Source organism: Tinamus guttatus, unplaced genomic scaffold, assembly GCF_059628265.1.
Source record: "Tinamus guttatus ecotype Peru unplaced genomic scaffold, ASM5962826v1 Tinamus_guttatus_pri_ptg000394l, whole genome shotgun sequence".
NCBI lineage: Eukaryota > Metazoa > Chordata > Aves > Tinamiformes > Tinamidae > Tinamus > Tinamus guttatus.
This window is the reverse complement of record NW_028288928.1, coordinates 1,488,078-1,632,256: the sequence shown is the minus strand read 5'-3', so window position 1 is coordinate 1,632,256 and position 144,179 is coordinate 1,488,078. Positions and strand designations below refer to the sequence as shown.

Sequence of the window (144,179 nt, the reverse complement as noted above, 5' to 3'; positions counted from 1 at the left end):
GTAAGAAGATAAACTGGATATTCTAAAGAACAGAAATAGTCTTCACTGGTCATACCATATACTCCTCACTGTAGTTCCTTTCCATTCAGAAAGGTCTGGTACCTAGCTTACAATAAGCTTTAGCCACCATGAGTATATGCATACATGGTGCTTTATGTACACCATGTCAAAATATTCACTAGTTTGCAGGAGTGTTCCTAGATTTATACCTCACACATACTGCATCAATAGTTCTTAAGTCACAAAAACAAGTCATCTCCAGTCTTGATTTAGTGATAAATCCCCACGTGATCATAAAACAGCTTATGCTGGAAGGAGCCTCCAAGGGTCCTCTCATCCAGCTGCAGGCTCAAAGCTCTATGTTGGAAACGGTCGGTGTCCTACTATCTCGTTAAAGGAGACAGCAAAATAATCCAGAGGGGCAACAACCACTGGGCTTTAGTTAGTTGATTTTATTTGCCAGTGCAAGATCTTTGTGATAAAGACATCCAGCATTAACTGGCACAGTTGTTATAAGGGATGGACTTATCAATTAGTAAAAGGCAACTAGCAGTTAGTGAACTAAAAAGAATACACTGCTTGTCCCAGAAAAACGCTATAGTGTTTCTTGACCCTGAACGTACAGAGAGCCTCTTAACCTTGCAAAGAGTCACCTTAGCCCAGCCGCCCTGGCAAGGGGAGGGATACTCACTGTCCAGCTGGAGGAGTTGGCCCGGTGTTGTTCCCAGTCCCTGCTAACTCGTCAGTGCTGGACTCCAGCCTTTTTACCTGTAGGGGAGATGTGTGTGACTGTGGTGACCCTTATGAGGTAATCTCTCCCGAACCTCCAAGCAAGAACCATAAGAACATCTGATCTTTGCACAGTCAGCAAGGCAAGTTTTCCAAAGATATCCAGTGGTTTTTTTTTTTTAGCTTGGTACTATTGCAATTTTTAGCAAAGCAAGACTACCCTGCCTTCACAGGACTTCCCACTTCTCTATCTTGCTGCTGGGAAGAGTACCCATCATTTCCCCATCGTGCTCCTGCCACATTGTTCAAGTTTGTGCAGTTTGGCAGCTTCATTGTTAACTATTCATTTGCCCCTCAGCCAGAGATCTGCAAAGGTCAATTTAAAGCAGTTAAGTCTCATCATCACCTTTAACTATGGCTGAAACTGGCCCACTTTACTTGGCATTGCAATGAAGAGTCCCTAACTGCATTTCAGCTGGTTCTAACCCCATCACCTCCAAACATCTAGCAGTACTCAGTACTCCTTTTTCTTTGTTTCTTACACTATTTGTAGAATGTTTCTTTGCTGTATAACTTCACCGTCAATCAAACAGATGGGAACCATGACCTCAAATATTCTAATATTCTGCAGTAATGACTGAAAATTCAAAAGAGTCAGAAAAGGCTGACATCTGTGTTGGACCTTCACTGACCATGGTACTTTATCTTCTGAGCTTATAGAAGGGAAATATTTCTGACCACATAAAACAAAGTAGAATGAATGTTTTGAATAGCCAATTCCAGTAACATCAAAAGTGGGTCAATATTTTTAAGATGTGCATAGTGCATAATATGTATGTGCAATACATTATAAGCATAAATAAAATAATAGAGAAACAAGAATTAAGATGAATAACAAAATCTGTATGCACCAAAGAAAACTTTTACATATAAACTTATGACTGCTGCTGTTAAGCTTTGGGCCTGCAAATTTAAATTCACTGCCACAGCCCTTTGTCATGTTAGTCATTCAACTGCCTTCTTAGAAAATATTTATGTCACTACAGGTTTTCAAGATCAGACCCAAAATAAATAATAATAGGATCACTTAGGCAGAGTTTTACATCTGTACAAATAATGTCTAATGAATTCCTGATGGAGTTCTGCTGTTGACTAAGGAAATCATGTGAGAACCTCCACAATAAATGAAGCAGCAACACATTTTGGATCAAAGGAAATAATACAGAAAAGCAAACTAATGAACAAAGGGCTATAGTCATTCTTGGCATAATTCCTTCTAAGTCATTTAGTCCCTCTTTAGACACTGGCACTATTTACTTTGTAGCAAAGCCTCCTGGCCTTTGGATTGAATCACCTTTGGTCTTCAATAGTCAAGTTCTTGTGTTTAACCAAGAGCACAGTCTTCAGGGGGAAGGGGCTTTTATGTACAAACTTCAGCACCATCCAGTGCAAACTCTTTAATGCAGCGGTGACCTTTTCATTGTGCAGTTGGACAGTATGAGCACAGCAAGGTCCAGGTCTATGCCAAAGACTCCTAGGCACTTCAGGAATACAAATAAATAACAATAGCCCAAATTTAACCAGGTATGACCACATTGACTTTGAAACTAATACCACATGCTGTACTTGGATGCTTTTCTTGAAGTGAGTTTCTTTTGAAAGTGACCTCTTTTCCACACAGATTTAGGAATTACAGTGCTCCCTGCAATTGCAGAAGCTGTGTGCTTTAATAGCCTTTTCAGCCAAAAACTCCCCCGGGCCTCATTCTGCTCATTTCTCCCTCAAGCCACATACACAAGGCCAAAGAGAAGGGGAAATAGTAGGCTGGGACTCAAACCGTAAGGAACAACAGTCTCTTGATCCTGCTTTATTTAGCTGTCAGATATCATCAGAAAATCCTCCTGCTTTGTTACATTATCCCATGCCCTCTGACTGGTTAAAGGACAACCTCTGGTCATACTCTAAAAATCTCACTGAAACACAGTACACTGAAATGACCCATGCTGGCCTCCTTTATAATGCAGAAGGTGCATCACTCTTCCCTGCTCTGTGCATGCGTGATACTTACACTACCAGGATCAGGGACCACTACTCATGTTAAAGAACTTTCTAAATACTTGACTTCCAAGATCTCTGAAGGACACCTTTTATACTTTATCCTCCTTCTTTCTTGGGGAATTCTTCTGTGCTACACACATTAGCAGGAGGAAGCAAAGACTGTTTGAGGTGCCCACACCTAGCCTGCAGTCTGACAGAGGACAGTGGTGGGTGGTCTTGAGACAAAAGAGGCATCAGGGTTCATTCAGTTGGCCACAAAATAAGTATCTAGCTTCACTCAAGATGCCCTAGATACCCACAAATGACTTTTCAGCATGACACAGGTACCCTTCCAGTCCAGCAGCTGGGTGGAAAGCCTAGGGCAGTACAACAAGGCTGCACACAGGTATGCAGACAACTGAAATGACTCTGTAAGGCAGGATTCAGGCTCCCTTGCCTGTACTGAACACTCCTCCTTTACGGTGTTCAGTATAATGGAACATTTATACTCATGGCTGATATTCAGATACACAGATTCAGAGGCATCTAAACTGGAATTTAAACCAATCTAATTTTCTGAGACAGGATTTCAACCATAGGAAACACTCAATGCTGACTTGTTCTTGTGGGCCCAACGCATTGAGCTATTCAGTCTATGATTCTGGCCCACAGAAGGAGTCTATTTGGTTACCACAGGGACCTCATGGCTCTACTTGTGAGAGCCAAACAGCATCAAAAAATAATGAGAACAATCCAAAAGCAAAAAACAGACCAGAAGTTTTTCCTTGGATAAGGACCTGAAGAAGTCAAGAGGGAAGAAGGGAGATCTGTAAAACCTGATTCATTGCACTAGAAAGGCAGACTAGACTAAAGAAGTGGGGAAGCAGTACTGCAATTAAGGGAATCCATCGCCTCCAGCAATGCAAAAATTCTGAGTGATGAAGTCTACATAGCAGAGACTATCAGATACAGATCCCAGCCCATAAGGATATAAATATATGGATGAACTACCAGCCTTGGATTAAGAAAAAGCAAAGGATTGCATGCTGCAGTTATGGATCAAAGCAGCAGCAAAATCTTAGCAAATGCGGGTAACAGAGAACCCCAAATACTGTCCTGTAAAATCTGTCTATGGGGAGAAAATTTAGAAAAATAATTTCTCACTACTTCAACGTTCCAGAATCGGTGTCTCCGAGAAATAATCAGGTATAATATATTCTTGGTGTAAGGTTAAAAGAACAGGAGGTAAAATTAAGAATTAACATCTGAATCACTTCTACAGACCTCCCTATAAATAAAAATATATCCAAAAGGTTAGCTAAGTATGAAAAAAGGGCTACTAACACCACACTTTAAAAACAGATGAGATGACAGCAACAGAGAAGCAACCGAGAAGGAAAATATCCCCAAGCTTTAAAGGAAAGGAAACAAAATTCTTAAAAGCAGCAGGAATCCATCTATTCATGGAATTGATAAGAAAATCAACAAGGCATGTATACTGCTGAACATAAAATTTATAAATAAATAAATAAGTAAAAATAAAACAAAGGAAAAAGGAAAGCAACAAAATAATGAATACACTCCATGCCTCAGTGACATATTTGAACCATATACAAACACTCCAGCATTTGGAAATCTGACCAAACCAATCCAAATATTGAGGAATATTAATTACAGCAGGTAATGAGTAAGGGGTAAATGAGAAGAGGCTGAAATGGAGCTCGCAGGGAAGCAGTAGCTAAAAATGTAAATGCCTGTAAACTAGAAACTACTCTGTGAATATGCAATGTCCATTGGATTGCCGGGGATTAGAATAAGTGGTTCTTTAGACAGAACCAGGGAGAGCAGGAGTCATACAAGGCAGCTAAAAGTTACTCACATGGCTGGTTTCCTTCATAGATGGATACTCTGAACATTTTAGGGTAATATATTATTGCAATATTTCAGCAAGTTTTAAATGGCTTCATGGATTACGTGCCCAGCTCCAAATACTTGGGCAGAATTTACAGAAACCAGTCATTAATTATTATTATTGCTATATACACATAATTCCAAGCCACTAAATAATTACCATCATGCTTCAATGCAGAACATTTCTTAACAATCTGCAAGCATAATGGCACCAGGCACACTGAATAGAGCAATCTATTTTTGATTATGTCGTGGCAAGGATTGCCGTCACTGCTTCATATGAATTGAATATTTAAAATATCGTCATAAAAATAGCAATCCTTTATTAGGCATTATCCTCTCCCATAATGGAACCACAGGTCACAGAACACCTTCCTTTCCTCATTATTGACTCTACTAGAAACCAGGCTAATAACTTCATTGTTACTGCAAGGCTTCTGCAAGGTTTTACATGCATCTAAAATTTAGATATTAACCCCTGCTTTAAACATTTGTTCACTAGCATACAATTGTGAACCCTCCCTCTAAGATAAAGCATCAGGCCCAAAATAAAAGAGCTTTCCCCGCTCCCTGGTAAGACAGAAAAAGGAGTTCTTTATCGAAAGCATATTAGCATATTTTGCCTCATTAATAACTTCACTGCAGCATTAATCTCCTTAATTATTGCACTTAGAATTCAACATGGCAGCTAATTAATTCAAAGACTGAAAAAAAAACAAATTTAGAATTATAAAACACACAAACATATCCCTGCATTGTGTGTACACTTATTCTAGAAAATCTTCCTTCTTTGTTCTGCTCCATGAAACACTGTCTGTGCAGATAGTAAGTCTAGAGTTACACTTTTAATGATTTATTTTAGCACATCTTTCCAGATTTTCCATTTTAGGTTTCTCTTTTGATGAATCTTCCTACAATAAATGGGGTTAATGCATCTCAGCAGTCTGCTGTAAGAACTTCGAGCTCCATTACCCGCTGTTAAGACCTTGTCCTCTTCTTTTGCTCAGCAAATCCCTCTTTTTAGTTTACTGGCAACAGCAAACAGGAACTCTAAATCCCTAGCAGGTCATTTGAAAACAGGAGTTCACTTACTTCCAAACAGCCCCAAATTATTTCTCATAGGCCACAAAAGATCCCCAAAAAGACAGAATTAAAAAAATAAAATAAAAAGGCAAAACACTATTTTCAGTTTCTGGAATTTTTTTTTTTTTATCTGGAAAGAAAATCTCAAGAGATATTTTGGTAAAGCCCACGATTCTTGTGATAGAAACAAGACTGATATTCTACTAGAGCAACTTCTTAACCACTTTCTTATCCATCTTACATCTCAACAAGACAAAATCATCACTAATCAATTACCCTTACAGGGCTCCCCCTATATTACTCTCCTTTAGGTGCTACCATAAAGACTGCCCAAAACAGCTGGGGAAATCCAGTGATGCTCACCAATGTCATGGATGGTCCATAGCCGTGTCCACTGCAAATCTTAACTAAATATAGGTACATCAGCAGAACAACTGCTTTCCAGGTCTGCTTCTCGAGCCCTGCTATTGCAACAGAAAAAAAAAAAAGAAAAAAAAAAAAAAAAAAGGATTTGCTATATTGGTAAGAAGCTAGTGTAGCTGGCATGGCTCACCATGCCGGGATATGATTGCTGGTGCAGCTCACTTCCCACTAAGCACTTTGCTGGCTTAGTCTCTTGGTGTCCTCATATATTTATACTCGTCGTCCTCATATGCTTCAACTTGTGGCAGCTTGGTGAAACAACGGATAATGCAGAATTTTAAGGTGTCGACCTCAACTGTCCGCAGTTTTATTGTCTTGGGTTGCTTACGTTCACACAACAGGCTCGCTTAACCTCAGCTGGACTTCAAGAGGATTCTAGAAAAGAGTGACCGAATATGGTGCACATAACACAAGCCTTTTGAAGCTAGTTGTTATAGTTCATGTTAAGTAGTAAGATAATTGTGTTTAATGAGTCTCTCTGGTAAGAGCACGAGGCTCTGCACACTACAGCAGCTCCCTACTGGTAGTGCCTACGTAAGGAGGTCTGTCAATTCAGTAGTAGTTTTCTTAGCTTTTTTTTTAAGAGTACCTAAATTGGGACTTCAAGGGAAACTGAGATGCCTAAATCCAAATATACCCATTCAGCATTTACTTGGCCCTGGAAATAGCTATACTCAGTAGGTGTTGAAAACACCTATGAAAAAAAAAAATTAGTTCTGCTTCCTGGCAAGCTTATATCCTCTCTGACTGGCAAGCTCAGGCTCTCTCGTTTTATACACAGTCAGGATTGAGAAACAAAACATAAGAACAAATCTGGACCCTGTAAGCCTCTCCAAGAGATATTCTCAGAGCACACTTAACATTGACCCAATTCAAGTCTTCACAGAATGCACCCTGAAGTCTATCAGGAACCTGGAAAATAGGACGCTGAGGGTGCCCTTCTTCTACATAATAGCCTGATGGCTCGAGCACTCTCTCCAAACGTGAGGGGAAAGAGCTTGCATACAAATATTCGATCTTAATAGCTCCTTTACTATTCCCTCTTCTGCCTCTTCTCTCTGGACTCATGAATAAGGCATTTTTCCTGTACAGTGTCTCAGGGTGGGTCTCTCCCCAACTCATAAGCCTATCACTTGGTAGCCATGTCTTTCGTGACCCTCTGTGATAGAGCAAAGAACAAACCTGGGTCTTTCACTGCTCTGACCAGCAAACTACTGTGTAGAATGAGCCTTGTTCCATTCTTTAAGAAAACCGAAAATTGACATTGGAAAAGCCCATCCAAGATCCCACTGGCAGATAGAAATGTTCTTCGCTGTAACCATGATATAGTTACATCTGGGCTGTAAGTGGCCAGGATGTCAGGCACTGCAGAATCCTCCACTGCACACTCCTACACCCCTAGAGTGTCTAGTCACTGCAGACCCCTGCTCTGGGATACAAATCATTTCCCAGGTACAGAAAGGCTAAGCAATTAGCTGTGTTTGAGACTCCAGCTTGGACAAGCAAAATTTGACACTGAAAGACTGGAATTTTAGAGCTTTCTCCAGATTTTGTCTCTGGCTGTAGTGCACTGCAGTGTCATAGACTGGGAATTTTGTAGCAGCTTCATAATCATTAAAAAATTGAAGGATTTTGTTAAGTTAAGCATGAGACTGAATAATGCAGACATGACCATGCACTTTCTGTTATTTATGTGGCCTTTCTTTTGCATCAGATATATTTTATATAACTGACCACTCACAGATCAGAACAAGACATATATTTTTGTACAGCAAACTCAGTAACTGCCTCACTAGAATTGCCAATGTAGCACACAACGGAAGGACCTAGTATATCCAGGTAAAGATTAAAATTTGGTGCTTCCTGAATAACCCTGCTAAGAAGCATCAAAAATAGACTATTTTGCCATGTGAAGTATTAACTTTCATTTGCAATATTAATCCACTGTGTAAATGAAGCCATTCAAATCCCTCTAAATGAAAACTATAGCTTTAGGCTGTCTGCAGTTTCAGGAAACTTTACTCATCTCACTTAGAGATTGTTCAATCTTAGAGATAGTTCTCCTTTTTTTTGAACTTTTTTTTTTTTTTGATGTTTATTTGCAATGAAAGCTAAAACCTGGGTCACAGTTCTGGGCCATCTTGTAGCATCCCCAGCAAGATATTTAGCAGGAGATTACACCATAAGCAGAGCCATGGACCTTGCAGACCAGTCACCCAGAGCAAGCAGAGAGCCAGTACAGAGCTGAATTAGCAAAAGATCTATTTAAGGAAATGTGTCTAACAACTGCTTTATCAAGCATACGTAGTCTGTTCATTGCTGTGCAGCATTAATATGAACACATTATTCATGCAGAGATCATAAGACGTACATAAGCACTGCAGAAGCTCTAAGAAGACTACTAATTTTGCCTTCTTTAGTCTGCCAAATCAGGATTTCATCCAGAATAACCTGCAGTCTAAAATCCCTCCAGTGATTATAAAAAGAAAAAAAAAAGAGAAAATCCTGCTCTTGATGATCCAAAGGACAAGGGGGCATCACATAACAGAGGGGATTTTCAGAGTAATTAACAGACATCAGGCACATGACCTTATTTCAGACACAGGAAAACCTGAATCACTGAAGGCAGACGTACTATGTTATACATGAAAACACATGCTTAACTACAGTTAATAGTGACATGATCTAACAAGACAGGATACCCAGTCCTCTGGCTATATTGATCCTGGTAGGCAAACTCTGGAAACCAGCTCTCCCTCCTCTGCTCCTCCTCTGCTCCAAGGGATGACACCCAGAGAGACATTAGTCACCTCTTCCACCATTGGAGGGGCCACCACAGGTCAGCCGTACTCCAGAGCACCTTCACTGAACATGGGACCTCCACTCCATCCTTCCTTCAGCACATTTCTTTCCAGATCACAAAGAACCGGTCAGAGCAAGCCTTTTGGAATATTCCAGAAGGTTCCTGGTCTCTGGCTTCCCAAACCCTGCCTACAGTATTACCTAGAACCATACAGATTAGGGGTTGACCTGCTGGAAAGCAGCTCCATGGAGAGGGATTTGGGAGCCCTGGTTGACAACAAGTTAACCATGAGTCAGCAGTGTGCCCTCGTGGCCAAGAAGGCCAATGGGGTCCTGGCCTGCATGAGGAGGAGCGTTGCCAGCAGGTCGAGGAAGGGGATCCTGCCCTTCTGCTCAGCTCTGGTGAGGCTGCAGCTGGAGTATTGAGTGTAGTTCTGAACTCCACTGTACAAGAGGGATGTGGAGCTTCTAGAGAGGGTCCAGCATAGAACCATGAAGATGATTAAGGGACTGGAGCATCTATCTGATGAGGACAGACTAAGCGAGCTGGGCCTGTTCAGCCTAGAGAAGAAAAGACTGAGAGGAGATCTGATCTATATGTGTAAGTAACTGAGGGGTGAATGTAGAGACGATGGGGCCAAACTCTTCTCGGTGGTGGCCAGTGACAGGACAAGAGGCAATGGGTACAAGTTGAAACACAGGAAGTTCCACCTCCATGTGAGGAAGAACTTCTTTACTGTGGTGGTGACAGAGCCCTGGAACAGGCTGCCCAGAGAGGCTGTGGAGTCTCCTTCTCTGGAGATCTTCCAAACCTGCCTGGATGCCACCCTGTGCCATGTGCTCTAGGTGTCTCTGCTGGAGCAGGGTGGGGTTGGACTAGATGATCTCTAGAGGCCCCTTCCAACCTCAACCATTCTGTGATTCTATAGATGGAAGCAAAGTGGGATCATAACAGGACCAGGGAGGCTCAGAAGGTAGAGGGTGTTTCAGAGTGGGAAGAGAATCCCAGTAAGGAGCCTTTCTCCAGGCTTTTTCACAGAATATAGCATCCCAGCTACAGTGTGTGAAGTCCAAAAAGGGTGAAATGGATGAAAACAGGGAGAGATTGACTGTGCGCTGAGGGAAAAAATAACCCTGTTCAAGCATCAGACAGCCTCACTGCTCACAGCCTCATTTCTGATCTAGAGAACCCAAAATGCGCATGGGCCAGGAGGTTAATCTGGAATAACCTAGAATATCTTGAGGCCAGCAGCTGCATCTCCTTGGGGCTGGCAAGGGACAGATTAGCCTGTCATTGCTTTCATTATCTGGATTATAATGAAAAGGAAAGAAAGAGGGTAGAGGCAGGCTGTTAAACATTTCCCCACAGACTCCCAGCCCAGATGTTAGACCAGCTGGCTGCCAATCCCACACAGAGGCTTTGCTGCCAAGGCTGGCACTGATGACCTGGAGATGGAGAGATGGCCGCTACCTCCCTCAACATCTGAGACGGAGGGGAAGGATGGTGAAAAGGAGGGGTTTGGCTATCGAGTCTTATTTGCCCATCAAGTGTCACCCACTCATCAGGGCTTCCAAGAGAGAAAGAAATGCTTCACCGCAAACAGGCAAGGAACTGACTGATTTTCACAGCCACTCTGCCAAAACACAGAAAATGATCTCAAGAATGACCCAATTCCCTACAACAAATGCTACTCGGGGTACCACTTTGCACAATCCTGTGTCTCTTTTGCTGGTCTGTCCCTTGGAGTTTGGAGAACCAGATACCTGCACCTGTCCTTGACTGTACCTGCTCTCAAAGCAACACTTGCAAAGAGCAAGGGCAATTCTTTCCTCATGGCCTTTTCCTCCTCTCCTCATTCCTTAGCTCTGCTGCTCTTATTCCAACTATTTTTCCATTCATTACTACCTTTTTCACACTCACTTTTGATCTCCAGCTCAGAGCTGATCCCGCTCCCAAAGGGCAGTCCCATTGCCCTGCTGGAAGGACTGGTCCTCACCAAAATCTCTTGGAGGGGCCCATGTGGTCACAGAGGTCTGCAGGACGATGAGATGCAGGGCCACAGGGTCTCACACGTTGCATGGCATCTGCCCTGAGATGTGATGATGCCTTATCCTTCCTGCATGCATCCCTATCCCCACCTATCTTTTCCTTCCCTTTGCTTCTTTTCTGATTCGTATTTATAATATGCTTCTTGTAAGAAATGCACTTAATCCACCAGGTGGGGCAGGAAAGATAGTTCAAATAAACACCTGCATTTGAGAGAGAATAGCTCTATCTTCTGGTAATCCATCAGATTCTGGACCACATTCAGGGAATTCAGAAAACCCTCCTTAGGAGAAGTGAACTCCTTGAACTAAACTGAGCTGGCAGTTCCCTAAGGTAAGGTCTATCTGCACCCCTGTTTGTCAACAACATATTGGAGTATTTAGCAGGTAAACAAAAGGCATTATAATCAAATGCTTCTCCCCTCTCATTTCCAACAGACAGCATTCTACCAATAAAAAAAATTGATTTACATAATGAGCAGCTAGCAAACTGATAACACAGAAAGGCCAACACTGATAAGTAGAAATTAGGACATTTGCCATCTTTAGCACGCTTGAAATGCTGTGTTGTCCCTTTAAAAACAATGAAAACTACTCTGGATAAAATATTTTAGAATGTATTATCTCCCCAAGAGAATGGATTTTTCTTCTTAAAGAAAAAACGCTCACTAATATTAAAATATACTGAACCTGATAGAACAGAACGTCTCCTTTGAAGTTGTTTCAATCTTTTTAAATATCTAAAGGACCTAACCCACACAGGGCTTGCACGTTTTCCGCTTGGAAAAAAAATCAAAGCTTTCTTCCCTTTTTCCTCCCATTCCGACCTGCTTGCCAATTATGGGAATTACAAAAAATCAGTGTCTCAAAGAGGTAGGGTTTTTTTGCACTTCTGTAATTATGCACTGGAATTATTCATTTGGGGAGAGGGACTGGGAGGGAGTGCGGATGGAGGAGAGTTATATTTCAGGAGTTATATGCACGCTTCCATCCTGGATCAAGCACCAAGGACCAGGTGATTTTTCACAGACGTAGCAAACGCGCCTCAGCTTAATAGCTTGGCTTTGATTTGCTCAAGCGATCGACAGCTCCTCATCTTCTTTATTAGTCTCTCTGTTTATCTGCCCGGCGATGAGTTCCAGCTCCTGTAGCCAGAGAACAAGCCAAGAATAGCCAGATCCAGGGCCGTGAAAGATATTCCCGCAGCATCATCTGGCTCCTTGGCAGAGTCTGCAGGCAGCTGTACTAACAGCCCCATGGCTGCCTCTGGGTATGTCATGTGGTCACGCTATAGTGGTACTGGCTGAACATCTTTGTCCTCCTGGACACAATTTTCCTTTGATTCACCTTGAATCTGGAACAAAATAAAAAAAAATCCATTATGTGACCATTGTCTCAGATTTGATAAATAAGTACTTTTTTAATGATTCCTCATAAAAGATAGGCAAAGTGTCTTATTTCTGCTGTCATACTTTATAAATCTGCGTATTGCCTTTAAGGACCATTCACTCTGCAGTACCGGATATACTTTTGAGGCACTTTTCCACAACAAATAAGCAGGATCTTTTCTAGGTGATTTGTATCACAGGGGCTGGAATTGCTGGCTGACTGGTAAAGAAAAAGCATGAGAAAAAAGAGATAGAGAGAAGATGACTGGATGGCTACCTCAGAACTGCTAAGACTATTACGTCTACATCAGTCATTCCATAATTTCCAAAATATATTCCTTCACTTTTTTTAAGAAAAATACAGAGAAAATAAAAAGACAGAGAGCACTGATATAATGAATTTAATCATACATGTCTACTATCTTGTGCTTTCATCTCTCATGTCCTTTCTTCCTTCTTTTCTTCCTTCTGCAAGAAAGATGAGTGAAAACTCTGTGTGTTAACTACAAGTGTATTCTATAAATATCTTGTCTTAAAATATTACTCATATCACACTGTTGCACAGTCAAATAGCATTGGAAACAAAGCACTAAATGCAACATAAATTACATCAGCATTTTATCTTGGGCATAAATTATCTGAACTAAACAAAATCTGACTTTGCTTTTACTAGTTCAGCCACTGTTTCCATTTAAAATGCTGTAGGTCATCCTTAAACATAAGTTTGTCCTTTCAGTTGATCTTTACATTTAAATTGGTTTAATAATTCATGACACAACAAGCATTAAAATATAAGCATTTACTACCTAAGGAACAAACAGTTTGTCAGCCTCAGCAGTAGATGTGACACAGCTGAACATTTGAATCAAAAAAGAGCATATTTCCATGTACTGTGACTGATGCAATTGTATACAGGCATTTATTTGTCTGCTCAAAGTTTCAACCCTCATGCTTCTTTTTTTCTTTCTTTCTGATTGTATTTGTCTAAATCCAATTGTAAGTTCTCCAGGGCGGTAATCTGTCTCTTTGTATGCTTGTAAAGCACCATGTACACCTATGGCACTTTATAATAAGTAATTTCCTATCTGCTTTTGATTAAAGTGGGTTTTCAGGTGAAATATCGTAAATCGAAATGGACAGGCTGGGCGGACAGCTCACATTACCGATACGATTGTGTTGGACATTGTGTCCAAGCACAGAACAGCAGCCCATGCGCTGTATACAGTATGAGCCTGCCTATATGTGCAGCTCCAAATGTCTCTGGGAGCCATTCTGCAGCCATGCTGACACCGTGCCCCGAAACAATGCGTTGTGCAGCATAAAGGAGCTCTCCATTCCATGCTTTGTGTTGCAATATGCATTCGCTTGTAAGAGTGTCTATTGCATTCTTCAGGGTTATTCTGTGAGGCCAGGCCAGACACACTGTGGAGCGATTGGAAAGACAAGAGTGCACAGTGTAGACTGGAGGTGGAATGAAAGTGGGATACGACACAGATGGGGGAGGAGAGAGATAAGGCGAGAATTGTTTTATGAATAGGATCGCCGGGTGACTTGCTTGAAGCCTGGACACAGCCAGACGGGTCCATTCCCCATTTAATGGTAATTGATTTGTGCAGGTGATATAGCAAAAAAGAGAGTCCAGCTGCATGGTGCTTCCATGGAGAAAGCTCCTGGCGTGCTTAGGATTACCATATCATGACAGACCCATGCAATAGCCCTTTGGGGAGCAGCCCATGCCTTTGTCTGCACCCCAGCATGCTGGGTGCTAGCCAGGGTGCTAAGGTGCCCACTGGAGGGCAAAACACTCTCCTTTTCCAGAAAATCGACCCTGTGCTGTTCCCTAGAAGTGAAGCCTCCTTCTCTCACCTGTTTTCTCCCGGTTCCCTCAGCCCCCTACCATCCTGATACAGAGACTAGGGTACTGTCTCAGTGCTTGAATTTCCCAGCTGCTCCAAAACCACAGCTGCCCCGCGGCCCCCTGCCCCACTTAGTTTGCCCCAAAGGCATTCTGGCCCCTTGGCATTCCTACCACTTTTACACATCACCTCCCACCCTCACCCCTTACAACGTGCCATTCAAACTCTCTATTTCTCCCTGACCAAGAACCACAGACCTTCCATCGGAGCTTGCCCAGACCTTACCTCCTCCCGGAATCTGCCAAAGATTTCCTCCACCATCTTTCCCTTTCAAATCCTCCCACCAACGCAAGTCTTCCCACCAAGTTTTCCCTCTCCCAATCCCCACTCGCCGCTTTCTTTGCTTAACCCAAATTTTCCCTGTCCTCCATCTCCCTGGAGCTCTGTTATTCCAGTATCCCCGGGCTCTGTAAAGAGACTCCAGACCACCTCCTTCCCTCATATCTGCCACGCTGTTGATAGCCCTGACATTCCACAAGGGCACACCTTCAGTTTCCCCCACAGGATGAAACCCCACAGCCTCTTTTCCCTACCCTTTTCACTCTGAAAGAGTAATTTCAGGGGAAATTTCCATTAACGGTGACCTCACTGAAACTTTAAGTGTCTGGAAGAGTATCAGCATATTTTCCAAGCAAGTATGTTGAAGAAGATAAAGCCAAAAATAAATCAACAGCTTGCTTGTTTTTATAGAAGTGTCTCTAGAGGACGTAAGTGTAGACAGAAATTCCCACCACCCTCTGGAGGAAGTACTATTATACTCCCATTTCATGCATGAGACACGGAGATGTCTTACTCCAGAACGTTATAAAAAGCCAGGACCTAATGCACAGCTTATATCTTCAAACTCAAATGGTACATGTTAATCAAATTGCAGCTATGGCTCACTTTTGGCTGACCAAAACAAGTCCCACAGCTTTGCTTCATGGCCTGCTTGGGTCTTCAGTCTTGGAACAGCTTAACCCAAAAAAGAGGGTTCAATGCTACAATGCTATCTATCATCTGAAGCGTTATCAAACACCATGTTATTGAGACAAGAGTATAAGGGAGCCCAGCACTGAGGTTTATTCCCCACAAGGAGAAGAGATCAAAAGGTTTATGGCACCAGGGGAAAAGAAGCCAAGAAGTTCACTACATACTTGGAGGACAGTGAGCAAGGAAGACAGCATCTGGGCAGCCAAAGCTTGTTGCTTAATGAACAATCACTGATGTAAATCCCCATCATGCCACAGGCAACATGCATGATTACAGGGCACACAGAAGAGGCTTTTGCCTCTACAGACTTCTATATTTCAATGACTATGACACCCTAGAGAACTTAATTGGAAGAACATTATTAAGATTGTAAAGTGAGGTACTTAAATTAGGAAATATGGGGCCTAAGGTGCTCTTTCCAGCCTCACTCATGCCGTGGTGCAATCCTTATTTGCCCAGTCAAGTATTATTTCTCCACTGGACTCCTGCAGTACACAGTAGACTGGAGAGTTGTCATTTCCTTCAGTATTATAATCTGTTTCTTTGCTCCATACCTCACGGTTTCCTCAAACTGTTCAAGTCTCGCTCGGGGCAGAAATAAAAATTTTCTTACAGACTTCTCTGTGGCCTCTGCATTCTTAACTTAGAGTGATTCACAGATGTTAATTATCTTATCTCCATAATGAAGCTGTGAAAGGAGAGTGTATCATTAACCCCACATTACAGCTTGTGAGTTGAAGCACAAAGAGATGCAGGTCAAAAGTAACTGCTAATTTCGTTTGCCTACACTGGAACACTCACAGCCTGCTTTCTCCTCGTTTTTGGAAGCCTGACATTGAAAACTCAATAACGTTCTGTGTGTAGCTGCCTACATTTTAACAAGCAGTATACTGGAAAAGCCAAATTTCCCCACCAGTTCTCCAGCAGTTGTCCTCGGGGTTGCAAGCTGTAGATTCACCACACAGACAGACTCTTCTGTTAGAGGAGGCACAGAACCAGGAACAAAGTTGGGTTACCATGCACAACCCTTCTTGAAACCAAGGGAATGAGGGATGCTTAACTAGTGGGTTTTACAGGTATGTCCTAGTAGAAGAGGAATAATTCACTCTATCCCACAAACATTTTCAGTATTAATGCAAATTTGGGACAGAGCTGGGGGAAAGGTACTGTGATTGGAATAGACCCTCTTCATTTTTCTCACCCCAAGTGCCCATTTCTGCTTCATTCAAAATCAGGAGCATCTTTGTCTTTTTCTGCCTGGGACTAGAGAGAGATGTAGCTGGCTTTCATGTCCCTGAATCTGCCCAGGTTGTTCCCAAATCAGATCCTACAGCATGCTCACTGCAGGTAGAATTTAAAGGTGATTTAGCTGCTAAATGTCTGTTTAGCATCTGCAGGCTCCAGGGTTTCAGATGTATGGCCCAGTTTCGTTGAATGTTCACAGGATCGACAGAAGTCACTCACCTGCTTTAGCAGGGCATGCACTTGCAGGCTTCAAGCCCTCAAACTAAACCATGAAAACTCCGTGTTAAAATAAAAAATAAATAAATAAATAAAAGCAAAAGAGAAGAGCCTAGATGTTTATCCCACAGGCAAAACAACCGTAAAAAAAGCCTGGGATAAATTTATCCTATCCTCCTTTCTGAAGATAGCTGAACTGCTTCGTTTTACACTTTCTACTTAAAAAAAAAAAAAAAAAAAAAAAAAAAAAAAACAGCCTAAAGCAGACACACAGCACGGAAAATTTCCGCCTAAACAGTTAATAGTTGGTGAAGTATAAGCAGCTGGAGACAGTCTTGTACACAATGTAAGTATTGTTGTAGGACTACCCTACATACAGAGCTGTGGCCCAGGGTGCCTTTCCCCAGCACACCCGCTGCCACTGCCTCCACTCCAGACTCACACTGGTGGCTCCACAGCCCAATGCCAGTTGCTCAACAGTTTCTCTATTTCTGCTTTATGCAGGACTAAATAAACCCAATATAAGGGAGGGAGTTATGCAACACCTTGAATCCAAGCTACAACTCTCTATATGTACGTGCAGTCGGTCCCTTACACTTCATGATCTCTGTTATCCTTATCTATTGTGGGTGTACCACGTACCTTTTAACTGGTTAATTACTCTGTCCGTGAATTGGGCACAGTCTCTAGTCATTAGCAAGCATCATGTGTTCACAACGCATTATGTGTCTTGGAAAGCTGCATCTGGATATGGTGCATCTTCCTCTTACAATGCCAGGGGTCTCTTGCACAAACCCCCTTATTCTTTTGATGGACATTAGACAGCTTGCTCATTAGTCTAGTACCTAATTGCTTATCAGTCACACTCTCTAGCTCCTCATTACTTTACTTGCACAGCTACCATAATTAGATTTCACATTTCTTTAGACTCTCGTGGCATTGTTTTAGCTTACTGAGGAGGAACTCATAGAACAAACATATTATAAATTGTCTTCTATAATTATCATGTTCATTATAACATATATCACATGTATAGAGAGAGACATGCTGCTGAGGCAAACTCAGCCCTCTCCAGAGGAGTGTTCAAGACTGCTCCTCCATTGTGGTGATGATGTTCCAGGAGCACCTCTGAGCACTTATTTGTCAGTTTTAACTTCTGTGAGGCTTCACCCATCAGTGACCCTCCGCTTACAAATCATGCCTGACTGCATCATTTTCTACCTCTCACCCCACCGCCGCATACCTCTACCACAAAACAAAGCTTTCAGATCTGCTCACTGCAGAGATGCAAATTCTTTTAGGCAGAAACATGAATTTGGTGTTTAGTACAGCAGCAAACAAGAAAGTCACTCGAGCCACCAGCTCTTTGTAATTTTGGATAATGCAGATTTTATGCTTTTCTTTTTTGTCTAATTTGATACATTTCTTCAGCAATTCTTTTCTAAGCCTCAAGCTCTTTTTTGAGGTCATTGTACATATTTATTGCTGTGCTTAAAAAGTAACAACAATTCATGGAACTTTGCAAAACAGGATTCTGCATACTCTCGGACTAAATGATTTTTCTCCTGGAGATCTTATGTGAAAAAAATGCTGGTTTCCATATATCCGTTCAGTTCCAGATGTAAAACTTACTGGGTGGCTTGCAAAACCAGGCACTTCCTTTTAAAGTGAATGAAATAACTAATTGCGCCAGGCAATTAAACTTAAAAAGGCAGAAATAACTCCCATCAAATTCAAAAAGAGCCATATTGGCATAAGCAAAATCTTTATAAGTAAGTAAACCAAACAGAGCTGAGGACGGTGTATTTTATTCACTGTTTTAGGTGTAGCTATAGAGACTGCATGTGGTTTCCAGATCACCTTATCACGATGTTGTTCCGCGTGTACATAGTTGCAGGTGACATCTGGGGAGGCTGACTGGCTACATCTCAAAAATAGGCAAACAATCAGCATTGGGTTATTGGGAGGATGTGTTCCTTAGTCATGGAAAAATAACTCAGCTTTCCTTGCTTCTTCCCTGGGCTGCCGCCAGGTCCAGGTCCAGGTCATAGCATCCAGCTCCCACCCTGCATGGTCCTTTCTCGGGCCTGATCAGTGAACAGTAAACTGAAAATTGGATACAAACACCATATGTGAAAGATGCATAGTTGTTGTAGGAATGTTTTGTAGCTCTGGGGGTCAAAAAAAATGGCAGATTCAGAGAAAATCCTGGTGGCAAGATTCTTCCCTTGACCGCATAAAGCAATCTGATATAATGCAGAGCCACACCTCAAACTGATGAAATGCAGCCAAATATAGTTATAGAAAACCTTAAAACCAAGGTCCTGGGTAAAATATTAAAGAGCACCTAAATGATTTAGGAACCAAATTTCCACTAGTCCCCAGGCTTCTGAAAAGTTTGCTTCCTGTCTACTTTGTATGAATACTTAAAATCTTTACAAATTTCTTCAGTCAAAACATTCCCCTCTTTACTGTTGTGTGCCTCTCACCTGCCTTGCTCTGCCCCAGAGCTTGGTGCATCCCAAGGAGCAACGTGTAGGTACTTTGAAACTAAAAATGGTCCATCGAAAGCCATCTCACTGAAGATGGAGACAGTGAAGAGAAGTTTAACCACAGTTAACCACAGCTATCCACAGCCCCACCTGGAGTCGGGAAAGGGAGACGATCGCACAGGGAGGATCAAGGAGAGTGATCCCATGGATCTCACTGCTGCTTTGCTGTCTTCTGTCCCAGGGACCCTGTGCCATGCAGAAATAAAATCTTGGGCTCAGCCAACGCAGGTTTCTCATGTAAAAGAGCTGAAGTTAAGCTTTTTAACCCAGAAGATGGTCTGGCCTTTATTGAAGTCAGAGGAACCAGCTTCCAGAGCTGTCATCTCAAATGTATGTGTTTCCCATATGCGGGAAGCACAAAGCAGGTGGAGGCAGCAGGACAGTGATGCCGCCACCGGGACACAGCCCTCAAGCCCCAAAAGCTGCAAGCTGCTCCTCAGAAGCAGCAAGCGGGAGACAGGACACAGTTGAAACACAGAGCTTGACCTCCTGCCTTGACAAGGGCAGCTTGCGAGGCAGATGTGGTGGCCTCGAGGCATGGGGACAGGTGCCAGCCTCCTCTGGTGCAAACAGCAGAAAGGGGACATGGCAGCAAGGACCAAGAGGAGCTAGCCATGCGGCTGCAGGGAAGATGCAGGAGGGGGTCAACAAGCTGAGCAAGCAAGCAGACTTCTGCTTTTCCCAAGGGAAAGCTGCAGCTCCTGCCAGTGTGAGTCTGGAAGGCCCAGATGGAGGCCCGCACACAGCACGGTTAAGGTTAATGTGATCCAGACCAAACTGACAAAGTCAAGCACCAATGGCTCCCCAAAAGCCTTGCCGTTGCAACGCTCCCTTTTCCACCTGGGCTTCAGAGTTGCGGAAGGAGCTCGCTGGGGCCCGGCCCCTTGCTCGGCCCCTCCGCGCGGCCTGCGCGCTCGCCAGCAGTGAATAGAGCGCACGGCCTGGCAGGCGGCCAAGCGCAGCGGCCGCCGGCGCCCGGGCGCTCCCTGCGCTCTCGCGGCGTGCCGAGCTGCAGTGACACGAGGCACGCTCCCGCTCATCAGCACGCTCCTGCTCATCGGCCGCGGCCGCACGGGAGGAGGAGAGACCGAGCCTTGCACAGCTGGGGGGCTCCGGCTTCGCGTGATTGAGATGGAGGATGGGGGAGCGCGGGGGGAGGCTAGAGACGAGAGGGAGGAAGGGACACTTCTCTGGCTTAACTCATGAGCCTCAAAGTGGTTTTGTGCCCATGCGGTCCCTTGTAACCTCTTGAAAACAACCAAAGAAGTCCCAAATTATCCAACAGGGCCACATAACCATCTCAAGGATCAGAAGCTGTAACACAGTGCCCAGGCTAACTAACCTTGCTGTGGCATGATTAGCTTGAGTGTAGCACCATGCTAATGCCACTTTTCTGTTTCCAGGACCCAAGTGAGGATTATTCTTCAGGGTTTCTCCCTGCCATATGGGTGTATCAGAGAACTGTGGCATGGATCCTGTGGATCAGATAAAACCCAAAAGTGCAGGCTTGAGGGGTGAGAAATTAGTCAAGCAGGATGAGATACAGTGAATCCTGACAGCAGGGGAACAGAGACATAGGAGAGATATTTGCCTGGGCATATGCGTAACTATATGTAAGAATATGATCTTGCTAGAAAAGACTTACTTAAGAAATAGTAGGAAGGAGATAAATCCTAATGAGCGACATGGCCGTGTTTGCTTAGTGCAGGTGATACTCTCTAATCAGGGGCAGTGGAAAGACACCCAAGAGGGGACTTTGTACACCAAGTAATATGGGACCTGTCCCTCAAAGAAATTAGTGGAGCCCATCACAACAGACACACATAAGTGATCACAGGGGACTGCCTTCCTCTGTGGTAGCTGAAAGGTAGATTACTTCAACTATTCATCATTTATAAGAGTTTAAATTCCCAAACAGACCTTCACGGAGGAGAACATGAATAAGGCCCAGGAGGCCAGATATACCAGCCAGGACACCTTCAAATTGAAATGAAAGACATCTCAAACTGGTACCAAAATCACCCAGCCAGGTGTACTAGAATAGCCACAGAGGGGTAAGAACAATTTTCACAGGCAGAGAAGCTGTGTGGCTCCCCTGTTAACTAGTCTGTCCCCTCCTACCTGATCTGAGAGGACCTCAAGCTCTGGAGAGGGTGGGCATTTCTTCTGAAAGTCCACATCAGGGCCTGCTGTGAATTGTCACTCTGCTACCTGCACCCCCTAAAACCAATGTCACCCAGGCAAAGCAGCCAGAAAGGATCTATGTTATAAAGCTTGTTCCTTCTGAAGGACGCCTCTGATCTGGTAACAATCTGGATAGGTAAATAGCAGGACCTACACTGTTGCGTCTGTCAAACTTACTGTCTGCAATGTATTTGTCTTTACAATAATTTTATGAGGTAAGGAAATGCATCTGGGGGCATGAGGAGCTGAGTCCAACCATAGCTGAAGTCCATATCAAAGCTAAAATTTAAGTCTATAAATCCCTCTGCACTTGATGGCAGTTGAGTGCCTAAATACCCCAAACCTCAATGAATCTGGGCCTCATTAACTTGCTCCGAACCACAAAGATGAGAACTCAGCCTGGGTACCTGCCTGGCATTTTATCATCTTAAAAACCTCACCTATCTCTTCCTGGGCACAGATGGTGTAAAGAAAGCTGGAAAAGAGCCGGGGCAGGGAGGGGGGTTGCAGAGAGGGGAGCAGACAAAAGAAATGCCAGCAGGTGCCTGATTCCTTTACATCAAGACCTAAGGCTATGCAAGACTATAGGCTGAGTTGTGGGATAGGAGGCAGAAACTCCCATCAAGCTGCCTTGCAGACTTTTTCATCACTTGGAACAGGCAAAACCAACTGGGAGCACCCCAAAAGGACCCCAGAAGACCCCCGGCTGCAGGCCATGCAGGAATGTGCTGTTCAAGGGATACCTCCGGGCAGCATGCACGAGGCCCACGCTGTGTCGGGAATGTGAAGAACTGGTCTTTTGTTTAACTCTCCTTTGTTTTAACCTCTTGAATCAAAGACTCCAGCTGCTACTCCGGGAGAGGCTAGAAATTAATCCAATTAAAAAATAAATTCCCTGTGGAATCAAAACTGCTTGCCAGGTGGGGGGTACGTGCAAGTGATTTCTTTATTCTAAGCAACAAACTCATTTTTATAACCCCTGTTTTACAGAGGGGAGAGACAGGGAGGGAAGCATATGAAGTAAATATAAGAAACAAATGATCGGGGTGATTTATAACCCCAGTACCAAACTGCAACTGAGAGGAAGGATTGCAGCCTCCGGCTTCTATAGACTACATGGCCAGAGACAGATGCACAATGCTGCATGCTACCCTCAAACACAAACAGTCATAGAACAACAAAACCTTTTGCCGCTCCGTTCCAGTCTTTTGTTTTCTGGGGGTTTGGTCGGCCCAGGCTTGTGGAGCTTGACAGGTTAACCCCACACTTCCTTGGTTGCGACAGAAATGATTAAACAGGGACGATTGTTTAGGTCGGGAAGCAGAAGGAATTCCTTTGTTTTTGCAGATCACTCAACGGCAGCAGAGCCCACCATGAGGCCAAAGAGGCAGGGTCTGTGAGTGAAGCCGGAGGGCTTTGTGCCAGGGAGAGCATTCGTGCCACTTCTCTTCAGGCTCGGGGACACGGCTGCGGTGGGGGCAGGGATGAATTGCATCCCAGCTTCATGGTTGGAGAAAGGTCTGCTGGACCTTCTGGGTCCACATGTAAGCAGTACCAGCAGGAGACCATGCCTTCATAGTCCAATTTCTTCTCCTACCCTGCCAGGCTGAGGAAAGTCTCAGCAAAGCCCTCCATCCTAGGGCATGTGCTATGAAGGGATCCCAGCCCGTTGTCCCAAGGTCTTGCAGACATCCTGCAGCAGAATCTGGGGGAATCATGGCCAAGGAGAGAGAGGACTTTCCATACCCAGGGCTTGGTGTCCCTAAGCTCTCCTGGGAAAGGGGATGCCAGCTCTCCTTAAAGCCTGGGTGGCTTTCATGTCCTCGTGCATTTAAGTTGCATACCAAGGTATATATCTTACCTGCACACCCAGGCCCAAGATTGAATGATCTGAAAGCCTCCTGGTTTATCTTCATTGACAGAAGTCACTAGAGAGAGTCCCAGGCATCTGATAAGGGGAAGAAAGTCTTACCCTGTCATGGGACACATGCGAGCATGTATTGCTGTAGAAAGAGGCTAATGATGAAGAGGCACAGAGCTCCTAAGAGCTTGTCTTCAGCCAGCCAGAGAAGGGATGGGCAATGGGAGATCTCCGTCATCCTCCTAAGACCACAGTTATTTGGGAAGGACTTGCCCATATAAACTGTTTCTCAGGACTGAATCAGAATCAGGGGAACATCACAACTAGGGAACAGGTGCTTCTGAAAATAATAATAATAACAATAATGAGGTTAAAATTAAAAAAAAAAAAAAAGCAAGGAGCAAGTTCCTGAGCACCATTCTGACTTGGTTCCTGGTGACATCGGGTCAATGATCTAAGACCATTTTCACTCTTTGGAAGCAAAATATTGCCCTGGGATCTCAGGGATAGGAGGTCTTTTCTTATTTTTGTCCTTTGCCTGACACCCACCTCTCAGAGCAGCTTTGATGTCTGTGTCAAAGCAGCAGAGGAAGGAGCTTGTTAGCAAAGATCAGACCTCTGGACACTGAGAAATGCCTCCTTCTTTGCAGGCTCTGAGTTTCCGCAACAACGCTAAGTGCAAGAAAGCTGGTAAATTATTAAAGCAACCTTGCAACAGCTCCGGAGAAACCACCAGTGCCGCAGATTCAAAGGGAAGGCTGTGGTGTGAGAATCCCCATTAGTAACAATACGCACAGTTTGCAGGAACATATGTCCCCGCATGGAGCAATCAGCCAATGTGGGCTGTTTAGCCATAATATTTCAAAGAAGCGCTTTTAACACAGCCGATCCGTATGTTTATTTTTGAGCTGCAAAACTGAATTCTTACCCAGCCCTTCAGAACATTTCTCTGGTGGACTCGATCCAAAATATTGGGGAGAAGGCTTTGCTCCAGCAGGGCAGCTGATATATGTATTTTTTTAACTCAAAGTCACAACTGGTGGGGAAAAAAAAAAAAAAAAAAAAAAAAAAGAATAGTCAGGACAGGAAGGAAGTGCATTTTGTCCTCTAAAAAGACAAGAAGAGCTAGATCCCACCAGGGACCCATCAAGAAAGCGATCTTATAGAAAGAGCAGGACAGGATGGGGACAGATAGGAAAGGAGTAATTTCCAGGCCTCTCCTGGTGTGAATATTTGAGGATACATTGAATATAGACCTCTTTCCAACATCACTTGAAGAGTGCATGGGAAGCAAACGCAGGTCCTGTTTTATTGATTGATTGTTTGATTGATTTTTAATAAAGAATAAGCGCTCCTTTCGGAACAGCATTCCCTGCCTGTGCAGGGGATCGGGAGGGGGGAGGAACAGGGCGGGGGACACGGGTGGAAGGTCTGGTCTCCTGGCCTGCTCGGTCTAATCCTAATTAAAAATAAATTACATGCTGCTCGGGACTTGAAATGGCAAAAGATAATCCCGTTAGGCGCGCGGGGCCGCCCCGCCGCCCGCTCCCGCGGCCCCGTTCCCAGGCGCGCCGGCCCCGCCGCACCGCGGGCGCGGAGCCCTTCCGCGGGGAGCGGGGGGGAAAGGGGGCGCCGGGCTCGGCGCCAGCGCAGCGCCCTCCCCGCCGCGAGTGCCGATGCGCTGCCCAAATCCCCTTTCCCTGAGCGCGAGGCGCAGCGGGGGCGGCCCCGCTCGCGTGCCGCGCAACCCCGCGCAGCCCCGCGCAACCCCGCGCAGCCCCGCACAACCCAGCGCAGCCCCGCGCAGCGCGGCCGCCCTCCCCGTGCAGCCCCCCGCAGCCCCGCGCAGCCCCGCGCAGCCCCGCGCAGCGCAGCCGCTTTCCCCGCGCAGCCCCGCGCAGCGCAGTCGCTGCCCGCTCCGCTTTGTGCGGGCGCTTCCTGCGTGGAGCCCCCTTTTGTCCGAGGTTTTCGGACCGGACGGGGTTTGGAGCAGGGGGGAGGGAGGAGAGAGGGGGGCTCCGCGTTTAGTTCGCCCCCTTTTCCTTTAAAGCGCCTCTCTGAGGTACCCTGAGACTTGGGGAGTGTGAAGGAGGCACGGGGCCGGGGGTAGGAAAAAGAGGGAAGGGAAAGAGGAAAGGAAGGAAGAAAGAAGGAAAGAGGGAGGGAAGACTGCAAGGAAGAGGGAAAGGAGGAAGAAAAAATGGAAGAAAGGGGGAAAAAAAGGAAAGGAAAAATGAAGGAACGACATAGAGAAGGGAGAAGGAAAGCAGAGAGGAAAAAAGGGGAGGAAGCGGGGAAGGAAAGATGAGAGGGGAGAGACAGAGGGGAGGAAGGAAAAGTCCTTTTCCAGGCGCACGTCTGGAAGACACTTCCATGTGACCCCCGCGCCGGTTCCATGGGTTCCCTAGCTGCCCGGGTAGGTTTCCTGCACCAGGACCGAGTCCAAACAGGCACCGGGACCGGCACCGGGATCGGGCCGAGGGCTGGGATCGGGTGCAGGGCCGGGGAGCTCGGGCGCGCTCCGCGCTTCGGCTCTGCCCGGGCAGATGGTTTCGTTCCCCCCCGGTCCGTGCCAGGTTTCAGCCTCATGCTGTTATTTTGTTCTTCTGGAACGAGACTAGTGTTGCTTCCCAGAGAGGCCCTATTAGGACAAAAAAGAAAATCCTGTGAATAGGCGTAACAGGGCACCAGGAGGGATAGGTCTTAAATGTATTTTAATATGAGCCGGGCATTGTGTGTAATTCAGCGCTCATCATCGTTTAGTCAAAGAGTTATGGCAGTGATTGGGAATGAATAGAGGGACATAATGGATACATGTGGCGTTTGCTCATTATATTCAACTTAGTCCAACTCCTCTGTGGAAACTGTTCAACTTTCTCTCCCTTTAGCCTGTCATAGAGAAATAATACAGACATTGGTTCCTCAAATGGGATAGCCTGCCATGCTATTATATTTCTACAGCTAACGAGGGCTTCATAAGCCTTTGATACAGCCTGATCTTTGAAACCTTTCCAAATCTCCTCGAGCTTATGCTAAATCCTATTTGGAACTTCGTTTTTTTTTTCCTTTCTTTCTTTCTTTTTTTTTCCCTTTTCGCCTGCTAGTGCCCAAAAGGCTTAAGACACCCGGGCGATGACATGCATACTAAAGCGTGCGCGGGGACACCTCCTGAAAAGGCGGCTCACGGCGCTGATCACAGGCGCTCTCACGCGAGCGACACAGCGAGCGCGGCCGCGCACGCTAGGGCCACCCGCCCCCCTGCTCCGCATCCCCCGCCGGGTCCTCCCCCCGTCCCCGGCCCGCTCCGCGGCCCGCGCCCGCGCAGCGCCCGCGCGCACCTGCGCGGCAGCGGGGCGCTCGGCGGGCGCCCTTAACAAACCCCGCCGGGGCGGTTTTACACCCGTGCCAGCTCCGACGGGGGGGTGGGTTAGGGAGGGAGAATTAAAAAAAAAAAAAAAAAAAAGAAACGGGGTGGAAAAAGGAAAAATAAAAAGAATGGGAGCGGGGGACAACAAAGGCGCGCTCCGCGATTGTCCCGCCGTGCCGCCTCCCTAAGCCCTTTCCACATTAAAGGGATTTTCTGGGAGGCTCCGCGCCGCGCTGCTCGCCTCCCATTGGCCGCCCCGCCCCGGCCATTTGCATCGCGCCGTCTATTAAAGGCGCGGAGGCGGCGCGGACGGGCGCAGACGGTGGCGGAGGGTGCGCGCCGAGCGTCCCGTCCCGTCCCGCGCGTCCCGTCTCGCACCGCACGTCCCGTCCCATCCCGTCCGGTCCCGTCCCGTCCTGCCGCCCCAAGGCATGAACCCCGCCGCCCACCACCCACTGCGGCTGCTCGCCCTCGGCTACCTGCTGGCCGTGGCGCTCGGCAAGACGGTGAGGTACCGCACGGACGAGGAGGGCGCGCCGGGCACCGTCATCGGCACGCTGGCTGATGAGATGCCCGTGAAGGCGCCGGGCGAGATGAGCTTCCGACTGATGCGGCAGTTCAGCAACAGCTCGCTGGTGCGGGTGCGCGAGGAGGACGGGCAGCTGAGCATCGGCGACGCGGGGCTGGACCGCGAGCGGCTGTGCGGGCAGGCCCCGCAGTGCGTCCTCGCCTTCGACGTGGTGAGCTGCTGGCAGGAGCGCTACCGCCTGGTGCATGTGGAGCTGGAGGTGCGCGACATCAATGACAACGCGCCGCGCTTCCCTCGCGCGCAGATGGCGCTGGAGGTGTCTGAGAGCGCCGCGCCCGGCACCCGGCTCCCGCTGGAGGTGGCCGTGGATGAGGACGTGGGCTCCAACTCCATCCAGAGCTTCCAGGTGTCCCTCAACAGCCACTTCGGTGTGGAGGCGCAGACACGGGCGGACGGGGCGCGCTGCGCTGATCTGGTGCTGCTCCAGGAGCTCGACCGCGAGCGCCAGCCCACCTACACACTGGAGCTGGTGGCCAAGGACGGTGGCAGTCCAGCGCGCTCCGGCACGGCCACCGTGCATGTCCGTGTGCTTGATGCCAATGACAACAGCCCCACCTTTGCGCAGAGCTCAGTCACAGTGGAGCTGCCCGAGGACGCACAGCCCGGCTCCCTGCTGCTTGACCTGGATGCCGATGACCCCGATGAGGGCCCCAATGGCGAAGTCGTCTACACCTTTGGCAGCCAGGTGCCCCCTGAGGCGCGGCGGCTCTTCCGCCTCGATCCGCGCTCAGGCCGCCTCACGCTGGAGGCTGCCGTGGACTACGAGCGCACCCGCACCTACGAGCTGGATGTGCGTGCCCAGGACCGTGGCGCCAGCCCCCGCGCCGCCACCTGCACAGTCATCGTGCGCCTCACCGATGTCAACGACAACGCACCGCGCATCAGCATCAGCGCCCTCCGCGGTGCCGCCAGCACCACCGGGGTGGCCTATGTCAGTGAGGCTGCCGCCAGCGAGAGCTTCGTGGCGCTCGTCAGTGCCACGGACCGCGACTCGGGCGCCAACGGGCAGGTGCGCTGCAGCCTCCGCGGGCATGACCACTTCGCCCTGCAGCGCGCCTATGAGGACAGCTACATGATAGTCACCACAGCAGCACTGGACCGCGAGCGCATCCCCGAGTACAACCTCACTGTGGTGGCTGAAGACCTGGGCTCGCCGCCCTTCAAGACCGTGCGCCAATACACAGTGCGGGTGAGCGACGAGAACGACAATGCCCCGCTTTTCGCTAAGCCCCTCTACGAGGTGGCTGTGCCAGAGAACAACCCCCCTGGCGCCTACATCACCACTGTGGTGGCCCGCGACCCCGACCTTGGCCACAATGGCAAAGTCACCTACCGTCTGCTAGACACCCAGGTCATGGGGGCCCCCATCTCCACCTATGTCTCAGTGGACCCCGCTACTGGGGCCATCTATGCCCTCAGGACATTCAACTACGAGATCCTTAAGCAGCTGGACCTGAGGATCCAGGCCACTGATGGGGGTTCCCCACAGCTCTCCAGTAGCACTCTTGTCAAGGTGAGAATGGTGGACCAGAATGACAACCCACCCGTCATCATCCACCCGGTGCTCACCAATGGGTCAGTAGAAATTGGTGTATCCAGCAAGACGTCCCGCGACTCCCTTGTGGCCCAGATCAAAGCCCGAGATGCAGATGATGGGACCAATGCTGAGCTCACCTTTGCCTTCCTCGAGGAGCCTCAGCAGGACCTTTTCACCATCAACCCAAGCACCGGGGACATTGTGCTGAAGGGTGACCTCTCTGAAGAGCTGGGACAACTGTTCAAGGTCATTCTCACTGTGACAGACAACGGCAGACCACCCCTGGCCACAACTGCCACCATCAACTTTCTAGTGACCGCCACGGCTCCTTCCAGTATCCAGGAGATAGTCAAGCCCAGCTCCTGGGAAGGAAAAGCTACGCAGTGGGACATCCCTCTGATTGTGATCATTGTCCTGGCAGGCAGCTGCACCCTCCTCCTGGTGGCCATAATCACAATTGCCACCACCTGCAACAGGCGCAAGAAGGGGAATGAGATGAAAAACAACAGTTCCTTGAAGGAGCAGATAGACATCTGCCACCTGGAGAAGGGTCGGCAGGAGGACAGCAGCCAGAGGGGAAACGTGTTTGAAGTACGAACCTTTCCCAGCAAAACCTCCTTCACGAGCTCCGATTCTTCCCCAGCTGCCGAAGAGATCTCCGCTTCTGAAAACGGCAGTGACAGCGCTTGCCTCTATGAGGGTCAGAAGCGGCCCCGAGGAACGAACGGGGAGGTGAGGCTCTGCCGCGCTCTGCTGTGCTCCCTCTCCGATGGGCAAAGCGGGAAGGGGGCTGGAAGGGGGGGTCTCGGGTGGCATGAACTACGGATGTGTAGTTCTGATGTTGATTTATCAGTTATTATTTCTCTCCTCCTTTGATCCCCTCCCTGCAGGCTTTTGCTGCCACTCCAAGCTACAGCAAGGAACCCGCCCCTGCCGTGGCTGTTTGGAAGGGACATTCGTTCAACACCATCTCCGGGCGAGAGGCAGAAAAGTTCAGTGGCAAAGACAGTGGCAAAGGCGACAGCGATTTTAATGACAGTGACTCGGATATCAGTGGAGATGCCCTGAAGAAGGATCTCATCACGCACATGCAAAATGGTAAGGACTCGGTCCCTCCCCAGCATGAGCCCCTGGCTGGCCCGTCCGTACAGGCAGACAGGGAGGGCACAGAGAGACCCCTCTCTGCGGCACCGTGACTAGCTGGGGCGTTGCAAAGGGCAGCGTAACTCTCCCTTTAGGAGCTGCATGACTTAAACTGCCTGCCTCTTCACAGCAGGCTGCTAAGTGGTGATTTCTTTCCGTGCCGCGCACCCAGTGGAAATTAGCAGATGCTGGAAATGCTGTAGTTTTTTTTTTTCCTCCCCAAAGAGCTCCCTTTCAAGTTAGAGTTGTGAGCCACATCCATAGCAAAATGACATAGCTGTAGCTTCCCAAGTGTGCTTTTCAGCTGTGCCCTAGAGCATCATTTCCTTGACTCCCACTGTCGCAGCATTGAATGATCCTATGACTGCTAGCTCTTGTTTACGAGTGGCACGGATCTCCTTCTAGGGTAACAACAGGTTTCTCGTTCTTTGTTTAGGACTATGGGCCTGTACTGCTGAGTGCAAGATCCTGGGTCATTCGGACCGCTGCTGGAGCCCCTCCTGTGGCCGAGCCAACTCTCATCCGTCTCCTCATCCTTCAGCACCTCTCTCCACCTTCTGCAAAAGCACATCTTTGCCCAGGGATCCCCTTCGCAGAGACAACTTTTACCAGGCGCAGCTGCCCAAGACGGTGGGGCTCCAGAGTGTCTACGAGAAAGTCCTACACAGGGACTTTGACCGGACAATCACGCTGCTCTCCCCTCCACGTCCTGCAAGGCTTCCAGACCTTCAGGAGATCGGGGTGCCCCTCTACCCAGCCCCTTCAACTAGATATCTGGCTCCCCAGACTGACGACGCTGAGAAAGTGTAGCTCTCCACACTCCCCGAGTCCGAGTGCACACATCCATACACGCACACGACTAGGTCACTTCCAAGAGCCTTTAAGTTATTGACCAGACCCAGTGTTGTACATGTAAATATGCAAGATGTGCCTTAAAAATGAAGCTGTTGGGAAAGATGTCCAATCACAACAGTACTGTTTGGTATTTGCAAACAAAAATTGTTTGTAGTTAATGTAATTTTTATGAAATGTGCAGTATTTAAGCTTTTCATGTTTTTTCTCTTCTACACTTTCTTTTCTTCTTTCCTTTTTTTTTTTTTTTTTTTGCTTTTAGTTCATCCATGGCCTGCCATTTTTGTAGTGTTTTTAACCTGTATATTGTGTAATGTAATGTTTGTATATAATGAAAATTGGTTATATTTTTATATAATTAAAGCTTAAAAAATGGGAATTCTTGCCAAAGGAACTGTCTGAAAGACACAATAATAATTATTAATAATAATATCCTGAATATATAAAATCTTGTAAGGGAAATTCCTCTTTCACCATGTAATAATAACGTAAGCAACCTAGTGTACTGAAAAGTTTGCCTTGCCAAGTGTGACTTGTATTTCTTGAATCTGTGGTCAATTTAAAGTTAAATGTTATTTAATTACCTTTGGTTTCTGTAACCTGTGTCACTGATAAACACTAATAAAGGTTTTGTGATGTGTTGGAGGGAGCTGTTCCTGACTTTCATCCTTCAAAGCTTATAGGTCTTTACAAGCAAAATAGTTTGGGCAGAGACATGTGGTGGGGGGGAGTGTGAATGATGCTACTTTTAGTCTCACTCTTTCTTCATCTTAAGCAATATATCTCTAGAGATTTAGCCCCAGAGATTTTAATGATGGGTTACATAGGAGTGAAGGCTGAGTGACAGAGCTAGCCACCACCCGGCTCTTCCAGCAAGATCCTTCACTTCCATTCCAGCAAGATCCTTCACCTCCAAGGTGGAGATCAGTGTTAACCACCAAAGCCAAAACTCAATTAACTTAAGTGTCCATGATGTGAAGGTATCTCACTTGAGCGCTTTGTTTTCTGGTATAGCCAAAACATTGATTTGAGCTGCACAGGAGTGTGTTTGTATCTTGCTGAAGCAGCCTTGCTAACAGACAATAGAATGAGTGTGTCTGTGTGTGTGTATATGCACATATATACCAAAAGACTGGATAGGTTTATACTTTGCATGAAATAGAGAAAGAACAGCTCTCAATTGCACTGAGCTTGTGCCTGTGATAAATCTCTTGTTCCTCCCCACCTCCAAAATGACAAAGGCCTGAGAAAAAATATTTCCATCTTTGAACTTCCTTCGCCTCAAAGACTCAAGCTGAAAAGCAAGTCTTAAATCCTTGCACTGAAGTCATGAATAGAGTAGCATTTAATGAAACAAGCTGAAGCCTGAGCATTTCTTCTTCTGTTTAAAATGCTTATCCCAGAGAGAATTTTTTACAGAGATTTTAAAATTAGAATTAAACTTTTTTTCCAGAAGGAAGAACTGCTCATTTATAGTATATAATTTCACAGGTCTTGTTAGACATCACGTCTCAAAAAGCAAGTAGAAAGCAACATCTCACCTGCTCTTAACGAAATGAAATTTCCTTTCTCCACTGACTTCCAGCTTTCCTAACCTTGCACAGCAAGAGTGATAGAGCCTGACTGACCTTCATGCATACACATTCGGGGTTTCAACAGGGGCTTCATAAAAGAAGCTGCATGAAGATTTGTGGTGTGCAGACAGCATTAGAGGCTCTGCTGTAGTGCACATATTTGAAGAGAATTGAAATCAGGCAAGACTGGGCTGTGAAGCAATGTGAGTGATATAGCTTTTATGGTCAGGAAAATGGATGAGTATATGCGGTGACTTATCTGAAACCTGGTAGTAAAAATCACGATGCATCTAATTAACTAAGAGGTTCATCCTGTTTTGGTAAATTTAGAGCTGAAGTTTGGGCTCAGTGTTGGGTGCTGAAAAGGAAGGCTCAGAGCCTTTATGCCAGCTAATCATCAGTGATTCAAAGCAGCAAGCCTGAATGTGAAGTAATTAGTCATAACTTTGAGTGCAGGGAGGAAAAGTCTTTCTGTCAAAAAAAAAGCAGGGCAGTCTGATAAGTTGGTTGCTCATGATCTAGTTCAAACGCCTGGTTGTGTACTGCAGTACTTACTTTCAAAGCAAGTCCCCTGCCTCTCGTGGGCAAGAGCTGGTGGAAAGCAGAGACAACTGAAGGACAGGTCTTCCTATTGGGTTGAGACTCTTGGTCACAGTGTTTTCTGTAACAATATAAGTATGCATCTGCACAGGGATGTTCATTGGTCCTCGCTGCCTAGCCTTGAGTTTCATCTATCTGAATCTGAGGCATCCATTTGAAAAAAAAAAAAAAAAGAGAGAGAGAGAGAGAACTCCAAACACCTATTTTTCCTCTCAGAGCAGCTTTCAGCAAACCAATGGAGTCTCATCTGGGCTTGAGATCTGGAGTCTGCCTGTTATGAAATTTCACATGCTCCCCACAAACTGTGGGATTCTTCTGCCAGAATGAGAAAACTGAAATTTCAGTGTTTCAGTCTGAACTAATCACTTTACGGTAGCTCCCTTCCTAGTCAGTGGAGAGATACCGACCCCTTCTGAGAATCTCGTTTCTTGGCTTGTAGAGATGTAGTTGGAACAGTGCAGATGAATCACCACCTGAGGCTCCTGTTGACCTCCTTTTGACTGTAAAGGGCTAGGGGGACCAGCCCAGACTGCTTTTACTATTAGATGCCTGAAATTAGGTGAGAAAAGGCCACCTCAGGCTCTATCAACTAACAGCACAAATCATCCAGAGTACAGATGAGCAAAGAGAGGATTTCTTAGCTTCTTAGTCCCTTTAATCAAACACATGTTCTGTTGCTACCATTTCAATGTGTATGTCCTAGTTTATATTTTTGCTTTTTGAATAATATAATCACTTTTTTGTTGTCGTTGTTAAATTACTTCAGAAATTAATGCAGGACTACCAATTAAATTCCATTTATTAACATATTATGGTGTGGCATCAGCCCTGTGTCACAAGATGGAGAAGAGACTGCATTGCTGCACAACCTATCATGTCTCACAACCTCTCCATCATGGAGAGCTTCCCTCTCCAGCGTTTCCTTCCCCAGCTCAGACAGCAGAGCTGCTATGCAGGGTATGGAGATGGAGCAGGAACACAGGGCTAGAAGACTCTTTTATTGAGCCAGCCTTAATTCCATGGCCTTAATTAGTTACACCAGCTGGAGTTTGCAAAAGCTCTAACACAACCATGCACTTCTGCTCCCACAGAAGTCTCTGCTAGTCATCCACAGCTAAGCAAGGCACTCTTGGCTCCCTTCAGCAATATACTCTTTCAGCGCATGAATCATCTTCTCCTAAATCAGACATCTAAAATACATCTGGTGTATTACTCTGAGAAGTTCCTGCTTCTACCCTTCCATCCCTATAGGCAGCCTGAAGTTGCTGTAGATGTTTACCATGTGGACAACCAATACTAAGCGCAGCAAGTCCTACCCCATATGCTTTCAAACACTGCCAGGCAGTGTTTGCCATGTCACCTTCTAATCTGAGCATATTCACAGTGTAGCAAAATGAGATGGCTGTAACCAAAATCTTGTTTGAAACATCTTCAGATGAAGATACTCACCAGTAGCATCAACCCAAGCCTTCTGAGACCAGCAGACACAAAAAAACATATGACGTCATTGTTCGCTTTTTGTAAGAAAGATAGAAGTGAGCAATTCTTGCATTCTCTTTTCAAGAAATTATATATGAAGTTGTAGTTATAATACCCAGGACCCATGACAGCAATGCTATTACAGCACTGCCATGAAGTATGTTGTCTACTGAGTACCCTAGAGATGTTCTGGGCCCATGGACTTTCAGACAAAACTGTGGAGACCTGGGCAAGGCACAGTAGAAGCAGGACTGCCTGCTCTAGGCACTAGAAAGAGAGGAGCTTCAAGTGAACCTAAAAACTAGTCATCAAGGCCTTGAACCAGGACAGTAGAAAATCTGCTCTCTAAATTCTTATTCTGATCCCTGGTCAAAGACTAATTGCAGTAAAACATGCAAACAAACCAAGCAAACAATGTCAAGCTCCTGCTGACCTATTCTTCTTCTCTCCCTGGATTCTTTCATATCTTCATCAGAATGCTTTATCTTCAATGATCTTTGGTGAAGACAAACACCATCCATGAGGAGACTAAACTCTGATTTCTGAAGGGCATGCTCTAGATGCAGAATAACTAGTAAAAGGGAGTGGCAACAGACAGGTTTTTAAATGAACATGCCTGACACATCTGGGCTGGGAATTTAATTCCATCATCTCAACATGTGCAACGAACACTCAGAAAACTCAGTTTGGACCAAGCCCTGAAGGCAGAGACACCAGGGTAGGATTCAGCTGAAGATTCAGGCAGGCATGTTTTTTGGGTCCAAATTTTAGGTGTCTATATGAAAGGTGGGCATATAAGCTCTCATGATAGTCAATGGTGAGATAGCCAGTGGTGGTCTGGAGACCTGTCCAGTTCATCTCACAGCCAGGGCCTGAATTCTCCTAGCAGAATTTCCCTCTAGTCTTGCCTTATTGCCCTCACTATCTTGCCATGGTATATAGTATCAGATTAGACACCTGTCTTATACATAGACATGAATATTGTGGATACTGAAATTTAGATGAGCACGCTTCCACCCTAATTCCTGGATGGCTGAAGTACTTGGGCAGGAGCAGAAACCCAGCTTGTAGCATTGCTCAGCAGGTAGGGACACACAAACAAAGTGAAAATTTTCCTGGGACATCTAGCCCCTTAAAAGGATGAGCTCTCACTGAAAGGGGTGGTCCAGTCTCCTTTCTTTCCATTTCCAGCTCCAGGTTCATATGACTGGGCCTGGGATCCCTACCTCTCTCAGGGCTCCTGGGGGCATGTTGCCCATTGACATTATTCATATGAGGGAAGGACACCTTTAATTAGGTCTCAAGTAGTGCTGCAGAACCTGTCTCAGAGAGAGAGCAATGCAGGGATGGGGCATCCTGTTCATGGGAATGGCTGGCTACAGTGCTCGCCCCCATCACAGTGCCTGGGGAAAGTTACTGCTCTGGGAGCTGAAATGGAAAGGCAGCAGATGGCCACCAAGTCAAAAAAAAAAAAAAAAAAAGTAGTGATTTAGCCTGTCTGTAAGGAGCCAGTATGTTCATTCAGTTGCTAATTATTAATTATCTTTGAGTGGGCATTAGCATCCTCAGGGTCACAGGCATGAGCACCCATTTTAGCCTGCAGCAGCCAAATGCTGTGTGTTTGTCATTTCTTGCCACGATGGACAGCCAGCTGGCTGTGCCCTGACTCTATTTTTCAAATAAGGAGGTTTTACCAGCACTGCATACCATGTAGGAAGTAAGACTATGTAGTGCTATGTATAAAAGGTATGCCTTTTTTTTTTCTTTTTTCCTTTTTTTTTTTTTGTGTGTGTGTGTGTGGTTACCATGCAGTTCAGATTTGCAGGCAGGTTTCTTTTCCAAGACTAATGTTACTCCATTCCCTTAATCCACCTAGTATCACCACAGTGATTTGCTGGAGGCCAGAAGTACAGTCTCCTACTTGGGGCGATTGGTTCAGAGTCCCTATACAACATCCACCTTCTAGCTACTTCCAGCCTTGAAGCAGTTGAGTAGCAGTTTGCAGGGACTTCTCAAAGCGAGACATCAGCTCTCAAAAATAAGGTCTTATGGTCACACATCCTTTGGGTTGTCTGATACTCACAGGGTTTTGGCATATCTGTCCCCATGAGTGCACAAGTGGCTACAAGGCTCCTGGTTCCCACCATAGAAAAGTCGTAGAACCTTTTGGTTTACTTCTAGGTCCAAAACAGGAGCACTGTAGACCTCTGCTTGTGGTCTCAGTAAGGGAAGAGCTTTTGCATCCACTGAAAATCACTGAGCTCACTGAAGATATTGACTCAAGGCAAACAACCATTGATAAGTCATCCCTTTCCCCACAGGCTTATACTCAGCAACTGCACTGTGTAGGAGTAAATGGGGCAAAACATGAAATACTCTTCCCAAACCTGACCAGAACCTTATGGTTAAAGCAAAACGTCTCACAGATAATTTGAAGTCAGTCCTCCAAGAAGTGAGGCATTTGGTGGGAAATTGGCAGAGGCTGTGATGATAGAAAGCTCAGTAAACACAGTCAGACAGACACAATGAGAAGACAAAAGGGGGACAGCTTCCTCTCTTCGCATGGAAAACTTTTCTCCCACCCACTTTCAATGGGAGGAAAAGAAAATGGAGGGAATGTGGAGGACAGCTGAAAGGGACAGCTGGTATGGGACCAATCAAAGGCAGAAGCCAAGAAAGAGACAACTACAAAAAAAGAAGGAAGAAAGGAAGGCACGTTTTAGACAAAAACATCTTACTCTATCAAAGGGCAAGGGTGCAGATAGGAGTAGTAAAAAAAAAAAAAAAAAAAAAAAAAAAAAAGGTGAAACACATTTTTCAGAGCCCCTCCTAGAAACGAAGGATTGGGAATAGTGGTGGGACCCCTGGCTACTCCCACATCAGGCGGACACTGCCTCTTCCAGCAGTGTCCTCCATTGGTCCTGATGGGGACCAACCGCCCCCTGGGATGCTGCAGACCTGGGCAGTTGTCTGTGCCCAAACCACCCATCTTTGCTCCAAGGCAGGTATCCACACAGGGCTTTTATATGTCTTCTGGCACATCTGCTAGCCCCATGAAGATGTCTTGGGATCTCTGGTCTTAGGGAACAGAAGAAGGGAACAGATGCACTCTCTTTTTCTACATATATTTTCAACATTAGTGTCTCCTGAGATTCATCTTATTTTTATTGTTTACTCTAGACATACAGTTAGCACTAGGAGACAGAAAAAATATGGGCTGAGACTCCCCCAGATCCAGTCTTCCAGGCAGAGCTGTCTAGCAGCTGCAGTCACACAATGTGTTTGGAGAGCTATCCCCAGTAAAATAACCACTTTCTTCTACGTACAGAACACAGCAAAAGATCCTCAGTTTAATCATTGCTCACTGTTTATTCAAGACATGTCCACTAGGTTTGGAAGAAATCCAAGAACCTTGACCTTCCAATAATCCTACAGCAAACTCTAAGAGCAGGTTCACTGGACAACTGACTATGAAACAGTACAAAGAGGCTGCTACAAAGAAGAAAGACCATTTTTTGCCCGAAAATTTGCTACCGCATAAATCTCTGCACATGGGACAACCAGTTGCCTTAGGAGCCCCCTGAGTGGGATAATCCCCTAGCCCTTTGCTGGAGCTCCAAGAAATAGTTCACTGAGGTCTGCACCCTCCCCGAAGTTTAACTGTGCTGCTGCACCAGAGAGTTTTCTCCTCCCTCCCTTGGGGCCTACACTGCCACAGAAATGGGTTTCATCTGGTTCTAGGAGTCCTTGACAACCTTTGCCTGTGTGATTTATGTGTGATACAGAGAGATCTGAGAGGCCCCTGAACGTGCAGCATGGCAGGATGCTCAGTAAAATAGAGTAGCACTATCTTTACTGTTTGCTGGTCTGTATCTCAGAGCACATTAGGAAGACCAAAGGAAATAGAGGAACATGTTCAAGCCACACAACACATCTGTGAAAGAGCTGAGACTAAATCCAGGTGTTTTTTTTTTGTTTACATATCAGGCCTCAACCTGTCATATGCAGTGAATCCAGGACAAGACTAGTGGGATGCACCAGAGACATGCAGCTTGAGAAGGCAGGAAAAGTGCTTATGGTCCCTCCAGTTGAAGAGGAGACCGCATCCTCCAAGTCCAATCTCACCCACAACATCAACAAATCATCCAAATCACCTTCATAAAGACGTCAGTGGTCCCTCACTTTCCCATCAGATGGTAACCAAGAGGTTCAGTTCTACGCTTCCAAACTCATGGCAGCTTTGGACCCTGGGATAGCCAGGTTTCTGCTTGATTTTATCGCCTTCACGTGACCTGGTTTTTATTAGCAGTTATTTATTTTTATTTATTTAACTGCACAAACTGATTACCCATGTAACAACTTTAATCAATTATCTGTGGCAAAGAACTTCTCTGCAACTTAATTAGCAAAGTTCTTCCCTGACCTAGCAATATCTGATTGCATCATATAAGAGCTTAACTTTTAAACGGCAACACAGTTCATTAAAAATAACTAATAGCTGCAGGGTTTAAAGATGTAAATGTTCATTTTCTTAATGAGAAAAAAAAAGGGCATGCAGACTCTACCTGTCTATATTCATTATACTGTGTCCACACGGGATGACTCACATTTGCAAAACTCAAGTTTAATTAACATGCTTATTTTTACAATGATATTTCTCATTATAATAAATTAAATGTTTAAACAGCCAGTGCAAACATTTTGATCCAAGACAAAAATGCTTGCACAGTGCTAGTTTAAGCATTTAATTTATTATAATCCTTTCCATAACAAACGCCTTAGAAGTTGATTTTTTTTCACTGTGAAAGGCCATTAGTATTATTTCCTCTGGTAATGTTTAATCCAAGACAATCAAAAATGTGAGGCGTGAACAGAATTGGCCTGGAAGCGATGATGATAAATGAGATAGTGAAGGAATTTGCCTCCACCGGTAGCTGTGCCGGAGCCTGCAGCTGGTGCCAGCCCCGCGCTGTCACCATGCGCTCGCCCGCAAATCTGTCCTGCAAATCCGTCCTGCAGATCCGTCCTGCGTGTGAGATCAAGGCGCATCCCAACCCCACGATCGCCCACCCTGACCCTGAGGAGGGGGCATTTCTGGGCGAGCTTCTTATAAAGGCTGAGTTTTGCATTATTTTTTGTATTATTCTTAAGTCCTCCCTCCCAGGTCTCCGCAGAGAGGGTGACGGACGGTGAGTGGCCCTGTCCAGGCCCCTCGCCACCAGACCCCTGCGGGTCCCCTCGGGCCCCCAGCCCCAGACAGGGCCACCACTAGATGGTGATGCAGGACTGGCCGAAACGGCCCATAACTGGGGGGATTTTTAACTCCCAAGAACAGCAATAACACATTGAAGCGATGCAGCCGGGAGATCCTAGGTAGCTGGAAAGCAGAGGCCTGAGGAGGGGGAAGATGTGAATATCAAGGTGTCTTGCAAGATTTAGATACTCTGTGGTCGATGCAGCACCTGATTTTCCCAAGGTTTCTGGACAGGGCCGACCATGGCACTGGCATGAGAAATGAGGCTCTGTGCAGCCACTACAATATAATTCAGCTGTTTCTTCCCCAAGACCCAAGCCTCGGTGATCTCTGCCAATCCCAGGGGCAAAGCGGTCCCCACCAGCCTGTACCAAGGGTGTTTTGGGGGACATAAAATTCCGAGTGTAAAAGGGGCCCCATGGCAGGCATGGCTCCTGCATGGCTTGGACCAAGAGGCATAGCAAGGTGGCCTTTCTCCATGGCATAAGCTCACCCAAACCCACCTTGGTCCCAAAACACAAAGAACTTTTAGACAAACTCCAATCAGTTTTCAAAAACAGCCCCCTCAAAGGGCCACGTCTCTCCCTGTCCCAAGTCCAGCCAGCGCTGAAGAAGAAGAGAAATCTCTCCTGGATGTATCCAGGATGAATGACCACAGGAGTGATTTTTTTTTCTTTTTTTAAGGAAATGAGCACTAAAATATTCATGAACAAGCTACCGAATCTCCCCTAACCACTGAATTAAATTCAGGGGTTGCTCAAAGCCTGACAAATATTCTGCCGGAAGGTCCCCATTTATTTTTCATTGTTTGTTGCTTTCCAAATTGCTGCTTGCACAAGAACTTGGCAGATTAATAAACGGATCCCACTGCTTAACTAATTACAAAAAGCAAAAAAGCCATTTGAGTAGGTAAGATGGCCATTACAAAAATATCCACTGGGTTCAGAAAATTGAGGGCACAGCATTTTTGCCGAGAAACCTCTGAGGGCAGATCTATGTAGGCCACAAAGTGCCTTGAGTATTTCTTAGAGTCCTCAAGTTTATTCATGTATTATTTCCTCAGTTGGATATTCAGTATATTTTTCCAGCAGGCAAGAAACCGGGAGTTCTGTGTATGAGTTTCATCTGCTCAAAATGTTAAAAAAAAATACAATTCCCCTTAGCACATTCTGGTACAGTAGAAGCAAAGCATAAAAGAAAAATTCCAAATATGTAGATTTAAAAATAAAAACACAGATCTCTTTTCTCCCTAAGAGGGATTTGAAGAAAAAAAAAAAAAAAGCGAGGGGAGGGGGTCTACGGATAGGTCTAGACTTTAACTGTGGAGTTGCCTAAGAAGAATTGTTGGCCTGAGGTCATTTTAATCAGGTTGCATGTCAGCTTGCAAAATCTCCAAATTAGCTTACAGCTCCAGGAGAGAAAGATGTTTTTATTTCCTGAAGAACGCAAACAGATTGTTGTGACATGTTCTCAGTCATTATGACAGATCAGATCCCTGCTTTGTGCTGCGAGCTGGGAAAGAAGTCGGCTGCTTCTGCGGCTCCTTCTGAGATTTGGGTATCTCCCAATTTGTCAGAAATGGTGATGGGGCATATAAAAATCCTTCTGAAAGTGAGGTTTATATGCAAAGACTCTGATAAAAGAGATTGACCTTAATTGGGAAGCAAGTTTCTTTCACATTTTTAACAACCTCCAGGCCTTCCTAGCAGTCTGATGAAAGGGAAGTTGTGAAAAGAAACAATCTGTATTTATGCAGAAGGAACTATCATATCCTGAGCTCTGCAGAGGATGACAAGAAACCGACTCATCCTTTTTTAAAGCAGGATTAATTTGCCATTTTCTTACCGAGTTTGTAAAAAGTAAGTATGTGGGTGGATTTGAAAACAGGCTGAGTACTTTAGTGGTATTTAAGGCAGTTTATATGAGACTCTATACACTTCTGTGGAGCAACTAACCTGGGGGGAGCTATCCCTTCCAGGATGCCCTCAGCCTATGTGTTTTGTGAGTGTAACTCAATCCCTTGGCATTAGCACATCGTTAATTCATTCTCAGCGTGTCAGTTTTCCATCTGCATCGGCAAATGGCCCTGATGAAACTTATGTACTCCAGCCAGTAGCTTGGGCTCTGCTGACGAAATAATGATTCAGCTGCTGTGCCATGCAGTCACTGACATCCTCATAGACCTACGGGCAGCAGGGACTCACGTGGCAGGCAGGGAATTTCAAGGTGATGGGATTCAACTACCTGATGAAGAGAAGACAGTCCTTGCAGAGAGCCTTGCCCAGCATACAACGTGGATCAAGTAAATGTGAGCGCACATTAGTCAAAGCATTTATCCTTGGATTTTCTTGGTGGGCTACTTCACCTTCGCACAATGTGTCCTGGTTGTGTGCACTACCATCATCAGTAGGGGGAAAACAGTTAGATATGGAAATAACTCCTTACAAGAAGCTTTAATCACGGGAAGCAGGAGAAGCAGGAGGACAGAGGTGGGGAGGTGGCTTGTTTACATTTTAACAGACTACCAGTGGGAGAAGCAAGTGCAAATTTATTATAACAGACTGGTAGTGGGATGCAGCTCACTCAGGTAACCCCTCAAAATTACGTGTCCTCATCTAAACTAGTAACCAGCGCTGCCTACTTTACAGGATGAGGCAAAGAAATAGGTGTCTCTAAACAGCAATTCCTCCAAACTTCCAGCTACTGCCTCCTTCCATTGACAAGTTCAGACATATATCCCATTTTCAGACACCTCATTTAGCAAAAATGAATCTATATCAGGCTGTCTCTAGTAGTAACCAAGGGCTCAATGCTTCTTGCAGCCAGGAAAGGACATAGGCAGCAATAGGAACCCTTCCCTGAGACTCCAGCACACCACAAGTGTAAGTCTAGGCTGTGAGATGGGCCTGAGACCGCTTTGCCAAAATAGGGCAGTATGCACCTGTGCAAAAGGCTATATGTTTGCCATGGGATGTTTGCCATGGAGGAGCCATCTGGACTAGATGGTATTACATCCCTTAGAACTTTAAAATTGAATGGAACAAGACATTTGGAAATATCAGGACCATCAATGGTGGCAGAAGAGACGTTTTCCTGTCCCAGCTTTTCCTTTTCTGTGATTCTGCAAGTCAAAAGAAGTCAGCTGTGTATCTCTGGGCAGAAGCTGCCCGCTTCTTTCTCCCAAAGGACAATCTTGACAGCAGAAAAACCTCATCTTCCCCAGTGTACAAGTTTTAGGATTTTTCCCTGGCTCTCTGCCATCAGCTCCTGTGGAACCCAGGGCAACACAGCAGTGCCACACAACCCAGATGTCAGCAAACCGTTAATCCCAAAGGACAGACCCCTGGGGTGAGATTCCTGCTGAAAGTTCTCCAATTAGGCGGCTTACCTCCTGCTTTGCCTCTGCTTAGCCATTTTGGATCTAACATATTTTATTGTTCAGCCTTCTAGTTGAATTGTCGGCAAGGTCTGGATACAAGTAAGCAGAGATTACTGACTCAACAATAGAGTCCAGCATGTTAGATTTACTTGATTTTACTAATAAAGCTGTAAAATAATGCTGTTGACTCTTCTTTCATCAGCATCAGCCCCATGAGGTTCTTCTGTGTCTTGCCTAGCGATTAGAGCAAAGGGCCGGGAACAGAGGTCTGGAGTTCAACTCTTAATGAGCCTCCTGTTCAGTGCGTTTGGCTCGAGGCTCTTGACCTCTTTGCACCTCGGCCAACTCAGCTGTAAAACTGGCTAAAGGGTGGACCTTGTGGAAACAAGCCGCTGCGCCCGATGAGAGCCTCTAGTCCATGTTTCATGGGTAAATAAATATCAGCAACTATTTGAATCTGCAACAACCCAGCTCAGATGTCACTAGGATGTTAGACTTTGCCAGTAGAAACAGCATCAGTCTCTGGGGTCCCCTGTTACATTGTCAGAGAAGAACTAAGAGATGTCGCTGTGATTTATAATGCAGTTAAAAAGATGTCACAGGCAACTGTACAGACAAGGCAACATGTTTACCCATCTCCTTGTGCTAGCGCCTGGGCACGTCAGCACCCGCAGCACAGAGCAGTGCCAGGTGGGAATTGGGTGGCTTGAGTCCCATCCACTGGGGAACACGGTTCCTCTGCTAGCATTTGGTTCCAGGAGCTGGGATGCATGGGGACCCACTTACTCTCTGGATAATGTATCTCTGAGCAGTGAGACAGTCTGCGGCTGGTGTTCTCTCCCAGGAGGCTCTGCTTGGAGAAATGGAGTCTGACCATGCCAAGAACAGGAAAGGCACCGTGTAATCTCTAACTCATTTGAAAGCCCACTTTTCCTCCAAACCTTTCTTAAAATGATAAGCCATACTGGATGAAGCTGTCAAATTTGCAGAGAAGGTGGGAACTCAATGTCATTTTTAATTGCATATTGTTTTGCCTCCAGGCCAGACAGAAACTTGCCTTCACTCTTGTAGTTGAGGCTTCTACCCTTGAGCACCTTGAGGCAGCGAGGACTGGACTGTTGCTTTCCTCAGGATGAGCAGCAGCGTGGCACTCCTGCTCTCCTGGAACCCCGTGTCCCAGCCCTTTGCCGCATTGCAGCTGTGAATATCTCTTCTGAGGGTGACCTCAATGCAGGGCTGGGTAGCAGTCAAACTTTTAAATCTCCCCAGAGCTCTATAGTCTGTTTAGACCAAGTCCAGAAAAGGGCCGAGCTGCCCTGCAGCCAGGAGGGCAGCGTGTGGTAAAGATGTCTGCTACAGGAACCATGAGCGTTCCCAACAGCGGCTCAGGCCCGTGATCAGTTGCAGCAGCTCCTTGCATTTGCACTGTGTATTGGGATCTTTGCTCAATAACACATATAAGATGGTTTAAGGAAGCATTGTGCATGGTACACCTAGATATGGTGGGGATGCTTAAGAAAAATCCTGCCTCAGCTGCCTAACACGTGTAAACATACTGGTCTTCTCACATGAGAGTCAATATTTTCTTTCAAAGTTTAGGACAACCAGGACATTTTTTTTCCCCTCTTTAAAATAGGATATTGCACACCAGACTGTGAACTGGTATAAATGAATAGCCACGCTAGAGCTGCAGAGTTGGCTCCTCATGGATGAGCCTATCAGTTATAAACCCAGCTGACCTACAAAGAGGCCTGTAGTAACCAGCAACTTGTAGGTCTGGAGGAGAGGTTGGCATGAGGTATTTTTGGGAGTGGGTCCTCCTCAGTACAACAGAGATCTCTGGTCTGTTATAAGGATACTTCTGCTGAGGATTTTTTCCTACCCTTGAGGAAAATATGCTAACCGGCTTTAAATAATTAAACAAATCACTTTGCTAGCAAACTCAAGCTGATCTTTAAAATGCATTATCCTAAGGAGTCGAGAGAAATGCTCAGTGCTTTGCACCTTCCTCTGATCTCTTCACACATTAACTAATTCATTCCAAGAGGGACCACCCAGCTGCATCTCAACCACAGAGCAAAGGCTACGCCAGTCACCTCTGTCTTTAAAACCAGTATTACCACAGCTGGGGGCCAGGTTTCTTCAGAGCAAACAAGCACAGGCAGTGTAGGGAACAAAGCTCTTTTCATCAGGCCAAGCTTGCATGGAGCACTTTGTTCCCACCGAGCTGCTCTCTGCTAGCAGACCGAAAGGGCAGGCTCTGCTTCAGGCCAGGCAGCTCGGAGGCCACCGCAGCTGCCTCCTTGCACACTTGGTTCCAAATGAGGACAAGCTTGGCTTTCCGTGGCCACCAAGAAGCCAGCAACCTTGAGCAGCTGCTCTTGGCCACCAAGGCCATGTGTCATTAGTACCTTTGAAGAGAGGAACATAGAGGAGCTGTGAGGCAGTTCTCTCCACCTAGCAAAGCACTGCAGATGATTTCTCCAGACGAGAGCCTCTCCAGATTTTTTGTTTCCCAAACCAGCCTTAGAGCTGCCTGGAGACGAGCCCTTGTGCCTCTATCAGACTGTGCAAAGGGATGTGAGCCTCTTAAGACAGCAGCTGCAATTTATGCCAGCAAGAAGAAAGCCTTCTTGCCTACAAGGAGGGCAGAAAGGCCAAGCCTCAGCTCTCACCTCATGTCCCACACCACGGAGGCATCACTGGGGTTCACCCTCATGCTCGCAGGGCCCCCGTGGAGAGCGAAGTCCTGCACATAGGTCACCATGGCCCCCTCTCCAATTAGTCTGGTTTCATGTGGTCAGCTTTTCCGCTCCTCAGCTCTCCCCCATGCAGTGCTGTGGCCCAAAATAGCCAGGCTATAAAATGTGAAGCTTAAATTATTTGACAGTCTCCCTTTAATGATTAAGGAATGTCATGGAAATTACTAATTACAGAGTCACGGAAAAAGTCCTTGGAATTAGAGCTGTGCAGGAGATCTTGAAGGCAGCTGTGAGGGCCCATGGCAGACATCTCTTGCCAGCAGCTCCATTGGTGCCAGCAGTATCCCCACTCCAGTCTCATCCAAAAACTGACTTTATGGGTTGCCATTTCTTTCTCCATCCCTTTCTCTCCCATGACATCACGTGGCAGAAGGTCCCTTTGGGGGAGGGGGGGGAGTTTTTTTGTTTGTTTTTTTTTGCGTGTTTGTTTTGTTTGTTTGATTTTTCACGTTATTTCTCAGATATTTTCTCCCCATAGCCATCCACATTGGACAAGCATGAGGAGCTGGCTGCTTCTGTCCTGTCAAATCCATTTATATCTTTAGGGAAGAAAATTTGGCCCTAACCAAGCCAATAAAATAATAACAATAATAGTTATTCATTACAACAGTAATAGCAACAACAATTCTTGTTACACTAAGCCAGTACATTGCTAATAGCTGAGTTTTCACAGTCAGAGAAGCAACAACAAGAAAGAATTATATCCACCTACCCACCAATGCCCTTCCAACACTTCCTTTTCACTTTGCCACCACCAGGTCACTACGTTTCTGGTAACAAAGCCTGATAAAGCTTGGTTTTGTACAGAGAGCCATGGAGGGAGGCAGACAGTGCCTAGCATGCCCATACTTGGTATTCCTACCCCAGACTTCACCTCTAGGTCAAATTGCAAGTGCTGATTCCCAATTCCAGCTGGTCTATGGCATCGTCTGTCACATTTTCCAGCAAGAAAGTCTCCATTTTCTCCATGCTGCCCCTCTGGAAGTGCAAATTTCCTTATAAGTATCCGCAAAGATGCCTCATCACCTCCCCTCAGACCTCTTTGTAGCTCCTTGGCTAGAGGGCATGCAAGAAACACAACACTGAGAGAGCGGATGGGCTCCCCTCCTGCCCAAGAACAGTCATCTCTCTCAGCATTGCTCCAGAACAGGTTTATCAGCTTGTGGAGGAGGGAGTCTCTCTTCTGTGGTTGTACAGTCCACAGTGGTACCAGGACTTCCACACAGCAAGGAACATAGACAGCACCATGGGGTGTCAAACCTTCCCAGGCAGTGTGAAGGTGCAGTCCTGCTCTCTTATGCACCAGAGCTGGCTAGGCAACAGGACTACAATTTGCCAAAGTTGCATATAATTTTCAATGACTGATTTTTTGCTGCCCAGTTTCACAGGCAAATGCTGTGATTTTGAGAGGCACTCAGAGGGAATACAGCTCTCATAGCTGTTATTGGGGAATGTAGGTGCCCAGGGCCAGATAAACAGTCCTGGGCACATGCTGTACCCTCCAAAGGGCTGTCGTAGTCACTTCTGAGAGAAAGAAGTGTCAACAGAAGTGGCAAAAAAATAAACCTGAATACTAAAATTCAGCACAGAACATGGCTGTACCATGGTGTTGGTTGGTCCTTTCCCCCCACCTCCAGGTTTAGTTTCTTAATATCTGGTGTGAGGGAGGGTCTTTAGGAAGAAACTTTCAAGCAGGGACTTGAAACAGGCAGGGAAAAACTATTATAGATTGGATTAAAAAAAAAATCCCAGTATAAAAGGCTGAATGAAAGAACAGAGTGTAGGTGAATAGGGATTAAGTTTGCTGGAGTCAATCCGCACAAATGTCTTATAAAGGTAATGAGAGAAAAAAAAAGTTAAAAGTGTTTTCATAATGGTGAGCAAAATATACATTTCAAGAGATTGTATTTGTGAAAAACATTGTGGCGCTGCAAACGCCTTCAGGACAATCTCATCTGAAACATTCTTTTAAGTCAGGTCATGAAATTATTAGTTGAACAGAGCACAGATCGAAAAGAGAAATGTAGTTGATTCATAGGTGCTTTGGGGTGAGAAAAAGAGTCAGGCTTAGCCTATGCTACAAAACAAAAGGAAACTTAGCAGATTTCACATCAAAGTGTAAAAAAAAAAGCCTGTGGGAGAGAAACAGATTGATGCTACGAAGTTGTTTAAGATAATAACTACCTCCGAAGCTCAAAGCCACGGTTTAAGGTTAAGAAAGAAAGTAGCCTATGAGCAATTTACACAGAAGAGCTACAAAAGAGACCACATTGTTAAAGATAGGAATGAAAGCATGTGATGACAGCTAGTTATTTTATTTTACTTCTTTAATTTAAGGAAAACAGAAGGCACAGCTACGAGCTAAATTTGGAAGAATGCGGTGAAGACATATGGATAGACGTGATTCAGCCCTGGGGAAAAACAAATCAGCCCTTAATGTCTTGGGGTGAGGAAGAGCAAACCGTGACGGGCCATATGTCCTCACCCAGGCGCAGCAGAGGAGAGGAGGGTTCAGGCTGGGAGAGGTCCGGCACCAAGTGCATTTTTAGGCCATCCTTTAAAGCAACGTCTGCTCCGTGGCGTGGGGCTGCTGTGGATGCACCCCAAGGAGGTGCCTCCTCCAGAGAGAGGATGCAGCAGCACCTTCCAGGGAGAACTTCCCAATGGACCCGTGAAAACAGATTTCGGCATTGGAAATATTCTGCTTTACCCACAGGAGCCTGGTTAAAGGAGGGAACACAGCATCAGTGCCCCCATGCACAGGGCAGGTGGAGAGAGGAACCGCAAGCCTCCAAGAGGCACCATAACCTAAAGGAGAGGTGAGAGGGGTGGTGATACAAATACCTCTTTTCCCATCATTCACTCTTGCTGCAAGCAACAATCCTTAAATTTTCTCAAAATCCTCAGATTTAAATGCCCAAGCCAAGCTTTTCTTTATATTTCTCTATATTCCTGTTTGAAGAGATACAAATTTAGTGGGAGCCAGTGCAGCACTGGGTTACAGTCATGCTGGTACAAACCCATGGAAGAGCATTGAGGGTCTCAGTACCACTCCAGATCTTCTGTTCAGGCCATTACGGAGCTCAAAAAGCTATTTGGGACACTTAGAAAATAAAGATAAAATTCATGAGGAACCACAAGAGACTTAGTGAAAGACAGGGTGCATTCAGCACACAGCAGCACCAAGCAGTTCTCCATTTTAATATTTCCATTTCATCTTCCAAACTTTTTCAGAGGTCTGAAAAATAATGAGAAAATGTGCTTCCCTGAGACAAGCCAGTGCTATCAGCTAAGCAACCTCACACTCATTGTAGCACTCTAAGTACTCTGGAATGCTTTTCAGCCCAGAGGATAATGGTATTAGACGACCAGAAAGGCTGTCCTGTAAAAGACTGTTATTATGATTTCCAGTCTCAGAAGTTGGCTTAATCCAGCTGAGCACACACATGTTATTTAGAGAGAAGACTGGGTTCAGACACCAGTAGCATCACCATCTTCATTGCAAACGAAGAATTCGCCCGGTGAAAGGCAAGTCACGTTTTGGGCCGAAGCCCTGCAAACACCGGCCGACACCGCCGTCCTTTCGCTCTGCCGCGAGCGTCTGGAGCTGCTGAATGGGGAGTTATTTGTACAGATCTGCATCTGTCTAAAACCCCTGCTCTCTCTGTTGCCGCCTAATCAATCAAAAGGAAAAATAAAAAAATGCGCTCCCCACATCCTTCAGGGAAAATATGTACGTGCACACGCATAAGGTGAAGCACGAACGTCGGGTTTAACTAGAGGTGCTAAGCTGCAAACTGTGCTAAGGGAATTTTTTTTTCTCTCCTAGCTGCCTGAAATTTCACGCTGCTCTTGCTCTGTGTATGCCTGCGGGATGAAATAAAAAGAGTCAATGTTGCTCTGGGCTGCAGGAAAATAAAAGTCTTGAATTGTCTCCCACATGAGTAAAAATATGGTCAGAGGATTATTCAGGGGATTTACAGCTAGAAAAGAGGAGGAAATGCTGTAAAGTTGCTCTGCCTCCTATGTGAAGGGCTGGTCCCCCCCAACCCGGGGAGCCAGCGGTGGGTAGAAAGCAACCAGCTGTGCAGAAAGCAACCAGCTGCCAGCCACAGCTGTACTGGTAGCCAAAAAGGGACCTTCTTGGCACCTAGAGCAAAGGAGCCTCCTCTAACACCAGCACAGGTGTATTTATTGCACCTGTATGTATATGCACTGGTATTACCTTTAAAAATGCTGCTCCTTGACCTCGTGCCTGCGCTCAGCCTTCACCTCGCTAGCCAGCATGGCACAGGCTCCTCTGCATCTTGCTGCGTGTGACAGAGATGTACCATCCTCTTCACCTTCACACCAGGGGCAGAGCTGGGCACCACTGCTCCTGCCACCCAAACACTGAGAATCAGCCCCAAATGAGGCCTCCAAACCCAATCCCAGGGAGCCACAGCACTTCCCGGGGAAAACTGCCACTTCCTTGGCACATTTCTATGTGGGAGATGAACACTGAGGCCTTAAAATAAATCTTTTCTTTCTAAAGCAGTGATGCTAAATGGAGGCTGGAGATCAAAGGCTGGGATTCTCGCGTTTTGCCAAGACAGACATATCCATTCACCAGACTTCGGTGTAACAAAATACCCCGCTAATGAAGAGGATCATAATCTTATTATTAGACCCAACCTACAACAGGATGTCATTCAAGAGAAGGCTGGAATATGCCCTAGTTTAGAAAGTTGCACAGTTTGCTTCGCTTTTGATTTAATGAGCTGTGATTGTGGTTATTTTTGGTGGCATCTATGCCCGTTGTTACTTTTTGTTTAAGATCTGATTGTTAATGACAGAAATTGACAGGAAGGATGAATTTGGGCTTAAGAAAAGAAAAAAAAAAACGTGTCTCTAGGATTCATTCACTAACCATATGGCAGCAAAGTGCCCATCAGGACCAGAGTTTTCTTTGATTTTGCACTGTTTGGTAATGTTTTATAATCTATTGGTCATGTCAGCATCGGGCTTTGGAAAAATGAGAAATGACATGGGTTTTTGCATTTTTTTTTGAGCAGGGTGCAGAGGAGAGGCAAGTGCAGGACATCAACTGCATATTTGCCCCTTAGGGTATGCGGAGCTCATAGGAGCTTTGGTGGGAAGAGCGTGATTGGATTCCTGCCTAGCCTCTGCTGTCAGAAGCCCAGAAAGTTTAAGACATGGCAGTGGAGGGTCAGACCACCGTGCCAGGCAGTGAGGAATTTAGTAGTATGGCCCTGAGCAGCGTGGCTGCAGGCTGGCCTGGGTGGCAGCGACCAGCTCCAAGCAGGGTCATCAAAACTGCTGCCGCCTTGTGCCACCAGGGCCAATGCGTTAGGGAAAACTCTGCTCCAGTCTCAAAGCAAGGATGAGAAACCAAGCTATCGCTGGCAGCAAGAGCACATACTTCATCCGTCTTCCTGCCCTCTGTGAGGCCAGGCTTTGGAGGAAGACAGGCAGAGAGGGACAGCAAACCAGGGGAAGATTATGCAAACATGAAAGATAAACCCCTCCCAGAGGGAGCTGCTGACCGTACGTGCCAAAGCAGATAATTTGGTACAAAACCACCTAAACCTCAACAAACAGCAACAACTTCCTCTTGGCCTTGGGGTTTCTGAAGGATTTTGAAAGCTTTTCTGAACGTTTCAGAAGGCACTTTGTTCGGTCTTTGACAACACTAGCACCAAAGTACCCTGTGCTATTTATTTCCCACCTTCCAAGCACACACGTGACCACCCGTGTGCACACCCAGGGCGTGCACGCCACGCATGCAGGGAGCAGTGCACACACACATATACACACACGTGTGCACACGCACACGCATGGCGTAACCAGGCCTAGCCCTGAATTTAGTCTTCCTACTCAAATGTCAGCATGAGCAAGTAGATTATAAACATTTGCTCCCTGCAACCTGTATGTCCCTGTGATTTCACCATATTTTAGATGCTGAAGAACTGAGCACTTTGAGTGGCGGGGAAATGTAAGAAATTCCAGGGATAGGGCCACTTCAGAGGTCCGATCTCAACTTTGTGGTGACCTCTCCAAAGGAAAGAGAGGAAATTGCAGCTGCGCTTTGCCCCTGCCGAGCCTGAAGCGGGCCTGGGCTCCGGGCTCCGTGTCCCGGTCTCTGTGTCCCGGGCTATGCGCATCGCTCGTAGGAAACTCAGCTGACTGGAAGGCAGCTCTGCTTGTGCCACTCAGAGAGGCATTTTACAAAGTCCTTGTGAGCTCCAGTGCCTCGGCCCACGTGTGCAGAGCGAATTCCCATGGCAAACACACGAAAGTTGTCATTTTCAAACATCCCTCGGCTTTAAAAGCTGCTCTTTACGGCCGCCCGTCCCACGGCGGGGGGACAGTGCAAGGGGCCAATTGTGCCGGGCCGGGGCGGTGCTGCCGGGGCCGGGCCGGGCCGGGCCAGGTCGGGGCGGTGCTGCCGGGGCCGGGCTGGGCCGGGCCGGGCCGGGGCGGTGCTGCCGGGGCCGGGCCGGGGGGCGCAGCCCGGGGCAGCTCTCCCTGCAGCCACAGCCATGGCCGAGGGCTCCGAGAAGGTGCCCATCGCCCGCGCCGGGCCCGACGACATGGAGCAGGGCCTGCCCCCCGTGAGTGCCGCCGGCCCGGACGGGACACGGGACACGGGACACGGGACACGGGCCGGGACGGAGGGGTCGGGCTGCGCTGGGCGCATCGGGACGGGACGAGTCGGGCCGGGATGATGCGGGACGGAGCGAGTCTGGCGGGGAGGGGTCGGGTCGGGTCGGGCGCTCGGGACTGGACGGGCCGGGTCGGGTCGGGTCGGGGCAGTAGCGACCGGACTGGGTCAGGATGGGACGGTCGGGCAGGACCAGACGGGGCTTGGGGGCTCGGGACTGGACGGGTCGGGTCGGGTCGGGCCGGGTCAGGATGGGATGGGATGTTCGGGTCGGAGCTGACAGATCGGCTCGGGAGCTCGAAGTGGCGACGCGGCGGTGTCACTGCTGGGACCGGGAGCGGGTCCGGCTGGGCAGAGCGGGTCCGGCTGGGCAGAGCGGGTCCGGTTGGGCAGAGCGGGTCCGGCTGGGCAGAGCGGGTCCCGTTGGGCAGAGCGGGTCCGGCTGGGCAGAGCGGGTCCAGTTGGGCAGAGCGGGTCCGGCTGGGCAGAGCGGGCCCGGTTGGGCAGAGCGGGTCCGGCTGGGCAGAGCGGGTCCAGTTGGGCAGAGCGGGTCCGCCTGGGCAGAGCGGGCCCGGTTGGGCAGAGCGGGTCCGGTTGCACAGAGCGGGTCCAGTTGGGCAGAGCGGGCCCGGTTGGGCAGAGCGGGCCCGGCTGGGCAGAGCGGTCCGGGGGCGGCTCCGGGCCGCTCGCAGCGCTGTCCCCGCAGGCCTACGCGGCCGCGGCGCCCCCCGGGCCGGGGCGGCTGCTGAAGGCCGGGGCGGCCGTGCTCATCGCCGGAGCCCTCCTGCTCCTGGCCGGGGCCATCGGCGCCTTCTACTTCTGGAAAGCGACGGAGCGGCAGGTGAGCGGCGCCGGCAGCGGGCACAGCGCAGCGCGGGGCACCTTGGTGCTCCCGCAGGGAAGAGTTTGGGGGCTGCTCGAGCATAAGCAGGCGCAGAGCCTCTTCCCCAGAAACTTTTCTTAGGGAGGACAATAAAGACTTCTTTAAAGGTTTTTTTTTCCATCTCTCCCATTAAAAAAAATGTATTTATCGTTGTTGGTCACTTAGAAGGTGCCTCCTGGAAGCACACGTGTTAGCACAAGAAAAACGTATCTCTGAGCGCGCAGACAGACGCTACATTGATTTTTGCTAACCAATTTGTAAAGAACTCAAAGCCCCAGTCACTCCCCAGGGATTCACATCCTGAGCAAACCGCAGCTGTCAGGACAGAAAAGCATTGAAATATATAAATTCCTTCTTCACATCATCTACATTCTTGGTCCACATCCTACTTGGACTCTCAAATATGTAATTCCATATTTAACCCATTAATAGTTATGATTATTTTACTCCTTAGTGGTTTCTAACACTGTGCCTACACAGTTATGGTTAACATCTGCAAAACACTGTTTAAAGTTGTGATAAGTTTCAATATTTACATTTCTGGGGTACATGAAAAATCTGGCATGTAAAGAACAAAACGAGAAGCTGCAGCTCATGAATCAAACTTTAGAGATATTGTAAGCATTAGGTTGTGCTTCTATCAACCTCTCTTTACACCTACGAAAGACTTTGCTCTTTAAAAAAGGTTGCGCACATTTGAATTTAACTAACTTGATCCTAAGTGGAATTAATATCACTCAATTTATCTTGGAACAAGCTGAACAAGCTCCATAGTGTCTCCAGCCACCCTCCAGTTAATATCAAGGAGAGCTTTGTGCAAATCACAGCAGGGGCTTCAACACGGAAAAAGGGAAAAAGAAAAAACTATTAAAAAAAAAAAACAGAAAGATCTCATGTGTATGTAGGAATAACTCAGGTAATCACAAGAAAGCATGAAATTTTACACCAAAAAGATGAGATAAGACATTGACTTCCAGGATGTGCCATGAGAGTCATGTGCATCTCTCGGCTTTTGGAAAGGGAGAGGGAGGTGACCTGGTGTCTGGGGCAGGGAGTGGGCTCAGCTCACCACAGACTCGTGGAGCTCAGGGCAAAGACCCCATTTGTTTGTTCCTCCAGTCATCAGCATTTTGTTCTGCAACATGAGTCATAGTCATTGCCCCACAAGCCTTTATAAAATTAGATGCATTTTCTACATCTTGCCAGGAGGTAAGTTGCTTTTTCCTGCACCGTTCGCTCTTCTCCCCTCTCAGAAATCTACTGATAAAGCTTTTACTCAAAATTCTCTCTCTTTTTTTTTAATAACATCTTTTTATGATGTCGATGTTGTAAGTTGTCATTAAGCTTCAAAGCTGATCTCCAGGTGAAGACCGGGGTAGAGCTCAGTTATTTTTCCAGGCTGCCTTCAGATTCAAGGAGCTATAATTGACTTGTGAATTATTAGGAAGGGATTTTCTGCAACCATGAGATATTTAGAGTCATTCTTTTTAAATAGCAGAACTTTAAATTCTCCTGTAACTGACCGAGCTAGCAAAGTCCTATCTCTAGTTCAGCCCCTAGCAGAGGAATGATAAAGCACCACATACCTTGGACTCATTTGATGTACCATATTCAGCAGGAGTCTTGGTGAAAAATACGGGACTGAATCAGTATAATTAAGGAACCATAATTCTTTAGCACATTAGACTTTCTTGAGCAAAGGTGAGAGAAGAAGAATTTATCTCTAGATGACACTGTAAGTTTTTTAAGACCACAAGTTAACTGCTTGTGTAGTACTTTTAGCAGAACTGCACTAGAAAATTGGAAAAAAAAACCCACAGATCATAGTCATCCAGCAGTTACAGACCATGCTGTACTTTCCTTACTGAAAATAGAGTAAGAGCAAATACTCCAACAAAAAGGACACAAGAAGTCTATATCCAGTTTAAACAAAGCTCACCTTCATCACGAGCTGGGAAGCATGTCAGCATTCAAGAAGGACACGTTTTTCAGCACCTCACCAGAACATACTAATAGATAAACAGGGGTTGACCTCCTTCAGAGAGGGGTGTTCGCTCCCACCGTGCTTTGGGAATGGTGCCTGTGTAAGCAGTCATTCCCAAAGCACAACTTGAGGGTTCTTGTGTCTGAGGTATTTTGTATATAGAAGCACCCCACATTACTTTTGTGGAAGTAACACTAAAGAAAATAATAACTGTGTGCAGCCCATGAGATCAGAGGATAGATCAGGTTGGGAGGGACCTCAGGAGGTTTCTAGTCCAGCCTTCTGCTCAATGCAAGGTCAGAGCAGGTTATTCAGGACTTTACCCAACCAGAATGGTGTTTCATCCTCCGAGGGTGGTGACTGCAGAGCTTCTCTGGGCTACCTGTTCCACTGCTAGGCTGTCCCAATGGAGAGGTTTGTTGTATTAGTGTGGTCTTGATTAAAGGAGGCTTATGAAGAACCTACAGAAATACAAATAAAAGTTAGGAGCTGAATAGGGATATCACAGTGACATTGCCATATTGCCTACTCTAGGAGGGATGCAATACACTGCTAAAACGTGCTGCTGATCTTTTACTGATTCCAGGTTTACAATGTTCACTATACTATGAGTATCAATGGAAAAGTACAAGATGGATCGATGGAAATAGATGCTGGAAACAACTTAGAGACATTCAAAACAGGACGTGGGAGTGAAGAGGCCATTGAAGTCCATGATTTCCAGATCGTAAGTACAGCCACCCCGGTCTTTCATACAACACGGCCAGTGCTGGACTCCACAGACATGCTGCACTGCCTCTCGACTTATCTCCCCAGCTCACACCTGGGTTCCAGTCCCACAGCTATCCACACAGGCATCCATGTACTCCTAGCTTTCTTTCACAGTGAGCCAAACACCTTCCTCCAAAACGACATCTAAGCGCCTTTTGAGGATAGTTCATCCCAGGGACCACTCCAGAAAAGTGTATGGATTAGATCGCGTGAGCTTTGGTTCTGCATAGCACTTTGCACTTCTAGACCATCAAACAGAGCTGCAACATTTACCCTTGAGATCCCTCTAGAAAAACATACTGGCAGTCTGTGATGTAGCCCTTTACACTATTTCATACGATTTGAACTGAAAAAAAAAAAAAGATAAAAAACCCTCCTTTTCCCAAAATTTTGCCATTCTAGGAGCATAGGGCCAACATGTTAAGCCAAGCAGAGATGAAGAACAAACTGCTGTACAGCACGAGTATGTCCTTGGTCTCTGCCAGACAAATTAGCACAGAGCAGCTCATGTCCTGGATCTCAAGGCAGAGTCCAAGGACCCAGATCTGCAATTACTGCTCTTGGGTACATAGTGCTCGACTTAGAGGATTTAAGAGAAAACCTTCTACAAGTCAAAGCAGTACCTAAAATAAAGGGCACCATTGGCTATCGGGAAGCCTTGCCTTCTGGGGGAGCCACTCTGCCCTTGCTGAACCTGTAGAGGAGAGGAAATTCCGCTCCTGGGCTTCTCCGCAAGGACAAGCAAATCCGTGCCTGGAGCGCCGGGACCCCAAACTGCCTGGCAGCGGCTCAAGCCATCCCGAAATTCCCGCTCCCATCGCCATAGCAACGTTATTAGGGGCTAATAACTGCACCGGCAACGAGCCCTCGTCGCCTGCCTTCCCCGCGCCGCACCTGCACAGAGGCAGCGGCTCCCCGGAGAGCTGCTCCTGCCTCCTCCCGCCTCCGTGCGTCCTGCTGCGCTGGGAGCAACCCGGCGCGCGGCCCCAGGCCTCCCCGAGCCGCTGCCTGCTGGTAGCTGCACAGGGCTGGGATCGGGCTAAGAGAGAGCAAAGCGATGCTGCCAGCCTGATTCTGAGCCAAGAATGAACATAAACGAGAAAAAAAAAAAAAAAAAAAAGATGCATTTTCAAAGGCCAAGTCTTTAGAGCAGCAGCTTGGGATGAGCTGGCGTGCACGATTGCATGGTCAGTACAGACTTGGCTTTGGCAACACGCGGTGGCTGCCAGCACTCCCAGTGGGCTATGAAGGCCCTGCATCCGCCTCCCTCGAGCACCCATCCCTGCACAGGGCCCACTTCTCTTGCTGGCTCAGAGATACAGCTGCTTCATTTTGGCAGAGGTCTGTGACCAACCGTACCAGAGCTACACGAGGACGAGCAGTTGCCTCAGTCCTGTGCATGCCAAACCTCACTGGATGCTGAATGTACCCGTGAGGTCTGCACAAGGCAGGTGATGGTGCAGGATTTCAGGAGGCACATGCCCCTCTGGCATGGCAGAAGACTCTAACACATCTAACACAACACTAGATACTCTAATTTAGGTGGCTGAATGAAGCCCTATGAAAGACACACAGGCTTTGCTGTCTACAGTCAGCTCTCTAAATCCATACTGTAAAAAGAGCGCACTCAGCACAAGATGGGCAGATGTGACACAGGACGTGCAGGTTGCCTAAAAGTAAACTACATTTAGGCAGCTGCTTCTCACCCTCATAGGCCAGATGAAGAAAGTTTCAATATACATATAGATTCACATGCCGAAGTCCCAGTCTTGAGTTTCCCCTGGCAGTCACAGGGATTTAAGTGTATAAATTGGACCAAGTTGCCCACATGCTTCTGAAAATCTGTGTAAAAGTGCCAAGGGTACAACACAGCCAGCTAGCACAATTTTAAGGCTGCCTATATTCACTGGTAAGCTACAGTTCAAATCATGTTAACTAATTCCTTAGCAGAGCTGCTCCGGGTAGCCTCAAGCTGGCATGGAGACACATATAAAACCTATCTCATTTTGCATAAATAAATGAAAATGTCTAAGCCCATTTGTCCAAAATTATAAAGCTAAAATTATGTTAGAAATATGCGTGATTGCATCTGTTTGTTTATAAGATACAACCTTCAATCTAAAAATTCAGTGGCAAGCAACACAGCTTGAGTGCTGTATTTGAAGCAATTGGGAGATAGAGGGCTGCACGTAACCAGAGGCTTTCTATTTTTGCAGGGCATAACTGGAATCCGTTTTGCTGAAGGAGAAAAGTGTTACATCAAAGCTCAAGCAAAAGCTCACGTCCCTGAAGTTGATGCTATGACTAAAGAGAGCCTCACTTTTGATCTGGTAAGGGGCATTCTTTTTTTTGAACAAAAACAAAGCTCTGCAGAAACAGTGATTTTAAAGGTTATTTAAATACAAATAAAAATGACTGATGAAAAACACTGAACAAATCAGCTGCAGATGGTTGAGGGTTCATGGAGGAATTCTAAGGGGTTCCCAAAAGGTAGGGAAAGCAAGACTGGTGCCGGTAGGTGTATGTTAATACACCGTGTCCCAAGGCAGAGCAGAAATCTGCAGATGAGGGACTGGGGGAAGCTGCAGATCACATTCTCATTGATCATTAGGAGCTCTGGGGATAAGAGCACCCAGCTGAGATGGGGCTGGGCAACAAGCTGTAAAGGGAGAGCACGGAGGGAACGGCTGCTTCAGTCTGTCCGCTCCAAAGAGTGCAGTGATGTGGCTGCAATACAACTTGTATCAAAGCTCTCGAGCAGGAGCAAGGACTTCGCCCATCCCCTGTGTCCTCTGATATATTAAGTAAAGGGGAGGCATGGAAAGCGTTGGAAAGTTCCATCTAACTCAGAAGAAATAACATTAAAAAAAAAAAGCCTCAGTGTTCACCTTCTTGCATCAGGCTTCATTCTAGGCCATCATGTTAACTCAAAATTTCATGAAAGCCGCATCATGAACCTGTGCCCTGCAGCAGTAATTCTCAGCCAGACCTCGCCAAAAACTCTCCGTATCTCACATTTGCAGAAAGCCTGTCATTTTAGGTGTGCAGAGCCCGAGCTTCCCACAGGTCAGACCCCCTAAGCCCATCATCCTTCATCCAGGAGCAGCGCCAGGGGCTTCAGTGCAGCCCAACACGTTGCAGTGCAGATGCTGGCACAGGGCTCCAGCCACCAAAGGGGAACACCGGGGACAGATTTACAGCCCCTTTCTCTGCCTTTGCTTCAGAATAAAAGCCAGAAAACATTTAGCTGGGAGAGAGGCATGGTTAAGGCAAAAGTGTGCAAGGGAGGGCCAGGGCCACGCGCTGCTCGTTGGGTCTGAGCACTGCAAGCGCTGCTAACTCCAGAGCCAGGGATGCTCCCCATGCGCCACCTCTGCCCTTGGGCATTTCTAACACACGTGGTGGTGGCTGGGGACCTGCTGCTGCCCCAGCTCTGCGCCTGGCAGCGACGTGACTTGGGTACAAGCGCGTGGCTCGTGGCTGACACCGATCCCGACGCAGCGGCCTTGCCCGATGAGAGCAGCACAAGCTGCTATTTTAAAATAAAAAGTGCAGTTAGCAACAGTGCTCTGCAGCAGGCTTTGCTACAGCAGCAATTTTAATATAGATTGATAAATCCTCTGACTTCGCAACAGTGACAGAAAAGTTAAAATATCCTGTACAAATGGATATCCAGATGTACAAATTCCTCGAGGTTTGCGCTGAAGGCAGTCCCAGTTAATCCAGCTTTAAAGAGTATTTGGGTCCTTTGAGTCAAATGCGATAGCAGCCACATCACGTCTGGTGGCACGTGCCACCCTGGTGCAACCTGGGCTTAGCAAGCCTGGGGGCTCTTTGTACTCTGCTGCAGCTCCCTGCAATGTATATTTTAATTGCTAAACATCTATTAAAAGAAAACAAAAGCATAAAAACAAAATCTTTAAGCCCCAGAAAAGCAGCAGGAGTCCACTGCAAAGACTGCTGAAGTTGGTGGCATTTTCTTTATGACAGCAATGGGTTCTTGCCCAAATTCCAGGCAGAGACTAGATCTCTTCTACATTACCTCATTTTTTGAGGACATGTGGACATCTTGACTTAATTAGCAGTATTGCCTAGGCTTGGTGTTTTTTTTTTCTTTTTTAATCTTTTAATAAGAATTTTAGTTTTATTTCAGTGATTTCAGTGAGGATTTTAGTTGCAATCCTGAACACGTTATCTTTAAAACAGTTGGAAGTTTTGTCTATTCTTCTACCTGGCTACAGTAAACATATTTCCTCTCTTGTTTTCTGTATGTTTTCACTTAAGATGCATTACGTATAAGTGCTACAGTAAATTGTACGCGTCAAAGACAAAGCAGGCAGCACAATTTAATGCTGCCATTGGAACATTAACCTCTCTGTTGCTTGATTTTTCTGATTAAATTACATCTGGCAAAGTAGTCTTTATTTTTCTAGTTACAGAAAGTTCTCTGATACATGTATTTATGAAAAAGTATGTGTATGCTATTCTCTTCCAATACATATTTAATCATGACCAACACTGCCTATAAAATGGTTGATTAAAATAAAAGTCTGTAGATAGCCAGAGGTCTGTCTGCTCAGGAGTTAGGATGATTGCACATCAGAACAAAAGGATATTTATTTTTGAAAACTAGTTTCAATTACTTCTGATGCTGATAAAGGCTTAAGTGGAAGAACATATATAAACTGCAGTTCTCACTAGACAGATTGGATAGTGAACTTAAATGACTGAAGGCTCTCAAAAAATAATCAATAAACGCATTAAAGGAACAACAACCTGACAGAATAAATTGATCTAGTCAGTTATTAGCAAATCTTGATGACTTTTGTGGAAGCAGTTTAGAATTTAACTTTGAAATAATACTGGTTTTCATGATTTGCCAGTTGGAGTTTTTCGAGTATTTCACTGTTGCTAAAGAATAGTTACACGTTTTATGTAAAATAATACTTTGAACTAACAACTTTAAAGAATCAATCACTGGCATTTTCCCACATTACTTTGAAGAGATGAACCAAAAACCTGCAGGGTACACTTCAAAAACGAAGGCTCCTTTAACTTGCACTTCAAGCTTTTGGTCAATTGAAATGCTTTTATTGAACAAGACCTCTAATCAGATCAGTCAGGTTGACTTAAAACTGGAAGCTATAGTTCTCAAACTATAACCTTCTCAAAAACCCGTGAACAAGATATAATATGTTCACAATAGAAAAATATCCTAGGAGTACATGAAATGGGAGCAGAACATGAGAAAAGGTTCAAGTCTTGTTTTTTAGCTGGCGTTTTGCACTGCATTTTTCTAAAGACAGTGAATCATCCTGGTTTCTGCCAGCGGAGATTCTGGTGCCCTGGGCTGGATGAGCTCTGCCCCCTCGTGCGGTCCCTGCAACCACAGGCAATAGCGGCCTGTTAAATCAGGCAAAAGCTTTCCGAAAGAAACACTGGTGAAATCTCAGCCCCCAAAAAGCTGATGGTATTTTTGCCATTCATTTCAGAGGTGGGAGCAGTCATCCAAAACTTGGCTCACCGCAGCAGTTCACATATGAGAAATAAAACATTTGTTATTTTTTGCAGCTGATGATTACACAGTTTGCTGCTCAATAACTAAGCGCAAGCAGGCACATGACTGTTCACTGAACTAGCAAAGGATTTGTGCTCTTCTATTTGCAGGAAGATGAAATCATGCCTGTTAAATTTGATGAAAACTCCCTTATCTGGGTGGCTGCAGACAAGCCGATCAAGGATAACAGTTTCCTAAGCGCCAAAATTTTAGAGCTTTGTGGAGATCTTCCGATTTTCTGGCTTCGCCCAACGTATCCCAAAGGTAAGACACCCCATATTTGAGAAGCATATTATCGCTCCCTTCACCTAACTACTATCCTCAAACACGATCCATCCCCGAGATCTGCACATCTTGGAAAGCAGTATTCCTTGTCACAGCTCTCGTGGGTTGGTGTCACCACGGCAGGCTGGAACTCAGCTCACATGTGTCTAGGCATTTGTTCTTCCATACCTGCATTCCCTGATACAATGTGTACCACCCACCTGGGTGAGTTCCCATGGGATGAATCACTTCTGAAGGTCAACAGGGACAAGACAACAGTTTAAACTAATTCCCTAAAATTTTTAGACAGCTGATATCAGCTAGAAGCAATTCCACAGCTGGCCAAAAGCTGAGGAACTGCAAGCTCCAGACAGGGACCACAGACATCCTGCTTCTCACCCAGCTCCTCCAGAGGGTTTCATTAAGTGGGAGGATGAGATGCCTTAGCTATAGGCAACCAGCAGATTAAGTTTATGAGATCCTTGGGGCTAGCCCAGGCTGCCATTCAGAGTCAAGCTCATGATGGTATTTATTAGAGTTACCATAAAGATGGCAACTTATCCAGGTGAATTCCAGGCCTGGAAGGAGAGGAAAGGGCTTGAAGAGACTTACTGCTTCTTCGTCCAGTTAGTATTAAAACAGTCAAGAAAATATTTTTTTTAAAAGGCATCATTAGAGCACCTGGGGAAGCAAACTGCCAATTTTTATTTTTTTTTCCCCACGATCTTGTGCATCCCTTTGGGCAAAAGAGCCCTTTAAAGCAGTGCAGAAGCTGTTTCCACAAGGTTTCCCAGCTGCCTGCTTGGGAGCAGGGCACTCAGCGTGTCACAGCTGCTCTTTAAAACATGAGATGCATAGGACTGCTCTTGCTAGCGCTGGCAACGGCTGCTGTGTTAACATCATTGACCATGTGGTGAGTCAAGAAGCGCCTCCTCACCACACTTGCCTTCTTGGTCTGTTCTGCTTCAAGGGGAGAAGGAGGAAACAAGGCGACCTCACATTTCTACAGAATGATAGCGGGCTATGTATAAAATGCAGAAAGGCAAGCAGCTCCCACTGGGATGCCTGTCAAATTTTCCACTAGGCCTTTTTTAAATAAAATGTTAGACAATCTTTGAGGGATGTGTTACAACTGTGGTGATCTACCAGTGATTATTTCTTCAGATAACCAAAGGGAAAGGAGAGAAGTAAAGAGGAAAACACGCCAAACAGAAACAAACATTGATGGGGAGGAACTGGAAGCTGCTACTGAAGCAAGTACGAAGCCTTCCACCACGCAACTGAGGCAGGAGCTTGATCACCAGTCTAATGAAACCAGGCCAATGGGACAAGAAAACGATCAGCCGCTTAATCCAGACAATCCATACAATGTAAGTATTTGTACTGTAACTCTTAGAACTGATGTGTTTTTTTATTGTTATTATTTTAAATTTGAATATTTTTGCTCTTTTAGTTTTTCCCCCTGAAAATATAGGTTTGTAAAGCACCTCTGCTTCTAAAACATTCAAATACAAGTTTATCCCCAATCCTCCTGTCTGTCCCTCACCTCTAGTTTTTATTAGGCTTCAATCTGAAACCAGAATACACCCTGGAGGGGGCAAGTATAGGACAATTTGATGAAAAGTTGCTTTAAGGGTTCCAAACAAAAGTATAAGAGACATTTTAGACATTTTAGAAATACTGTCAGAAAATAAACAAAAGTTTGTCCTGATCAGACAGCTGAACCTGATCTTTTATTGACAAGACAAGCCTAGTAGTTAGAAGAAACATATTATACACTCAAATATAAATTACTATTAGGAGCGACAGAGAAAAAGTGGTGGTTAGTGTCTGGTTTCAGAGATGAGGATAAGGCCAAATAAATCTCTTCTCCGAGTCATAGCTATCAGGGTAAAAGACCGTCTGACAATCAATTCACAGAGCAGAAGTTGTCCAGAAACCAATTGTGGGTGCAGGGGCGACTATTACAAAATTTGTCCTTGCTCTGACATGAAGCAGTCTTCAGAATCACAGGATGGTTGAGGTGGGAAGGGACCTCTAGAGATCATCCAGTCCAACCCCCCTACTCCAGCAGGGACACCTAGAGCACGTGGCACAGGGTGGCATCCAAGTGGGTTTGAAGATCTCCAGAGAAGGAGACTCCACAACCTCTCTGGGCAGCCTGTTCCAGGACTCTGTCACCCCCACAGGATGTTACTCCCTCTTCCTCACATGGAGGTGGAACTTCTGTGTTTCAATCTGTACCCATTACCGCTTGTTCTGTCACTGGCCACCACCAAGAAGCATTTGGCCCCATCCTCTTTACATCCTCCCCTCAGGTATTTGTACATATTGATCAGATGCCCTCTCAGTCTGCTCTTCTCCAGGCTAAACAGGCCCAGCTCGCCTAGCCTTTCCTCATAAGGTGGAGATTTGAGTCCCTTAATCACCTGTGTCACTCAAAAAAGTGAAAACAGAAAAGCAGTCTCCCCTGCGATTCAACACCTTTGCAGGGCTGCAGAAAACTAACTGTACCATAAGCAACTTCCAGTCTACTGCACCATCACCAGAAGTTTTATATCCACTACTCGGTATTTTAATAGAACATTTTCACAAGATAAATGGCTCCTGCTTTGGAAATAAGTCCCAGCTTTGACTTGACATTTATGCAACAGCAGGAGATCATTATCTGGTGACAGCATTTTACCGAGTTGACATCCCTTAATTAAACTTAAATTAAGCACTCCAAATAAAGTGGATCTAAATTGACTTTCTCATGAACTCAGTAAAATAGCAGCAGCACTGGGACTGAATGTCTATTCACATCTATTACCTTTAAGCCCATGGGGTCCAAGTCACCTTTTTCCTCTGGAGAGCAACGGGGGCTGCTGGTCTGTTTGTCCAGCCAGGAGGCTCCTGTGGCAAGTCAGGAAGTTTGAGTTGGATGCGCTCCCTACACTTCCCTTAGGCTGCAATCTTAGTGTAAGATTCACTTCCATTAACCTCCGTTATTGCATAGATGTCCATATCTAAGCTTTCTTAGAGGCTGATTCATCCAATTTAAAAGCACATTAAATTACATCGCAGGCCTTTCCTTCAGGATGAAAGCAATCATCCCTAGAACTGCTTGTTTCTCTTCACCCACTCTAAAGGGAGTTCAGACAATGTTCACACGGACAGTACCCAAGTTCAAGGAACACAAATCCCACCCCAAGAGAAGCGATGCCCTCCCCGTTATCAGCGCTGGCAGCGGGTTGCTAAAGGCCTGAACTAAGCAGCCAGCACTAGCATCTGCCACAAGCGGAAAATAAACGGCACCCCCTGCACCTCACATTTTCAATGTGCTGTAATTTTGAATTAAAAGCACCCAGGAAAGAGCTAAATAGTACTCTGACATTTGCTCTTTGCTGCTACTCTCGAAATAGCACCAATAGAAAAAGAACAAATTGGTTTCAAGAAGCAGAATATTCATTTTGTACCCAGAAAGTAGTAAAAGAATTCTGAAGTAATAAGACAGTAGCAGGAGCCTGGCTTTACATATTCTATGTATGCCCTGCTCTATATGCAACTCCTTACTGTCTAATGCTGCAAAGCCAGAAATATCCCTGCACGCAAGGCAGCTAAGTGGAGGAGAGGCAGGAGGAAAGATAAATGAAGGACAAAGGAAAAGATATTCTCAGTATTTTGAATTTGAATGAAGAAGAATACAGAATAGCAGCTTATAGAATAGGTAGCTGGAAACATATTAAAAGCTTTAAAAATATTAAAAACTAAGATTAAAAATACTGTGTAAGCTCCAAAAACAGCAATCTGTATAAACACTCCAGATAACTGTATTTTTTTCCTCTCACTAATATCTGCACCTTGGAGTTTACTGCTGCTGGATCTCTTGCGAGGACCGTAGAAAAGAAGAATCAAGTTAGAGCTCCCTGATGTTTCTTTCTGTTGTACATGGGTGACTCCAGCAATTCCACACGTCTGCCAAACACAGCAAGTTGGACAGGACCAGAATTTCACATTTTACCTTTTGCAGCATTATCAGGAGCACGGGTATAGCCTATGGGCTCAGAGAACACAGGGATAACAGTTGATATTTTGCATTTCAGCAGCTGGAAGGGGAAGGGACGGCTTTTGACCCCATGCTGGACCACCTGGGCGTGTGCTGCATCGAGTGCCGGCGAAGCTACACGCAGTGCCAGAGGATCTGCGAGCCTCTCATGGGCTACGAGCCCTGGCCCTACAACTACCAGGGCTGCCGCACCGCCTGCCGCATCATCATGCCCTGCAGCTGGTGGGTCGCTCGTATCATGGGCGTCGTGTGAGAAGCAGCACGCAGAGCCGTGACGACTCGAGCAGGAGCGCCATGACCGCAGACTGACAAGGGACCCACAACCAAAGCAGCACGACCCAGCCTGGATTTTAAATCTGCGCGCGTTAAATGTACCGAAAGCGAGGTCAGTTATTCCAAGTGTAAATAAAAACTTAAATTAGCTTTTCGTGTGACAAGGATACGATCGAATTTGCTGAATGTAAAAAGGTGTACCAAAAACAGGCGATACTAACTTTGCTCACTAACTGGTTTCCGCAGTCTAGAAGCTTGCTCGTAAACCTGAGGACTTTCATAACAAAACCCGAGCTACATGTGAAAATTTACGTCAGATTAGGCAACTAGCTGAGCGCTCGGGAGCACCTTTCATCCATGTAGCTTGCTTAAATAAATCACAACTTGATCCCTGTTGCTTCTCACAGAGTTGCGAGGTCATTATGAAGGGTTATAACCCAATTACAGCATACCTTTCCCACACACCCGCTCCAGGGGACAGCAGAAAGTGCACATTGTGTTGGGAGCAAAAATAAGGAGCACGAAGAGGGGGCCGCATGGCCGAATGCGCGTGGCCACGGGGGCAAAACGCTTTGCATGTCCAACATCAAAGTCAGCCCAGCTTCAAGAATCTTGTATCCATGATACTGGTGTCGTGTCTAACCAGTATCCGCTACCCAGCTACTATGGCAAGGGTATTTACATGCAGCTGTAGACCAAAAAGCTTCAAGACACTTCAGAGTCCACAACAGCCAATGTATTTATAAATCCTTGAACTAGACACTTTCGACACGAGATTACAACCCCTCTTCATTCCACATGGATAGCAGTCATTCAGGCTAGCTCCATTAGTCTGAAGTTAACCTCACTTCTCCACAAGACAAACTGCTCACCAGTAAGAAAAAAAGGTTTATAACATCCCCCCCGCTGCTTCGGCAAACTCTGCAATTACCTGAATTGATCCCATTAAGTCAAAAGAAGGTGCTGAGCTGAAGCACTTATGAAGGTGGAAAACTTAGGACTTCTAGTCTGGAAAAAGAAAAATACAGGTATTATTATACTGCCTTCTTCCATACCATACACCTGGAACTGTACCCTTATACTGGAGCCATCTACAAGAACTTCAAAAACAGTGACCTACTTTCTCCCCAAAGTTAATTGTCTGGAGCATTTGTTTTTGTAACTAAACAACTCGAGATTGTTGCAAGCCTCGTAATGTTATTAATACTGCGTGACACACACAAAGAACAATTAATTTCCCATAATCGTGCCTGAGAAAAAAAAAGAAAGCCTTATGTGGAATGCTAAACCGCGTATCTATAAAGCGGAGTGTTAAATGAGAAAAGGATGAGCATAGAATCTGGTAATTTTGTTCTATCATTATCACCTTTAATACAACCTTCACCTTCCCTTAGTCTGAGGAAAAGACTTGCTTTGAAAGATTTAAATTGAAAACTTCTTAAAATGGATTTCAAGGCCTGAAAAATTTGAGGTTTTGCTTTTAAAAAATGAAAGTGACCTTGATTATTATGTTGTTTTAGATGCACATCATTCATATGCTTAGAAAAATCTTTTTTTTTTTACTGCAAATTAAACAAATACATTTAAAAATGCTCTCTGTGCCTTTTTTCAAACCTCGTGAGTGCAGCAGCACCTTTAAGTGCATGCTCAGGAACTGTCTGGAGGGGAAAACAAGATTAGTAAGTGCAACACTGAAGGTGAGGGGAAGAGTGTGTGTGTATTAACATGTGAAAGACAGCGCCAGGTTAGCCCTTGTCATCGTGAAGGAGCACCTGACATGCTGCTCCCCAGCTCCTCAGCAAAACACTGTTCTTTAGAAGACAGAAACAAGGATCCTGCAGGTCATTTCCACGCCTATACAGGCTTAACAGAACTGACTCTTCCTAAGAAAAAGCTTTCATCAGCTTTTCCCTATAGGCAGTCTTGCCAGCTGTGTAAGCAGCGAAAGCCTGCGCTGCTCACGGATGCTTTAAACACCAACACATACTGTGTATGTGCAAAGAACACACAGAGGCAACAAAAAGCAACTTTCAAGACATACCTGCATGGTATTAGGAATGCCTCAGTAATTGTAAGAGAAGCAAGTAATAGCCACAAACCATGTAAGCAGTGTAAAAATTATGAGAATTACAGTGCTAAGAGTGCACATTTATCACTTTCCAAAAGACACGCAACAAGATACCTTCCCCTCATATTACAGATAATCTATTTTTACCTATGTAGAGTGCTCAAATACAAAAAGCTCAACAAAACGCCCTCTTGCTGAGGCTAAGGTTGCAGAGATCTGTTTTAAGTGCAACATCTAATTTGTAAGAAAAAGCTCTGAGGCAATGAATAAGACCAATGATCCAAAAGCAGATTGGGAGATGGGCAGAGAACTTCATTATTTATTTTGTAAGGATGAAAGACAAAGCAGTTTTCACCACAGCGGAAGCTCAGACTACAATTCAGTGAAGTATCCACATCAATCCTATTCATTATTGCACAACATTTACTTCCTTCAGAAAAAAAGCTGTGCTGAAGATGAGCCGCCCTGCACACACCGCAAAAATAAACTTTGCATGCTGAACAGCTCACAACACACACACGTGGAAAGAAAAACCAGGATTTCTGACCTGTCACGATTCATGGGGGCTCCTTGAATCTGACCCTGCACTAGCAGGCACAAATTCAAGCCCTTTCTTTGGCTGCAGGTTAGGGGAGAAGGAAAAAGGAATGGGCTTTTACCAAGTGTTTCCTTACCAAAGGTGGGTGGGTGTCAGAGCACTGTAATTCAGCTACCCTTAAAGCTAAATTACTCATATGAATGGATACTAAGAGGATTAGGATGGCAGAGCAGATTAGAGTAAAAAGACTGAGTAATTTCAGGCTGGTGGAAAGAGAAGGAAAACAGGCAGCAAATCCACAAAGCTGGGAGGTGGACGGGGGACCTGGGGGGCAGCAGGAGTCTGCCTATTTTCCCTATCTATCATGCACCCCTCTCTCCGCTCACCCAAAGGAACCCAAGTCTCTCCCTTCCTCCTTTTTAGTGAGGGAATCCTTCTCCAACTGCATCTGTATCAAGTGAAAAAAGATGCTCAGCGGGTGTATCTGTCTCCTGGCCCCCTACACCACTTCAGCCCTGCTACCACCTGCGAACATTCAAAGGAAATCTGGGTTGGATAATAAACTACCCGCTTGTTCCACACGCTTCGAAGATGTAAAGAAGCATAAAACAACTGCAGCTGGCAAGCAGTGGATTGCTCAGGGAAGACTCTCCCCTGATCTGCACCATGGGGGTAGATGGAAACACTGCTCCGAAAGGGCAGCAGAGACTAAGCCAGTTACAGGGCCATCCCCTCATCTGGAGAGGCTCAGCTGAGCTTTAAAAAGCACTTAGGTTACATACACCAAAGATGAGAGGTAGCTACATACAACTGTCAGGCATTTTCTGTGACAACCAAAACAGTAGCAGAAGGTAAGCCTTACCTATTAGACAGCAGATCTGCCCCCCTGTTCATGTAATTGGTGAGAGCACATATGTCTTCTAATAAGTAGCACCCATAGAGAACTAAGAGGCATTCATAAAACTCAGAAGATTTTAAATGCCAGCAAAACATGTTTTTCCTTTGCTCAAAAGCAGACATGAAGGCCCTTCCTCTCCACCCGCACGGTCCTCTCAGGCTCTGCTTCCAGCCAGCGCAGGGCCCGTCCTGCAGCACCCGCCCTGCGCTCCCCTCCGCGGTGCTGGGGGAGCTGCCTTGGTGCCCCCGGCCGGGTCCCTTCCTCACAGCCTCTGTTCAACCTCAGAGCTCCCTGCTGCCCCCTTCCCCGGACCCTCGTAATCCACAGCCTCTGCAAACACTCGGTGTTACAAATTTTGTCAAGGATGGAATGGACTGTTCACAAAGCAACTTTTTCTAACCTTACCAGAAAGTCTTACCCGTTGTTTTCATTAAAAAAGAAGTTATTGTAATACCAAAGCTGCCATTATTGGTTCACATCATTTTTAAGGTGAGCTACGTATATACACACACAGATTCCCCTCTGTGCTCGTGCTGGTGTTGCGTTGAGAGCTGCATACTCAGCTCACACGAGTGAGATGGCCAGGGAGGCCGCCCACTCCATCACTACGAGTTTAGCCTGAAGCTAAAGCATTATATTTGCATTACATATGCCTCGAGAGTACACGAGTACCAATGCATTTTATTTTGCTTTTGGCCTTAAGCTAAGTGAATTGAATCCCAAAGCAGTGAAGAAGTACTCACTTAAAACAAAAATATATTGTGCTCATCTGACAAAATATTCCCAAGGACTTTCTGTAAGTGAAAGTAAATAAAGGAACCTGTGCTATGCTCTTTATATTAAGTAAGAAAAATTTGATTGGCAGAAAATATCCCCAAATTACTTTTTCATTTCTATTGAAGAGACTTTTATCTGGTGTTTTCGCATAGCAAGTCTTTTCTAAGCACCATTAAGTGCCCTGAATGACACTTACAAAGCAGGCCTGGCCAAGAGACAAGAAATTGCATCTCATGCAAAAAAAAAGTTGAGCTCAGGCATTTGTCTTCATTCTACATTAGAGTGGAAGGCCCTGTTCCAAATCAAGTCCACTTGGATGTTAACATCCCATAAAGGTAGAAAAGGTCCTAGATATTGAGCTAGTAGCTATTCAGGATTCCCTGAAGGACAAGCAATTCCCTACTGAAGCTAAGAAACATCCACTCAGATATGTCACAAGATAGCCCTTGAGAAAGGTTTACAGAGAAAAGCCTCTTCCTGGAGGAGTCAGAGACAGGGCCTTACTTCCACACACTTCCCAAATTCAATCCATCTCCTGTTATCCTACTCGAAGATGAGGAGAACACTCAGTCCTGAAGGCCATCAAACTCCAACTTCAGAGAACATGAATCAGTGCTGAAGCTGGGTGTGATCTGAAAAGGAAACCCCGTCAAGCTTGCGCTGTGGGATAGTCATGACGCGAGTGCATCAAGAAACTGCAGTTCTGTCAGGACCGCAGCTGCAGTCGGCAGCTGCCAAGGAAGGCAACCTCAAGCCATCGCTGTAGTAAACATCCCAACATAGATTCTCTTCAGAGCATCGTGACTTTCAGATCTCAGCCACAGACGTGGTAACAGCACCAGGAAAAAAAAAAAAAATCTGCAGCATCATAGTAAAACCTAAATTCCTAGTTCTCTACAGATGGAAAATACATCCTTTCCTCCTCCTCCTACCAAAATTAGTTTCAGAGGAGCTTTCCCACACATTTATTGCTTTATCAGGTACAGACTTGTAACTTTTTTCCTACTGAAAGATCTGCTGCAATTGCCCTTTTATCTCAAACTCATTTAATTCACAATTTACTCATTAATTCACAATAGGTCCTTCCTTTCTGAAGACAGGAGATTCACTTTGAATGAACTGGATGGATGGGGGGGAAAACGTTCTCCCCCATCACATATGGATGCAGTACTACCTATCATCATGGTGTAAGGAATTCACAATTGGAAAGTCTTCATCTGCATTAAGAGCAGCAACCTTATACTCTTGGCAGAATGACAGTTTTGCACCTATACAGATATAAGCTCACTTCTTCAGTGATACACTCTTAAAGATTCCCCCTCCATCCAAACCCAAAACTTCACTGCTAGAACTGAAATGAAGCCACTTCTGTGTAGAAAAAGTTGTATTTACAGTTTTATTTAGCAGAGTTAAAGAGCAAACAATTTTAACACTGTTGTTGAAAAGTGTTTTTACCCAAAGTTGCCAAGTTCTATTAAGTTTCTGAACAGAAATATCAGGCATAAGGCAATAATCCTGAACAGCCCATTAAGGAACATCCCATCCCCAAAGAACAGAGCTGATAAAGCTGGTAGAAAATTTATACTGTGACTGAGTCAATTTTCAAAAAAAAGAAAAAAAAAAAACTTAAGACGGAAGTGATGAAAACAGACTTCAATTGTTGATTATATCTTTAACATCTGCAGGTGAAGGAATTTCTAAAGCACGTAAAATGTAAAGATGACAATTCCTGCTTCCCAAGGAACATTCAGTGCTTTGAATCCAAGAATGCTATGTCCGTACACAGTGGTCAGTACATGACTATGCCAATACATAGATGGTGAAGGACGAAAATCGAAGATTAGTATTTTTTCCATTCCATGTCATCAGGAGGGTTTACTTCTACCTTCTTTTTACTAACATCCGACCAGTTAGTGCTCAGAACTGTGCCTCCCGATTCCATCTGCAAAAAGACAAAATAGTTTTTTGTTTGTTGCTGGAATTTTAGTGATTTACAAGCCACGTTTCTTATAGCAGATTGAATTCTTTAGTTTCTTCAGAATTGGTCAAACTTCATTTAGAAGTTACTCAGCGTTTTTGTGCAGGTATTGAACAATATTTGACAGAGCCATCATTTTCCAAACTTCACCCCAGCATACTTTTGACTGTACTTGACACACTGGGTATTTGCTTCCATAATAAGTAGCTTTTAAAGGCCCAGTCATGTTCTTGCACAGAAGGACTGCACATGAAAGGACGCCAGAATCAGCAGTTAAGAGGAATTTCTTCCTTTCATCCTGGGCAACTCCTCAAGCTCTAGACCAGCCACACACTCCCTTGGTAACACAGACTGCAAGAGACTGGTGACAGAGCACAAGCTCCACTGAGGCATATATTGGGATTTGAAACACATTCCCTAGGGTATGGTGATGTAGTGTGACTTGTTATACCAACATCTCCAACTGAACTGCTGCCATTTATTGTGGGCCCAAGGTTTTGATGGCTACAGGCTTGCCAGCTCATGCAAAGCTTAGTAAAGTGTGCCAATGTGCAAAAGCTGCATATTTATTTATAGAAATAAAGATAAAGAACTTACAAATGATTTGTTCATGGCACGTTTCACTTCATCTGTGCCATCTGAATAGATTTGCTGGAAGAGTTTATTTAAAGCTGCATCTCCTTCTAACTTTTCATTCTTCTCTTCTTCCTTGATCTCAACCACCAGTTTATCCCAGTTCCTTGTATAGTGAGAGGATGATGGATATAAGTGCTGGGTATCTGAAAACAGAAGCTTTAGTTAACCAGTTCTAATATTTGGATTGGGAAAACAAAAGGAGTAGGGCATACAACTGGAAGGAAGGCTGCAACTGGAAACTCCTTAGGAAATGTTAACTTAGCACACAGAAATGAGAACACACATGTAAATCAGCAGTGAACAAAGAAAAAAAAATCAAAGCTTTATATTTTAAGATGATGAAAATTGTCTAGATGTTAAGGAACTTTCAAAATTAGCAAGAGAATATAAAATAGGTACCAATGAAGTATATCACTATAGATCACTATCACCTGGCTTTAAAATAAGCCCTAACTACAAATCAGAAAGTGGCTGAAAATGACTGCTTCTCCAGTGATAGTAAATGTTTCATAAAGCTGTTTTTAAGTATTACAACTTGATCCAAAAGCAACTTTCCATTCCACTGATCCTACATCATAGCCTTAAAATCCAGCTTAAACCTGTGATACAGCAACCTGCTGATAGATCCTGAAGAGATATGGCACAGAAGGAAGCTAATAGGGGAGGTGATCCTGCCCCTCTACTCAGCCCTGGTGAGGCCACATCTGGAGTATTGTGTCCAGTTCTGGGCCCCACAGTACAAGAGGGATGTGGAGCTGCTGGAGAGAGTCCAGCGCAGGGCCACAAGGATGATCAGGGGCCTGGAACATCTGCCCTACGAGGAGAGGCTGAGGGAGCTGGGCCTGTTCAGCCTGGAGAAGAGAAGGCTGAGAGGGGGTCTAATCAGTGTATATAAATACCTCAAGGGAGGGAGTGCAGAGGATGGTGCTGGTCTCTTTTCAGTGGTGGCCACCAACAGAACTAGAGATAATAGCAACAAACTGAAACACCAAAAGTTCCACAGGAACTTAAGGAAAAATTTCTTAACAGTGAGGGTGACAGAGCACTGGAACAGGCTGCCCAGAGAGGCTGTGGAGTCTCCTTCTCTGGAGATCTTCAAAACCCGCTTGGACGCCACCCTGTGCCACGTGCTCTAGGTGACCCTGTGTGTACAAGGGGGTTGACCTCTAGAGGTCCCTTCCAACCTTAAATATTCTATGATTCTATGATAATACAAAAAGCAGCCCTGAGAAATGAGGGGCACAGCAAGAGAAGCAGGAAGAGGGTAGTGTCTCCTGAACATTACAAAATAATTATATTAAAAAAGAGGAATCACACACAAGTTTAAAACTTATGTGGAGAAAAAAATACACATGAGAACATCTGAGTTCCAAAACGGCAGTAAATACAACAGCAAAAACACAGCTTTCCTATGTACATAAATATACATACACCAACATATGCTATGAATTAGGGACTTGCAACTGATGACATACGAATCTGAAAACACAAATCAGTTCCTCTGTAAGCACTGCAGTAACAACAGTAAGGGCAATTAAGATGACACAACAGATTTAGCAGCTGCAGAAGTTTACTTTAAAATAAACAGAGGATCAACATAACTTAGCTATGCAAAGAAATGGTAGACAGCAATAACACAAATAAGCAAGGCCAGGGTGAGGTGTAGCAGATTTTAGCCAAACCCTCTTTCTCTCAACGCCCAGCAAACATACACAAAGCACTCCCCAAAAAACACCCTATGCTTAAAGGAAAAACTGAGCTAAATTTCAAAAATATATAAATGGAATAATTAAGAGATTCGACGTTTCTCAAAAATGAATTATTATTCTGACTAAAAAAAAAAATGCAGAAGTGCAACTTTGCAAGAAAGGCAGAATAACCAAATGAAAATCAGTGGAAGGCAATTTAAGCAATAACAACAACAACAGTGCAAAGCACTGAAGAACAGAGTGACCAAAATAGATAGAGTCAAAAGAACAAGCCTCAGAGAAATTAGTGATAAGCACAGATCCCGAAAAACCCATCAGGTTAATGGAAGTGATGTCTAATAACGGAATTTTAGCAATATAAACAGCTACGAACAGCTTCTGTCAATTGTTGGCAGTGCAAAGTCCATTAGGTGTTGCGCTGTACATATGAAGCTGTAATGTAAGAATGTAAGCTGTAAAGAATATGTAATAATATTACCAATATTTAACCCACCAGATTTTCTAAATAACTGGAGGTAATTTAATAAAAGTGTTAAACCTGAAACAGTAATAGACAGCAGACCTGGTGTAAATTGCTTTAGCTTTGGAGAATCACCCTCTCCCTCCAGCTTCTCCCATCTTACAGCTTCTGGCTTCTTCATTTTTATCTCAACCTACACAAGACAACACAAGACAAAAGATAAATTAATCCAAATGACAAACAGTTCAAAGAGCTTCTATTTAGGTGAATTTTGTAGTAGTGAGAATATAAATACGTTTGGTTCAGATATGGTCTCTAATACAAATCCTGTGTTGTAAAACAACACAACTTTATAACATGAAGTTACCTGTCTTCAGGTCCCGTGTCAACTAAAGTCACACGACGCTACATAGGTCTAGCACCAGACTTTTACTTTATTAGCACCACTTACTTTTGTTTTTTACTCACTTTTTGTAAATTATGCTATCCCTAAAGTTAATTATCTATCCCCATCTCCCAGAACACCAGGCACCAAGATTCTTAAATACTTTCTTAATACTTTCAGCATTTTCTTGACTGACAACTCTAATAATTCAATAGGCATTTTGAAGGACTGCAAAATAAAAGCTTATCCAGGTTTAAACTTCATCCACCGAAAAATTTCATATCTGATGCATAGCATATAAACCAGGAAAAAGCCTAAGACTATAAAGATCTTTCTCTTGCAGAAGCTTGGAATCAGCATTCATCTGCTTCAAACAACATATACTTCATGAATGCTAGAGGGAAAGCTGCCTAGTGTATGTTGACAGTATCTGCAATTAGAAGTGGATAAAAGTTGCAATTATTGTAGGAGTAAAAGTTAAGTGTAATGTCATACTCCTGTTCACAGCTATGCATAATCCCCTTTAAACGACCACACTGAAGTGCTTCTTCTATAATTAACCTTATCCTTTGGCTACAGCATTATAAAGTTGCAGAAGAGCCTGCAAAGCAAGGGCTGTTCAAAGTCACTCAGGATGAGAAGCTCTCTCCAAGTGCCACAGAGTCGGTATGATGGTACAGCCAGCTTGAAATGGTGCCTGCAGAACTTCAGCTGCTGATCTGCATTAATAGCTGGGCTGAAGCGAGTTCCAAGCTCTACCTAAAGCCACTACTGCCTGGGGATCCCTGCAGACCCATGGACAAAGCCACCTCTGTAAGAGCTAACCCTGGAGATCCTAGGAACAAGTTCCTTGCACAGCATCACGCTGAGCTGAAACTTGACCTTTATTTAATCTGTTCCTCAGATCGGCAGCGGCTAAGCAAGCCCAGGGTGCGTTATAAAAATACAGAAATGAGTTACCTTAAGTTTCAAGGTTTTCATATTAACCACCATGCTGCATTTTGTTCTGGTGGTACAGAACACCCCTACACTTCCCCAGACCAGTCTGCATCCTGACTTGCTGCCATTCACTTGTACTGACTGAGGAGAAAAACTGTTCAAGACTTGAGGTGTGGAAAGCCCTTCAAAGCAGGGAAGGGTTTTGTAAGTTTGCAAGTCCTACACCTACATGTATCAACTTCCTACTCCTTGTCTGTTCGATATTCAGTGTTTTCAGCAACTTTACAAGTTACAAATTAAGCACCAGGATATCACTTTTTAAAAATAGTGAAAGGATTACTCACGGAACCAAAAGAAATCAAACAGTAATCAAATATCGTACTACTCTAGTTGTTCAACCTACCACCCCTTTAGAAAGCCTACATTCCAGAGTGCAGCATTATAAACCGTAAGGACAAAGCCCAACTTTGTTGAAACTACACAGAGAAAGCATTAAAATGCTGTGCCAGAAACCAGTCTATAGAGAATGTGAAGTAATTAGCAAAGCTTCCTTCACTGGACTCGCCTAAAAACACTCTGGAAATGACAATCCCAAAGCTCCTTTCTGAGTACCATGATTGTAAGTCTGAGGCTGTGCAATTAGTTTGAGGAAGCTGAAGTATTTATGTCTCTATAAGGCAAACAAGTAGTTCCATTGGTGCCAAAACCAACATTTTTTTTTCTTATGGATTTGGATCTCATGAGTCAAACAATTTGTCACTTACAAAGGTGCTAATTAGCTACAAGTAAAACGGCAGTAATTTAAAACCACGTGTCTTTCCTCCACTTCCACTATGTAACTCTTCAAGTAGAGTATTTTAGCAGTGACAGGTGGTCTGCTAGCAAGGAAACAACAGGAATAGGACTGGCCTAATCCAGTGAAACCAGCCCAACCAAACCAGAGTTGAAGTGAATGCACATTAAGTCAGACACGGCAGTTAAGAAACAGAATCAGGAGTAGTTGAGTAAGGAAACAGAGTTCAGAAGCAGGTGAGAATGTAAAGTAAAACATGGGACAAGGAAGTAGAAGTCAGAGGACCAGGAAAAATGACTGCTGTCACTACTAATGATACATGAAAGCCCTGGACAATGCTTCCTCCCAAACGAGTTTCTGCAATAAAGTACAAAATTTGAAGACTTCCTGCCAGCCAAGGGTCAGGCTTCCGTACCTAACAAAATTCTTCCAGAACATTCAAAACTGCTTCACAACAATTTACTGACTATCCCACTTATTTTCAGAAGCCTTTTTACAACCTAAAACTCGCACACTTATACCAGGTTTTTCTGAAATCATGCAATGTTATGTTAAACTACTAATCATTTAGAACCATTTTAACTTGGTTTCCTGCATAAATAGTCAACTACTACAAGGGTCAAGTTGTGAGAACTGGCTTAGAAGTGCAATAAACACACTCAAAACAATTTACAGCACTGCTTATTTTTTAAGGTTTTCAGAATGTCAGAACGTCTCCCAAAGAGAAGATTTCCCATGTTAAGGCAACTAAATTAGCAACTCAGTTGCACATTTAAGTTGCAAAGGTCTTGATTTCAAGATTATTTTATACTCTGCCTTATAGCGTGTCCCCTACACAATCTGTAAGAAATTAGTAAGGTCTTGATACAGAGATTGCTCAAACCTGTTCAGTTCTTGATGGTTTGTCACCTTATTTAGCTTCCAGCCTTACTCCTACTTCTCCAAATCCCTCCAATATCTCCCCTTACCCTTATGCTCCAGGTTGACCAGCAATAGGCTGCAGAACCTTAGGCCAATTTCACCCACACCAAGAAGGAAAGAACAGTCCTTAACCTGAGACGATGCTTAGTGTGAGCTACTAAGCATGAACTCCCTCTACTCAGAATACAACCTGCCTCAAAAATCCCTTATAAAGGCCTGTGGCTATCCATGGCAGTATTCTACTCACACTAAAAAAAAAGCAAAAACTTACTTTTTGCTGCTCCAATAATCCTCTCCCCCCCTTTTTTTAATCTACTAGTTCTTATACTTTCCTCTCTAAAACTGGCCCTAAGCCAGCTGCTACATGATAAACATCCCCAAGGAAGGGGTAACATTATAAACTAATTCCCAGTGGTTTTCTGAAATCTAAATCACTTCACCACCACCAAACTAGAACTCTAGACAGATGAAAAATGGAGACAGAATGTATTTATGACACGACTAAACCTCTGTTTCATCTACTTCGATTAAAGTTACTCATTAGGCAAAGTGGCAGGCAGTAGCAAAACTAGGGAAATCATTAGCTGTATACCATTATACAACCACACGTTCTAAAAATATAAAGCTATGAAATTCTGTTTGTGAAGCAGCATTTTTTTTTCAACTTGAGAGTTTACTTGCTCCAAGGGGAAACGATTTTGCAAGACCCAATTACGTGCACAAATGGCAATAAATGAATTTTAATGAACTTTTTAAAGCAGAGACTGATAGCTATCATACACACACGCATCACATCAATATGGACATTTATGTTAGATGCAACACACAAGTTTTTCTCTCTCCTTTGGAGAAAAAAATGTCAGTACCCAGAAGAAATGTATCTCAACTTTCTGCCAACTACTTTGATTCAACATTTATATTTCATAAAATGTATGCCTGTGTGCCTCATGCCAACTTTGGAATAATGAATAGGAAAAAATTCACTGCAAATTAAATGTTTTGCATGCCACAAAGAAACTGGCTCAGGTTCTTAACTGTTTTATTCAAATGCTATTTTAAGAACTCTTCTGTAGCAAGCCTCTCTTTCCCCCTCACTTTTTTAATGGCCAAAACGTCTAAGAACACACACCTTAGAATATATGTACTGATTCTTCTACAACTTCAAGATTACTGCACTTCAGTAATACAACAGGTGCTCAGTGTAAGTGTCCAACATCCAATCTCTTATTTTTATGCCCTACTCCTTCCTGAAACAGCCAGACAACACAGAAGAGCAAAGCAGAGAAAGTGCTGAAACTGCCATTCATCAGAAGGCATTAAAGGACAGTATAATTACTACAGGAATGCTATCTTATGCTTAAGGTCTGCAGCGTATATTCTAAGCTTACTACATGCAGCAGAAAGGAGCATCTTCATATCCCTCTTATTCCTACAAGCTCTACACGGGACCCTCTCCCAACTTCCTCATTCCATGAGTTCTCCTCTTCCTTAAGAGAAAGAAACCCATTACCCCATCCTTACTCCTTCCCTTTCCTCCCATTAGGCAGCCAGGGACAGGAACGAGATTTCCCCTCAGCCTTTTCTTTTCAAGCCAGCACAAACCCAGTTCCTCAGCTTCTCACTGTACCTCGTGGGCTCCAGCCACCTGGCCACCTTGGTGGCTCTCTGCTCTATGAGCATCTTCCTCACACTGGGAGGCCCAGAACTGGACTGGACTTGGGGTACTCCCAAGGTATGAAAAAGTCAATGCAAAAGCAATCCTCTCTGATGCACTGGCTTAATTTTCATTTCCAACAGCTTGGGCTCAAAGTGAGCAAAGTAAAAAGGAAAAACCACCTGAAATTTTAGAGCAATTCACATATAACAGTAGTCTGAAATACTGTGAAGTGAAATCTACCTCTCTGAATAAGAGCATAAGAGTCAAACTGGGGATTTATCCTCTAAAAGAAATCAATAGCATGTAGGAGTTTCTGCTCATACAAGTAACAAGTTTTTTAAAAAGCGAGAGAGGTTGAGACAAATTTGTTTGCAGTTGAATCCAAACCCTACCTACAAGAAAAGATGCTGGAGTTACTCTCAGAAGATAACTGAAAATATTTCATTGACAGCACAAAGAAAAAACCTCTGATTTTATGAAGAAGACTGGAACAAAAGATCATTTCACCTAGTTTGGATGTTTGCTCAAGGTTTCCTTCCTCACTGATATGACAGAGATGCCACCTATTAGAATTCTGCATTTTACAGAAAGAGCTTCATTTACAGATACCAGTGTATGTGAAAGAGGTCTATTCACCACATCCTCACTTTGTTCAACTGTTCATCAATGACTTGGTCGAGGGGACAGAGTGCACCTTGAGCAAGTTTACGGACGATCCAAAACTGGGAGGAGTGGCCGACACTCCAGAGGGCTGTGATGCCATGAGAGAGACCTAGACAGGTTGGAGAGTTGGTCATAGAGGAATCTCATGAGGTTCACCAAAGGCAAGTGTAGGGTCCTGCCCCTGGGAAGGAATAACCGCAGGCACCAGCACAGATTACAAGCTGACCTGCTGGAAAGCAGCTCTAAGGAGAAGGATTTGGGAGTCCTGGTTGACAAGTTAACCATGAGTCAGCAGTGCATCCTCGTAGCTAAGGCGGCAAATGGGATCCCGGTCTGCATCAGGAGGAGCGTTGCCAGCAGGTCGAGGAAGGGGATCCTGCCCCTCTGCTCAGCTCTGGTGAGGCCGCACATGGAGTACTGGGTGCAGTTCTGGGGTCCCCAGGACAAGAAGGACATGGAGCTTCTAGAGACAGTCCAGCAGAGAGCGACAAAAATGATTAAGGGACTGGAGCATCTGTCGTATGAGGAAAGACTAAGCAAGCTGGGCCTGTTTAGTCTGGAGAAGAGAAGGCTGCGAGGAGATCTGATCAATATGTGTAAGTACCTGAGAGGAGAATGTAGCAAGGATGGGGCCAAACTCTTCTCTCTGGTGGTCAGTGACAAGATAAGGGGTAATGGGTACAAGTTGAAAAACAGGACCTCCATGTGTGGAAGAACTTTTCCTGTGAGGGTGACAGAGCCCTGGAACAGGCTGCTCATAGAGATTGTGGAGTCTCCTTCTCTGGAGATCTTCCAAACCTGCCTGGATGCCACCCTGTGCCACATGCTCTAGGTGTCCCTGCTTAAACAGGGTAGGTTGGACTGGATGATCTCTAGAGGTCCCTTCCAACCTTAACCATTTTGCGATTCAATGTTCAGTTATGTTCACATTTGCTTTCTCTCAGGACAAGAAGGGCCCTTCTATATCATTCTCCTTCATGTCTTTATATAAAGCACGGACACTGGCTTGTCTTAAATGCGGGTCTCAGCGCATTAACAAGTTTACACCTGCCCTATATGAACTGCATTCACAAAGACAGAATAACAAGCCGAGACTACTTAGAAACAAGTAAATATGATGTCAATCACTGGAAAAGCTTCTTTTATAGTCTAACTGGGAAACTGTTCCATCTACCCTGCCTAAGAGGTGCAAGCAATTTGGGAGAGTATCCAACTTGTATATTAGCCATTATCTTACAATTTAGAGGAAATAGTCAAGAACATATAGGGGAGACATGAATCCAAATGAAAGCCTCCCACAGAAAACAAGTGCGTGGGACAAAGGAAATCTGCATTCCAGTCATAGCAAAGAAATTCATGAAGAGACCCAAATGGAAGCCTCGTTTAATGACTGGGCTGCAGCTGTAGGAACTATGCAAACTCTGTTAAAATAAACCAGTAACTCTGTTTATCTATTTGTGTATATGTATCCCTCAATAGAGGCTCTGACTAGAGTCCAAAAGAGAGTGAAACAGCTTCAGTATTTGGTTTTTCCTTTACATTCACCAACCAGCAGCAGCTTTTCCCGTAAGCCGCACAGGATATTTCAAGGCCTGTTACGTAGAATGTTGGTTTGGGGAAAAGAAACATTCCTCTGATGCACATTACCATATTCTTGGCATGAAGGTGGTTAGAGTGGGCTTCTCTCTCAGAGGTCTGAAGTAAGCCACAAATGTCAACTGTAAAACTGGGAATTACTAAAACCCTCTCCTCTTTGCAGGACATCTTATCTTTAATCAAAGGAAAAGCCTGGGAGGTCAAGAAACCACTTTTTTTAATAACTTTTTAAAAGACTCTAACCTGTTGTAAGCTGCTATTGTCCACAAAAAGCACAAAACATAAAATATTGAAAGCCCCACTGTAATAATTCCTGGACTGACAGCAGATGCAAGGGGGGGGCGGGGGAGAGACAGGCACAAGCTTAAGCTTCCCTCAAGATTATGAATATACAAGCTAAAACACATTTGTCTTTACTCTCAAAATGTCCCCTCCGCCTCCTTGATGTAAGGACAGGAAATCCCCAACTGAGGCATTATCTAGAACAGAATTTAGGTAACAGAACACCTAGAGAAACTGTCAAAGTTACTAAAGTTTCCCACAGACCACAGCAGAATATTCCACTGGAGTCCCAAATACAGTACTTTATAGACCCAAAATTCGATGGAAAATGAAGTGAGGCTGATTTTGCAATGAGAATTGTTTCAAAAATTATCTCAAACTGGTTAATTTGTCACTGTCCATCAGGCAAGTAAAAAAAAAAAAAAAAAAACTAAATGAACAATTTTCTCTTAAACACCTTTAGTTACAAACTAACACATCCATTTTAAGCTTTTACGCCTTCCCTTTTATGAGCAGGGCGATGCTAAACACACAGAGCTGCACAGATGCAAATTCCCAAGAGCCAACTTGCTCCAGCCATTACATTTTGGCTCCCTCTGCTGGAATGTAACAGAATCAAGTGACACTATTTCTGTCCAACTTTATTTGACACCTCAAATGCAGCAACGATTGCCAAAACACACAACCCCCCACCTACGTATTGGGTATGAAGTCACACCACATAAAGTTGCCATTTTTAAGACAAACTTTTAAATTGATACAGTATTTCTGGATCTGATGCTGCTTAACATTCCCAGGCTGCAGTTACTTTTTTGCTTGATCAGATTATTGTGGTGAAGTTCCTCAAAACAGGCAGGCACCTCTGACAGAATGGGAGTATAACTTATAATTTCAGTTGGCCTAGTTACACTAGTTATGATCCATCAGCTATGCTGTTCACGTACATAAAAACTGGTTGGTAACAGACTAAAAGACATGCTATTCTGTTCTAGAAAAGTTGCTGTTAGGAATCAGTAACTCCCCCAAGAGAAGGGCTCTATTCATTTCTATTGCTCATTTTCCCAAGCAAATGCTAAATGTAGGTCTTAGGTCATAAGAATTATATGGTGAACAATACTGGCCAATACTAAATAACTCATGAGGAAGCGTGAACTGGACAGGTTGATGCATAGCCAACTCTAAGCTGAATTTGCAAGAAGTCTCTTCTATTCACTTCAAGGACACATAACCTTGTGAATGAAATTACAGATGGCTGCAAGCATGGCTATAACACACATAGCCAAACAAAAAGAAAGAAATCACCTGTAAAACCAAAGAATACACCATGTTAGGATGTATAAAACCATAGCTGAAAATAGGCCTTTCAAAATGAGAGTTCCCTTAGGTATTACACTGTTCTTCGGTCAGCATGTTAAGTGTTTTACCACTTCTAGCTCACAGCTCAAATTCAAAGGTCTGCAGATGAACTATATTTAACTCTTCTAGTTGCACAGAAACCGCGTGAACACCTCCAGACAGCTGTCTTTGCTATCACTGTATATTTGCTAGTCCTCCTCGGTTCTTTTAAGAAATACAGACAAAGCATGGGTTTACTGAAAGGTGCAATTATTGTTTCATTGCTAGGAAAGAAAATTATTAAGGTATTGGTTGTGTTTTTCACCACTGCCAGCATTCTCTAAAAGAACCACTCCCAGAACGTGCAATCTGTGTCTAGTTGTTTACAGCTATTTTGGACTCTATAATTCTGTAACATAATTAAGGCCAGTTTCTCCTCCTGGACATGCATCTTCACTGTTTTGCATTTATCAAGTGATGCTGAATTTCAACCAGTATTAGGAAGCCACTCTGCAACTTCCCTGAGTTACCAAAGCATGCAAGATCACTGCATTTGCAAATTCTACTGCTACTCCTTCTGATGTAAAGCAGAAAGTTCTGGCGGGGCAAAGTTCAGTGAAAAAGCAAACCTGGTGAGCACGGGAAGCATCTCAGCAGGGAGACCCAGGTTGGACTGAAGAGCTCCTAACAGTTACAGGAGTTCAAAGAAACTGTTGCTGCTGAAGGCCTGTGAGCTCAGGCCAGAGGATGTGAATAACTTCCAGCAGCAGCCTCCTGCTATCTGTACTCGACCTCTGAGTTACAGCACCTGTGTCCCACGTACTCCCAAGAGCAGATCAAATAGCCTCTTACTCACTTCAGTCTTCACTTAAACAGTTCGCAAATAGACAGAGAGATGTTCATCTGTGTGACAGATTATTGTCAAAGACAAGGCACCAGCTGCATGTTCCTTCCTTGCAGTCTTCCATACAGATGCCTCTGCTAGTGGCTTTCAGACCACATCCAGCTGTGACATGCATGTATTGTCATACTCACACTGGAGGGACTTAGATTTTAAAGTTTCCTGGCTAAGATTTACCATTAATCAATCTATACCACTGTTTTAAAGCAAAAATTATTAGGACTCTTCCTTTCCTTTTCCCCAGTTTGGTGCCAGTAACTAGGGTGCAGCTTACTTTCAGGTGAAGGTCAAGCAAAAGACAGACTCCAGGAGCACACTGCACCTGCTCCAGCTGCTCTGAAGAGCTCAGTCCACAGGACCAGAGCAGAGCTGAAGTGATCTCTTAGCCATACACCCATGTTCCTCAATGGACACTGTAGACACCAAACTCTTAATACCAATTGTTTTCTCTAAATATCTGCTGCTCTTGTGCCACACTCCTAATTAATATAGATATAAGTCAAGGTAACTAGGACAGAGATGAGACTATATTGAGGCTAGTCAAAAGGATAAGGCACATTCAAAAGCCTTTAAACACCCATCTTAATCGTCAACAATTAACGTCCACAGATGTTCTTATCTGAGCTTCACAAGGCCTCTCTCTAAATCCAAGCCCCAAACGTCTCTCACAGGCCAGGCACCTCCAAATTCTAACATCCCATCCTCTACTGGGACTCACACACCTTTAAAAAAAGATTAAGTTTTATGTCCAAGAAACACTTTGGGGGAAAACTTAACCTGTTGATGTTCTCTTTGTGAGGATTACAAAGGTTCTCTGGCAGACTGAAGAACCACAACCATTTCAGATGCACTAGCACAAGTCAGATCGTGTGAGATCCCACATACCTGCCTTCAAGACGCATACACCTGTGGGTCCCGAGCCTCCAGCTTGGAAGAGTAATATTCTTTACCAGAGAAGCAAATGTAATAAAATGTTCATGCACTTTGGAAGATGGCGAGTTTGAGACCTTCTTCCAAAGTCCCCACAGAAGTACTTAATCTATAAAGCATAAAATTGTGTATAAAGAGTTTGAGAAGTTCCAAGTACTACGGTGACTTACTCAAAGTAGCAACTACTTATTTTCTATAGCACTTAGGTGAACACAGTACACCAAAAAATCTACCAAAATCTGCTTTTTGAGTAATCAAACACTGAGGCCACACGATTCTTTTAAAGCACTTAATGCTTTGCCAATTACAATATTCTAAACCTGCCTCTGCGTGTTTGTGCCTTTAACATAGGCCTGCTTTGCCAGAGACTACTTCAGCCTCACTCCATCTGCTGGACAGAATTGGAGTTAGATAGGCATGATCTAAACTGTTGTAGTCCTTCACCAATTTAGGCAGACGACCTTACATTATTCAGTTTTAAGCACTGACTTCTGAAATAAGTTCTTATCCTGTTTTGTCTCAAAAACTCTCCCTCAAAGTCATCTGGATACTATAAAATTCAGAAGCAGATGCAAAATACTTAAAATTCAGACTCTGCTTAAACACAAAAAGCTTTGACACTAATAAGAATCTCTAAACCAGGCTCCAGAGACCTAGAGATTATTCAGTTCCAAACCAACTAACCTACACTAGAGAGGGTGCTGTAGAATAACAAAGTCAAATTTATTTCAGCAGTGCTCAGAAGCATGCAAGGTGCTTCACAGAAGCAATGGTAATTTCAAAACATATCAGAAGTATAATATAAGCTAGAAAAAAGGGGGGAAAAAAAGGCTAGGAAAGAAAAAGTGACTCTATATGAAGAGCAAGTTATTATGACTATCACCATGAGACAAGACAATGTAGCAGAGACGTTTTCAATGTCAGAAACGGTCAAAAATAATTTATACTTTTAAAAGCTTACCTTAGTTGAGAGCACTTTAAATGTACTTTGCTCTGGCACTATAGAATGAAGAAGAACAAGCTTTAAGTTGTAGTCTTCACCTGATGGAAGTCTCACTGATGCACTCATCTGTTAACAGTCAAAAACACGTCTCTGGTCACCCAAGAGAGCAGTTTTTCATTCTGAGGTAAAGCACTGCAGTTTGGCACCAAGATTAAGTGATTAAATTAATGACCCTTCACTAGGACGCTTTTGAAATCAAGCATTAGACATCAGAGAATTTAAAATGAAACCACTATTTCCTGCATTATTCAACAAGGTGTTTCTAAAGTACACTGCAAAATGGAGATTTCAGTTCTTAGCCAGCAAGTACTCAAAAAGCCTATTATCTTGTCAGCTTGATCTGCATTCTTTAGAGAAAGATTTCTAAAGCAAATAAAGTGTCAACATATTAATAATGGAATATGAAAACAATTTGCAACTTCCTTTTTAATACCTGCAAATGATGTGGCAAGTGTTCACATAATTTTAACAACTTAAAGTAGACAGAATTATAGAAGTATTTGGCTGTTGCTAAGTACCAATTTAGCTGACAATAAGAACCGAGGTCCTCAACATTCCTAGGTAAATTAAACATGAGCATCACTAGTACTGTATATGGTATTACAGTAAAGAGATTACAGTCCTCCTCTGAAATATACACTGGGTGCCGTTACCAATTTAGTGACACCAGAATGAAGAAAAACACACACGACAACATTAATTCTTCTTGTATAATTATCCTAAAGCAAGATACATTATTTATGTATACCTGCTCTTCAAAAAGCCTTGTTTCTGTTCATTCATACTCTGGGTACACATACACTCAAACATTTTTAAGCTCAGTTCACTTCCTCCCCTAAACCCTAAAGAGGCAGCTGAAAAAACAGATGCTCCTTTTGCAGCAGGCACACCAGAACTTATATTTAAGATACAGCTTGTGCATATCCTATGGATCCTGCTATGGCAACACTCATACAAATACTCAGATGGAAAATCACTTGTAGTATTTTCTCTTGACATTCCAATAAAGAGACAGCCCAGTGTTCTAATAACTGCATCTTGTGGAATCTGTGGGTACACATCAATGAATCAACACAAATCACCTCTTTTTCTGAGAACTGTACATGGACAGCATCCTTCTGTGCATTCTTGATCATGATAGTCACAATCACTTGGGATTCTGTTTGGTACCAGTCATACCTTAAAGAGAGGAAAAAGCTGACTGCAAGAAGATATAAATACATACATACATACACACACACACACACACCAGAAGCCAGAATATTACACTGTGCAATTTAGAGAGGAAAGACAATATACAAAATTAGATTTCTTCCCATTCCTCTAACAAAACACTTGCAGACTTGATGAAGAAAGGTTTTTTTTTTTTTTTTTTTTTTAAGAAAAAAAATATTTTCTTTTAAGAAAAAAAAGAAGCATATCACAAGTAGGTTATTTTCTAATCCAATTCACATTTTTTTTGCCTTCTATAAAGAAGAATAAGCACCTTTTTAGTTAAAGATCTTAAAAGCATCTTGCCCATATACGTATAGGTAATGTTTCAAGTCTTTGAATTAAGCATGAGAATTAGAAACAGAAATGAGAATGTTTATTCCACTCCCTACTTTCCCAGTGGAGAATTCTCTTGAAGGTACAAACGAATCTGAATGAAGTGACTTTGTTTAAGAAACATTTCACATAACAACTGCAGTGACTTTTTTCTTTTTTTGTGATTTCAGGAAGTGGCGGTCTCCTATCTTGCCTCTCCAATGTCTAAGTCAGGAAAGAGGAGTTACATACATTATCTTAATTCTCACAACAGAGCTGAAGTCAACTTACTTGATCTTTGATGGCAGAGGTTGCTGCTGTATATTCTAGTTGAAAGAGAAATCACATCATCGTAAGTGGAAAAATATAGCAAAATATATTTCAAAGATACAGAATATTTTCATATTGCCTGCTAGCTTTTCCTTGATTTTCAAGTGCATTAACTTACAAATTCAAGTTTATCACTATTCTCCTAGCCATTTATTCCTGATGAGAATAAAAAGTACCAACAAATCACAGAACACTTGATGTAATTCACAACATGCAAGTCTAATATTTTGTAATTGCCAGGATTCAGCTTCAACTCATCTTCTTCCTAGGCAAGATGTATACCTGAGACACAGTAGCTACTGCTTGTCCAGGAGTTACAAAAGAAACTTGTGACAGATTTGAGAGATTTTTAACATAAAAACCTTTTAATTCTACTATTTGTCTTTGCCTATCCTATCACTTCTTCTGTTCAGCTCCCCTTTTTAAGATTTAAAATTGGAATTCTGAGGAGAATTCTCAAAATAAATTTCCTATTTAATCTAAAAAAAACCCACTCAGGTCAGTTCTGACACTCCTGAAGGTTTCAGGTAAGAAACGTGAAAGCTGAAACAGTTACAATAGAAAACATACTGTACATACTACTTGTGTTTGCTGGGGGGGGGGGGGGAGTACTTCCTACCAGTCACTCACACACACACAAAAAGAACAACACAGTAATGACAAGATAAGCTGATTAATTGTTTTGAGTTATGCAGCAGACAGAGAGACACAGTTACAGCTTTAATAAAGAAATCTACACAGTAGCTTCCAGATCTAAATCATATTCCTGAGTCCTCAGGGTTGAAATTCTTGGTTCAAAACCCAAGGGTCTAGAGAAAAATTGATCTTAAGAAATACATGCAACAAAAAAAAAATCATATTTAAAAGCCTCAAAGTTGTTAAAAGCCACCGAAGTGTAAAAGCACACTCTAATACTAAAAAATACACTGAAGCAAAACATATTAAGGAAAACTGCTTACCATTTCAGTCTGCGATACTGCTGCAAAAAGAATAGTTATACTTTCAGTAAAACATGAAATTTACATGGCATTTATTCTGGCTGAAGCTGGACTACTCCAAGTATTTTGTGTTTACTTCCAACTCAACAGTAGGAAAGTTAACAGTTAACCTGTCTCCAAGCTTTTTACTTTTAAAACCCTCTAATTTTAATGAGACTTTTTCATGCTACCCATTTCAACCAACAACTTATGCAAGCAACTATAATACAAAACATGTTGTGATGAACAGAAGGAAAACATGTTCCATTAAACTTTCTTTGCTTACCAGAAGTACAAATCAAAAGCGGAGGGAGAGGAAGCTGGGGTGTGCTGTTGGTGGTTTTTTATTTTTTTGCAATGAATCATAGAAGGTTTATATTAGGTATATTAGGTTATCATCCATTCATACTACTAGGAAAGAGTTCTAATCAATTTTGTCTCATGCTAGGCTAACACGGTAAGGAATGGGATGGAATTTATGCAGAATTAAAGTCATTCATGTGACCTTAAATACACTGAAATACTAGAACTTAAACTGTAGCCCAGTATTTCTTCTTTTAAATGTTTTTCTAAGATACTTCTGTTAACAAGTGACAAAAGGTATACGAAAAAAGAATTTGAAGCAGTAATGAAGAAACTGTTTCTACTCCAGCCTTCCCCCTCCACATCCCCTCTCTCTTCTAAAATATCTCTTGAAAAATAGATGAATGAATATTCAAAACAGGACAAAACAATTGAATTACACCAGACAAAACAGATGTGTTATCCTTGAGATGACAGGGAAAGTTCTCACCCAAGATAACTTGCTGCAAAATAAGACGGTACCTGCCAATCACCTACCTTATTCACAAGAGTTCTTTGAATTTATATATTCCTATAGAACAAAAACGGAAGGATTCTTCTCTGCTTATTTATTTACTTTTTGTCAATAAATTGACCTGGCCACACAATATTGCTCCTGCCATAGTCTCCAGTGCATTTTACAAAAAGGAAAAGAGGTAACAACAGGCAAAGGAAAAAAAAATAATAAATAAATCTGCTATTCTGCTACACCTCATTCAAATCCACAAGCAGTTGAAGCACCACAGCTAAATTCACTGCCAGCAATGCCAACTTGGAGCAATACATCTGAAAGGACACTCAACCAGATGTACATAGTGACTACCAAGATTCTACACCAGAGTTGCAGTTAGTACCTGACTGAGGAAATTTCCAAAGGGGACTGAAGATCCCCAAGTTTCCACTGCTCTTTCCAACTTTGCATTTTAAAAGACTTGAAAACCTATTTTGATATTGAGAACTCCAGCTTTTAGAAAACAAACATGCTCCCACAGTTATTAAAAAAGTAATACTTATCATTAGCATATGAAAGCAACATAAAATTAATTCTGATTGCCTGAACTTTAAATATGTACTTTCCTGCCATGGTTAATTATATTTAAAAATATGTATTACTTTCCTCTAAAATTAAAGTGGAGAAGGGCTGCATACTGTGAGAGAAACAAAAGTTAAACAGAAGAACACATTTTTTAATTGCCTTTTTCCCAAGGGGTAAGACATAGATCTTTCAAAACATGAAGCAGTTGCCAAGCACAGAGCATATCAAATCCCATATCAGGAGAATTGCTTGTTGTTCTTACCATTTAGCGTTTCCTCACATCTTTTAATCCAAACAGTAAAGGTGTGATCCACATCTAGAAGAGACCAAACACAGTAACATTAACACCTTGACACAAAGCACCGTTCATCATTACTACCCATTGGAACAAGTTGATCCCAAGTTTGCAGCAGTTTATTAAATCACAGTATTCTTTCTACTATTTTCTGGTAACCTTGATCTCTCCACTTAAGCTGTAAGTACTTTTACACAACTTTTATTTAACTCTCTTGTATTTAATTAGCCTAAACTAATTTGTAGAACATAAGATCATGCCTTGAACTGACCCAAATCTACTGATCAGGTTCCAGCTTGCCTAATTGTTAGAAGTATTGCAAAAACACCTACCAGTTCCACACTCGTATTCCCACTACTGTTCAATTTATTTTTTCCAAAACGTTCAGCCACATACTTCCCAACTAGAAAAGAATCAGGTGAGCTCATCTGTGCCAAGGACAACCCAAAACTGTGAAACTTCACTAGCATCAAGTGTTTTCTCCTGGTGGTTTCACACAATTTCATACGCCCATCTAATGCTTCAGGGATGTTAGAAATACATCCTAGGTTTACATTGGGAGTGGAGGTGGAGGGCGGGGAGGGGAAACCAACACAAAGTAACATCTAAGTCTTTCAGCAAAATTATTCCCAGGGGGGAAAAAAAAAAAAAAAGCTTTAATAGGCAAGAAAGTAACTGATCAGCAACATTGTGGCTTTTTTTTTTAAAAAAAAAAAAGAAAGAAAAACAATAGCTAAACCTTTGTCTTTATACAGTACAGGGAAATTCGAGTCACCCTCTCTTGACCTTCTTGAAGCTTGAAAATGACACTTGAGCAGACAGTGCCCTGCGGGTATGTCCACTACATCAAATACTGGGATTCTGCAAACTATTAGCCTTGACCTCCTCAAAATAAGGAATTCATAAGTTAAGGCATGCCTTATGTCTTACAATTGCTACTCCCACGCTCGATACTATTCCTACCCTCATCTTTTGCCATCCCTACTGATCACTCTAGAATCCATTTTAATTTACATAAATTTTAAGTAATCTCTCAAATACTATTAGTAAAAGATAAAGATACAAACAAAAACATGGTTGCCTTAACATTATAATACAGTCACTGTTAACAATTTTTTCTCTTATCTTAGCAGATCCTGAAAAGACAATATCCATGTCCAGAAAGAATTCTCCAAAATTAACTGTCAACGTTTTGCTTGGGGAAAGAGAGGGAATCTAATGATGGCTTTAATTACTTAAGTTGTAGTTACAGAAACATCAGTCAGACTCTCCTCACAAAAAAGTGAGGAAGAGGACACAAGATAGAAAAAAGGAAATTCCGATTAGATAACCTGGGGTTTTGTTTTTGTTTTTAATAAAAGGAGTAGGCAAATATTGGAATGGATTGATCAAAGAATCGGTGAAATTTTCATCCTTGAAAATAATGAGAAATCAACTGTAGAAGGCCCTGAGCAGATTCATGCAAGTTCAAAGCTAAGTTCAAACCTGACAACCTAAGTTATTCTACAATTTTAAAATGTAACCCTTCTGTCCCCCACAAAAATACAAAAGTTTTGAACCTAGAAGCAAAATTTATCAAATAAAAAAGAAAAATTGAATGGAATAGGATCATGAACTTAAGCCAAGACAAACTGAATCAAGTATACATTGATCTAGCCTCAGATTTTCAGCAGCAAGAATTTTCATCTTTAAAGTACACTTGATAAGACAAGACCTTTCCTGACAAGGCAAGATAAGACAAGACTGAACCCTTCCTAAAAGGAAAATAAATAAATCACCCTCATCACCTGTTCAACATATTTTATAACTGGAGAAAAAAGAAATTTGACTCTAATTGCATTTTTCCTCCAAACAACTAAACTTAATAGTAACTTTATAGTTACTTTTTAGAATATAAAAAGTATTCTAAGAAGTACAGCAATTTTTTAGAATACGAAAAGCACCTAATAAGATGCTTCTTTTAAAAGTTGATACTTTTCACCTTCACAAAACTCATTAGATGGTCACAGCAAAAAGCAAGACAATTTCTCCAGTATAATCATCCAAAACCCATACAACATGTTCAAGGATAACATGTTTTGTCAAACTACTGAACTCCAAAAACCCATATATACACATCTAGTCTTATGACTGAGAGAGAGAATCTCATTTCCTGGTGTTAGTAGATACAGAAACACTGTCCTCTCAATAACCCATCCTGTTAAGTTGTATTTAAACATCACTGTAGGTGGGTAGTGGGAAGCCTGCTGTAGTACATGGGCACATCAGCCCAACTAGTAACAGCCCAAGCAGGAAGCTCATGTCTGGCAGGGTTCTCAATTAAGGCTTACAACAGACCTTGTACCAGCACGAAACAGAAACACGCCACGGTCACACAAACATGTCACTTCTACCCCCTCGTGAAGCAAAGAAACCAACCTTGCCAGTCAAGAATTCCCCACCACAGGAACTTGCTACCAGGCAGTAACAGTGAAAATCTTCTTGTATCACCTACTTCATGATATGTGACTAATTTTTCCGCTGTGCTTTGTTCAGTTCGCACTAGCTGCATTTAACTAGAAGCTCACTGATTTTGCCTAAAGCCCTTACTAACAAAATTACTGAATCCGGAAGGAGCTTAAACAGTTTCTTACACTCTAACACTTCTTCCACAGTAGCTAAGCTCACAAACACCAGTTGGTGCAATGGCAACTTCCACTCTACCACTGCCCCTCCACTTTATTGCTGATGGCTTCAGCAGTCAGACTCCTTAGTCGATCATTTCAGTATGGTATTTCAGGAGAAAATATAAATATAGCTGTTTTCTGCAGCTGTTTTCTGCAGCCTTAATCCACTGAAAGAAAAGATTAAACAAGGAAAAGAGTGAGGGGGCAAAAAAAAAAATCACTTAGCAGCAAGGATTGAATTAACTTATGCTCCCACAGAAGTGCAGTTTTAGAACAGAGGAGCAGTCGACTTCCTTGGCAGAAGCAACATAATTACATTTTCACTGGAGTTTCAGGTCCCAGACACTTAGAGATAAGAAGATGCACTAGAAAGATCTTACACTGTGAGAACACTTATCAGATCAGCGTCCTTTTTTCTGTGCAACTTTCAAGGTACTTTTCTTACCATTTCTTTTTACTGTTGGAAAAGGAAGATGGAAGAAAGCGAGGATTTCATTTTAGTGTTGCATAGGAAGGAAGAGAAGGCAGACTTAAAACCACTGTGCAATTACTTCATTCTGGTCTTCCCTGTAGCTTCTATCACAACTTTCTATATTGAACAATTTCTATCCTAGTACTCAGACTATGACACGCACAAGGACAGTACTTAAATAAATGAAATGTTTCCGTAATTAAGTATAATTAACAAAAAATAAAAAAATAAAGAATCTTTTTCACTTGAAATACATACCAAATTGCATACCCTTTATAAAAAATAGTCCACCAAATACTTACTGTCCAGCTTCTGTCCCTCTCTGAAAGACTCTAAAGCAGATGTGTAGTTTTTCATATGATATTCGCCTAACCTGATACAAACAACGAAAGGAAAAAAAAAATAAATGAATTTGTAACTACTTTTTGATTTGTCAATCTAATCCATATAATGCATAAATCGAGGTTGCTTTCAGTATGTTGGTTAAAGTTACAAACTTAAGAACGTAAAGTTGTCCAGAATGTTAAGACTACAGGCCTAAACTCAATATAAAAATCCTAGAGAAAAACAATGTATTAAAAAATACAGATGTCTTACAAGTAGTATAATATTAAATTTATTCATTCTTTGTCTTGCAAAAATCTTGTATAGAGCTGTGATTCTAATACAAGTATTGCCCTAGTAATTATTACAATATTCTGAAAGCACAATATAAGATACATACCCTTTCCTGAGGAAAGCTATAGCGTTACTGGGGTTGAGTTCTAAAGATTTCTTTGCATCTGCAACGGCGTCTGCGGAAAGTCAGTTTACAGATGAAGAACGTTAATGTGTTATAAAGATGAATCTTCTGTATCATTTTTTTTCTTATGGGAAATATGTTAGTTTTCTTAGCTCGCACAAAAATTAAATTTAGCCATAACTGATACAGATGATCCCTTCATTCACCTAGAGAGCTCTGTGCAAAATGAAGTATGACTTTTCATTTATTCAAATCCTCTACTTATATCTGATTTGTAAAACTCTTATAATGGAAAGAAAGATTAGACCAAAGCCTGATATTAATTTAATCTTTCTCCCAGGCATTATTCAGTTATCACATTCCTACCATGACAGGATTCAGTAGCGTCTACCAAAGGACCACACAAGGACAGAGAATTTTTACAATATCCAGTTTAAAACTCACCCGAGAAAACTACTAAAACAACAACAACAACAAGCTGCCCAGATAGTCCTGTGCCAAGACCTAATGAAAATCTGCAAAGTAACCAATTCATTGATAGTTTTGCAGATACAAAGCAAACATAGATGAAGAAAACGACAAAGTAAACCATAATAACTGCCACTTAAGTTAAAGGTAACAAATCTGTACTATTATTGTATTAATTGCAGATCTAAGATATCTTCTGTAAAAAATGTGTCACAATACACTTCTAAGGGGATTATCAGTTTAAAGTTTTTACCAGCATAATTCTGCAGAAGAATATAAGCGTAAGCTCGTTGACAATAATATTCAGCATCATCTGGATTCTTTTCCAAGGCTGCTGTCAACTCCTGTAAAGGCAGATAAAGGAAAAAATAAGTAAATAGAGGAGCATCTTGGAAGTCCTTGTAAAAGTACAATGTCAAGCTCTCAACTGAAAGATATTCCAAAACATAATACCCAAAATCGGCAGGAAGGTTTGCCTATTTTCCAGTTTTGATCCATAAAGCTTAAACACCAAGGAATCTGCCAGTTAGATCAGATTCAAGGAACCTACTCCTTACTGAGGAGCAAGCCACTTTTTCAAAGGCTTTAACCATGAAGTCCCTGTGTAGCTGGTCCCCTCGACTCCAAAGTGCTGCCCACAACTGCCAGCACAACGGGATGCAGTTGCAACGTCTCAGCACACACCTCGAGAAAGGCTGCTCGGCTCCCTTACAGGCAGGGCGGCTCGGTAGCTCTCCCAAAGCCACTGCTGCTCATCACTACAGCGCAGTGACGACACGTCCCAGCGCGGAGGGATTCCTCCTCGGCTAAGCTATAGACTTTAAACAATCATAAATGTCAATGCAGTACAGCTGTCAAAACACAGTTCTACCAAGTTACAGAAAGAAGACAGAGTAAAGAACCTATCTCAGTTTTCACTCAGATCAGTGTACTGTTGTGGTTCACCTGCTGTCACACCAATGTTTAAGCCAATATGGAATTGAGTGACCAAAGTACTTTGTTTTATCAGCAGCATGAGTTTGCAGCAGTATAAGACATCTAAATTTCTATATAGGAGTCAATATTTTATCATACATTTCTGATTCTGTCTAATTTCCTAATTCATCACCAGTTAGGTTGCAGAGCATTTTATAAGTGAAAAAGCAAGCAGAAGACACTCTGATTTCATATGGTAAGCTACTTTTTCAACTTGGCATGGAAAAAAAAAAAAAACACTGAGACTCACAGCTTTGTCATTCAGACCTTTAAAAGAGCAAGTAGACCTTTGAGTTGCATCAGATCCTGACTAGTGCCTCTGACAACCCAGCTATAGGCAGCAGGTGCAGAAAACCCAGAGATGTTCCTCAGGAATCAAAAATGCTGGGCAGAAGCAGCACGCAGACTGGACACCAGTCCCGGCAGGGGCGGGAGCATCACACTCCACCGCAGGGTGCTGGGCCCTGCACAACAGACGCTAAGAACAGGAGCCAAAGCCCACACGTCGGATCACGCAAACACGGCACCTGGCTCCCACATCCAGGTTTCTAAGTCACCATGAAGCTGGGCTGTGTGATGGGACCTACCAGTTCAGAGGTTACCAAGCACAGCCTGCTCACCAGCACAAGCATAAAACACAAAAAAAACCCGACAAGTGACAGGTGGTACTGCTGTAACAGATATTATATAATGTCTATATAGGGTGCTATACTTTGAAACTAGCAAAAGGCTTCTTATTCAAAGCCACTGAATGTAAAAACTGAAAAATGCACAAGACAAGCAAGAAAACTATGCTAACACCAAGAAAAGCATGTCCCCAAAGCGCTTGCTAACGCTTTAAACACCTTCTGTTTACAACTGGAAACTCTTATCTTCTAAATCTTAAATTCATTTTTACTATGTCAAATGTACCAAATTACCTCCAATCCCGTTAACCTTCCAGAAAAGTTATGCAAGCTGGAGCACAAACCTCAAATAGCGAAAATCAGCTCTGTGATTTCATTGTGGAAAGACAAATAGCTTCACCTTGCTCTCTTTGGGCAGAGCTAGATATACCCTGCCCCCTTACAGAGCTAAATAGAAATGCCTCCAGCTCTGTCTTCTTTCTAACTTTGCCATTCAGGTAAAAAAAAGGAGCTGTGAGAACAAACTGACCCAAATGAGTGGGTAGAATATTAAAATAAATAAATAAGGAAAGAGAATGATGGCAACAGAATAAAAACTATTTTTTTCCAATTACTGGATCAATTATGATTTTTGCACCAAAAAACTAAACTTACTACATATAGCCTATTTATACGGAAAGAAAAGTTCGGTTTTTTTTTTTTTTTTAGGTTTTTTTCTGTTGTTTTTTTGCCGAGCAGCCGCAGCAGCAGGGGCAGGGGCGCTGACCCGCTCAGACACCCCCAGTCCCCTCCTTCCCGCGGGCCAAGTGCGAAGACCGGGCTATCCCGGCGCTTTCAGGCGGCAGCGGGACCGGGCGGGGACACCGAGGGCAGCCCGAGGCGCCCCCCGGCCCGGCCCCGCCGCCTCCCGCACTCACCTGCGCCGCCGCCCCCGGCTCCCGGTCGATGTCCGCGTCCGAGAACCTGCCGAGGAAGCGCAAGGGGGTGAGAGGGCGGCAGCGGCCGCGCAGGCCGCGGCGGGAAGGGCAGGGGGAAGGGGCGCTCACCGCGGGGCCGCCGCCGCCATGACGCCCCCCGGGAAACTTCTGGAGCCGCCGCGGCGCCCGCGCAACCGCCCCTAGGCCGCGCGCGGAGACTCACGGGATGCAGCGGGGCGGCGCCTCCCGCGCGCCTCGTGACCGGCGCGGCGGCCATGGCTACCGAGGCACGCGGCAACCATCGAGGCGGGGGAGCGGGCGGGAGAGAGAGGCGCTTCCGGCCCGGCCCTTCCCTCCCCGTGCGCGGCTTCTTGGCGGTGCGCGCATGCGTGCGGCGCACCGGGCCCGGGCCGGGAGATGGCGGCGGTTCCCGGGGAAGCTCCCTGGGAGCGGGGGGAGGAGCAGGAGCAGGAGGAGGAGGAGGAGGAGGAGAAGGGGGGGTTTCCTGCAGGGCTCTTTACACGACGGGATCCTCCGTTAAGGACGTGCCCCTGCCGCCTGCGGGCGGCCTGCTCTGCTGCTTCACTTCTGCCGGCAGCTGTGGCAGGAGGGTCTGTTTGCAAAGCTGTAATCTCGTAATGTGTTTTTGGTTGCCGCTTTTTTCCCTATTTCTAGCAAGTGCGTGAGCAGCCCTCCCCCCCCCACACACACACCGTAATGCCAGTCAAGCCTTAAGTTTTCCTCAGGCTTCCCAGTATTATGAAATACTTCTATTACAGGACGAAGTCCCCGTTGTTCAGTCTAGTAGCATCCTCCCTCCCCAATGCCTTTTCTTTTCCCTCAACTTGAAACACAAAGCTCTCTAGAAAGCAGCCGTAGCAGGTATCCTTAAAGTGCTCGTTCCCGTTTCTATGAACATTGCCAGCATTACGTTTCTGTGTTTTTTTATTCGTTAAGGCTAACAGGAAATGCTGGGGCGGCGCTGCTGCACCCCGGGAGCCCCTCAGGCGGAGGCTGCAGTTCCCGCTGGAAGGGAGAGGGGCCCCGGGAGCTCCCTGGCCGCCTGGCCAAGGTTGGTGGCAGAGAAAGGGTAGGAGAGTAAGAGAGAGAAAAAAATCCAAGCGCTCAGTTCAACTAATTTTTTTTTTTTTTTTTTTTTTCCCTGGTGTTTTTATGTTTGTATCTAATTTTAACCTTCCTTGTAATCGTGCATTCAACTCATCTCATGAGTCATGTTCATTTATAATCCATGTTCTCCTGAAATATTTTGCAGTATATTAGGATCTAGCTGTTTGGGCCTTCCGTACCCCTATATAAGCCATAAGGACCTTTGCGATAAATGCTGAAAGTTTTGGGTTGCTTGTAGCTTACTGGGAAGTTGGCTCACTTGCTTCTGTTCTGCCACAGGCCAACACTGATTAATCACCTTGTCCTGTTTCTCAGTGAGATTTACAGTGATCATCAAAACACTGCAGTAATACAAAAACATTTCAGAGTAAATACAAAAAAATGTTTTTCCATTTGATTTATTTTCATAATAAACCAATTAAAAATACAAAAGACAAGAACCCAAGGTTCAAAGGGCTCCATCATTTAAAAATTTGCCTTTTAAATACAAATTCACTCTGTAATATGAATACATATAACATTAGACCTCTAAACATAATGATCTTATTTGCATCTATCAAAAATTTGTATGGAAACAAATTAGCTGAAAAACTTCCTTGTGACATTGAATGTACATTATTTACAATCAAAAAAACCTCTTAGCAGTAATAATCTCAGAACTCCTGCATAAATTGTATATATTTCATTTCCCTCCCCCCCTTACAAAATAATCTGAAGTAGAAAGCGAAATTGTTAAAATCCATAGTCAAAAAATGGCATGAAACATTTGCATCTGTAGTGATGCCATTAGTTTCTATAATTAAATATATCTGATGTTTTCATATAAAATATAGTCCTGGCATTGTCCATTACTGGAACAAATGTTTTGTGTACTCTCAATAGGAGTGTATATTTCATTTTGCACACACGAGAACGTGTGTCGCAAAAAAAACTGCAACACGAGGATACCTGGTTATCACTGTCCATTATTAAAGGCTAAATCTGATGTAACTGACTGGTATGAAATACATACACTTGATCATAAAAAAAAATACACATGGAATGAAAATGTTCCGTCAAAAGTAAAAGTAACTGTTGCTTCAAAAGTTAAGTGATACATGTATGGATTAAACAGAGAGGTTACAATAATGTTATTGTAATGTAAATTAGCAACAGACTGGAAACATACAAATATGTAAGAAGTTTGGAACTTTGGCCAAAAAAACCTCAATAGAAAATCTTCATAGCATAAAAAAGCACGTTCCTTCATGCCTGTATTTTGAAACATGAGTAATATGTATTTTTATTTATATGATAACATTTAGCAATTAACAGAAAATCAAAACCCGTCCTAAAGCATGAATCCTACCAATTAACTGCAGAAATTAAGTAGCTTTGTAACTTTGGAATCAAATCATATATACAATAACCAAAAAGGTCCCATCACATTTATGAAAACGATCATCCACAGGGTCTTTTTTGTTGCTGCTGTTTTTGGTATTTAGTTATACGAGCTGGGCTCCAAGGGCTCGTTTTCTTGCTTCACCTGCACGTTAGGCGGGAAACCGTTCGGACCGGACACGACCATGACGAAGGGCGGCTGCTCGGCCTGCTTGGCGTCGCCCCCCTCCTCGCGGCCGCCGTCCCTGCCCGCTCCCGCCTTGGCCTCGGGCGCTTTGATGACCGACGTGATGACGGTGCCCGGCGGATGGGCCACCACCTGGGAGCCGCCGCTGGAGAAGGTCACCACGGGGGCGGCGGCGCCGAAGGAGGGCGCCGCCGAGGCCACGGTGGCCGTCCCGTTGCAAACTGTCTGCACGCTGCTGGTGAGGACCTGCTGCACCTGCGCCGGGCTCAGCACGATGGACGGCGGAGGGGACACCGGCTTCTGCGACGGCAGCAGGACGTTCTCCTTGAGGACTGTCATGGGTTGCGACGTGGGAATGGCTTGTAGGATGAACTTCTGAGGAGCTGTCGTGGAGGCTGGGTCTGTGCTGGCTATCACCGTGGTCAGAGGCACCGTCTGGAGTGTCACCGTGTGCAGCTGCGGGTTCCCGGGAGAAACCACCACCGGCACCTGCGTCGGCGTCTGTAAAGGCCTGTGCAGGCCAGGAAAGAGCGCAGCGTCAGAGCACTTTAAGTTTTAAAAAATAATTAAACTCTTACTAACCACAAAAAATCATCTGGCATCCAAGCATTCACTTATGATTTCTAAGGATTCCAAGGAGGGAAGCACTCTCCTAATATAACAAAACCTCCCTAAATCAGCAACACGTTTCCCAAAGCAGTGGGGTACACTTCATAAGGAAACCTGGGACTCAAATCCCTATCGGGTTTCAACAAATCCTACACAAACACCATCAATTTCAAGGTACCCAGCCAAATTAAATCTTAAATAAAGCCTCCATTCTCCCACTAGCCCTGTGTGTGTAACTATCCCCACGAGCGCCCGCACTGTCACGGCTTTCTCGGACTCCCCCTTCTGCCTGCCAGGCTTACGCACTCCTAAGGGAAAACCTTCTGGACAGAATCTGCCCTCAGACAAACAAACAAACAAAAAATTAGAAATGATTCCATCCGTTTCAGACTGACAGACCTGGGTACCATAATACTTTCCAAATAGGTACAGCTGAAAGGACAAAGTGAGAAGATTAAGAGCCACATGACTGAAATACAGAAAAATGGTGATTTATAAATGTGGCTGAAGCACCAGAACTTCAATCCTGCACCATACCTATTTGAAAAATAAATAAATAAAATTTATAAATAATAAATTATAAAAATAAAATAAATTATAAATAAAAAAATAAAATAAATTATAAAATAAATTATAAAAATACACACACACACAAAGAGACCCCGCATTCCTGGTGAACAGAATGATTTCCAGCGGGGGACAAAGAGGGTGATAAGTGAAACTAGTTCTACACTGTTCCCACACCCTTTGTATTGCTATTTCTCATTTGCTTTGCACCTTTATTTTTAGCACCTTATAAATCATGGTAATTTTGCCATGTCATATTTATTTTTGAACCTACAGTTTTTGAGAATAGTTTACTCCATGTTTACTTTTTATAGTCCTGTCTCACCACCACCGTTTTTCCCCCTCTCTGAATCAGCATTATTAAAAGTTTGCTAAATCTGTTTAAAATCTGCTAGTTGGCTGTTTGCTCCAGCCCACCCGGCCACCCTGTCCCTGACAATTTTTTTTCCTTCTCCCTCCGTCCTGAAAATTTCTCTGTGACCTCCCTGCTTTGCTTCAGTGTTTCTCCTGCTAATCTTCCTCTGCATATTCAGCCTTAACCTCTCACTCGTGTTTTCTTTAACGTATTTGACACTAAGTGAAAACAAACATAATTGTCTCCTCCTAGCTTATTTCTACCCCCGCTGAAATCATTTTAGATTCAAAGGCACCCTCAATATTTCTGCTTTCAAGTCCATGTGCTCAGGAGAAGGCCCTTCTCTAACCTTCAAACATTCCCTCCTACAACTCCACTAACCCAGCTGATAGCAAACTCAGAGCACATCCCATCCCCGTTTTCTTGGCATTCTCCAGCAGCCACTTCTTGCTGCAGGCAACTCTTCCCACCTCTTATATGGGCTTAGTAATGTAAGAAAAAGAATCCCTTATCTGTAGCTTTCTCCTCGGAAGAAGGAAGTCAGCAGTATCCAGGATGGTCTTTATAGCAAAACAAATCCAAATACTTGTCCATCCAAACAAATCCAAAGAGTTGGGATGCAAAAGTGGATGTGTTTGGTGTCAGTATGACAGTGGAAGGAAGCAAAGGAAAATGCTCATGGAAATGGGCTGGCGGGGTACAGAGAAACCACTTCTTTGTCGCCAACTTCTGGATTTCATGCACCAGGCTGAAGTAGGTGCCACACAGGCTATACGAGCAATGGAGCTTGCTGGTACGAGGTATCAGACCTATGTATTTATTTTTAAATAATTCCCCTTGCAGCTTGATAGAAAAAAGGACAAGACACACAGATGTACACGTGTAGCTGCAGAAAGATGCCACTAGCTTTTTAAAATAATGTGAGCTATCTACGGTTAAAGAAAATTGCTGTAAAATCAAAATGTCACACAGATACAGTCCAAACAACTATGAAAATCCATAGGGACCAGCTAAGGAAGAAAGGCAGTTGACACATGACCTCAGGAAAGCCTTAAAAGCATCTGAGCAAAAGACCAGGCAACTCCTTAATCCATGAAGCACCCAGTTTGTGGCTGAAGGATTTAACACCTTCTGAAGAGATGCAACTTTGAAAAGCAGTGGCTGAAGCTGCCAGCCTGTGCTGCTATACTGTGCACTATTACTTCCGAGCTTCTCTCTTGCTCTTTAGCTGTTTAAAAATAAAATAATAAAAAATACACACCTCTAGCAGCAGCTGTGGCTCCAAACAACCTCGAAAGCAGGACCTGGACGTAAGCAGTGCAGAGAGCTTCCTGCAAAGCCCTGTGAACAGCAGCTCTGAGAGCACCAAACCAACGCGTTTGCCTCAGCACGCAGTAACAGCCGCTTGCGCGGCGATGTTGGACCATTTTGATTCTCACCAAAGCAAGACATCTACTTGTACATCAAACTGCGTAATATTTTATTCCAGATGCTTTGTTTTCTCCCTCAGTGAAAGCACATATGGTGTATACTCGCTGACTTGCTCCGGGGAAGCCATATGGCAGGGGAGTGCTGCAGGAGCACAGGATTAAGCCACATACAGCACCGTGAAGGAGCTGTCGTTTGCAGTAAAGAAGCTCCAAACAGAAAACTTTGGCTCAACTGGCAACACCAAGACAACAGGGTCTGTTCATGAACTGAAATTTAGGCCCTCAGATTGTTTGCCTTGAATATCATTGAAATTATATGTATATATATATATATGGGTATTTCATGGTTAATCTTTTTATCTGAACACTTTACCAAAAATAAGATGCACCCAATTCAAGATCATTTGTTAACACTAGGCTAGGTTATTTTAGATGCTTTTAAATGTATGTTTTGCTACACTTCTGAATTGCACTGTCAATTCACTAGCACCCTTCCTAGTCAAAGCTACACATTTGCTGGGTGTTACTTTAGGAGTGCCTCTTGAGGTTCCAAAATGAAGAACAACATTAAGCAACACTGATGAAATGCAGTCTGCTACTGGAAAAAGAATGACAAAAACTCTGAAGCCATTTTAGCCTGTTAGAAAATGATACACATCTATTTCTTGGTTCATTTAGCACCATTAATAGTCTTAAAACTGTGCACACCACATCAGCTCATCATGAAGTGAATACTGATAAAGCAAATACTAGCTCACAGGTAGAGAAAGCGAGTTATTTGTGGTAATTTATTTGTGAAACTCCTTCAGTTGAGCAAAGATGAGAAAAGACACAAAGTAAATCTACAAGCCAAGGTAAATAAAATAATTCACAGGACAATAAGCCAATGAAACACTACAATGTTAAGAAATACATAGGGAGAGGTAACAGAAGGAAATTTCCTTCACCGACATACCTATTCCATCTGCAGCTATAGGGGAAAAGTTGGCCTAGACATAAAAGGGCAAATTTCCGGGGACTTTTGCAATTTGTTCAAGTAACTAGTTACAAACAGCTCTTTTAATCAACCCGAGAAGATCCTGGGAGGTGAAGGGGTGGGGGTGCCAGCAGAACCACTTCAAATGCCCCAGCCAAGAGGCAGCTCTCAGGCGAGCTCGGGAAGCCTCAGCTGAACACGCAACACAGCAGCACTAGCAGCTCTGCAAACCACAACTGCACTCGCTTTTCTGATCCTCAGAGAGCTGCCAACAAGGCTGCAAATGCTTCACCCCAACAGATCACAACCATAGGCATTAGACAGTGCAGGATTTGCGTATAGGAGCTGCTGACTGGTTGCAATGTCTGCAAGATGTGGAAAGGTCCTTGAAGCTTTAACACAGAATTTTCACACAGCCTCCTCCTAAAGGAGAACCTGCTTGTTCTTGTCCAGCTCCTTATACAGACAAGATAATTATTTATGTCATCAAGATGCAGACAGAAGACTCAGCTCTCAAGTCTGCTGTCATTTCTACCGACCTACAGGGCCTTCCTTCCCCAGTTCTACATAACCACACAGTCACCTGAAAATGCTCTTAACCTGTGCTGCTTAAAGAAAGCTACAGAAACCCCATCTCTTTCCATAGAGACAAATAGAAACATATGAATCCATATCTAAAGATAGCCCTTGCAGACAGCTCCTTACTGTGTGGAAGCAAAATAAATTGCTCTACATGACTTTAAGTCCCTCCTGCTTTGTTCCTACCTACAGCAGAAATTCATTCAGAACACCAGGAAAGACCTCTTCTCAGTCTCAGGAAAAGCAAATCAAAACATAAAGCTACAGACAAAGCGTTTTACTTGATAGTAGGTGACTCTACCATGAGTGTCCTGAGAAATGCATTCCTTCGCAAGCGGAACAAGAGCTTCCTCAGAAACTGAGATCACATCAGCCCAGTTCTGACCAACCCCTTCCTCAGGAAGGGCATCTTCCTCGTGGTCCTCAGCCTTGGGATGCAGTGCAGCCATCCCTTAAAGGAGCTCAGAGCTCAGCTCTTCTCTGCAACTCCTCTGCTCCCCTCCCTGCAGGGAAGGCTGGAGCAGCGCCGAGCACAATCCCGCAGTGGTCCCCTAGCCAGTGTGGTAAGGGAGCTTCTAGCTCAGCCTTCCCTTTGGAGCACCAAGACACCAACTTGCTGCACTCGCAGGTCTACCACTGAACTGCAAACAGAGGCGAAGCATCTGTGTTGAGGCTGGGTCAAAGCAGGACCCTCTGCAGCTGTCGGGAGATGCTGCTCATCACCAGCAGTCCCCTGCAGGCCTCGTATTCAGCTGATGCTGTTCACGTTCTGCCCCTAGGCCTGGAGAGCCCTGCCAAGACGGCCACTCATGGTAACTGTTACTCAGCAGAGCTGTAAGAATGACAGAGGAGTCCTGAGTTACAAATCATCTGATGTCATGAAGATTTAAATCTCCCCCTTTTTTTTCTGGGGTGGGGGGAAGCACTAAACGTAAGTAAGCAAATGGTTAATGCAAAAATCCAGGCAGAACAGCGGCAGTCTGCTTCCCTGCCTTCGTGTGGCTGTGCATGCACATGAAAAGGGTATGGAGTTGGGATGCAAAATATTATCACAGATCACAACAATGACATTCACTGCACAGCTTACACAAGTTAACGTCTGCACTTGGCCCAAGATTAAGAAAGTATTTCAAACGAAATGCCAGCTGTAATCTTGTGTGTGTGTGTGTGTGTGTTGATAAACGCACACTTGACAAATCTGTGTATTTTTAAGCATTAGACTAGCTGGAGTTGCATGCCCCACAGTTAGGTTACACCATGGCCTGGGCACAGTCCTGTTCCCCACCTGGCTGTGGAAGGACAGCAGAAAGGACATGTATGTGCTCTGGGCATACATGACACCCAGGTAAGTAATCCCTTGGCTAATTCCCTGGACATTCCCGGAATTGTCAGACAATCCGCTACACTGGTACGTTGCTGACAGAAAGCAAAACAAAACAAAACAAGCCCACATGATTCACCTGCAGCTAGTTGCTTTTCCTCTGAAATGAGGATCTTGCTGCTGTGGTCCACACTTGTGTCACCTTCAGGATGAATTACTGCAGTGTTTTCTACCTCAAAGGCTGCCAAAAGGTCAAGGTGGAAGCCGTGTGTGAGTCACCCCACAGTAGTTCCCCAGTTTACAGTGAACACGGAATACCCCACTGATCCTCTCTGATCTGCATAAGTTCTTCCTACGGAAGCTACGGCACAGAACCAGGATACTGGTCCTGTGACATGCTTAGAGCATAAATCAAAGTGGTCTTTGCAAGTAACAGCCTGTGGACAGCTGAAGAAGACCTTCTTCTCAAGGCACCGTTCTAGCCTGAAGTTACTTCAACACAAAACTCAGAGTTTTGCAAGAAAGTGTCTGAGCTCGAACTCATCAGCCCCACATCTCTGGCAGGACCTGCTACGTGCAGGGCTACTGCAAAACAGAGGAAGGGTGCTTCTCTCTGCTGAAATCACACTAAACTCTCTATGAGATTTGTGCAGTTATAAATTAAACCATTGCCAGTAACCTGCAAAGATGCAGCCCCTTATTTTCATTGTCATTCCCATTTACAATTTATTAAAAAAAAAGAAAGCCCAAAGAGGCCCTAGAAAAGGGTGCCAAAGCATCTAGAAGAGGCCCTGGGTGCCAAAGTCTCCCAGTGATGCTCTAGGGAGAGGAATATACCAAGATCCCAGGCAACACCACCTTACAGAGGAAGGGATATCAATATGGATACATAACTTTCACAGCAGTCTTCAAATATGATTCTTTTAACAAGTTTCTTACATTAAAGATGCCTGTTTAGACTTCTCTCCAAAGGATATGGTAAATGTTAAGAATCGAATTTTAACCTCAAAAGCCCTCAATATTTTTTCTATAATATGTAATCAATCACATGATTTTTTTTTCCCCCTGCAACACTATGGAAGGAAACTACTGCAGAAGAAAAATATTTCCATTAAGAAGAGAGGTGAACATTTATATGAATAAAGCTTTTGAAGCTGCATTGTGTAAGAGATTATATGGACTGAGACACCCCTGCCTCCGGGCAGAGCCCAACCACTAACCAGGACGTTAGAAACAATCAGGAAGCAGCTTCTCCTAAGGAATGCTTCCCAACCTGGTTTGCCATTTTCCCCAAGTGATCTTTAAAATCCGACATTCGTTTCATCCTTTATGGAAGCTCCGCTGAGGTGAGGTAAAACACGTAGCTGTCTCATGCAAGTGCTACATTGCTGCTTGGACAAACAAAGCCAAAACACAGTTCCTTTGTTTTAGTTGTTTTATAAACGAGACTTAAAACATATGTTTTAAATATGTCTTTCTACCCACCAAAGCATTTGAAATTTGGATTTTGTATCTGAACAGAAATATACCCAGCACAAATGTATTGCTGGGCCCTGGGACGGGCAATAGCTGCAGAGGGCTCAACAACACCTTGGCCTGGATCTGTTCTGTTTTTGATCATCTAGCTAAGGTTCTTTGTCGTCATGGCTATGAAAAAATGAAGACTTCACAGAAGAACATTTAAGTTATTGATTTTTTTTTACGGTGCAGTTTACAGTGTGATACAGCATTCTAAATTTTAATGCTCTTACTTCATTGAAACTTCACACAAGTGTCATCTCTACTACTTTTTTTTTTCTCCTCTAGCTTATGCCCACAGTCTAGTTGCAATAGGATGTTATAATATCCTTGTGCAGTCTCCCAGATTTGAAGATGGACTGCTTGCCTACCTGCCTGCCTTATTAGGCATTACAGATATTCTAGTTTTTGTTACCATTGTTATAGCTTTTATATTGTTGATAATGTTTTTGATATATAATCTAGCCCAGGGCCATTCACCTCGGTAAACTGCTTAACTCTCTATCTATTTATATTTAACAACATTATTTTCCTGCTTTAAATGTTATTGCATAGCTTGAATTATGTCTTTACTATTTCCTTTCTCTGTATTACCCTAGATACCTTTTTTACAACTTCCAGATAATTAAATCTTTCGCCAACCTTGAAATCATAAGATTGCACCATATTCAGTGGCTTCCTTTGTAGGCTTTAAAACTTAAAGACACACCACGCAGTTGTTTATCGTTTAATTCTCTATTTTCCATTTCTGTACTATTTTTTCATACTAGGGAAAACGTTTAACTGAGCTTCTGAACAAATAAAAACATTCCATTCCACACATATATAACTCCAGCTGATTAGAATAATCAGTAAAACACAATTTTGTTTCAAAAATTAATAATCATTTAGAATTGAAGGACAATTAAAATGGTAATTTTCTAGTTACAGATGATAATTCTTTCCTGTTTGTTTTTACGGTGCTTATCTGTGTATGAGAAAATATTTTTCTTTCTTGGCTTAATTTATTTATTCTCCCGAAACCTTTTTTAGTCAGTGAATTTCTCTTTCCTAAATGAATCTTTCATAATACAAAGTGAGTAAGAACATTTTGTATTTTTTAATGAGATTAAAAGAACATAAGGGTTCAAACTGGAAAGCCCAGGGATAATTTTAAAACTATCATATTTGACACCAAGGAACAAGCAGGGTTTTTTGGAGGGGAGGGAGGATTTCGCCTGAAGGTGAAGTGTTGGTTTGTCATCCTCTACATGCACAAGGAAAATCTTAAGTTTCCTCAACTATTTTATTATTTCCTAAAACTTTCCGATTTGTTCTATGAAATCTGATCTAAGCTTTTTAGTTACCATTACTTAAAAATATAGCTGCCTTCGCTGTTTTGAATTTTCCTTAATCCCTCTTCCTTTTAAGATAAGTGGAATTTTATTAATGATTGAATTTTATAATATTCCTCTATTATCAGAGAGGAGAATGCAAAAGGTATTTTTTTTTGAGGCCAAAGAATGACTCAATGTGATTTATTTGCCATTACTTACTTGGGGCTGACAGAATTCCAAGGTTAACCTCAGAGAGCCGCTCACTGCCAGATCTGATCGGGGACTCTCAATGTGATTTTCAAAGGCACAAACAGGGGAGGGAGCAGGAAACAGCATTCCTGCCATCTTGCATCATAAAGAAAGAAACATGGGAACTTTGAACTTAAAATAGAAAATCTCAGAGTGATGCTGATAATGCAGCATTTTTAAAGCTTTCAAAAAATAGCTTTGAGGTCCAGAATCATCATATACAATTCAAACGTCCCCATAAAGATGCTGAATTATAAGACCATTTGTTTTAGATCCTTTGCACTTGGGAAGACAAACCTGCTCTGTTGGGAAGCAGTTCAGATAAGTATCTAGGACTAACCAGAGCAAACCCAGGCTTAGAGGTTTACATCTAAAATCTTTTCAATTAGGATGCTGCTCACAGCTTGAAGGTGCAAAGGACTATTGATGCTTAGATGTTGCACAGTGCTAACGAGCCGACTTGCAAATTAAGCTTGGAAGTATGACTGCCTCCTCACAACCGTTTACAGATACAAAACTCCTACAAGGTTATTCTGATAAATGCTTTCTAAAAATCAGAAGAACATGCTGTCATAATGAGAACAAAATACTACACGGAGCCTTCCCCTGTTGCAATGGGCATGATCCATAAGATGAAAGAAATGACAAGAATTTATCAGAAGAAAAATTAAGAAACAAGGAGAAGAACCTTCCTTTGAAGGGACCAAGCAGGCATACCGTGTGTAATTCAACAGTGAAGAGATCATAGAATGAAAAAACAGTCACGAAAGAGTGCTGAATGATAGAATCTGCCCTAATGCTGCAGGAGAGATGTGCTTCCCTCCACCAAAGATCTGTATATGCTGCAATGTATTAGAAAACAAAAGACACTTCCCAGGTCACTCACATATTAGTCATTTCACCAGAACCGAATTAGGAGACGAGTGGTTTTTTTGTTATGCTTCAAAAAAACCCAGCATATCTGGCCGTCGTTGAGTGAATTTATTACTCTTCACACATTCATTTTACACTTTCTTACCTTATGTTCTGAACTGAGGGGTTTAATGTTTCATCCGGAACATTACTGGTCACGGCCGCATGTCCTTCCGCGAGGGACTGCAACGGCTGCATTACATGAACTGTCCGAAAGAGCTGAGTGGGATACGCGGGCTGCGCAGACTGCACTGTCCTCAACACTTCTGAAGTCAAGCCAGGCGTCTGCTGCTGCGCCACTTCCACGTGCTCCTTAAGTTTAGCAGGCTTTGGATTTCCTGTTTTTAAAACTGTGGTAGATCCTCCCTTTGTTCCCACATTTGCAGATGCTCTGGATCTGCTCGACTGGTTTCTATTGGCCACAGGAGTTGAGAGCAAAGTTGAATCAGACGATTCAGCGCTAGGACTGGCGTCCTCATCATCTATATAGACGAGATCTTTTGGCATTTCTTTAAATTGATACACTAGGCGCTGGCCTTCTACTTTAGCCAGGATTCCCCTCTGGTAATAGTATCTGTTTAAAGCATACATCAACAAGTTACACAGTGTTTTTGCCAAAAGAGCAACCACCACCACCACCAAAAACAGACAAGACGAACAGTAGCAAGGATGTGGAGGTTTAGGGTTTCATTTTAAATATTACTGCCTATTTTCTTAGTTATAAAGGAGTGCTCAACTAAAACAGTATATTTTGGCCCCACAAACATTTTTTTTTCTACTGGCATTTCCTCATTTCAGTTTCAGGTATCACTGCAGAGAAGAGAAGAACTCAGTGACCAGGCTAATATTCTTAACTCCAAACTGGCCCCAAGTCACACAGTTTTGTAGTTACCTGAATTCATGCTTATTCACCACTGAGCAAACACAGACCATTTTACTACCAGAAAGCAAAAGGAACAGGTCAGCACTTCTCCAAATTAAGAGGACAATTTAAAATGGTGTCGTTGACACCAAGGTGAGGGAGGAAGGAAAATGAAGAGAAAAACACAGCTGTTCGTCCAGAGTTATCAGTCAGTTGGGAAAGACGGAAGCTTATCAGTCATGTTCATGGATGTCTGCTTGTTTTGCACAATCTTTTCTGTATAAGAAATATCCCAATTTGATAGGCAGAGATAACAGTAAGATGCTTTTAAACTGCTTGTACTCGTAAGTTCAGAGAAGTCCACGTAGATCCAAATTCCAAAATCATATCTCCCACCAGAAACTGGATCATTTGCTCTTGGTAGAGATGATTTCACTAGCTCTAATATGCCTAAATTTAGGATTGTTTGAAAAAGTCACATTCAATTTTTATATAAATACCTACCATGCTTGCTATCTCCAGTTTCTTACTTTGCCTGTGGCTGACTGAAGAAGCAGTTTTTGCAACAGCAGTGAAAATGTCCAGGCTGATACAAGAGGTGACTGTTTTTTAGCTTTAGATAACTCTTAATTAGCTTATTTGTTTTCCTAAAATAACTTCTCTGCTTCCCAAGCTGACAGAATACTCTCTATTGTTCTTAAACAAAATTAGATGTGACATTTAATGTACGAAAACACTCTGACAACAAAATAAAGTGTATTATTAAAAAATTCATACCTGAGAGCTCTACCCATTGTTTCATAGTTCATGTCAGGTTTGTTTTTATGTTTTCCCCACAACCTGGATACAGCCTTGGAATCTACGAGTTTGAAAATGCCCTTCTCTCTTTGAGTCCATTTGATATATTTAGGACATGTAGCTTTATCCTGAAGCAGCGCTAGCAAAAACTCCCAGAGATAAATTGTATTTCCTAAAAAATAAATAAATAAATAAATTATTTCAGGACAAAAATATTATATTAGTTGACTAGATTTTATTAATGTTGCAAATAATCTAAAGGTTAAGCAGCTGGTACCTTTATGAATACATTCTAATTCATGATTGAGACTAACAAGTAAGTGACCTAAGGGCATGGGATGGTATTATTGTTAGATACTTCAAGCTGGATGTCCAAATGCTATGTCATTATCAATAACATAAAGAGCCAGTCCATTCAAAGCATCAATATAATACAGCATTAATCACCTCCTTGTACCCTGCCCTTCCGCCTAGTCCAACTACAGGAGCAGTCACTACTATTTTACCTGGAATAGGAATATGTTTGTGGTCATCTTCTGAAACCACTGGAAATTTGCTGAACTGAGATGGTTGTTACAGTCCTTTGAAAGGATAAATAAAATCCTTACTTTTAACAACTGGTTTTATATGTAATAATCAACAGTATATGCTGAGGTAGACAAACCTTCAAAAGTAACTTTTCAGAGCAACTTTTTTTTCTTCCCAACCCAAATGGGTTGACTATGCTGGCAGAAACATCCAAACTCCATTTTACAAATAGGCGAATACACTTACATTTGAAAATCCAACACATCTGTTCCGTGTTAGCCTCAGTAAAAAATGAGACTATTAAAAATACAGATTATGAATGCTTAAAATTATTACAAAAATTACATTTCCTCCTCCCCCAAAATGCATTTAAGGAGTGAAAACTCATGTAACTATTGAGATGCTTACTCCTGTTTCTTTCTGACTATGGCTTGCAGTGTCTGATGTGCTTTTGGACACTTGTAGCTGTAGATAAGCTTCTGAGTAATATACTGTTAGTCTGAAAAAGGAAGAAAACTTCTAGTATGAAAGTATCTCCTCACACAGGCAATGATACAGAAAACACAGGTAGGATGGCACGTGCAGACTCCTTCAGTTTCACAAACTTGATGCCCAGGGAGAGCATCATGTTACCTGCAGTTTTACTCTGCAGTCTTCTGAACTTCAGTGAGCTCAAGTCTGAACTTTTCTTAAACTGGGCAAGCAGCCCTACAAATTCTTAATACTCCTATGTCATTATATTATAATGTTAGATCATTGTCCACTGCATCGAGCACTCACTCTGAGTTAGCTGGTTCCAGGGGTGAAAAAAACACATTTGCCTAAAGTTTTGGAGATTACTTGCAAGTACTTTTATAATGGGATTTTGCTGAGGTATTTGGCAATGTCATCAGTACTGACAGTCCAAAATGTCAATAGCTCCTTCAGAAGGTTGTAACTTGAAGAGTGAACATTTCCAGGAAAAAAAAAAAAACCCACTGGCTTTGCACCAAATGCCTTCAAGCTTACACAGAAATGTCAGACTGTTTGCCTTAGGACACCCTAAAGGGAAAGGTTAGGATTGCTCAGGTAAAATACAACCTTAGTCAGGAATGAGGGCATTCCTAGCCGCTTATCACCTAGTCCAAGGTGCTTTTGTTGTAGTCTAGACTAAAAATGCTTAAGTGCATGCAGACAAGTCTAGATATTTGTCATTGTTCAGCTATTGAAAAATCATTATGAAAAGGACTGTCTGAAAATACAATGTTTTTACTCATAGACCAACAATGTAGTCACTTCTGTGGATCACAGCAGAAGTAGTTAAGTAGAAAATTCAGTTTTCTTTAGGCATTGCATAAAATAATTATATCAAAAATTTGCTATTTTAGAATACATGCTCTCCCTATGCATGAATTAAAAGGCAACTCATATGACCTTCCAGCTGCTTCAGTTCTATGACTGGTCGTACCAATATCCCTTTTACTTTAATTCTGTTCCTCAAAATGCTAAACAAACACTTCCGTGGTAGCTTTTTCTGTAACAGGCAGTGGTTTCACCAACACAGTCCTTTTCAATTCCTTCCGAATTCGTAACTTTGTAATAATCACAAATATGAAACATTATCGTGCATCCTTTGTTTTCATCCACTGAAACATTCTTCTGCCTTTTAACTATTTTGATATTTTGATATCTAGGTAGCTATTTTGGTATTTTCACGTTGTTGAGGCTCCTCTCCAGCTCGTGCAGGGCGCTGAACGCCGCAGGGAGCCAGGGCAGCCCCCTGCCACCCAAAGCAGCCTCTGCAGCAGCCTGGGTGCTGGACCCATGGCAGAGCAACCCACATGCTGAGGAAACTGGCAGGCAACACCAAGTAGCTCAGCCTGCAGAGAATGATTTATTATGTCGATTATGTGATAGGTAGTTTTCTTTTTAGACACAGGAGGAATGAAGGAACTATCAAGAATCTCAGCTGCCTAAGGTTTCCAGTCGCTTAAAACTTTCCCTAAAAATTAAGGGCCTGACATTTCCTGCTGCTCAACTGGCTGGCTTGATTATCTCTTCATGCAGAATGAGACACAGACAGATGGAAAACGTTTTCAAATATTGGCTGTCGAATGAACCATATCCCAAAAAAAGCTTGAAAAGAGCCACTTGAAACACTGCAGCCTCTGGGAGGCATTGAAGATCTTCCAAGAACCATTGCAAATAAATGGACAAATGTGCTATTCCTCCCAGGAACTGATTATCTCAAAGGGAACCCTTGCATAAGCTTTCTCCTTGCTTTTAGGAGGAGGTGGTAACCACATCTGAGCAGATCTGTTTTTACAGCTTGAGAAAGCTAGTGGGCTTTTTCTTTCTAAAGGTTACTCACAAACAATAATCTCTTAAAAACCTCCGAAGACAACTGTTTGACTTACCCTTTCCATCTTTATTTTTCTTTTTCACAGATATGTTAGGAGTTGTAGTAGGGGATTCGGGACGAGGAGGCTTTGGCTTCTTCCCTGAAAAAAAAAATATCAGAACAAAAATCTTAAAAAAGATTTGCTTCCTCAACTCAGGGAGCATTTAATTAATGTAAGTCCTTCCAACTTTAATGATTCTATGATTCTGGGCTAAGCTTTTCAATTTCTACAGAAGTAAAGGTGGAAAGAGTACTTTATCTAGCTGGTCAGAGAAGATTTCAACAGGAAAACCTGGATAAAGTGCAGAGCACTATCTTGTTTAGGCATCCCCAAAATGGATGTAGGGATAAAACAAGAATCTCTGGTTGTTTAAAAGACAGGAATTCCCTACTGATAGCAGCAAGCTATACTGCTATGTGAAGAAATCATTTTTTTAGTCCCACTCTCTTTCACCTTTCTCAAAAGTAGTTGGAAGTACAGGAAAGAAAAGAGCATTTCTACTTAGTTATTCATTCAAGTCCAAGAGAATCCATATCAGGCTTTGAAAAAAACTTTAAGGCATAAACACAGTGTCCATGTGTGGTAAGGAAGAATGAACAAAAGAAGAGCTACAACCGTGGAAAAGAATGAAAAGCATTCATCTGAAAGTAAAGAGAAATCAACTGTCTTAATGCAAGGGGTGTTAAAAAAATATACGTCGAGCCGAAGCATTTTCAGTATAAAACCCTGAACCATTCTCAGTTACCTCAATGTCAGCTTTCACAAGCTTTCACAAGTTTTGTAATTAATCAGATACCTTCAGGACTTACTTATGGGACAAATATTCCTCTTATCAGAGACCCCTTATTCGTCTTGCAGAGAGCCATTAGTTCCTTGACAATACATAGATTATTCACATACTGCCTCTTTTTGAGAGGCAGAATAGGCCAAACATAGGGCTCTGAGAAACATGCTTCTAGCCTAAGCATCCCAAAGTCACACTGAAAGACCTGAAGAAAAGCACTTTTATTTTTTATTGTGTTTCCAAAGAATTTATGTTAAACAGAGACAAGACCAGGAGTACACGCACACAATCCCATGCACAATGACGCTCCAGTTCTAGTTTTGTCTGCAGGGGCTTAACACAAATAATCCACTGCAGAGTGAAGAATCATCATACAACTGCATAGAAAGGCTCCATGCCAGACAGTGGTGCCTGTTTTGTTATAGACTTCCACGTCTCTTCTAAGTAGTGATAAGGAAGATGGGCTTGAGCACTCACCTTTTGATATGAAGTCTTGCTAAGTTTACTTTTGCACACATTTCTTCCTCTCTCCTCTTTTTCTCTCCCTTCCCTCTGTTTCTCTCCCTTCCCTCTGTTTCTCTCTTTCCCTTTTCTTCCCTCCCTGCCTTTTCTCTCTCCCTAAGAAAGAAAGAAAGAAAGAAAGAAAGAAAGAAAGAAAGAAAGAAAGAAAGAAAGAAAGAAAAAGGTAAAAATCGCTAGTTGAGCCAGTGAGAGCGAGGAAAATCTAGGAATACCTGGAGTCCCCTAGTTCTCATCAGGGTTCGTGTCTAAGGTTGACACAAAGACTAGCCATCATCTTGGCCAATGTCTTTCTCAATCTGCATAAAGACAGGAGGAAGGGAATCCTACAATATTACTTCTGACATAAACGCCCATATGAAAAGATTAAGAACTCCTGGAGTACATTTTGCGCAGTCTCCTCTTCTGCTGACAATTATGGGTTGTAGAACTGCCCGTGATCCCCAGCAGCGCTTGGCCAAGTCGTACAGCCAGGCTCTGCTGGACCAGACAGTAACTTTGGCAAGTGCTTTTCCCCCCTTGCATCATGTTACCCACCTCCGCTGGTGTTCACCTTGTTGCCCCTCCTTACAGCACACAGACTCCCTCTAAGCACTGAGGAGCCCTGGGCTGCAGCGGTCTTGGTGCACTGACACTACCAGCTCCATGTTATATCAGGAGAGTAGGGCAAAAGAGTAATAAAGGGTCCAGTTCCCAAATAAGACCAGGTTTTAAATGAAAATGAAACATGTTAGGGCTCAGCTCAGTCATGACTGAACTACTGCTGGTCAGCCTGAGGAAACACAAGTACTGACCATATACAATGTATGCATTTCTCACAACCTAGGCTACTAAAGATATATACGAGCGCTACAGCAACACTAGGTTCTCTTACCTCAATCTAAACTGCTGCAAGATATCTTTTTTGAACAGTGCTCTACCACAAACCTATCCAAAAATCGAAATCAGTGAAGAAAGAATTTCTTTAGAGAAAAGTGTTGATGCTACCGTGCTACAGCTAGGCCCAAGGTACTTAAGATCATGTTCTTAAACCACACTGTAAGATATATACTCCAGACACCGCCTGATACCATCAAATTGCAGTCAACGAAGAAGCACAGGATAATGTTTCCTTTGTTTAAAAGCAGCTCTTTTCCGAAAGCGCATTATGCTTTAGCACGCTTCCTCCTTTGGTTCAGAGTGTGAATTCGTTATAGTTCAGAGCTCATTACTAAATTCCTTTTTAGGAGAGAATGCTACAAAGAGGAAGGATGAAATATGTGCTTGAGAAAAGTTTATGGGGGGTTTCTGTGATTTTATACAGCTAACACTTTTCTATTTAACAGAGAGGCATCAAGAAGATGAAAAGACCACAAGCCTTACTGTCCAGAACTGAGAGGAAAGGGAGAGAAATCAGAACAAGCTGGCAGGTGGCAGCTTGCAAGCAAGCAGTGTGGCATGAATACATGAACTACAGGCTGCCCCTAGTTGTTTGGTTGCTAAAGGCTATCATGGCTTTAAGGGACAACTGAGTAAGCTCATGAAAGGGAAATCAGCAGGTTCCTGAATACAAAGATGCCACCGCTGGCCCTGGAAGTCCCTAAGCCCTGAATCCCTGGAGCGTCGGAGCAGATTCTGGAGAAGCGTCACCACCTGCCTGTGCCACTTGTGCAGTTATCCTCCCCACGGCATCTGCCTTCGGCTGCTCTCACTAGACCAGCACACAATGGAAGACTGGCCTTTAATGTGACACAGCAGAGAGACCTAAGGCCTTTCGCTGCAGGGTGTTGTGCTGCAGGGTGCTGAAATGGATCTCCAGGAGATGGAGTTCTGTTCCTGAGAACATCCCAAAGAGAAAGTGTATAGGATACACCATACCAGCAACCCACAGGAACTATCCCAGCAAGCACAGGAGACGGGGAGCAGCACTAGGGGGTGCTCCACAGACAGGGGAGGGTTACAGCCCTCTGAAAGCTCTTTGCCTTGCCACGTAGCTGCCAGAGTAAGGGGAACAGATTGCACAAATACACACAAACAAGTCATCCTGAAGTGCACTGCAAAACTAATAACGTTTTGCAATAATTGCGAACACAAATGCTTTTAAAATGTCTTAAAAGATCCCTGTATGTTTTGAAATGGCACTTCAGCATGATTCAGACCATTGACCTCACGAAGCCTCAGTTTCATTAAAAACTGGTTGTTAATGAAACCATAAGCTGACGCGCCTGCTTTAGCACTTTCTCTGTCTCATACGTGTCTAACACAACCATATTTGCTGTGGAACAATTGATTTCCCAAGCTACAGCAAGGGAGGAGGAAGGAGTGGGAGGGGGCAGAGGAACATCAACAAAAGAAAAAAAGCGTCAAGACGAGCAGAGGTTAAACGCCTGGCACGCACAGGCTCCTTGTTTTGACCCACACAGCAGCCAACGCTAAGGAGAAGAAAAAAAACCACGTTAAAACAAGACCTTCCTCGGCTGGGTTTTGCCGCGGCCCCGCGCAGGGCACGGTGGTTTCCCCAGCAGGGCAGCTGCTGGTAAAGCTCTCCTCCACAGCAGTTTCAGTTCAGCTTTTTACGGGAATCGGAGCTCTCCTGATCCACACCCTGCCCTCGCAGGGCTCGGGACGCATGCGCACTTCAGGCAGCCTCTACTAGATTTCCACAGGCCCGCAGGCTATCGTTCACAGAAAGGTATTCTCAAAATTTGGGACTTGCATGGTTTCACTATGAGCCAAAATGCAGTTTCTTTCAAAACTGGGGTATGACAGGGTAGTAGTAACCCTGTCCTGGAAGGGACTTTTCCACAGGGACCATTCAAAGCTTGAATGCTCAGATTTAGCCCTAGGATTAGCTCTGCAAACAACCTTTCTTTCCCCCGTCCCAATTTTTCTGTTTTTATTTGCTGCAACAGCCCCTTACTTCTGGCTGCATTCCAAGATTTTTACGAGGAAAACATCAACGTCAGCGCTGCTGAAAGAGTCCACACTGAAGCAGGGTAGGAAAACAGGCAAAAAATGGAACATCGCTCAGAGGACAGGGCTTCAGCCCACTAGGTAAATGTTAACTATTGCAAATAAAACTAACACTTATTACAGTTTAAAAAAAAAGTTTAAACAGTCCATATTCAAATTCTCAAAAACAACAGGCCGACAACCCCTTGGCTCTCTTTCCATATTCCTAATGTAGCAAATATCTGTAGCTGAAGCTGAGCAGATGCTAATTAGAATACTTCACAACAACTGCATTCACGAGAACAAAAGCTCTGTAGCTTGCAAGGCAGTTCTGCTCTGAAGAAGCAACTATAAATAGGGCACAGCAGAGATCCATGTTTCCTGTGAGATAAGCGGTCACTGCTACCTCGCAAACATCGGTAGTAACTGAGCAACTGGGCTCACGGCACCAGCAAGAAAATGTTTTCTCTGCACTTCCAGCTGAGACCACTTTTGGACACCTTGTCCGCAAAAATACTTGCAAGGAGACACAAGGGCCACCAAAAGCCATCTTATTTCACACCTCTGTTCTCCAAGAGCATCCTACCTTTTTTCTTCTTTGGCTGCTCGTATTCCGGAGTCTCCGGGGACTCGGCGTAGGGATCGGGGGCCTGGTGGACTTCCACCACCTCCGGGATCCCGTCAAGGGTGACCGATACGTGTGTAATAGGAGCCACTATGTCTTCATCTTCAGTTGCACCAAACATGGTTGCTTAAAGGAAAGGCATAATGTGAGTACTTCTGCAGAGCTATCAGGGCTTTAAAAAGCTATTTTCACAGGACAGGTTTAAAAATAAATAAAACTTATATATGCGAGGCCTCATGGGAGGGGAAAATAATTCTTAACATTTTACACAAGCAGACGCCATATTAAAATTGAGTAATTTAATGACACATCCCACTCCTCTGAAAAACAAAATCATGATATCATAGCATGGTTTTGCTCACCTTTAAGACAATCTGCAGAGGTAAGCATGTTTTCTTTTACTTTACCAGTGTAAACAGGCTCATCCTCTAACAGCCAGACAAAACACAGCAGTCTGGGCAACCTCATTATATTTATATCTTCCCTCTCTGATTTTTGAGCCTTTCCTTACCCATCAGTGTCCAGCTCAGGGATCAACAGGCTCTCACAGCCACACAATCCTTCACCACTAGATTTCTGATACTCAAACTACATATGTAAAGTCTATATAGAGGTAAAATATCCTTAGCCCTTCCATGCAGCTGTGCTACACTGGATCCCTTCTCCTTTCACAAATAAAACAATGCAAACACAGATTGGATTTACCTACAGTAAAACAAATAAACAAACAAACAAATTACTTATTCTTTTTTCATCCAGCATAGGACCAGGGGAGTCCATATTGAGAAGTGCTTCAGCAGCCTCAATTGTTTCCATTGTTTCATCTCCATTATGACAAGATGCTTCAACTGAAAGCAAGAGAAAACACTTAATTCTTAACAAGCTACAAAGTGGAATTAATACTTTACTTGGTGCCTATTCCTGTTTAATTTCTACCAAAAAAGTTGGTGCTGCTGTTTTTCTACTAGATAGCAAAACAGAGGGAGAAAATGCACACTGGAATCATTTCATGTGTCTAAAGCACAATACACATACATGAATGTGTCTAAGACAATACACATACATGAATAAAAATAATCAATTTATCAAGTACATGGAATAAAACACAACATGCATAAGGCAGGAGGAATAGTACCACCTCAACCAGTATTCCACACAGTACCCTTAAAAAGCAGCAATTTCTTCCTTTTGGTGATCAAAATGAAATGAATTCCTAAATTAAAGGATGCTCACCAAAACCAGCCTCTCCTGCAGCCTGGAGGACTAATACTACAGTCCGCTACTTCTGTCAGAGAGCACCTTAACTGAAAATGTAACTGATTTCTAAGCCATTCATATCCTTTGAGACTGTAAGTAGGAATAACAGAGCACATAGAAGGAACTGGTTGGGAAGCAAATCCAAAACATGAAAGTCAATGTAAAAGGCTGACAAATATTTTATGAATTTTGACTACCAGACAATCTCTCTAGAAGGTGACCATCAAACAAATCAAAACTTTTGAACTTTAATTTACAAAGGAAGCTCATGTAAAGCTACACACCAAAGAATCTGATAAAATATAACTTACAACCTTTAAAGCATATTTGCAAACTAACACTTGTCCAAGAAGATAATTTGGTTTCAATGAAGGAATCTTATCTGATCATTTTTTTTCCCAGAATAATTGTGATACAAAGAACAAATCCTGTATTATTTCCACTCCCTGGTACCGCACACTTTTATAATTGTTTAAAACATTCCTTTAGAAATTACTTTTAATGGATGGAAAAGTAGAGGGCTGGCCTCTTTATCCTTTGCCACTAATTTGAATCTGTGTTAGAAAATTCCAGTGTATTTATCAGAATGGTACAAAGGTCTGCTTTACTATTCTTCTCCCTAGGACACGAGTGAGCCTTAGTTCTTTTCTTAGCTTGGTAATAAACCTGCTTCACACCCTTTCTCTCTCCATAGTTTTGAGGAATTTTGGGTGGAGCAGTCAGGGAGATAAAAAAAAGAAAGAGTCAGACTGACTGACACAGCAGGCAAAAATGCACCATAAAACACAACACAACCATCTCAGTAACTTTTTTTTTTTTTGCCCTTTGCCTAGAAGCAGCAGGCATACACCAAAAATGGGACTTTTATGCTCTTTTTTAATCACAGTAGCAACAAATCACCCCACCCGCTAGCACTAAACAATCATGTGATTTGAAATTAAAAAAAAAAAAGAAAGAAAGAAACCCAGGCGCAGCCCCAAGGTGTACAGTGTAAGCAACCGTATCATTTGGCGAGGACAGAGACGGGCGCAGACATTCCTGCCCAGCCCCACCTCCTCCGCCGCTGCGGCCTGCAGGCAGCCTCCCAAGCGCCCGGCCAGCTGGTTTTCCCGAGCTCTGCACTGTGCTCCCAGCTAGCACAGAATAACGCAGACCGGGGCATTAGGAACCTCAGATCAGCCCAAGTGCTGATGCTCGTTTTAACGCAGGTTCTATGGGTTGTCCTCCACCACGTCCTGCTGGAAAATTGAACCAGTTTGGGAGCTACGCTTCCAGCTGACATCCCCAAAGAGGTTTAGGCACAGAACTAGGGGGGCGAGCTGCATGGTGGGACGCAGGGAGAGCTGGTGCATGAGGCCTAATATCCTGGCTGGGAAAGGCACAAAGGGAGACGTGGTAGCAAACTGTGGCAGTAACACACTGCGAATATTGTCACGTGGAGATTGGATACAGAGACTCTCTGACTGCCAGCGCCTAAAAACATCCTTAGTTAATGATAGGCTAGTTCAGGAGGGGACTGCACAAGAGCAAAGGCCGTAGCGCTGTGGGCTTGCCCGTGCTGGGGCCAGCAATGCTGACCTAATCGCTCCCGGTTCCGGTTTTGTAGGTTAGTGTGGATGGGAAGTTTCCGTGGCGTCAGGGCTACTGAGAGGAACCCCGCGCCTAAGCAGCGGCATCTGCCAGCAGTGACGCTCTCTGCCCGGACTCTGAACTACAGCCCGAGCGTGCCATGGGCTGGGGCAGCCTCAGCAGGGATATGGCACTTTGCACTCCGTAATCACGGCCGGTGGTATCCCTGAAACCCAAACCCTGCCTGACTGCTGGCGTCACAGCTCCGGCAAAGCCTGAGGCGGCTCCGGGGCGACACTGGTGCTGGTGTCCCGGGGAGCCGTGGGGCTATTTTCTGCTGTCACCCTCAATCTGCAGGTCCCCATGGGCCTTCCCAGGTTCTCCGTGTTGCAGCAGGGCCTGAGGAAGGGCCTGTTTGCTCTTTCCCTCAGGATATCTCTACCAGGAACCAGGGGTCACGCTGCCTTAGGCGCACTGGGACTGCAGAGCGAGCGGAGTCACTTCTTCACCCTGAATAAAGGTGCAACACGCAGAGGTTTCCAACCCTGGGCTGCAGCTAGAAATGAATCACGAGTATCTGAGACAAAGAAAAGGAACTTAAAACAATAACTGTTACATCAGTAACAAGCAGAGAAATTAATATAATTTGGTGCTTATGAAAAAGGTAAGGACTAACAGCTACAGGTGTTGTCTATCTATTAACAAAAACCAAATGAGTTTTCTAGCCACATTTCTTCCTCTGCTAATACTGTACGTATCTTTTTAGGAGACGGCTTCATAAGATGCTTTGAGCCAAATTAATAGTTTGCTGGTGCTGAAAAAATGTTTTTGTTGGGTTTGCAAGTTGGATTAAGAGAGGTTACGGGTTAACACAAGCCAACTGTGGGCAGCACACTGTAGGTTAATCACCACCTCTCCCACTAGCAGCAGGATGCCGATTTGCATCACTCACTACTCAGGGATAACCCACTAAAATAACCAAGACAAGTCCATATCGCTGTTACTTCAGTCTCTTCAGTGCTCTTTCTTTCTTCTTAATATTGCCAATGGATATCCCAGCTACTGTGAAGTAGTGACAAATTAAAGAAGAATTGTGATAAAATTATTTGTTAGACTTTGGTGAAGCCACAGCTGGAAAATATAGATATATATTTTAAATTCATTCACAAAGAAGTACCATATTTCAAATAGTATCTTAGAGTAGGTGAAAAAAACACTTAAAAATCAAAAACAAGAAAACACACAATAAGCACGAGTGGGTGCATTTTCTCCCAAGATACTATAATGATTTTATTTAACTGAGGAAAAAAAGTGTTAAAACACAGATTTAAAACTCTGCACAGAGACAGCAACCTGGTTGTTGTAAATCCATGTTTGCTATGAATCAGTGCCCCCAGCACAAGACCTGCCCAAACAACACGCTCTGCTCTTCCCACCTGCTGGAGAAAGCAGCTCTACGTCCAGCTAGCAGCTGCTTCCCCAGATCCAATGTCCAACTTTCTGTAGGAGCGTTTAATGCCCTTTCGAAAGCTTCGCATCTCTGTACTCAAGCAGGTGTCGAGCGCTGAGGCCGCTCACGGGCCCATCCTTTGGTGGTGCCCAAAAGGCTCAAGGTGCCACTGCCTGGAAGGCAGGGGCCCTGGAGAGCAGACAGCGAGAGCCCTTGTCCAGCCTGAGCTAAGGGCTGTGCTGGTCACAGCTGTCCTTAAATTCAGAGCTCGTTTTACTACAGATGGAAAGAGGAACCATGGAGTCTCAAAACTGTATTAAGGAGAACTGCTGGAAATAGGAAGAGAGTCATTAAATGCAGGCTAAGCCTTCTTTTTCCGAGTAACTGACTGTACGATTTAAGTGACTGCTTTTTAATATAAACTCTGAACTGATGCTTGGAAAAGCTAGTTTAAGAACAGAGGTATTTCAGGAGACCTACACATCATTTTTTTTTTTTTAATAAAACTTTGTAATTTATAAGCCAAACTATGTCATCGGGGAGCTATGACAGAAAAACACTCAAGAGTTTCTGAACAGATGCTTTGTACAGCAGCTAATAATTGCCTTACAAAGTAACTGAAACCTTAGCCATTTTTATGATTGGCATCTTGCCAATTAAAAATCCTCCTGGATTAACACTATAAAGCTCTGTTTCCAAATAAATATGGCCTTTTTTGTTGTTTTTTTTTCTTCTTCTTCTTCTTCGCACCCTAAGTGATTACTGAATATACTGGGTTGGTGTTGGATTACAGCACCTGACAACTCTTTCCCTTCATTCTCTTACCTGCAGGGTATGACTTGTGCCATGAGCAGCAGAGGTTCACCAGACACTATTGAACTTGCAAAGACTGTATAATAACTTTTGAATTGGTTATTAACCTTTATCAGTGAACCCTGAAAATCCACACTAGGGCACACTGAACCTAAGTGCAAGTTTCCGTCCCTTCTCCTGCACACATACACAATTTCTCAATGTCAGACATCACCAGTTCCATCAAAGAAAGGGCAGGATAGGTGAGAGGCAGCTATAAAGTTGCAGAGGGTTTGATTATTTTATAATTAAACATGTCAGAACTGGAGAAAAAAAAAAGTTATCAGGAAGTTTTGTAATTCGATTAGTTCCTCCTCCTATACATATTTTTCCCTTATTAATGTAATTAATTATGGTTAAGTGTAGCAAATTGTACCATCAGACAAGCTGACAATATTTCTTCTATACACATTATTCTGTTCTTTAGAAAATAATTCAGTATTCCTACTGATAAAACTGGATTCAAAAAGTCAAATGCTCTGAATTTCTTTTTCTTAATTGACAGAGTTAATCGCTTAAAGTCATATTAGCTTGGCAACAAACTGACCATACAAGATGTTATCACAGTTTTTCAGTGGAAAAGAGTTTTTAAAGAGGAGAGTTATAGAACAAGTCTGCCTATTCATTATAAAAAATTACATTTAAAAAGGCATTAATATAATTAGAAGGAATTAGAAAGTTAATCATCTATCAACAGGATTTCAAGTAAAATGATTTTCTTATAGGTTTCTGTAGGTCACAATTTATAGTGCAGATACGTAAATCATTGATGTGTAATAACTGTATTTTTGAGGGCTTATGCTACATCCTGGAGACAGAAAAACCTACCAGAGTCAATAATACTGCAGTTAGATCATCAGAAAATAACTCCCTTTTATTTCAGTGTTTATTCTGGTGTTTCACTGCTGATTTACCAAGTTCGGGAGAAAAGAGAAGCTCAATGAAGCTCAATATATGACAAAAGTATACATATATATATAAAAGGCACTCGTTTCTTATGAACGTGTAGTCACAACTAATATGCTTTCAGTTTCATCGTATTACGAATATCAGTCTAACAAATATTTTAAAGTGGAATTAGTGCAGTCTCTGCAATATCTGATTCTCTCTCAGAAGCATCACGTAGAAGTGACTGAATATTTGTACAGGCTTCAAAAAAGACCGAAACAATGAACTGTTGAGACCAAACCCACACAATAAAAATCAAGAAGGGAACTTCAAAGAGAGAAGGCAACTGAAAAGCAGGGTGGGTGGAAAATACTAATGGTGACCCCGCTTCGCAGGCGGCGCGCGGCAAACCGTGCAGGGCCCCGGCCTTCCCTCCGCAGCGAGGCCGGGCCTGGCGCCCGCGCTCCCGCGCGTGGGCGACGCTCGCGTCACGCAGCCCACGGCGCGGGCGCACGTGAACGCACGTGCGAGCGCACGCTGCTCCGCGCGGGAGCCCCGGCGAGCGGCGGGCGTCGGGAGCCTCCTCGCTCTGCCCGTCTCACACCCGCTGCCGCTCTGGTCCTCGCCCGGCCTCGGGGCGCCCTGTGCTGGGAAATGGGGTGTTTTGTTGCACAGGGCCAGGAGAAGCCACAGTTTGCACAGTAGCTTGTGGAGTGAGAAACAGAGTTAAATGTCCTCTTCCAAACAATACGCTCTGCGAAGCTACCCTGCTGGTTTTCTAAGCACTTTGCCTTTAAAGAAAGGCAGACTGCCTGCACTACAATGGATGGTGCTAACAATACAGCACTTGTCTGCCTCCCAAGAATCCCAGAAGCTCTTGGACCCCATCACTTACGAGGATTACATATTTTCAGTCTCTGGCAGCACTGGAGTTTGGCAGTTTGCAAACCCTTCTCATGTGACCATTTATGCCAGCAAAAAATAAAACAAAAGTATTCATAGAAGCGCAGTTTCACAGTTACTCATGCAAATCTAAGTTCATACACAATATATTACAGTGAGTATGAAATCATAAAACTATCAACTAGGAAAAATTCACACAGCCACATTAAGTGGTACTTAAGTAACGTATTGAGGAAATGCCAGTTACAGTGTGAATAACTAATGTGAACAGCAAGTGAATAGTTGGCAAGAAGTCTCAGCTTGTAATAATGTTTAAGTATGCAAAAACTTCTTGAATAATCAGCTAACTTATTTGTACAGTCACAATCTGTTCACAGATAGTTCACTACAAAAAAAAGGAGCTGTATTTATCAGATAAAACCACTTGCTGAGAACAGTTTATGTCAAATTACTACTCTGTGAATTGCAGCTCACGTCAAGTTTTGTAGGGTTTTGTTTTGCATTCAGTAGTAAAGATTGTATCAGAATATGCCTTTGGAAATAATGTCAAAAACATGACTGAACCAGTAAACTAGCTTTTTTATTGCAATCCTCCAACCCTGGAGACAGTACAGACATGAAACCTAATTGCTGAAAGAGAGATACATTAACAGATCCCAATTCTGTAAAATATCTACCAAGCCTTTCAGACTTATTTAAAAACAAGAATAACCTATACACTTCACATGATTAAGATTTTTTTTTTAATCCGACATTTTTTTTTTTAATAAGCTTTTCTTCTTCAGATTTTCACACTCTCTCTTGGATTATGTTTTGTAACAAAATTTATGCAGAACATCTGTATTTTCCAAGTTAATCATTATTAGCGATCCAAGGTGAACACCATGCTGAGCATGCTTATGCCGGGAAGTCATGCTAATGTGTACACTTTACGGATAATTACATCTCTGCAGGAAGTTAAGGCACTACATCCATACAAGTTGCAAATTACTGCTTTTTGGTCAAATAGCGAAGTTTCTTAAGGCATGTATCAGTTACTAAGAGCAAATAAATAAATAAATAAATAAATAAGCAAATAAATAATCACAGAATCACAGACTGGTTGAGGTTGGAGGGGACCTCCAGAGATCACTTAGTCCAACTCCCCTGCTCCAGCAGAGACACTTGGAGCACGTGGCATAGAGTGGCATCCAGGCGGGTTTGGAAGATCTCGAGAGAAGGAGACTCCACAACCTCTCTACTACACTCTTAAAGGGATTTAAAGGGATTTGTTGCCCCATTAAAAGCAAATTCTTTCAGTTACTTTGAGCAGCATTCAGCAGAACTCTGTTTTATCTATATCAATGGCTGATAAGATGAGCAGTTCGGATCACAAGTGCTCTGCAGTAATGGTATTAATGCATTTTTTCTTTTGTCTTGTACAGAATTAACAGCATTCAATACTGCTATAATTTTGTTTCCTACTGCTTTTTCTACTGAGAGCTACTGACACCTCACAGTACAGAAATGTTTCTATAGCAAACCTGTAAGGGTGATATCGTCATCTTCTATAATTTGCTCCTCTGCGACATCGAGAGAGCTCTCGGTAATCATGTCACTAGGTTCATCCACACAGGTTAAGCCAGAATAATTGTGCAGGAGGTCTGCGCTAGGAACATGTTCCACAATGACAGCAGGGAAAATAGACGGATCACCAAGCTATGGGAAGAAAAAAAATATTAAAATAGTTAAGATTTTATGCAATCTAATGACATGCAAATAAATAATTCAACAGACCCATCCTACTGAATATTAGCTGATCAGGGAGGAGCACCAAAGAGCAGGTTGACTTTCAACACCCCAAACAGAGCAGCTGTCGAGCCAGCTGCCGAGCATCACTGGAATATCCCAATACACCGACTCTGCCCTCTCACATGTGATTCTGAAGAGGGGTTTGTGGTTGAACTTGATGATCTCAAAAGTCTTTTCCAACCATAATGATTCTATGACACAGGATGGTATTGCAAGCAGGACACTGGGACACCCGGTGAAGATGACTTTTTTAGCTGTTTTAGGGGTCACCACTGCAGTAGCCAAAGGTCTAACAGTGAGCTGTTGATACACATGCCACAATACTTTCCCTCTTGACTTCTTATGACTTTATTCACTTGACATTGCTCCCTCCCTTTTCCTTCCTAGGTCTACTCTCATCCTCCTCTTTTGCAAGTTACTTTATATGAGATACAGAAGAAAAGGGCAGCTGAGAAGACAGAATCTGACCAATAACAGCAGTAACGTGCATGTTCCCTCAGAAGGCAGCAGCCATTCAACAGGAAGAGGTTTTCATAAAGTGCTGTTTACTATAGACACAATATTTTTCAAAGCAAGTCTTTTAAAATGTCATTTGCAGGAAGAAAGTCATAGCTGATGGTAGCAGAGCTGGCTCAAAGAAAGCCTAGTGTAACTATAAGGCAAAAATAAACCAGATGATGAATGTTGCAACCCTTGAAAAACAGAAACAAAAGAGGCTGCACGAATGTATGTTTCTACAAGAAAAACAGTAGGTGTGCGCTTGGTCTCACCTTCCACAGAAGAGCAAAGACACACACAAACCAAGCAGCTTGTTTAACCACACAAGAAATCACACGATGATGAGTTTGCTTAGGCGTTGCTCTTGTCTCTCAATCTCGCCACTACGCACAGCACAACCCAAAGAAACCAGAGCTGTCAGCCCAATATAAACAACAGCTTAAGTATCTCCAAGAGAAGAGTCTGGGCGGTGAGCAAAGTAGAAAGTGTGATTAAAGGTTCTGAAAGGCAGCAATTACCATTTCCAATTGCTCAGTGTGTTATAAAACATGGCTCAACAGCAACTGTGGTAAAGGGCAATCAGGAAAAAGGGAAGAATTTAGAAATAAATAAATAAAACTAGTATTTCTGTGGGCTTCCATCATGACCTGGCTGCTAAACAAAAATGACAAAACAAAAAGAAAAAAAAAATATATATATACCTTATTCCATCAAGGAAACTTCAAAATAAAACATGGACAACATGGGACGAGATCAACAAAAATAAACAAGAGGCAGACTAACTAAAGCCCTCAGGCAATGCGGATGCCAGATGATGGGCATGTGTTGAGTCAAGCAAGGGCACAGCTTCCACCCCAGATCTTCTGTGGCTGCCTCCGTCAGGCCGTGTCTTGCCTGGGCTGAAAAACTGGGAACCACTGGTACTCAATGGGTCACAGCTCCTTCCCAGAAATGGTGGGTGTTTGCCTCATGCATCCTGCTTATTTAGAGACACCAACAACTCATATGCTGTTTGTTTCCAGGCAAGAATAAGCAAATACATGCGATTAAATAAGAGCAAAAAGGATACAGCACTATAAACAGAAGAAAAAATACTGTGTGCATACTAAGGTTGTTTGCCACAACATGTTCCATAAACATGACCTAGAAGGAAGATGGTCCATTACAACCACATTACTGAGATAAAATTTAAGCTACAAAAAGTTCAAGCATCCCAATTTCCATTATATGCCTCAGCATAGAGCTTGTTTAGTGTAAATTACACATATTATACATAGAGCTTGTTTAGTGTAAATTACACATATTATACACACATTTATGTAGCTACATTTAAGAAAACAAGTGCATTCTGTTTTTAGATAAATTGCACCCTAAAAATACCCATTTCTCTCTGTTGCCTCCAAAAGGTGGGGGCCAGGTACTCGGATGCCAATTTCCCACATAGACACCAGTTATGTTCATGTTCATCTGCACGGGGCCAGCTGCCTCCCTGCAGTGCCTCTGAAATGAGCTGTCCCTTCCCCTCCTCTTCTGCTTCATAGCTGCAAAGTTTGCAGGATGTCACGCGTCCCGAGGGACTGCCCAAATGGGTGTCTCTGCTTAGTAGCTCCTTCTGGATTAAAAATGAAAAATACTCTGGCTCTGCACCGACCTTCCCTAACAACTAAACTTCACATCACTGACTTCCCTCCTGAGATGCAGAAATGCCTCCAACTCCCTCATTCTTCAGTCAGGATAAATCACCAAAAGCTGTTTCAAAATGAAACATTAAAGGAAACAGATAAAAACCAACTGATTCTTACGCACTTTTATCTCAGTCTTTCAAAGCCTTGTCTATACTCTATGCTAGCAGTCAGTAACTCTGCTGGGAAGCCTAAATTACAATAGCCCAATCCTTCTTTCACTACTGAAATGTGCTTCATATCAGTGACCAAAACCTGTTTCCCATGATACTGAGCAGTACTGCAGTGCTGAGTCTTAGCAGCAACTGGTCTTGTCAGTGTGATCTGATGTCATCTATTTTGCAAGGATAAACATAGGAAAAAAAATGCATACAATTTCAAACTAATTTATTTGAAACACTTTTTTTTCTCAAAAATAGTCATCAAACACTTTTTTGGTATGATATTTGCAAAGAGTTGTGATTTCCAAATCACACCGCTCAGTTTTAAAAGCTGCTATTAGTACATCCCAATACACATGCAACCACTGAAAGGCAAAACTGAATTTCAAGGCTTCTGTAATTTTCTTGACTTCGTTAAAAAGTCTAAATCCCAAGCTAAAATTCCTGGAACTCCACTAATGCAGTAATGACACTGTACACATTTAGAACTGCAGAAGAGTCCGTGTTTACTACAGCTCCTTTTGATACAGATGTACAAACAGAATTACTGGGGAAAAACAGTAAAGTCTTAAATTAAGGACTACTTGTTTTCAGTTAGAAGGCAGTGATTCAATTAATAGCAATTTTTTTTAAAAAAAATCACAAAATAATTTCTAATACTTTTTTTTTCAACATGCACAAAAAAAGTGCAAAGTAGAGAATATGTTTATTGAAATTAAAAAATAATAAAGCAAGCTCTGAATTTCAATAAATCAGCAACACAGGCAAAGCAGCAGTTTTTGTGTTTCTCCTTTTGCCTACTTCTGCTGCTTCATCTTGCTCCTGCCACCTTCAAAATAAAGTTAGAATATGGCATCCTAGCTCCACTGTATTTTCCCTTGGCATCTGCTACATCTGCTAGAGAAAGGAAGGAGCTGAGCTACTGCTAGAAGCTTCCTCAAGTCTCCGGCACCAACTACTGCACCTACCGTCTTCTGATACAGCAAGCCCTGTAAGAAACAACTCAGAATTTCTCCAGAAAAGCTATGGTGAGCAGCTTCTCACTGGCTTGGAGCATTTTAGGGAAGCTATGCGGGAAGGCAGGCATCCGATTAACATACGCGGAACAAACAAATCAACCAGGACAAATTCGGCGTAGAAATGGGCTCTGTAAGAGCTACAAAATTTGAACTTGAGCTTCATTTTGTCATTCATTTTGAAGAAACGCCTTCACAAAATGGGGTGGAGTGATTTAGGTGACCAAAAAACAGCCTTCAGTTTTCTGCCGCTCACATTCCTCGATGGAGATTCCTCTGGGCCAGCAGCACAGGCCACCTCTTGACTTTAAAGGTGTTCCCGTGGCTGGGATGTGAGGAGTGACCCAGTTTCACTGCGGGATTTTGGAAGCAGATAAATGCCCCTTGCTTTCTCAGTGAGACACCTTCTTACAGACCTCACAGTCATTTACTGAAAGCCTTCACAAAACTGGAAGTGGCCAAAAGGTGGGACTTTCTGTAGGAGCTGAAAATGGCCAAAAACTAGGGCCTCAGCCTAGCAGGGGCTTTTGACTCTGGCTCCTCCAACATGCAGGAAGGACCTAGCTGTCCAGAAAACCCATGTAGTTATGAGCAGTGCTAGTGCAAGCCACTAGCTCCCCTCTCAAAATTACAAAGATATTTTCATCCCATTTCTTCCTAGTCATCTGTGCACTACAGCACAAATAAACACACAGAAAATAGGGGTGGAAAAGAGCCAAAAAACACCCCAGACCCCACAGTATTTTCTACACTGAACAGGATAAAGCTGACAGGAGAGAACGTTTCCCAGTCATGGGGAATGATGTGATCAAGTCCCTCCCATTGGTATCTGCCACTGACTGAAGGTTCATGTTTACAAAGAGCTTGTTCATAATTTATTGCTGTTTAAGCAAGACTTTTAGCAATAAATTAATAGCCATGAATTATGACTTCCCCAGAACACTGAGGGTGACTGCAATATAGACCATAAAGCTTTTCCCACAGCTCCTCCAGCTCCTGACAGTTCTTGGCAGCAAAGGGCTCCAGATAAAGCTTTGACAACTAGACTAAGTTCTTTAAATTACAGCTTTCAAGACCATAGCAAAAATAATTACTCAAAGATCAGTTAATTGAGCTCTGTATAAAAAGGCATGTTTCATGCTGTGACAAAGTTCGAAAACAAATAAAACGTTTTTTGATCAAACCAGAGCACTTTCAGAGCTAAACAAACTGTGATGTCTATCCCCAAATACAATATATCTTTGCAGAACTGAAAAGCTTTAGCAGCTCAGCTCCCTCTGTTATAAGAAGCAGATATACATGTAATTACTCTTGCTAATGTTATACTATGGTTAATGTTATATTACATACCATTGTCTTAGCTAAATCTTTCTCCAGATCATCAAATCTTTCCTGCTTACCAAATTAAGATCTATCTTCATGCAGCCATCTATGCACCTGCCCGAATCTTTCATATCTGAACCACAACAATCCACTTGTTGATTCAGAAGGAGCTGGTTGCATCCCTGTGTTTGGGACACGGGACCTTCCGCTACACACTTTCTCTCTTTGGCTTCCACAGCTTCAATTTCTTCACCTCTAAAATATGCTCCAGGACACCTTGTTCCCTTAGGCTTAGTCTAGAATAGGACTTATTTAGGAGGTAAACGCTAAGGTTAAGTTAGTTCTGGGCTGGAGAAGTCTATATTTAGGGAGGGTTCATTGCGCTGCTGTCGTATTTTTGAAGTTCTTCAGCTGACCACATAAAAAAGTTGTGATAGGCACAATGCAAGGACAAACAGAACAAACCCACGTTTGCCTGCACTCTACCCCTTCTACGGAATTGCAGTGAAGAGGCCTCCCCTTCTCAGTTTTCCCTTTCCCATTCGCTTGTAAATTAAGAACAGCAACAAACAATAAACAGAGCTAATACATGAGGCGTATTTGCCACTATGTTTATGCAATTCCCATATCTAAATCCCCAGGCTACCACAAGCTCTGGAAAAATACAGGGAAGGAAGTTACATTACTAGTTCCACCCAAAACTGAGTTAGCATTTTAGACAGAAAACACTCAGTTCATTGAAATGCTCATATGACTCTGACAGCAGAAACAGGCCAATGGCAGCCAAGGATTAGCCCATACGGAAAACCCAGAGACAAGATCATAAAACCAAAAGCGTTTTCGAAAAACGAGACAAAAAAGCTTTTCACACACACACAAAAAAAGCCTGCAAGTGTTTCTCAACCTTTTAAGGACTGTCTCTCACTAGTACCGAGATACCTGTTTTCCTGTTAACAAATGCAAACCCCTACCATTAACCACCACCTAAGGAGGAGTGGCCTTACTTTAAAAGTAGGAATCCCTCCCGGAAGCGTCAGGACTTACAGGATGCGGTTTAAACAAATCTACACCTGAGAGTTTCATGAGAGGAAAACAGATATATTTTCCCTGCAATGCGAAAGAAAACGATTTAAATGATTATGAGGCTTGGTTCTGAATAGCTGGCATATACATGGTAATGCAATTTAGAAGACAAACTAAAAATGCAGAGGCTTCTAAAGCTTTTTTAGTCATTCACAGTGTGACAGTTGCTTTTATTCAGCAATTTATCGTAGCACACTAGAATAAACAACTAGAAAAGTTAAAAGAACTGTCACACACCAGAATTTCACAACCTCTGCATCAAGAATGGATCTACTGGCACAGACTAGCAACACAGGCACAGCATTTTACAGAGGGGAAGGTCTCTGCAACACTGCAGAAGTTAAAACATTTCAGCCGATTTCTGTTCTGCTCACACAAGTTACAGGAAGCAACGGGAAGCTTTTGAAACAGTAGAAAGACTTGCTGCAACCATAATTGCTTTTTTTGTGTGTTTCTTGGGTTTTTCATAATACAAATAGCACCGACTTGTACAAATGCGACTTCTCACACTGCCCCATACCTGCTGCTCATCCTCCATGACGTTGCTGGCAAATTCAAATACAAGCTCATTCTGCTGTACAACTGCTGCCATAATAACGCATTCCCAGGTCTCAGTTCCACATAAGAAGAAAAAGTGTTCTCAGATGTAAAAGGGCAGAAGAGTGGTACCAAGATCCAGCTGGGTAGAAAAACAGTCACAAAAATAGATCAAGTATTGGTTTTAGTACTTCTTAGATCGCCAGCCTTCCTGGGTTTTTCTCTTCTCCAAGGTAAACAAAGCAAGGGAAATCCTTTCCTGAGTTGTTCTTCCCACTTGGGCAGCGTTTTATCACTGTGGAGAGGAAATAAATAAATAAATAAATAAATAAATAAATAAAATGCAACTTCTTTAGCCACATGAAATAGTAGAAGTTACAATAAAGTGTGCTCCAAATTACAAGTATTTCTAACACACTCTAATAAAGTTTGATATCTCTGTCTTCAAAGATATTATTTCTACTAATACATACAGCTTTTTTTGTTGTTTCTGTTTTTTAAAAGAGAAGGAAGAAGTACGCTTAGGAAAGCAAAATGAAACTTTCAGGAAATCAGACATCAGTTTAAGTCTTTTACTACGAAAAACTTTGAAAATAAAACAAAGATAAGTTATGAAAGTTAATGAAAAAGTTCGTCTCTTCATTTTCATTCATATAATCATTTTCATATTCATTAATAATTCTTATCTCTAAGGTGCAAAGCAAAAAAAAAAAAAATCATAACCCAGACTGACCTACCTATAGGACACTTCAAAAGCTATCACCTTCTCTTCCTTACACACAATCCCATTTTTGCAAAATGGTTATTTTTTCCCCAAGTGAAAAGCACTCAATCTTGATACATACAGAGTCAAATAGGTAAAACAAATAAATATACTTTATATGGTCACCAAAAGTCACAGAGTTCTTGCATGAAACTGTTCTTCAGCTTCTTTTCAAAAATGCCTTGTAAAATATCCTTATCTCTACCCTAAGCTTGCAAGCGGCCGGAAGGAAACAGCACTGACCACGTCACGGCAAATTAGAAGAGGCAAAAGACTCCACAGTACAATAGCAAAATAAATAAATAAATAAATGCACAACTTAGGAATGCAAACAGCTTCATCGCAGGGATATGTGCTTGCAACTCCTACGTTTTCATTTATCCAGCAGCAATTAAAGGTAAACATGGCTAATACGAGCTCAGAAAGAAAAACAGCAATAAAAATGGAGCATAAAACACAACCTTTTCATGCAATTTATATAGCCGACACATTCGGAAAAAAAAAAATAAATAAGAAACACTTTGAAGACTAAGAGGAGAAATAAGTATCTAAAACTGGGAAGTCAGGGCAGTGCTCTGGTGTCTAGCATTTAAACCAACTGGTCTTTAAGGAAGTGAAACGGGTGGTCAGTGACGTTCTGCCCAAAACCCTCTGACTGCCTCTGCTTTGGGGCTGCTGTGACCTGCTCCAAGGAACTGGTACTGAACCTGGGCCTGTTTGTGAGACACACATTCAGGCCCAAACTGCTCCCACTGAAATCCTTGGTGGAGACTCCAGGAGACCTCAGCAGAGGAGCCCGGTGCCATCTGTGACCCGCAACATCTGTGTTTGCATTGGAGCTTAACTGCGCCCTGCTTCTGCACAGACTAAAACTCATGAAATGAAGGGCATCTTCCTCTTCTGCCAAGCAGCTTAACAAGGGAGGATCTTGTCACGTGCTCCTACTCCCTCACTCTAGGAAATGCAACAGCTGTTTTTTTCCCATATAGACTGTGGTATTCCCAAATTCCTAAGCGGTGATGACAGGCCATTCAAGGAGTCTCACTTAAGTCACTGGATCCTACCTACCCTTCTAAGAAACCAGGAAACCCAAGATGATGCAAACACGAGAACCTCCCCAACTTCCAAAGAGTGCTTTAAATAGCAGTTAAACACTTCACAAGTGTAGTCACTACCCTAACTAGAGAATATTTTCATTAATGAGAGCTACTTGCAGAAACAGAAAAGGACGTGCTTTTGAAACCATTACTGTTTTAACTGTTCAACCTCAAGCCCTTTCATTTTTCACAATAACTTGAGTTTTCTCCTTGCAAGGCAATGGCAGCAAAAGTCTTGTATGCAACCATATCATCTTGGGTAACCTCCCCAGATTTATTTATTTGGCTTCTTTCTTTTAAGAAGAAAGCAAGCAGAGTTATACACACGTGCCATCGAAGTGTGAACAAAAATCAGCTTGCTTCTTCTTGGACTATTAATATCCTTCCTGTATGCTAGCTGAAATATATATAGCTACATACTATACAGCTTAGTATTTCCTATTAGCCAGCTATTGAAATTGGTCAATAAATGTCAATAGGCACACACCGGCTCTTTCATAAAGCAGGCTAGGAAAGGAATATAAGTTTATTTCAGTGCAAATTCTATTTTGGTTACTGCAAAACCATAAATTAAAACTCTCCAATGTGGTATTTTCAAGTCACTCAATGACGTGAAGACATATTTGAAATGACAGTGAAGAGTCATTTCGTTCTAAAGGATCACCAGGCCATTATGAGAACCTCTTCAATGCAGTTTTATTTTAAAATGAGAGAGGAAGCTAATTGTCCAGAGAGAAAAAGAGACAGAACATATAAAGGACATATAATCATGCTGACTCTACTAATGGCAGCCACATGTACCAACAAAGAATACAAGCTCAACAGCTTCCTGATGTCAATAAAAATTACTAAGAATCAATTAAAAAGAAAAAAAAAACATCAGGCTACACGAAGTTTTTGAGATGCAGGCTACCTCACAAGTTAACATATAAAGAAAAGTGGAGGCATAGCCAGCACACAACAGTTTTTTAGAGTTCCACATATGCTGTGAAAAGTTATTCTACATCTCCAGCACTGCCAGATCATTATTCTGTAAAAGATTACAATTTATACAGTAGATCCTACAATATCAAGGCATGCAGTAAGGATATATAACCCCCAAACTAGGGCAGCAGAACTATTAAGAGATAGAGAGCATTTTTAAAATTAAAAGCTCAGTGCAAAAATGAAAGTTGTGATTTGACATCACTTAAGTGACTGCAATAGCATAATGCATTTGATCCCAAAAGGAGCCACAAAAACACTAGTCACTTTGTGTGGTAACATACCGTTATGTGGCAACGTAAGTTCTTAATATGATAATTCCTTTGTAGGACCAGCTATTTAAAAGGTATTTTTATAAATTTTATAAATTTTTGACCACCATGGGAAAAAACAAACAAACAAACAAGGTTTCTATAAATAGAATGACTCTTTTTTAAGAAAGGTGCACACATGTAACCATTACATGATGGTCAAGGACAAAGACAAGTGACTGAACAGTTTAGTGGGCTTTAGTAAGCCTCTATATCCAACCTTGCCACTATTACAAAGACAGCACACAAATTATTATTATTTATGGAAAAAAAATACATCTTTAATGGTATCTACTAAGTGGTTCTCAGGGTTTTAACAAATAACCTATTGGGAAATATGAGCACAGCAAAATAATGCAAAAAACTTTCCTTCAACACACATCACATTTTTTCTCCAGAGTGTCTAAAGCAGCAGAGCAGCAGCTTTTCGGAGACACCAGCACAATTCTAAGACATCTATATTTTCCCCCCACATTTATTTTTACAATTTGTGCTTTCATTATTCCAAGTCTCACAGCATCTTGCTGTGCATAGGCAACACAAGAATGACTATTGTTTTTGCTAAATAACACAACTTATCCCCCTCCCTAATTATATGTGCATCTGTGGACAGAAAATAAGTTATTTAGAAACAGCATAAAATGTGTAAATTGTGTTCACATGCACAATAAGCTTGGCTATATACAATTAGTACTAGCAGAAAGGGGACCAAGTGTTCATTACTTCTAACTTTCAGACTATGCAGTAAATAAGCTTTTGCTTTCATTTAGACTCACTTATTATGAGACACATTATATAAAGCAATATTAGAACACTGCAATATAAAACAAAATTAAAACATGATTATTAATTCTCAAAACTGACATATGCATAAATTATTTCGATACTCCTGGAAAGTCCCCTCCTCTACGAGAAACAACCTCCTCTATCAGCCTCTCCAAAGGCGTATTTGGCCAGTGTAACCCTAGGCACGCAGCCACTGTTGGTATCCCAGAAGATGCCTTGTGGGACACTCCAGCTGGACACCACAACTTCTTTCCCCACCATTCCTTACTATATTCACCCTGAACTTAATGCTATCTCTCATTTGGCCAGTTCAGTAAAGCTAGGAAGAAAGGTCTCCAAAGCCAACATTTTTGGCTCCCACGGTAAAAGCTGCAATATCACTGAACAGCTCCCCAAACTGCAGCTAAGCCCCAACTCAGAAATAACAGTCAGGAATTTCTCCTTCAGCTCCTGATGGCATTAGCTGCTCAAGCCTTATTTGTCAGGTCTGTAATAGAGAACACTAAAATAATTCAGTGGCATTACTATCAGTAATAAATACTGGAAAAGGGTAACATGCATCAAAATGTCAGCAACAACCCTCCAAATTAAAGAAAGCTCTGATATAATCCTAGAAGGGTTAAGTGTTGGTACCAAGGGCATCCCAGCGATCTCAGACACCTCTGGCAGGCTGCGGTCCCGCTTGGGGCTGCTAATGACAACTGCCACACTGCTTCCCTGCCCGTTCTGTGAAATTACCGAGCTCATTCCTGCATTTAAAATTAAGAAACAGCTTAGTTGTGCTCCTATCTGAATGCAGATTTGAATCTCAAGTCACTCCTAAAGAGCTCATCTCACGGAGCTTGGGAACAAGTGATTTCAGATTTCCCAACAACTCTCAGTCTTCAGCGTTATGAACATTAGCCTAAAAGTGACGAAGTTGTGACTCAAACCCAACTGAAATGAAGCTGAACGCCTTTCGCAACCACATCTCAGATAGAGGAGAAGGAAGGGAGGAAAGGGAATGTTAAAGGTATCACCGGGAAGTTCTGACTCAAAGGCAGAATCCGTCACAGGTGAAGCTACACAAACACACACAGAGAGTCACTCTGGTTTCCAAACCCATTGGAGGTTCAGGCTGGATCCAGCCAGTTCTCCTTTTGCTCAGCCACATCTCAGTAAGGCACTACACAAGTAACACAATGAGAATGTGGAAACCAGTTTCCATAAAAAGGAAATAAACCCAAACAACAGAATTTTCCTATCACAGGAGTCCTAAACCCATTCCCATTCTCTGTATGCTGCATCCACGCCAAACACAAATTCTAACAAATAGCCTACCAGCTCTGCACAGATGGATTATTTCTGGGTAATACAAGAAACTGCCCAGGACAGAAGCTTTGAACCGTGTCCTCAGAGCCTGAGGATCTGCAGTCAGCAAAGTGCCAAGCGAGAAGAACGAGTTCGCCTGTGTTACTGCGTGAGAAACTTTCAAAGGCGGCGCAACTCTTCAGCTGCTCACACAAACTACGAAAAAAGAAACACATACAGGAAAACACTCTGCAAGGGGCTATGGCCAAGGAAGGGCAGAAGTAACCTAATGGACGTGCAGAAATCTCCTGAAAGCATTGATGCTGCCTAGGGGAAACTGTGCAAAAAGCAGCCAACCTAATATAACGCAGAGCAACCTTTTTCGAGCTTCAGTTAGGGACAAAGGAATCGTTGGTATCAATAAATCCCTGATTGGGGGGGAGGCTGGAAAACAGAGTCTGTACAAAGAGCAAGGAGGATGGAGAGCAAAAGTATTGTTACATAAAAATAGCCTGTGAATAATAAATAAATAAATAAATCAGAAAGAGGCACACAGTTCGGTCAGTACAGGAGACACGAAATGAAACCCATCAAACTCACGTAACAATATATATTTACTCCAAAGACAACAGAAGGCCCAAACACAAGTCACGGGCACTTCCTCGTCATCACCAAACGGTCCCATTTTCAACACATGTATTTTTTTGGCAACAATATCTGTGTTAGCCTGAACATCTCATGAGAGGCAAGATTCCTTTCCAGACTCCTAGCAATAAGGGTTTCAACACTGTTTATAGACTCCCCCACCCTAAAAACGTTCCTTTCCCCATCTCCCGCATTCCCAGGTATTTTTAACATGGGAAGTCCCCGGCACTTAGGAGGTTTATACAACACAGCTGTTAGACACAAACCCTGCGCACAAGCAACTCTCTGGGAACGTTAAAAAAAACTACTGTGTATTTGAGGCCTTGATTTTTTCTCCCCCCGCCCCATATCCTCTGCTGCCAGCACGTTAAGGTAATGTTAAAGGTAGTGTGTTAATGTTTAAGGTAGTGTGTTAAGGTAATCCCAAATCAGCGCAGGCATGCAGATGTACAGCACTGCATAAATAACTGGTTTCACGCTTTGGCAACAAAAATCCATCTCCCTCAAAAAGGCCGCTCCTAGCAGCAAGTTAAGCAGATACCAAGGTGAGGAAGAGTCACTCCAGCTCCACACTGCATCTTTCGAGCCTTCAGTAGAGCACTTGGACCTGAGAACTCCCTCATGGTGCAAGAGAGAAAGGCAACGCCACGTTTTAGTCCCTTCTCCACAAAATGTTTGCTCTTGTAAAGCGGAACCAACTAAATAGGAAAGCTGCCTAGGTAATTCGCCTGAAAGCCAGGCAGCTAAAGCACTCCTGGGAATGCACGGGGGAAACGTGGGCCCAAGCCTTCGCCTCCCTTCCCTATCCTCCGGAGAGGAAGAGCTGACCAGGCTGGTTTTCCATACCTTGAGCATAACCAAGGGTTGAGGGATAAGAGGTATCAGAGTATCAGCTCTCGCTCTCTCACTTCCTCCTCAGATGATGTGAGAGATTGGGCTCTCCTCCACCCCACACCTCTTATTTTGTTTTTCTTTAACATCAAACAAAACTAGCTAGTTGTTTCAAAAAGAATTTCTGAATCCTTCAAATTGTATTTGAAGCCTATAAGATGCACAAAAGGAAAACAGCAATAAATTTTCAGGATTAGATATGTGACCTAGCAGCACTGGCTATCCATGGGGCTTTAAAACTTTTCAAATTGCTTTTGGGTTACTAAACCTTGGCTCACAGAAAAGCTGCACTGCCTCAACTACATGTAGATAACATGCATTGTAATTTCACTGTATAGCACTTGCCTGCAAAGATGCGTACAGGCAGCAGCTGCATTTGTATAATCACATTTTATTGCCTTACACTTTTGAGTCTATACACGCACACGGGTGTGAGAGTGCACATGCACATGTGAGTATACATACCCAATTAAATATATGTGAGCTGGAAACTTAGTTTGAACTTTGCTTGTCCAATTGTGGCGAAATGAACCAGATTAACTGAAATCCCCTGATGTCACTCAAAAGAGGGTGTGAAGAGCTCCAGCAGCCTGCCGAGGCTGTGCAAACTCATCACTGCCTCAAGGCAGGGGATGGAGACGTACAGCTATGCCCATCTTGCAAAGACACCAGTGCTGTGGTTGCTGTCATCAAGGGAAAAAGCAATAAGCACTGGTGCAAATCAAGTCTTCACCACTTAAAAAAGGTTGGCCAGCAACACATCGAGTTTCCTGGCCCCTGCAACCTTGCTGCCAGTCTGCCTAGGAACTTCTCTTCAAGGAGATATCTAGGGGCCTCTCATCCTAATAACCCTCAGACTTCTGTCGTGAATAAAAATTTCAAATGTGTGGCTTTAGGAAGCAATACAGGCTGGTCCTTGGGTCTGTATTAAAACAGTAAAAACTTCCAGGGAAATTCTGTTTCTCTTTTTGCTAGTGCACAGAGATGTAAACTGTAAATTAATAAAAAATTCCCAATTCTGATTCAAAAAATCCCTGCAACTCAAGTGAATGATACCAATGGTATAAAATAAATATATGTTTCAAAAGGCACTCATTGTTTGTGGCATTTAATAGTTTTAAAGGGACATTTAAATGTTTTAAAGAGAATTCAATAATAATGAGAACATAATTAAGGATTTACCAGTTACAGAGATAACTGAAGGACTGAGCTCCAACATAGCTAAACAGGCTATGAGGGAAACTTGTAAAGTTCAGGGAAAAAAACAGCTGGACACAAACTGATTTTGCTCTTGGAGAGAGTGAGAGCAGCAACATGGCAAAACGAAAAGAAAACACCAGCTTACAGGAGAAGGAGACTAAAGTTAATTGCTTCAACTAGGTGCCAAAATTCACAAATTACCAGTTGCCAGTCTGCACCAAATACAGATATAAAACTGTCAACCGTCCTATGAAAATCACCTTGCCCACAAACGAGTACTACAGCCCTTATCTGTAATTCACCTGTGGGTGAAAGTCAAGTTTACTAAAGAGGAATTCATTTTCTGCTGGCCAAAAATGGAAACTTTTTTTTATTCTTTTACCTGAAATGTAACTACACACAAAGTGTGTGCACTAGAGGAGGTGCTGACTAAAAGGCCACTGGAGCTGTGGCAAGTCAGAAGCTTCTTACTCCACGTGACCTTTTTCAGTGAAGCGTAGGCAACTCTAGATCAGTTAAATTTCCACCAGACCTCCCCTACGTAGGCTGCAGAAGATGCTGCGGTAGCGAGCTCAGTGATAATCCTTTCTGTAACTTCTCCAAAGAGACTTAGCACTCTGTGTCTTCCCTTTTGCACTCTGTCTATTCTTAGCTATCCAAACCGGACTGTCAAGCAGGACGAACAAAACATTTACATTATTTCAAAATCGCTATCTGGAAGTTGCACTCATCACAGTTGTACTGTGATTTGGCCTTCTAAATTTGAATAATTGAGACATTTGAGAATTTGAAACTTGATGCAACTGACATGCATCAACTAAGACGCATAAACTAATCTGAGTACAACTTGCATTTGCCGGATCCTTCCCTTCCACATACACGCACAGACTTACAGCCACAGTTTGATATTTTTAGACCTCAGACTTCCCTCCAAGGCTGAGTTCAGCAGATAAGTCAAACTCAGAAATGTAAAAGATCTTACCTTTGCAGTGTCTTTAAGGAATCAGTGCAAAAAATAGAGCAGATCAAGAAATAATTCTGGTGCTGGCCTCTCATTTGC

General features: G+C 43.4%; 4 protein-coding genes across 5 annotated transcripts; 2 read left to right on the top strand and 2 right to left on the bottom strand.

The window, feature by feature from the left end:
* The first annotated feature begins 27,163 nt into the window (after positions 1 to 27,163).
* Positions 27,164 to 31,452, top strand: PCDH8 (protocadherin 8). Its single transcript, XM_088530949.1, has 3 exons — positions 27,164 to 29,590; positions 29,749 to 29,956; positions 30,438 to 31,452. The coding sequence occupies exons 1-3, from the start codon at positions 27,164 to 27,166 to the stop codon at positions 30,809 to 30,811; spliced, it is 3,009 nt and encodes a 1,002-aa protein (XP_088387075.1). The 3' UTR covers positions 30,812 to 31,452.
* Positions 31,453 to 52,443: 20,991 nt separating this feature from the next.
* Positions 52,444 to 66,359, top strand: CNMD (chondromodulin). The gene is made up of 7 exons (XM_088530948.1): positions 52,444 to 52,515; positions 53,272 to 53,406; positions 56,019 to 56,159; positions 58,420 to 58,533; positions 61,871 to 62,024; positions 63,189 to 63,394; positions 66,110 to 66,359. Exons 1-7 carry the CDS (start codon positions 52,444 to 52,446, stop codon positions 66,323 to 66,325), a joined length of 1,038 nt encoding a protein of 345 aa, XP_088387074.1. The 3' UTR covers positions 66,326 to 66,359.
* Positions 66,360 to 72,008: 5,649 nt separating this feature from the next.
* Positions 72,009 to 98,382, bottom strand: SUGT1 (SGT1 assembly cochaperone of MIS12 kinetochore complex). Of its 2 annotated transcripts, none has more exons than XM_088530941.1 (13): positions 98,317 to 98,382; positions 98,188 to 98,233; positions 95,923 to 96,013; positions 95,184 to 95,253; positions 94,762 to 94,832; positions 91,289 to 91,342; positions 89,631 to 89,650; positions 88,633 to 88,667; positions 87,897 to 87,993; positions 86,773 to 86,880; positions 75,512 to 75,602; positions 73,202 to 73,383; positions 72,009 to 72,568 (listed from the first exon to the last, which is right to left on the bottom strand). In XM_088530941.1, the coding sequence occupies exons 1-13, from the start codon at positions 98,334 to 98,336 to the stop codon at positions 72,467 to 72,469; spliced, it is 987 nt and encodes a 328-aa protein (XP_088387067.1). In that variant the 5' UTR covers positions 98,337 to 98,382; the 3' UTR covers positions 72,009 to 72,466. The 2 variants fall into 2 exon arrangements, with proteins under 2 accessions (XP_088387067.1, XP_088387068.1); XM_088530942.1 differs by having other exon boundaries at positions 89,631 to 89,647.
* A 2,413-nt stretch (positions 98,383 to 100,795) lies between these two features.
* ELF1 (E74 like ETS transcription factor 1) lies at positions 100,796 to 135,470 on the bottom strand. The gene is made up of 8 exons (XM_010220777.2): positions 135,136 to 135,470; positions 128,585 to 128,759; positions 120,883 to 120,990; positions 120,104 to 120,268; positions 115,299 to 115,382; positions 112,354 to 112,546; positions 110,821 to 111,288; positions 100,796 to 101,393 (listed from the first exon to the last, which is right to left on the bottom strand). The coding sequence occupies exons 1-8, from the start codon at positions 135,205 to 135,207 to the stop codon at positions 100,796 to 100,798; spliced, it is 1,863 nt and encodes a 620-aa protein (XP_010219079.2). The 5' UTR covers positions 135,208 to 135,470.
* Positions 135,471 to 144,179: the final 8,709 nt, after the last annotated feature.

What these genes read in the sequence shown, in the direction of transcription:
- PCDH8 (XM_088530949.1), top strand. Translation starts at nt 27,164, where the DNA reads ATGAACCCCGCCGCCCACCACCCACTGCGGCTGCTCGCCCTCGGCTAC. An exon ending in CCCGAGGAACGAACGGGGAG is followed by an intron (nt 29,591 to 29,748) that starts GTGAGGCTCTGC and finishes CCCTCCCTGCAG; the next exon opens with GCTTTTGCTGCCACTCCAAG. An exon ending in CATCACGCACATGCAAAATG is followed by an intron (nt 29,957 to 30,437) that starts GTAAGGACTCGG and finishes TTCTTTGTTTAG; the next exon opens with GACTATGGGCCTGTACTGCT.
- ELF1 (XM_010220777.2), bottom strand. Translation starts at nt 135,207, where the DNA reads ATGGCAGCAGTTGTACAGCAGAATGAGCTTGTATTTGAATTTGCCAGC. An exon ending in TGACGATATCACCCTTACAG is followed by an intron (nt 120,991 to 128,584) that starts GTTTGCTATAGA and finishes TCTTGCTTTCAG; the next exon opens with TTGAAGCATCTTGTCATAAT. An exon ending in CCCTCAGTTCAGAACATAAG is followed by an intron (nt 101,394 to 110,820) that starts GTAAGAAAGTGT and finishes TGGCCTGCACAG; the next exon opens with GCCTTTACAGACGCCGACGC.
- CNMD (XM_088530948.1), top strand. Translation starts at nt 52,444, where the DNA reads ATGGCCGAGGGCTCCGAGAAGGTGCCCATCGCCCGCGCCGGGCCCGAC. An exon ending in AAGTCCATGATTTCCAGATC is followed by an intron (nt 56,160 to 58,419) that starts GTAAGTACAGCC and finishes CTATTTTTGCAG; the next exon opens with GGCATAACTGGAATCCGTTT. An exon ending in TCGCCCAACGTATCCCAAAG is followed by an intron (nt 62,025 to 63,188) that starts GTAAGACACCCC and finishes TTATTTCTTCAG; the next exon opens with ATAACCAAAGGGAAAGGAGA.
- SUGT1 (XM_088530941.1), bottom strand. Translation starts at nt 98,336, where the DNA reads ATGGCGGCGGCGGCCCCGCG. An exon ending in CAGTATCGCAGACTGAAATG is followed by an intron (nt 88,668 to 89,630) that starts GTAAGCAGTTTT and finishes TCTTTCAACTAG; the next exon opens with AATATACAGCAGCAACCTCT. An exon ending in CCTCTGCCATCAAAGATCAA is followed by an intron (nt 87,994 to 88,632) that starts GTAAGTTGACTT and finishes CCTCTCTTTAAG; the next exon opens with GTATGACTGGTACCAAACAG.